Source organism: Prorops nasuta, unplaced genomic scaffold (assembly GCF_024137725.1).
Source record: "Prorops nasuta isolate Cenicafe-Biocafe unplaced genomic scaffold, Cenicafe_Pnas_1.2 PNAS00010, whole genome shotgun sequence".
In the NCBI taxonomy this organism is placed as follows: Eukaryota; Metazoa; Arthropoda; class Insecta; order Hymenoptera; family Bethylidae; genus Prorops; species Prorops nasuta.
This window is the reverse complement of record NW_027116807.1, coordinates 3847395-3985799: the sequence shown is the minus strand read 5'-3', so window position 1 is coordinate 3985799 and position 138405 is coordinate 3847395. Positions and strand designations below refer to the sequence as shown.

At 35.3% G+C, this 138405-nt stretch overlaps 17 protein-coding genes and 5 long non-coding RNA genes across 37 annotated transcripts in view; 11 read left to right on the top strand and 11 right to left on the bottom strand.

The window, feature by feature from the left end:
- LOC136776833 (homeobox protein aristaless-like) overlaps positions 1-19331 on the top strand; it is a 22025-nt gene extending 2694 nt beyond the window's left edge. The window contains exons 2-4 of the mRNA XM_066732713.1: positions 15900-16260; positions 17496-17541; positions 18315-19331. Of these exons, the coding sequence (XP_066588810.1) occupies positions 15900-16260; positions 17496-17541; positions 18315-18950 (1043 nt within the window). The 3' untranslated portion in view covers positions 18951-19331. The remainder of the gene's footprint in view (positions 1-15899; positions 16261-17495; positions 17542-18314) is intronic.
- LOC136776834 (uncharacterized) lies at positions 241-2865 on the bottom strand. The gene is made up of 6 exons (XR_010823156.1): positions 2244-2865; positions 1874-2153; positions 1599-1760; positions 1280-1514; positions 969-1202; positions 241-724 (listed from the first exon to the last, which is right to left on the bottom strand). It is a non-coding gene; the product is annotated as an uncharacterized lncRNA (long non-coding RNA).
- On the bottom strand, positions 4457-6389 carry LOC136776835 (uncharacterized). The gene is made up of 3 exons (XR_010823157.1): positions 5648-6389; positions 5047-5288; positions 4457-4935 (listed from the first exon to the last, which is right to left on the bottom strand). It is a non-coding gene; the product is annotated as an uncharacterized lncRNA (long non-coding RNA).
- Positions 19332-23297: 3966 nt separating the features above from the next.
- Positions 23298-28762, bottom strand: LOC136777107 (integrin beta-PS-like). The gene is made up of 11 exons (XM_066733178.1): positions 28399-28762; positions 27741-27969; positions 27566-27665; positions 27321-27491; positions 26482-26580; positions 26248-26412; positions 25595-26182; positions 25305-25532; positions 24929-25235; positions 24721-24860; positions 23298-24656 (listed from the first exon to the last, which is right to left on the bottom strand). Exons 1-11 carry the CDS (start codon positions 28760-28762, stop codon positions 24588-24590), a joined length of 2460 nt encoding a protein of 819 aa, XP_066589275.1. The 3' UTR covers positions 23298-24587.
- A 732-nt stretch (positions 28763-29494) lies between these two features.
- Positions 29495-30146, top strand: LOC136776650 (uncharacterized). Of its 2 annotated transcripts, none has more exons than XR_010823116.1 (3): positions 29495-29622; positions 29801-30014; positions 30076-30146. It is a non-coding gene; the product is annotated as an uncharacterized lncRNA (long non-coding RNA). The 2 variants fall into 2 exon arrangements; XR_010823115.1 differs by having other exon boundaries at positions 29586-29726.
- Positions 30147-31979: 1833 nt separating this feature from the next.
- Positions 31980-34997, bottom strand: LOC136776649 (uncharacterized). Of its 2 annotated transcripts, XR_010823114.1 has the most exons (4): positions 34774-34997; positions 34060-34452; positions 33821-33978; positions 31980-33662 (listed from the first exon to the last, which is right to left on the bottom strand). It is a non-coding gene; the product is annotated as an uncharacterized lncRNA (long non-coding RNA). The 2 variants fall into 2 exon arrangements; XR_010823113.1 differs by lacking the exons at positions 33821-33978; positions 34060-34452.
- A 9241-nt stretch (positions 34998-44238) lies between these two features.
- Positions 44239-50357, top strand: LOC136776906 (uncharacterized). The gene is made up of 4 exons (XM_066732838.1): positions 44239-44492; positions 44604-44886; positions 49308-49344; positions 49882-50357. The coding sequence occupies exons 2-4, from the start codon at positions 44609-44611 to the stop codon at positions 50017-50019; spliced, it is 453 nt and encodes a 150-aa protein (XP_066588935.1). The 5' UTR covers positions 44239-44492; positions 44604-44608; the 3' UTR covers positions 50020-50357.
- Positions 50358-59528: 9171 nt separating this feature from the next.
- Positions 59529-66873, bottom strand: Smox (Smad on X). Of its 2 annotated transcripts, XM_066732963.1 has the most exons (7): positions 66813-66873; positions 66449-66725; positions 64215-64423; positions 63870-64093; positions 63575-63798; positions 62977-63290; positions 59529-62529 (listed from the first exon to the last, which is right to left on the bottom strand). In XM_066732963.1, the coding sequence occupies exons 2-7, from the start codon at positions 66649-66651 to the stop codon at positions 62261-62263; spliced, it is 1443 nt and encodes a 480-aa protein (XP_066589060.1). In that variant the 5' UTR covers positions 66652-66725; positions 66813-66873; the 3' UTR covers positions 59529-62260. The 2 variants fall into 2 exon arrangements, with proteins under 2 accessions (XP_066589060.1, XP_066589062.1); XM_066732965.1 differs by lacking the exons at positions 66449-66725; positions 66813-66873 and adding an exon at positions 66261-66425.
- Positions 66648-71176, top strand: LOC136776986 (IWS1-like protein). Its single transcript, XM_066732958.1, has 8 exons — positions 66648-66918; positions 67017-67267; positions 67351-67486; positions 67557-69248; positions 69335-69695; positions 69847-70136; positions 70223-70334; positions 70412-71176. The coding sequence occupies exons 2-8, from the start codon at positions 67255-67257 to the stop codon at positions 70532-70534; spliced, it is 2727 nt and encodes a 908-aa protein (XP_066589055.1). The 5' UTR covers positions 66648-66918; positions 67017-67254; the 3' UTR covers positions 70535-71176.
- Positions 71177-71227: 51 nt separating this feature from the next.
- Positions 71228-75482, bottom strand: mre11 (double strand break repair nuclease mre11). The gene is made up of 12 exons (XM_066732962.1): positions 75315-75482; positions 75072-75243; positions 74868-75004; positions 74603-74793; positions 74315-74519; positions 73984-74241; positions 73844-73925; positions 73622-73769; positions 73373-73536; positions 72480-72606; positions 71928-72392; positions 71228-71849 (listed from the first exon to the last, which is right to left on the bottom strand). The coding sequence occupies exons 1-12, from the start codon at positions 75406-75408 to the stop codon at positions 71772-71774; spliced, it is 2121 nt and encodes a 706-aa protein (XP_066589059.1). The 5' UTR covers positions 75409-75482; the 3' UTR covers positions 71228-71771.
- A 121-nt stretch (positions 75483-75603) lies between these two features.
- On the top strand, positions 75604-76831 carry RpL18A (ribosomal protein L18A). Its single transcript, XM_066732970.1, has 3 exons — positions 75604-75753; positions 76187-76366; positions 76452-76831. The coding sequence occupies exons 1-3, from the start codon at positions 75736-75738 to the stop codon at positions 76785-76787; spliced, it is 534 nt and encodes a 177-aa protein (XP_066589067.1). The 5' UTR covers positions 75604-75735; the 3' UTR covers positions 76788-76831.
- A 113-nt stretch (positions 76832-76944) lies between these two features.
- LOC136776991 (F-box only protein 6-like) lies at positions 76945-79204 on the top strand. Of its 4 annotated transcripts, none has more exons than XM_066732968.1 (4): positions 76945-77451; positions 77822-78386; positions 78631-78774; positions 78879-79204. In XM_066732968.1, exons 2-4 carry the CDS (start codon positions 77832-77834, stop codon positions 78936-78938), a joined length of 759 nt encoding a protein of 252 aa, XP_066589065.1. In that variant the 5' UTR covers positions 76945-77451; positions 77822-77831; the 3' UTR covers positions 78939-79204. The 4 variants fall into 4 exon arrangements, with proteins under 4 accessions (XP_066589065.1, XP_066589063.1, XP_066589066.1 ...); XM_066732966.1 differs by having other exon boundaries at positions 78841-79204; XM_066732969.1 differs by having other exon boundaries at positions 78631-78787; positions 78879-79013.
- Positions 79205-79253: 49 nt separating this feature from the next.
- in (protein inturned) lies at positions 79254-83203 on the bottom strand. Of its 2 annotated transcripts, none has more exons than XM_066732960.1 (11): positions 82671-83203; positions 82296-82605; positions 81939-82211; positions 81777-81848; positions 81447-81703; positions 81295-81384; positions 80876-81215; positions 80470-80804; positions 80070-80392; positions 79820-79986; positions 79254-79734 (listed from the first exon to the last, which is right to left on the bottom strand). In XM_066732960.1, exons 1-11 carry the CDS (start codon positions 82754-82756, stop codon positions 79267-79269), a joined length of 2721 nt encoding a protein of 906 aa, XP_066589057.1. In that variant the 5' UTR covers positions 82757-83203; the 3' UTR covers positions 79254-79266. The 2 variants fall into 2 exon arrangements, with proteins under 2 accessions (XP_066589057.1, XP_066589058.1); XM_066732961.1 differs by having other exon boundaries at positions 82696-83203.
- A 7647-nt stretch (positions 83204-90850) lies between these two features.
- Positions 90851-94098, top strand: Chpf (Chondroitin polymerizing factor). Of its 2 annotated transcripts, XM_066732975.1 has the most exons (7): positions 90851-91547; positions 91620-91868; positions 91942-92249; positions 92407-92997; positions 93064-93339; positions 93408-93591; positions 93665-94098. In XM_066732975.1, the coding sequence occupies exons 1-7, from the start codon at positions 91223-91225 to the stop codon at positions 93958-93960; spliced, it is 2229 nt and encodes a 742-aa protein (XP_066589072.1). In that variant the 5' UTR covers positions 90851-91222; the 3' UTR covers positions 93961-94098. The 2 variants fall into 2 exon arrangements, with proteins under 2 accessions (XP_066589072.1, XP_066589071.1); XM_066732974.1 differs by having other exon boundaries at positions 90851-91868.
- A 197-nt stretch (positions 94099-94295) lies between these two features.
- On the bottom strand, positions 94296-96167 carry Eaf (ELL-associated factor). Its single transcript, XM_066732981.1, has 4 exons — positions 95958-96167; positions 95585-95816; positions 94988-95511; positions 94296-94905 (listed from the first exon to the last, which is right to left on the bottom strand). Exons 1-4 carry the CDS (start codon positions 96052-96054, stop codon positions 94805-94807), a joined length of 954 nt encoding a protein of 317 aa, XP_066589078.1. The 5' UTR covers positions 96055-96167; the 3' UTR covers positions 94296-94804.
- Positions 96168-96202: 35 nt separating this feature from the next.
- ImpE1 (Ecdysone-inducible gene E1) lies at positions 96203-112567 on the top strand. Of its 3 annotated transcripts, XM_066732979.1 has the most exons (11): positions 96203-96341; positions 96414-96515; positions 96596-98390; positions 105744-105906; positions 106105-106236; positions 107536-107856; positions 107926-108237; positions 108303-108734; positions 108920-109174; positions 109261-110532; positions 112433-112567. In XM_066732979.1, exons 3-10 carry the CDS (start codon positions 98340-98342, stop codon positions 109296-109298), a joined length of 1704 nt encoding a protein of 567 aa, XP_066589076.1. In that variant the 5' UTR covers positions 96203-96341; positions 96414-96515; positions 96596-98339; the 3' UTR covers positions 109299-110532; positions 112433-112567. The 3 variants fall into 3 exon arrangements, with proteins under 3 accessions (XP_066589076.1, XP_066589075.1, XP_066589077.1); XM_066732978.1 differs by having other exon boundaries at positions 96414-98390; XM_066732980.1 differs by lacking the exons at positions 96203-96341; positions 96414-96515; positions 96596-98390; positions 105744-105906; positions 106105-106236 and adding an exon at positions 107012-107097.
- LOC136777001 (uncharacterized) lies at positions 99075-106894 on the bottom strand. 2 transcript variants are annotated; one of them, XR_010823200.1, is made up of 4 exons: positions 106408-106894; positions 105730-106225; positions 101559-101870; positions 99075-101437 (listed from the first exon to the last, which is right to left on the bottom strand). It is a non-coding gene; the product is annotated as an uncharacterized lncRNA (long non-coding RNA). The 2 variants fall into 2 exon arrangements; XR_010823199.1 differs by having other exon boundaries at positions 99075-101870.
- On the top strand, positions 110580-116114 carry LOC136776996 (uncharacterized). Its single transcript, XM_066732976.1, has 4 exons — positions 110580-112748; positions 112821-113118; positions 113201-113839; positions 114318-116114. The coding sequence occupies exons 1-4, from the start codon at positions 112559-112561 to the stop codon at positions 115270-115272; spliced, it is 2082 nt and encodes a 693-aa protein (XP_066589073.1). The 5' UTR covers positions 110580-112558; the 3' UTR covers positions 115273-116114.
- Positions 116115-116261: 147 nt separating this feature from the next.
- Culd (CUB and LDLa domain) lies at positions 116262-121849 on the bottom strand. 3 transcript variants are annotated; one of them, XM_066732971.1, is made up of 11 exons: positions 121798-121849; positions 121218-121548; positions 120987-121156; positions 120665-120882; positions 120241-120595; positions 119848-120054; positions 119658-119777; positions 119315-119548; positions 118972-119158; positions 118626-118822; positions 116262-118546 (listed from the first exon to the last, which is right to left on the bottom strand). In XM_066732971.1, exons 1-11 carry the CDS (start codon positions 121814-121816, stop codon positions 117225-117227), a joined length of 3360 nt encoding a protein of 1119 aa, XP_066589068.1. In that variant the 5' UTR covers positions 121817-121849; the 3' UTR covers positions 116262-117224. The 3 variants fall into 3 exon arrangements, with proteins under 3 accessions (XP_066589068.1, XP_066589069.1, XP_066589070.1); XM_066732972.1 differs by having other exon boundaries at positions 118972-119143; XM_066732973.1 differs by lacking the exon at positions 121798-121849 and having other exon boundaries at positions 121218-121384; positions 121465-121791.
- Positions 121850-122985: 1136 nt separating this feature from the next.
- On the top strand, positions 122986-123912 carry LOC136776999 (transmembrane protein 222). Its single transcript, XM_066732982.1, has 4 exons — positions 122986-123175; positions 123308-123518; positions 123585-123715; positions 123774-123912. The coding sequence occupies exons 1-4, from the start codon at positions 123072-123074 to the stop codon at positions 123850-123852; spliced, it is 525 nt and encodes a 174-aa protein (XP_066589079.1). The 5' UTR covers positions 122986-123071; the 3' UTR covers positions 123853-123912.
- Positions 123913-124626: 714 nt separating this feature from the next.
- Positions 124627-125648, bottom strand: LOC136777000 (uncharacterized). Of its 3 annotated transcripts, XM_066732985.1 has the most exons (3): positions 125420-125648; positions 125265-125345; positions 124627-125069 (listed from the first exon to the last, which is right to left on the bottom strand). In XM_066732985.1, the coding sequence occupies exon 3, from the start codon at positions 125067-125069 to the stop codon at positions 124635-124637; it is 435 nt and encodes a 144-aa protein (XP_066589082.1). In that variant the 5' UTR covers positions 125265-125345; positions 125420-125648; the 3' UTR covers positions 124627-124634. The 3 variants fall into 3 exon arrangements, with proteins under 3 accessions (XP_066589082.1, XP_066589080.1, XP_066589081.1); XM_066732983.1 differs by lacking the exon at positions 125265-125345 and having other exon boundaries at positions 124627-125072; XM_066732984.1 differs by lacking the exon at positions 125265-125345.
- Positions 125649-126032: 384 nt separating this feature from the next.
- On the top strand, positions 126033-131025 carry LOC136776774 (mutS protein homolog 4-like). Its single transcript, XM_066732603.1, has 17 exons — positions 126033-126138; positions 126234-126381; positions 126444-126511; positions 126598-126746; positions 126838-127031; positions 127107-127228; positions 127296-127513; positions 127591-127785; positions 127872-128058; positions 128145-128284; positions 128346-128449; positions 128533-128752; positions 128852-128953; positions 129019-129132; positions 129201-129409; positions 129485-129677; positions 129773-131025. Exons 1-17 carry the CDS (start codon positions 126033-126035, stop codon positions 131021-131023), a joined length of 3720 nt encoding a protein of 1239 aa, XP_066588700.1. The 3' UTR covers positions 131024-131025.
- The last annotated feature ends 7380 nt before the right edge of the window (positions 131026-138405 follow it).

The window sequence follows — 138405 nt, the reverse complement described above, 5'->3', positions numbered from 1 at the left end:
GAACTGAAAAAGCAGGAGTGTAACTATTTTTGAAGCTTAATCTTCCGAATAAAATAATATTTCTCTTTCATGCCACGCTCTTACCGCAAAATTTGAATAACGTGTTGAGAACGAGGCGTTATTACAAAGTAACAGTATGGTTATCAGATTTCGCTTTTACTAGAAAATTACATGGATTATCGGCAGGTGCGCGTCTTAATGACTTTCCTAAATTATAGCGAAATTACCTTGTCCCGAGAACAATAAGTGATGGGGTACACGGAGCAACCAGAGCGAAAATAGCAGCACGGTGTGAATTTAGTTTTGATATTTAACTTTATCTAGATGAGGTCTGTTCTTTTGGCTTCGTCGCCAGGAAAAATATAGAGACCAATTGGTTTATTGTTACTCTTTCTCTCTCATCCCTTTGTGTCGCTTGTGTCATCGTCATACCGTTTGCTTGTCATTAGTTCCGCGCCAGGAACGGAAAGCAGCGCAATTCCACGAGGCCGTTCTCCAAGAACGAAAGTCAGGCTAAAGCTCCCAAGGTGTTCGGCATGAAAGGACGGTTGCGGGAGCGGGAGCGGGAGCGTTTAGCTCGCTCGGGAATGAAATTACGCAGACTGTCAGGTGCCGCCCGCCGCTTAATGACATTTTCCAATGAGCGACTCTTCACGAGCCGTGATCCCTCAGCCGTGAGTCATAAGCGGAAATAATAGTGCATACTTGACCAGCTTTACATTATCTGAAGAGAAAGACGAAAACTTAGATCAGTATAAATGGTAAAAGAAGCAAGTATTCTAATATCAGTATAGTATATGCATATGTATGTGTTTGTGTATGTATATATATATATGCACATGACCGAATACCAGAAATTCCAAAGGAAGAATTCCTTCGGTCCTCTGGGCAGCGACACACGACGCCACCGAGCGATATCCCAATGTATTTTTAGTAAATTCTGTTAAGATAGGACTTATTCGTTTCACCTTTACGATATGCCCAAAGCAGCACTACTACCGAGAAAGAGACACTTTTAACGAAACCCCTTTGCGTTCTCCTCCCTCGGAGACTAATATTTCTTGAAATATTATCTAACCAGACGCACGGTGGATTTTGCCAGCCCGCATGGCGTTGACGAGAGAGGTAGTCGTCACACGTGGTGCTGGTCGGTCATGCTGTCTGACGTCGAAGCCATTAGCCCGTCCATCAGGTTACCTGTCCTGTAATACAAACAGCAGAGTCAATAATTCTAATTTAGAAGTCAACCGAATTCCTTCTCCCTCACGTAAACACGTACTCTTTGTCGACATTTCTTTTTTTTTCTTTTTCTTTCGGGCGAGTCTTATCTGGTGGACGGGTGCACGCACCCGCAATGAAGAGGCACTTACGATTAGACCACTCGGAGGGTCCACTTACTACTTGGGATATGCACCACTAAAAGTTCTAGCTGCTCGTAAATCGAAGCAGCCAACGGAACGATAACTCGCTCTGCTCGTTGTTTGCCGCCGCCATATAAAATAACCAAAGCTAGCCTGAAAATACCTACTTTCATTGTCAAAAATCCAAAAATTCCATTTAGTTTTACATTTGAGAATGTCGTGTTAAATTTTGTCCACCTATCAATGACCATAAGAGGAACTTAAAGTTCATCCATCCTCTCGTGTCCCTGGTTAATGGATTCGCAGAACTCGTCTCAAATGTTTAATCTGCTTCGCATTAAGAACCGCACTTTCAATCGAGAATGCATCAAATTTCGTAACACCATTGTCTCCTGGAAACTGTTAAAGGTCAAAGAAAGGCAGTAATAAAATTATTCTTATTTATCGTTAGTTTCCCTTCCAACAGCTACACTACATCTTGAGCAATTTATTTTGACACTATATGTACGTACCTTTGAACCATCCAATTACAATAAATCTAATGTACATTTATATAGATGAACAGTACGTAACATTTGTACTACTCAAAAATGCAAACGTCAAGCTTTTTTCGCTATTTCTTTTCTACGAAAATTGTTGAAAGAAAAACGATAAATTCTATTTTTCGCCTCACCAAGGCAACTCGATGTGACTCAACGTAATTCAGCATATCCAACTCAATTATAATAAATCCAATGTACATTTGTATAGATAACTGTTAGGTATATCACGTTCACATTAATTTTCTACAAGCTAAAATACCAAATGACAGAATTAGCAAGTTCTTTTCTATAGGAAAATTGAAAAGAAAGGAACAATTAATTTTAATGATGCCCATCTCACCGATGTAATTCGACGGGACTCGATGGAATTCAACATATCGAGTCCAACTGCCGGGGGAAGATGAGCAACAAATTCCATGTTTCGATCGGTTAAAGCTCGTACGACGCGACTCGAATGGCGTACTAATTTTTCCTTCCTCTCTGTCTCTGTCTCTCTCTCCCTTGGTTTTTTACTTGCCAATCAACCGACCAGACGACCAGATTGAGATATATATATATATATATATATATATATCCTTAAATACTTGGCGCTTTTTACCAATAAGGAACGATTTCGCGTCGTATTACCTGTAAGAGAAAATCATGATGAAATAATCTTAGTGCTTATGCAAAGAAGAAGCGAGGCTCCATTTAGGTATTTAAGTGGCGTCGCTATTTAATCGCGCGAGGAGCATTCTGAAGATCTGGTTTTTTTGATGGACTTTATCGCGAGAAACAAATGACTGGTCCTCGCATAAGCGCGATAACTTGCCCCAAACTTAAGCTCTCCAAATACTTTGCTGGATGCTCTCCTCTCTATCAGCCTTTTTGCCTACATGTATATCTACCTGTCTGCTTATGGCTAGAAAATAACCCACCTTTATACATTCCCCTTGATATCTTTTACAGAAGACAATCTTATCGGAAAAGCTTGAAGTACCTTTTTCGAACAAAAAAAAAAAATTCCTAAAGGATCTTAAATTGTTTCCTAAATTTGCACGCACGCACAACAGATAAACACAATGATGAATCCTACTATTTACGATTTGTTAAATAGCCTTGATGATCAATCAAGAGAAAAAGACGAGCAAAGAAATCAGCGATTGTCGTAATTAGCGTGATATAAGTCTTACAGAACGACGTCTATCTACATAATTAGGAAAGCTTAACGACGAGGCGCGTATGATTATGCCCGATGCATAACGTAAAATACAACGTTGTCATTTGGTTTAAAGGCTTAAATGTTCTTCATTTGACGACGCTTCGTCCCATTAATGGTAACCAATCGAATACCAAAGTGCTGTTTTTCAAGGTACATGACGCGTATAAATCTGTATGGTACTTGTTGCGTGCAGAGCGATTTACGTTTACGAAACACCAAGAAAGTACAATGAAAGCAACTATCATAGAAAATAGAAATGTTATAGTATAAAATTAAATCGTGAACTGGACTAGTATTTACGTTGAGGCGTGCGTTGCCGCCGTCTAATGAATATTCGTCACGAATGTGGTAGTTAACGTGACTGCTAAAGCTGAACGTGGAAGAGATGTCGATCTGACATACACGTGAGATAAGCGCGACTAATGGCTTTGTTGAGGGCAAATGCATTTAATCGGCGACGCGATATTCCTAACATAATTAGACGATCGTATTACTCTCATTTGATCCGCCCGGTTAAGCCTATGATAAGAGTCTGGTTAATAAGCTAACAAATTTTAATCAATTAAACAAACTTTGTCCGAAATAAGGTACAGTAAAGTTTGCTCAAAGTTGGCAGAAAGTAAGCGATAGCTCATTGCTAACCGGTGAGCGATAGCGTATACAAGCTAAGCGCGCTTTAATTGCAATTAGCATACTATATCACGATAAGAGGCATGGAGTTGCCTTGTAAGTTTCTTATTTGCACGCGACATCAGCAGCGGCAAAGCAAACTAGCACAGGATACTATTAGCGTTGCTGTCAATAGTTTCACTATAATTGTATGTATATATATATATATATATATATAGCGGGGCTAGAGGGAGAGATCCGGACTGACCGCAGAAACAGCGGCAGCAGCAGCAACAGCAGCTCAAGGCAGATCTCCTTATCGCGACACAACACTCTATACTAACTATAGCAATATACCGCCATCTTTGACGGCAATTACAATTAACGGCAAAACGGGGATGTCGTAAAATGCAATTAAATATTATTACCTTTCCTATAATGGCCGTTGAGTACGAGCTCGATCGCGGCCATGAACGCGCACACCGCTTACCCCTCTTTATTATAATATTTTTTTTCATATTTTCAAGCGAACACGTCAGTATTCTAAAAGCGGCCATCGTAAATAATCATTCCTTCAAAATTCAAAACTCCATTTAGTGCCAATCAGAAAGTCCATAGGCATTCGTTAACGCGAATAAAGCTATAAATAATGTTCTATACTATATAATTTCAGAAGCAGAATACTCTTAGTGTTTGGAGTAACGTAAATCCTCTTCATCGCAGGGCCGTAAAATACGGCAAAATCTCTTATACATAGAAGAATGCTCTTCTTCAAATTTACAGTACATGCACGACTAGTATACTCTAGTATAAAGATTGATCGTATCTCTTGGGTTAGCGTGACAAATGGACATTATTGGCCACCGACCAAGTAACTTTACTCTCTATGCTTATGGCCACAGTGAAAATAAGCGATTTAGTGAAACAGAAATTCAAGTTGATTAAACGTAAATCGATATTTAAAAGGCTAAGGTTGAAAGATGCGATGTCATTGATAATCATGCACAATCCCTTTCTTCTTCTTTTTCATTGCTTTTCGAAGCTTCCAATGAAACTACGACGACGACGTCTCGTTCACTTTCGTGACAGCCCCCAATTTTTCTGTAACGCCGCTTGTTGCCATCGCCACCACACCGTTTTAGCTGGTTTTAGCTTCGTTTCGTTTCGTTAGCGTGAAATCGCTGGGAGAAACGATATCGATGCACGCGCGAGCGCGCGTTGCCTACAAACAATTAAACAACTGCTATTGGAAAGTACCAAGGGGGATTTTGCACAGTGAACAAATATAATAAACAATAAATAAATAGTGGACTATGCGATAATATTTTATTACCTGAAAAACCTGACTTTAGCGTCGTATAATTCGAGAGACTGGTTACGAGATTTTCTGCTGCATGACTGGACCCACCTTTAGCAGCAGCTTTGTCTCGAAACTTTTTTCATACATTTTGCAAGATTAGTTGGCTGTGGTTTCCGGTCCCGATTTCTTTTCAGACTCTGCGATCCCGTGTACCGTCATTAACTGCTGCGGACCGAACGGCCATTTCCGACTATTGTCTCAGTTTCATCCGGATCCTGGAAAAAATTAGTCTTCTATAATAATCATTCGTATTGACAGTAGTAAGTTGCCGTGAGTAGTTTTGTTTTCCAGCAGTTTTTCTCGACAATTAATCTTGTCTTGCTTAGATTGTTCGATGGATGAAGAGTGGAGGAGAGAAGAGTTGGAGAACTGAAGAAGAAGAGGAAGATGAAGAGGAGGAGGAGGATGAGGAGGGGTAGGAGGAATAAGAAGAAAGAAAATGATTAGTAGTATAGTAGATGTGGAGGCTAGTAAGTAAGAGGGAGTGAAGGCCGGGTTGGACTGCTGTTAATAACCGTTATGGATGGGTATATGTAGCAAGCTACATAATTATAGGCTCGAATACATTGCTTACTGGCCGGTGCACCCGAGCACGCCCTCTGTTCTCCTTCATTAAGGCCGCTGTGGACGGTAGCCGCCTGTTACCCTGCAAAGCACATCGCCTCTTTTTTGCCAATGCACGCGTCTCCCTCTTCTAGCCCCCTCTTATTGCTTTTATCACGCTCATCAAAATCCATTCGTTCCTTCCACCGACGACGTCAGCATCCCTCTCGTCTTCTTCTTATGCTTCCTCCTCTTGAATCTCTTCTAGAAAACGTGTATAGTAACTCTCCTCCTCTCAGTCGCTCCATCTTAATCCTGACAAGAGATTTCGACAATTGATATAATAACTTTTCACACGACTTTTTCCCTCTATACAAATATCGAGAGCGTTTTGCAGGTCAGGCAATGATGAGGGTGTTTAGCTCGAGTGTTGAGAGTGATGACGCGCGAGAGGAAGAAGGCAGGCCGGGGCAAGCAGGCCGGGGCAGGCAAGCAAGCAGGCGAGCAAAAAGTGAAAAAGGAGAAAAGTAGCTTAGCGCGAGGCTGCAGCCTATTAATAAGAAACCCGCGTATCTTATTGGGTGTTTTCCATGCGGATCGGATCGGTTTGGATCGAAGCGAAGCGGATAGGATCGATTACAGGAGATGCTTGCACGAGGATCAGATGGATCCCTTCTTCTGCTTCTTCTTCATCTTTTCCTCTTCCTCTTCTTCGTCTTCCTCTCGCTCCAATGTCTCCGCGCGATTCTATTATCGCTGCTCCTTCTCGCTCTTTTCAGTTTCCTCTCTGTCTCGACCGTTCTTCCCGAGAACGCCGGGCTCAGGACTATCATTTGTTAAGCTGGACAGCTTAGCCCCGTCATTACGAGCAATCACACTTGATTATTTTTGTCTACAGAGTTACATCTCCAAATGTTCCTTTAAGCTACGAGATTAGGGTTATACGGCAAAACGTAGGGAGAAAAGAAACGAGGATCGAAAGAATCGCCAGCGATCGAGACCGATTTTCTCTTGATTGCTGGGATAGGATGCGCGCCGAGCTCCGATGGGATGGAACTCGATCTTCGTCTCTCGTCCGTTCTTCAATAATTTTCAACGCATGCGCATCGATTTCTATTATATACCAATGGTGCTGGCTGCTGCATATAATAAGCTCTGATTTGCGATAAAGGGAGCAAGAAAAAACCTTGGATGGTTTATATTTCTCTCACTGTTATAGTCTCTCAGCAGCTCTTCATGAGCGCAAAACTCTTTCTCGATTAATGAATCGTGACTGTCTTTTTCCGTTGGAGATGTTCCTTCTTCTTCTTCTTCTGCTTGGCCTATTGTAGAAAAGAAAATGAGTTGGCATTATTAAAACGGGCCTGATTTCTTGTATTCTCTCCCCTTTGCTTAATTTCTCCGAGCTGCCTACAAAGGGTACAAAGGGGGCGTGGCGAGTTCCCCGAAATGAACTTATTAAGAATACAAATAAGCGTGTATCGCGCAGAGCAAAGCGCATTATAGTAGAGAAGGTAGTTCAACATTGTCTCAACACGGTGGCGGTTAACTTGCCGTGAAATTGCTACGAGTCAAACTGACGCCGGGTAAATTCGCAGCGTCATCGGTGTGCTCTACCTCTACAGAGAGATCGTACCCACTATACGACCTATGAATCATCCATTAGTGCCATTTACGTATTTTTTACTTCACTTCGTTGTACTATTTGCACGCAGTGCGTTGCGTTAATGGAAGCACCTTCCTGTCGAGTTCTTCGAATTTGCTTGCTCTGATTTCCGCACTTTCCTCTACACTCCTTTCCCTCTTCCTCCTCCTCTCTCTCCATCTCTGTCTCTGTTATCCCTGTTATTAAGAGACTATATATCCAGACTGATGCCGTCAAGAGGTTGCGTGGGTGGTCGCCTAAGTAAAAGAAACCAACGACACATTTGTAAATTCTGTGGAGAAATGCGAAAATCACCGGAAGTCGCTACGTTTGAAGGATGAAAATGTGGTCGATCATCAAATTATCGGTAATATCGCTAAACCAACAAGATCATATGGAAAGACGAAGATTTGACGTGGTGCGAAGCATCGAGAGCAGATTGCAGGAGAAACCGCAAGTGGAGATTTGCGGCTTTGCGTCGTGTAACTGAAAAGGGCAGCTGACTTCAGAGCTGAGGGGGAGAGAGAAAGAGAGCGAGAGTCCACAATGCAGTGAGGATAAAGAGTGGTAAAAAGACGTTCTCATTGAGCGAGCGCTCGTGCGGTTCAAGCGTTTCGCGTCGAGGCGAGATGCAAATCGAAACTCGATCATTATTGTTCTTCCTCGTGCAAATCGTGCAAATCGTTCAAATCGTGCAAATCATCCCTCAACGGGTTACCAATCAACCATCTCCTTTCTCCACTGCTCTCACTCCATTATAAGCAATGACTTGATCCGTTCAATATCTTACAAGTATCTCGGATCGTCCGCCTACCCTGCCTGTCTGCCTGCCTACACGCTGCCGATGTACTATGTATATTACCACTGATTATCCTTAATTATCTTGAGCATCGCATGGCATTCTACCTTGCTCCTGAAATCAAAATAATTCCAATAATTCCTCGTGCAAAATTAACTACTAAAATTAACCAATCAAATGATCTAGCTGTTAGTACGTTACCACCGTGTATATGCAATCATTGCTCTTATAAAGGATGCTCGATATTTTTTTCTTCTCTCAATCGATCGACGATTATATCTACAATCTTCTCTATTCAGCTTCATCACCTTGGTCGGCTTCTCATGTTCCATTGGCCCTCCTCCAGGGCCTTCCTCTTTCATCTTAGAACTCTTATTCTCCACTGTTGCTACTGCATTTTCTTTCATTTGCCGAGTCCTTCGCTCACAATACCTTCTCTCATCTGGTAGCTAATTTCCTTTTCGTATCTACATCTTCATCGACGACCTCCTAGTGGCTCCTTCCTTCACCAGTAGATATCGTTTTATTACTCAAAATCCTGTAACATAAAAAGGACGACGATGCAAAATAACTTTCCCCAATTTATCTTTGCCACGAGGCTACCGGAAGCTAATTGTCAGTAATCAGCAGTGGTTAACAATTCGATTAACGAACAATGCAACCTCACTTCCTCCTTCTTATATAGTTAAAAGCATTTTTCTGTTTGCTACTGCGGAAAGTCAACGACGCAACTGCTTTAAGCCACCCTTCTTCCTTATCTTCCTTTTGTTTTTATCTCCACCGTCTCTTATCCTGTAGTATTAATTCCAGTGTTGTATTAGTTTCGTTCGAGAACCTAGCTTCTTCCTCATAGTGTCACCCTGGTGATGAAATCTCCTGGACTCCAAAGCTGTTGAATGAAAGCACGGATGACAAAAATTGAGATCTTAAAGAAAGGAGGACGGTGAATATCATGGGACGGGCTGTGGAGGGTGGAGGGCGGCGGCGGTGGCGGCGTTTAAACAGAAAATTTTCATTGGTCTAACCGAGTTAACCGAGGCGTGGCAGTTGCTTCGTAGCTGAGGCAGGCGCACGAGGAGAATTGGTAATGGTAACTTGGAGTGCAAGGCTACCACGAGAGAAACAATAAGAGGAGAGGAGAATAGGAAGAGGTGGAAGAAGATGAAGAAGAAGAAGAGGACGACGAAGAGGATCATGACGTAGAAGAGGGAGTGAGAGAGATAGAGAGGGGGAAGGGGTGGTTTTACTCTTCAATGGTAGGTGAAGGAGAAGTAGGGGGGGGATGACATTGGAGAGGGTAGAGGAAACCTTGAAGAGGGGATACGAACACTCTACTACTCTCCAGCGTTATTGAAGATGGTCGTGTGTGGTGGTGGTAGTCCGTTGGCAGTTGGTGGTGGTAAGCGCACCAGGCAACCAACTGCCAACTCGGCAAGCAAGCACAGCGATTCGCGCAGTCGCGGCGTTAAATTCTCTGTCACACTCTAGCCCCGTTTCGAGAGCAACGGTGAAAGGTGCTTTGTTAAAGAGGGGGAGAGGGGGAGGTGAGAGGAGGGAGTAAGAAGAAAAACCGCGAGAGAGTGAGAGAGAGAGAGAGAAAGCAAGCGAGCAATATAGATCCACAAGTGTAAGCGCAATCGAACAAAAGGAGAGAAGAGAAGAGAAAATACAGAAAAACAGTTGCGTCGAGTCGCCAGATTTTTCCTCTGCTGCTCTTCCCACGTGGCCATCAATGACATTTTTCATCGTTAAATTTTCTCTCCCAGTGAGTTTTTGTCGTTGTTTCTGCTGCTGTTCATCTTTCCCTCGTTAACACTCTTTGTGTATTAAAAAGTGTTCGCCCCACGTCAGTTTCCTTTGTTTTTGGCTGAAAAGTCAAATAGTTACTCGGTGCATCGTGAATCTATGAAAAGTAATCCTGTCGTCTAAGCAAGGTTGGTATTTTACTATATAGCATGGGTGAAATAATTACCATAAGATTTAAGAATCCATTAATAAATATTGCGTTCCTCTCCGAGCGAGACAAAACGTTTCGACTCCAAAATTAATTTGTACAGTAGAGGTAAATTAGGCGGGAATACATAATGCGTATCATCTTTCATCCTCGTTTTCTACTTGAAATTCAACGTGCATCCAACACAGAAGATTATGACTCGCGCTGACAAGCACCATTATGATAAGACTTTTTCACTTATCTTTTATCCTAATTACTTGGCAAGTAACTCTTCCGATCGGTAGAAACAAGTTTTGCCCATAATTAAAATCTCCCTTTCGTTTATAATTAAAGCCACATTGCGCATCTGATGGGTTTACCCACACGCTGACAAGATCCATTATGATAAGGCAGTTTACTTTTTTATTTATTAGCCTCGTGTGATTTAATGACGATATACGTTCCTCTTGAGACTCTTTTTATACGGAGAGAATTTGATCGATACGATAATATCATTGCAATTAATAGAAGGTAACGATTGCAAATACTACTACTACTATTACTACTACTACTACTACTATAAATATGTAGCTACCTAACTCAGGTGTAAAATGTTTGTTCGGGTGTTCGGTCGGGGACCTTGCAAGACAGTCTCATCAGATAGCAACAATAAATAACTTGTTTCTGTGCCAGAGCTAAAAGCATCTCACCCACCGGTATCATCCTTCTTCCAACATTTCTACAACTTGACTCATCTCTCAGCTTTTTGTCCAAATGTATTCTTGTACCTGAGCGTACCACTGACTTTTCACTATTTCTTACATTTATCAATAATGTGAATACGCAAGGAAAATTTTATTGAAAGCATTGGTAATGATGATTGATCCGTGTCTGTTGAATCAGGTAAAATCGTGTTTTCGATGTTGCGGCGAGTGCACCGCTTGTAAAATTTCTACCTAAAAAGAGAAGCGCCCTGTTATTTACGGACAAGTCTGTTAGCCACTAATCCAATCGGACCTTTCTAATGTTCGAAGACCACTCTCCACCTTGTTTTATCTCTTTTGCTGCACGCCTCTCTCTCTCTCTCTCTCTCTCTCTCTCTCTCTCTCTCTCTCTCTTTCTTTCTCTCATCCCTTCTTCTTATTTCTCTTTCCCCTTACATAGTATACTGCTTATTATAAAACTCCGTCACTTCCGCTTTGCCAGTGGTCGAACGATCCAAATTTCACAATGGAATATTCGTCCCACCGTTTAGTAATTACTATGACAATTCGTTAAAACTGAACACACTGCAGAAAAAGATGAAAAAGCTTTTTATTCAGTAACGAGACAATTATCGGATAAATCCACTCGTCTCATAGCTATACGGTAAATAATTTTCTTTCTTGCCTTAAAATCCACAAAGCAGCGTCACGCTTCTCCTTCGATTTTGGCTTTATGTAGTGTATTATATAGCCTTGAGTTTTTTTTCTCCCATCGACCAAGCATTTTCCAATCCCGTTACTGTCTTTTCTCTCCAATTCAATTCGCTTCGCACGAGATGCACGCATTTTGTACAGCTACAGTACATGGTATTGGAAATACGTTACCTGCAAAAATACACGTACTATATTAATAATTGAATTTTAAGAAGTTATCACTTTTCGAGATATACTCACAATTTGTAATGATGTAAGAACTTGCAATGGATTCCTTGCGTCATTGGTCCTTGGGCGCGCGTGAAGAAAACGAATTAATTAAACACTCGGCAGCAGCAGCAATATTATTGTTACCTGCAACAAACGACGCATTAATAATTTCAATCACGATCAGAATTAACGCTATTTAAAATTAACGCTCCGATACATAGTAATTGCATTTGAAATTCTAATTCTCGCTGGAAAATCCTATCGTCATCGTTAATAAAACGAGTTCCTTAGCTTAGTAAATATTAAGAGGCTGAGGAATTCCACGTAAGGCAATATAGCAATACGATTACATTAATTGAATGAAATCTAATTTTATCGCTTGAAAAAAGTTAAAAATGAAAATGAACGGTGTGTTATCCGTGGCTACGCGTTACGAGCGTCAATCCAATTTGGTTTACGCTCTAATTAACGTATCGATGGAGTGTATATCCGGTCGGTGAGAAAGCTGCCCGCCGATCTTTTTTACCGATAATCTATGTATAATAATTCAAGCTAAAAGGAGAGAGTAAATAAATAATTGAGGCGACCGAGCGCGATTTTCTCCGCTTGAGTGAGCATCGTTTTTCTCAGCGATCTTACTCGCGTAAACGACCGCAACAATTATCCCACTGACGCTTATGTGTCAATAAAAACATGATCGCGTTATCATCGTGTCGTAACGCGCAAGCCTTTCCGTCCTTTCTTCTTCCTAACAGGTCTCGTATACATACATATGTACATATTGTACTGCATACTAGTAACAAACATGGCCGCCGATTCTATTCTCCTTCTGTTTTGAAAATAACCCCTCTCTCCCTTGGCTTCCCGACTGTGTGTCGACGCAACGGACATTTGCTTATTTCTATAGAAATTAACCTCAACAACCCAACTGCTCTCGCGCTCAGTCCCTTCGAAGAAAACGATCAGTGTCGAGTTCATAGGGGCTTTATCTCAAAACGATTTATTATTAGCACTAGTAAACATTATAGCAGTACAACACGTACCCACATACATTCGACGAGGTCAATTATTAACCGCTGCTAAGAAGCAAGCGCCGTAACTTCTTACCAATATTACATTTATTGGCACAGTGTGCCGATGGATTTCTCGTTTAACTGAAAAAGCACGCGAGCAATTCTCGACAGTTATTAACAATTATTGCGAGATTGCGATCTTGTTCGAGTTAATTAATAGCGAGTCACTTGGCAAGGGCATGCTTTTCCAACACGCAACAACGAAGATTGTGTCAGTAATTAGAGAAATTGTCGTAATCAACGTGCTCACTTGCTACATTGTAACGAGGAAGCAACAGTGGCTCTATAAAGTGCTGCTTTAGAACACTTTTTAACGTTACGTGCACCCCCAGTGCCCTCTGTTTTTGTCTTCCTAACCTAGAAAGGATGCTGCGCGCGTTCTCATCTCTGCAAAATGGCAATTTCAATTCTATTCGAGCTAATTAATGTTGAAGCAGCACAGGAAGGCGCAAGATAAGCACGGAAGAAACAAAAAATTGCAGATAATTAAATCAATTACCTTAATCACACTTTACGATCTGCCACTATGCGAACAACAACAGTATATATCGCTTAATAATGACAATTGCACGATGGCTCTTTTGATTCTATAATATTGCACTAATGAAAAATTTCTTGAAAATTATGTTAAGGTAGATTGGATATGGGATGTATAGAATGCGATGTGGGTTAATGTAAGAAGGAGAGAGGCTTGCTTGCCATTAACTGGAAGCTTGCTTGGGGATAACCACTACCTGCCACCAAGGCAAGCCTCATTTTCTCTGCTTGGACCACTATGAGGTTTTACGTATGTTTAAACCAAAAGAAATAAGAGTTACCCATGCATTCTCTCAAGGATCACGAATTTAAAGCGTTTATTGGCGCAAAATGCACCTGGCAATTTATTTCCCCAAATGCTACGTATCACTTTGTATCACTTTCAAATGGTACTTACTGATAATTGACGAATAGTGTTGCAATGCATCTCTCTAGTCTTTCAAATTGTCCTTTGTTGATGCACCATCAGACAACAGAACCGCTAAATTCATTTTTAATGACGGATAGCTGCTCCTCCCAATGATAAGCTGGTCCATTCTTTGTCTAATATTTTCTCATCCCACAAACATTAATATTATCGTCTTATAATTCAGAATTAAAAATAGAAGCAAACGACACTTGACGAGTTCTCTCCGGGATCTGCCCTCTGTCTGCCTGCATTTGCATGTTCCCGTTCGACGATCACTTCCGTTGACGCATGCGCAATTTTTGAAAAATTAACCAATAACGAATTAGTGAATTTTCGACAGCTTCTAATCTGGAATTCGAATTTTACCAGCGTAATTGCGCAGAAATTAATTACTATGAGAAAGAGAGAAAAACGAGACAAAATACCGGGAAAACGACTGAACTAATTATACCATTGACCGGTTACTTCCGTCGTCGGGTTAACCATCCCTCCACCGTCTCTGATTGGTTGCGATTGATAAATAATGTTGTACGTAGTATTATACATAATACATAGGGGGCGCCAAACAATGAACAATCAACTACTGGCTGTTTTAAACGCGGGAAAATGAGAGACGAATTAGAATTTGTGATTTGATCGACATGTTGGAGTCTATGGAGAAAGAAGCTCACGGGAAATGATTGTGGTAATTGCCAGGTGACTCGTGGAGTAAACTAGTTTGGTTAAAAGCGATAAAGATGTAAGAGAAGGAGCTGCTGAGAGCGTTCGGTAGCTTACCGGGAATTGACTCGTCGCGAGCGAATTCCAGTGTAAGAGAAAGAAGAACAGATGGCGGTTTTATGTTAAATGGATTAGACAGCGGAATGCGCGCTCTGGATGGATCTTCTCGGAAGACACCGGCTATGCGATGCGAGAATCGGTCTCGATACTTCGAATCCCCGTGTGTCGTCGCAACCGTCGCAACTTTGAAAATTGAGCGTCGCTAATTGCCGTGTCTCAGGCCCTTAATTGGCGAATTCCCGTCATTTCTACGTGCAAAAAGCTAATTTCTTGGTAGTGCTGAAAATCTATCCGAGAGTTTGATGTGTATAGTGCATGAACACTGTATATAGAGCTACGACGTAAATATATTTGGCAGTTGAGAGCGGAGTGTAGATAAGATGAGGAGGTTAGGATGGTGCGAGGAATCAGTCGATTTGATTGGTTGTTGGTCGTTGCTACGACACTTTCTCTGGGCAAATGGGCATGCGGCATCGCGTCGCATCGAGAAGATAAGATCGGTGTGGCGTTCGACCAGCGAGGACCTCCACTGTCGAATTCCGGTGCGGCCGATCAAAGGTTCCGATACGACTTCCCGGAACTGGGATAATTCTCTTCTCGCGGAGCACTTCGTCGAACAGTTGAAACAATGCTCTCCGGCGGATCAAGGCAAACAGGCTGAATCTTTCAATAGAAGAGTAGAAAAGGAAGAACGATCATCATCTAGCCTGACTAATTAGTTTCAGTGGCAAAGGGTCGAGCATGCGTCGCCTCGATGCGCATGGCTACCTTTTCGGAAGACAAAGCTCGCCACACTGTTCGTTGTGATTGTTGTGACTGTGTTGTGACGAGGCAAATTCAATAATAATTGCGCGCGGCATTCTTGCACCGCACGACGATCAATAATCTTTCTAGACAATATTATGCAAAAGAATGGCAATTGCGCGGGATAAATTAAGTTTCGCAAGAAATTTTCCATTGCACAACGCGCCTCCGTCTAATACGATTAAAAAGCCATACAACGATTACGCTCAATTATTAAGAATTACAAGGACGGCAAAAAAGCTAATTATCCGCCATTAATCAAACGTCTTCGCGAGCCTATAAATATGCTTCCATAGAGTATTACGAGTCGTTGCTCGCACCAAGGGACGCGCGGGACTCTTCTTTTTTTCATCGACCTATCGGATGCTCGGCGATTACGTAATTGCAGCCTACGGTGTTGACAATCGGCTTCTAATATTGTCAATTTCAAAGCGAATCTCTCGTACGATCTGAAATTACGTTTAACGGCAGGTCAGAGGGAGGAAATTAGCTCCGGCCTATGGATGTACGCTGTAAAATTACAGTGTTTACGCGAATTAGATTTCGCTTTTGGTAATTTTCGCTTAATAAGCTGAAGAGAAAAAAGTAACGTTATATTATAATATACTACTATCTAAAGGTACTTGTTAAATTGGATCATTATCGAAGCTAAGCTTAATTTTTTCTTGTATATAGATAGGTCATTGCGAGGGGGCAGCGGCGAGCAGCAAGCGGTGTCCAGGACGAGCCCAGCAGCCACTAGTAGTCCTCCCGTTCAACAACAACAACAACAGCAACAGCAACAACACCAGCAATCAATTTCGGAAAGAAGGACAGCGCAAGAAATGGGCATCTCCAGCGAAGAATCGAGAGCCGACGATGAGGGTAACCACCCTCGGGTGGCACAGGCACCTGCCAGCCCGGAGAGCGAAGCCGAGGTCGATGACTTTGCACCAAAGAGGAAGCAACGCCGTTACAGAACGACCTTTACCAGTTTTCAACTGGAGGAATTGGAAAAGGCATTTTCCACCACTCATTATCCCGATGTCTTTACTAGGTCTCTCATGTGTTTATATATATATATATATATATATACTGTATATAAATGTTTCACTCTTTTTCTTGCCGCGTCTCTACACTTATTGTTAATTGGATTTTACGCCAGCTTATTACAAGTTTGTTTGTATATACATGTATATGAAAATATATAGTATAGTCGTGGTTCTTGGTAAAGGCTAGATCATTGGACGGTTTAACAAGGATGATTGTTTCCAGTGATCCGCATGAACCAGGGGGGGGGGGGAAACCAGTTCCTCCCCCCTCCTTATTATAGAAAGGAGATTGCAGCGCGCAACCGTTCGATCCGTTAGGACAAATAAGATTAGTGTACGACGAGAGTTAATTAGTTGGCTGTCTCGTGTATAGCGCTTTCTCCGACACAGTGGCGTGGCCAATCGGTAATTGTCAAATGGCAAAAAGGAAATGCTTTTTGTAGAATTTCCTCGAAGCAGCGAGAGATCGCATTGCGCGATGATGCTGCCGCGTTAAACAATAATAATTAGGATTGCGCCACGACGGACAATCACGGCCGTTCCGCAGCGGTGACTGCTTGCTTGCTCGCTCGCTCGCTTGCCTACCTGCCTGCCTGCCCCTACCACCCCGACCTCCCAGGTTAATTAGATAATGTAATTGTCCATCAAGTAATTACCTGAATTAACCGCGCGCCTAGCCTATTGGATTTTACAAAATGCACAAGCTACTCTCGTTCTTCTTTCATTCACTTATTTCTCAATAATCTCACGTGTAGCCGTGTATCATTAACGCGGCTCTCCACCGACAATTCCAGCTCAAACGAGTTTTACGGGATTGCTATATTATACACGCAGCTATCGATACTATATACTTTCATTATTCTGGCAAATCAAAAATCCTTTTACGTGCTGTTAATGCCAGCAGCAGCGGAGAGCTCTACGACTTTCCGAGAAAACTTGGCCGTTCCCAGGACTGGCAAGGACACTCACGAGTTGGCAGAATGCCAGCAGTGAATGAGTGAACGGTTCTTGCCTCTATGATAACCGCCGCCGCCACCACTGGCATAATTAAGCTTAACCGCGAAATTCCGTGATCTTATTAACTAAGAGAGTGAGAGAAGAAAAGACTCGTTCTCGCTGCGCGTTGTTTACATTCGCACGGCTAATGTGTACATAATAGAGTAGGGGGCGGGGGAGGGGGAGTGAAGAAAAACATTCGAAAAGACAGACTAATAACGGTTCTTGTTTTTCTCATTTCCAGGGAAGAGCTCGCCATGAAGATCGGTCTGACGGAAGCACGGATACAGGTAAATAGATGGAGCAACATTTACTATATATATATATATATATATATATATATATATATATATATATATATATATAGAATTTCTGCGGAAAGAAGAAAATCAATGTTGCACAATGGCGTTTATTCCGCGTCCTCTGACATTTCGTTGAGATAATTGCCACTGGCAAATGGATATTTTATCCTATCTCGAGGTAGATGATCGCTGTGTCGAGTGTCAGAGAGAGATTGCATATATATATATAGGTATATAGTAGCGAGCGAGAAAAGAGAGGACGAATCCAGGTAGGTAGGTAAAAGGGATAGAGAGGAGCCAAAGGAAAGAACGAAGCAATACGTTGCGTGTGTTAGCTCTTCATCACAGAGAGCAGCGAGGAACATCCAGCAGTGTTATGTAGTTGCGTGAACAGCTGGCTAATTTGCTCAATTAGTTTAATTTATTCTAGGTATTTACGCGCTCTGCCCCTTTTCCTTTTTACCGTTCCTCTTCTCTCTCCTTACCTTACCCTTCCTTCCTTCTTCCTTCTTTCCTTCTCTCGCTCGTCACGCCCCTTTCGGCACCGAGAAACATTATAGCTTTGGCTCGGGAGCGACGCGTTCGTAAAAGTCAACAATTGAAAGTTTCTGTGAAAAAAGCCGATTTCCAGCGGTTCATTGGATAACTTAAATTGCTCTGTCATCGCATAGATATATATTTATATATATACATAGATATATACTGTTGTACAAGATAGATTCGAGTCACGCACTGACGATTGGTTCTCTTCTTTCTTTCAGGTCTGGTTTCAGAACAGACGAGCCAAATGGCGGAAACAGGAAAAAGTTGGGCCACAAGCTCATCCGTACAATCCGTACCTAGGCTCGGCAGGGCCACCGCCATCGGCCGTTGTAGCCCCGAGTCTTCCAAACCCATTTGCCCACCTCGGCAGCTTCGCAGCATTGCGTAAACCGTTCGAGGCCTTTCGATATCCTACGCTGGGCCACGGTCCGGTTTTACCAGCTGGCTACTCGGCTCACTCTTATCATCGTGGCCCGCCGGCCCTGCTGCCACCTGGTATGCCGCCGTTGCCATACGCATCGGCCGCGTCCTTCCAGAGTCTGCTAGCAAACATCTCTGCTGGACAGCGTCCGAAATTCGAGCGACTCCGAAATTCGCCGCCGCCACCGCCTCCACCTTTGCCGCCGCCAGCGCCACCACCGGCGCCACCGGCACCACCGGCACCAGTACCACCGCCTACCTCCGCACCACTACCTCATCTCCCGGCTGCCGCCAACTCGCCACAGGGCTCGCCGACCGGAACTCTGCCCGATATCGATAGGAGGACCAACAGCATAGCCTCCCTCAGGCTCAAGGCTAGGGAATACGAGCTACACTTGGAAATGTTACGCAAAAGTGGTGACCTCATTAGCTGAACCTGTGCATCACACGCAATCATCTTATTTCAACCTACGCACTATTAATCTCATCTATTTATTATTCATGTAATGAAACAACGAATTCCGACGTTTCTACCCCAAACTCCGTCCATGTCGTTTCATTCGACCCAAACACAACGAGATAGCAACTGCAATTTCCAAAATCTCTTTTTCCACATAACGATACGTACTTTTAGCGATTATAGTATAATTTTCCATTATAACTATATTAGTATGCATTAGACGATTAGTGGGTACTATCCAAGCGTAATTTTAAGATCCTGTGAAAAAGTCCCGTCGACTTTAATTGTACTTGATATTTTATTTTACAACTTCTTAGCAATGAATAAATGGCTATAATGAAAATAACGCTTCATTTGCTTGTTTTCTGCTCTCCAAGGGGAAGCATCGAGGTTGTGCTCCGAATGCGGAGCACGTATTTTATCGAAGAAGCGAAATTCATCGCGTTGCTCGGCCATTAGCAAATTACTACGGTGTAAACAGTTGGACGATGCCGGCCGGTGCAGAGTAGCCCTGTAGCGCGCAAAACTAGCGCGTGCAGTATTCAAGAGCTATATAGGAGAGCCGGACCAGTTAGTTAGCAAACCAGTGATTACCCTAAAGTGTTTTACACCGGTTCTAGACACCTAATAGCTGTCCGTCTATATCAAAAGGATTTGCATTTAAGAGTACAGTACACCTATCCTTATACAGCATTCTTCATTAGAATAATTCAATGAGAGGAGAGATGATTTTCTTTTCAACATGAAAATTGCGCAAAACTTTGCCAGGGCTTATTTGCGGTTTTACACCCTTGGTGCATGGGAAAGTGAGTTTACTGGTCGGCTCGTTTGCCGACAATGCCGCCTCTCATTATCCTCCGGTAAGTGAGATTGCGTCGTGTCGCCTCCTCGTCTTACGTTTGCGTGCGATAATCTTCTCCCACCCACGCTACACACACACATACACATACAAAGGCGTGAGCTTGAAACGCATTTCAAGCGAGTTTCAGAAGAATGGGCCCACTAACGAATAAGATTAATTACGCTATAGATAGCAGTAAATGGGCTTAATTAGTAAATTTGATTGAAGCTCGAGTGCGTATGGAGCGCTGACGTTCTTTCTTCATGTGTAACGAATGAGGTAGCTTCGCGGATACTTATTCGTTAGAAGCTCTGACACCCTCTGAATGCATTATTAACTCTCGCTTCTCTTGTGATAGATAGATCAGTGGTGTCTCGGCTACCAGTCTTGTCGGTTATTCGATCATTATAGCTGGAGTGCGTGGTACCTGAAGAAAATGAAGAAGGCTCGTTAATCGGAAGACATTATCTGAATCACGTAAAATGGCCAAATTGCATTTACCTTTTTTAAATGAATATTTGGCTGCAAGAGGGTCGCTGTTACTGCCGCTGGAGCGCATCGCTGGCCCAGCTAAGTTAATTTAGCGAGGAATGCCGGGTACCGCCCTAAACTCCTTGGGTTCCTCCGGGCATCATCTACCACCGATCTCCGTGCGATATAGCTTTAGGGAGCAGCAGCACCAGACTACACTCTATATATATATATATATACATATATATGTATATATACACTGTAAAAAGAAAGAGAACCACGGAGACAAAGAAGCAAAAGTGCATTTGAATAAATAATTTGAAGAAGATACCTCTTTCCCTCTCTCTCTCTCTCTCTCTCTAGAGAGAGAGAGAGAGAGAGAGAGCAGGTCCATCATGCCAGGCAGACAAAGTAGAAGAAGATTTGCTTAAGCGTCTGACGGGCGTGGCCACTCGGATAAGCCCTAAACGTCCAGTTAATTAGAGCTCCGAGCTCTCTTCTCCCTCAAGCTCAACCGTAATCAGCAGTAAACTAATTATTGGATGCTAGTTAGTAGAGCCGAACGATATTTCACATTCTCGCTGACAGCACGGCAGGAGCAACAAGAGCACTCTTATATACCTTCGAGTTTCGACCTTTTTCCAAAGTGCCCGAGCTGAAACCCTCGTAAAGATATTCAATTGATATCCAATTTGGCCCAGGGATACCTCGGCCATGAAAACTTTTGTCTCCTCGACTATACGCTGATTAGGCAAACGCTCGAAAGTAATGCGTGTACAAGCTGACAGAGAACTAACATAACTCGATCTAATGGGAATAAACAATCTTATGAATTTAAAGGATCCAGCTTGGCGCCACCATAACATTATATTATCGAATTACGGGGGCTTCGATAGGAGAGACTGCGGATGCATCGTAAACTTGCATTTTAACGGTAGGCAGCCCCTGTCCCTCCCACGAAACAGAGAGAAACGGAGAATATTCGCGCGCTTCTATACTATACACAGGAGGGGGTCCTCGTACGTTACTCGCCAATATTCGCAATCTTATATTATTTCTCAGGAAATTCTAACGCTTTTCTTATAATCTACAATTAGATGATTATATTATGATGGAAATTATAGATTCGCTTTATCAGTGTTTTTCTTCCTTCTTCCATTTCTTCTTTCTTCTTCTTGTCAGAGATACCACAACAAGTTTATTTATGTGTTTGGTGAAGCAACACGGCGTGTGGGTGTCAAAGCCCGGTGAGCACCACAGGAGTCTTTCCTATACGTGTCTGTCTGTCCACGGGAAAGAGCGCCAACCTATTATTCCACTTATTATTCTAATGCACGATCGTAACGCGAATGAGCCAGTGCTCAGCTATAAGCTTACAAAGTTATTGGCCCATTCGCATTGGGCCCCCTGTCCTAACGTTATTTTTATCGCTAAACTTTCTTTTCAATCACAAACTCCAATGACAAATATTTAACCCTCGTCTGTGTATTAAAAAATAACAAATTCAAACTTCTCCTTACAGCCTCGAGGTATAGTGTTTCTCTGGTCAAGAGGTTCGGAAAATACATATTTTTTGCCTAGCTACTGGTTAGCAGCAATCGTTTCAATCAGAATATAATAGCACGAGTAGTGTGAGAAACGTTTCTGAAACGTTCCCTAACTGAGTTTGTTTGATTACCACGTATTACGAACATTTCTCACACTATATATTCGTGTTATTTTAACGCTATTGTTATTGACAATTTTTGGTTTGCTTAAAAAGTAGCTTAGTGATAAATTATTAAGCAGAAATTTCGAATTATAAATATTTAAATGTCGTCTATATACGAGAAACAAAGAAATTCTTCGTTCTTTTTACAGCCTCAAGGAAGAATAGTATTTCTCTAGCCAAGAGGCACAGAGAATATTTTTTGGCCAGCTACTGGTTAGCAGCAATCGCGCCAATGAGAATATATACGTGCGAATGAACGCTCGTACGAACGGAGAAGAGCTTTAAGGGAGAAAATGACAGAGCCCGACGGCCGACTCGGCCCACCCGAATCATCATTATTTTGATTAATTTCTCTGCGGACTTTCGGTAGCCAGGCTCGCCTGCTCGCCTCTGGCCATTCCTCGAAAAGATCCGCCTATAATCGAATTTTGTATGAAAAGCATACTCGCGCGGAAGCGAAGCAAATGCAATGGACTTTTATAATAAGTCTTTTGGCTTATTTGGGTAGTAGGAATGCTCACTCGTATAATGACCCTCGTTTATGCAGATAACTGTGGAGGAGAAGGAACGATTTTACAATTGAACCTTACACAGTGTCATAAACGTATGTAAAACATTCCTAATACTTTTTTGAACTAGATCTGATCAATTCTCATATTTAAGAATATTTTTGACGCAATGCATATGCGCCCTTTTGAACCATACGTATTCCCAGAAGCAAAATAAATGCAATGGATTTTTATAATAAGTGTTTTGGCTTATTCGAGTAGTAATAATGAGAACTCGTATAATAACCCTCGTGTATGTAAATTGTTATAAAGAAAAAACAATTTTACATGAGAATCTCATATAGTGTCATAAACATGTGTAAAACATTCCTAAAACGTTCCTAAAACATTCCCAGACCCAATCTGATAAATTACCACGTTTTAGGAATGTCTTTTGACATAATACATGGGCTATTTCGGAGCAAACGTGCGCGCGGAAGCAGCAAGGCAAATGCAATGGACTTTTATACAGAGTGTTTTGGCCTATTTGGGTAGTAGGAGCGCTGGTTCGTATAATATACCTCGTTTATGCAGATGGCTAGAGGAGAGGAGACGATTTCTCAGGGCCAGCACGCCTGTTACCTTTTACTTTTTCGGAAGAGAGGAAGAACGGATCCAGCGCTGACGCTCATTACGATGATTGGCAGATTCAATTAACGGCCGGTCAGCCTCTCCACCAGCACAGCGAGGTCGCATCGGTTTAACCTCGGCTAAATATTATTAATAATAATCAGCTCATTACTCGCTCCATTAATTATACTGAGTTTCTCAACTATAGGCTTTATTTTCTTATACACACACACACACACACACACACAAATATATATATATATATATATATATGTTGAGCTTTTATCAAATAATAGAGATTTTTCGTAGTACAGGATCACGCGAGGAATGATCTACTTTGGACAATCATAAAGATAGTATTATATACGTATATTTATATCAAAGAGGGACGACTAATAGTACAATTAAAAATAGTCAAAGGCGAGATATTAATTCATTTAACAAACTCATTATCGATGAGATATACCGAGCGTTTACCGTGCGTGGCGCGAAGCGGAGAGCAAGAGAGAGAAAGAGAGAGAGAGAAAGCGAGAGCGGCTGGCACCCCTGCGGTTTGATTTACGGCCGTACACTAACGAGCTCTCCTCCACTCGCCGCACTTTTCAACCAAAAACCCTTCCATTAAGAAAATAATCAAACAGCTTCGATCTTATTTTATAAAAGAATTCCGTGACGTTTTTCCTCCTGTAAATTTTCCTTCGATTGGTCAAATTATTATAATGGAAAGGCGGTCGGTCAGGCCGGGGGCCTCCAATACGGAATCAACAGATAGATTTACAATGTACCTGGCAGTAAAATAATCAATAAAATCTGCTCTCTCTCTAAAGAAACGGACATGCGCCAGTGATTTAGTACGCGTTCCATTCCTCCTCAAGTTTTTTGCCAATCCCTTTCTAACATCGAATCACGATAATCCCCGGCAAAAGCTTTCATGCTTTTCAACATAGCACACCACGTGTGCAGATATGGCGCAGTGCGCGAGACTCATTTGTGAAAATAAGTTAGCCGAGCGATCATCGTGCTTAAGCACACAGGTAAAAGGCGTGGTCGCGCTCTTTTTAAGTGGCTCGCTTCAACTTTACGAGGCGTTAAAGGCCAAATGATTGATAGCGCATGGTTAACGCATCAATATGCGCGTAAATCGCTCGAATATCCTAAAATTTGCCAATCTCTCGCTTTATTACGCCTGATCGAACGATACAGCTAGAAGCAGTCGAGTGCTGGAACCAAGCTCACCGATATATGGTGACGAATTTACGAGCTGCCTGCCCCTGCCCCTGCCCCTTCCTTCCTCCCCATCCCCCACCACCGTGAGAGCAGACCAATAAAGTAAGAAAGCCAAAGGATAATCGAAACAATCGCAACGGCCGATTCTGAGAGATCTATTCGTTCGAGAGGGGCTCGATCAAATTTCAAACTGATTTACGAGCATTGCTGCGCTGCGCCTATGCCTATCCTTGCCCTTAGACGCTATTTATTCGCGTCGAAGGTCGGATTCGAGAATGTAGTGGTAGCTTGCTTGTACAGAGGATTGTCAGCCTGAAACCAAAAAGAATTGATAAAGATCCACAGAAACTTTGAGGATCACTAGAGCAAACATTACCCTATCCCATTTAGCCGTAGCTCGCTCTTTCTCAAATCTCATATATTCTCTTCTATCATGAATATTAGTGACAATTTTCCAAGCCAAGAGAATGAGAAACCCCAGAATAACTGTGCTCGTTACAACGCCAAGGGCGACACCTAAAAGCAAAGCGACGCACAATGAGAGTAAATCCAGAATCTCTGAATAATTCCTCCATTTCAATTACCCAATACGTCGACAGATTTGGAGCAGATCCTTTCCTTTTGAGCTTTAATCTCGTAAAGCTTCATATCGCCACTCGTACCTCCTCTGTGATACTCGTATCTGAAGAGAAACGTGCATCCGTTGTCCCCAGGACTGCGACAAACTCGCGCAGACGCAATTTCCTCCAGGTCTTCGTCGATCGACTCTACAATGTCGATCTGATGAGGGCACTCGCTGCACTTCCCTGGCTTCTTCGACAACGGCCCAGCGTCGTACGCTACGCACTCCACGCAATCCTTTAACTCGGCGCAGCGCTCTTCCGGGCACGTCTACAATCAATGCAAAGTATTAGCAATATCAAAAAGACTCCCTCCTACTTTTCCAAGGATTTTACTGACTGGACACCCCTCGCAGTATTGGCCAGAGTATCGTACGTTGTTGATTTCATGGCAATGACAATTGCCGCAAATACACTGACCACGACCGCTGCAAATTTCACTGTGACCGTTAGATTTGCTGTTTATGCAAGTCGCGTTAGTCTCTCGGCAGTCGCAAGCCTCACCAGTCCAACCTGCCATGCAGTTGCATCTGTTACCGCATTCGCACCTGCCTCGTCCTCCGCAAACCTACGAAGCATCGTCAATGAGTCCTCCATCACTCTTCTATCACCGTCCCTCTCTATTCTCACCTTACCATCGCTACGACTACAAGAGAAATTGTCGCACTCGCAATACTTCCCGTAAAATACTTCCTGCGGATTGGGTCTTTTCAAGCAGTCGCAGACGCCACACTTGCAGACGCCGTGGCCACTACAAACCTCGCTGGAATTCTTGTGACGTTTGCACTCGTCCATGCTGGAGCCTACGATATTCATGGACCTTTTGCACTCGCAGTGCTTACCATAAAATCCCTCGTTGCACCTGCAAATCCCACAGGTTAATCTACCATTCCCTCTGCATTCCGTAGCATTGCTAGTGCTCTCGTTGCCCAAGGTCGCTCTCTCGCAGTTGCAGCCACATATCAGGTTAATTTCAATTGCGAGACTCTCGTTTACCCCGCTGGGCTTGATTTCTATCCGCTGTTGCCATTCACTTTGGTTTTTCGGGCACTCCGTCAGCTTCAAATCCACGTGAAACTCGACGACGCTGCCTAGACGAAGACCACCGCATTCCTTTCTTTCCATAGGCTCGTCGGTTTTGCTCAAACACCTAGAGGTGTACCTGACGTCGATCATACTCGGAGCGTTATCCGTCATGGATACCTCGTTGACTAATTTCTGAGGAGGAAAACTTTTGTCAAATTTTGTGTCACGTAAACAAGATCATTGGGAGCTGCACGAACCTCGTACTCGTCGGTGATCAGTTGAACGACGTTCCGAGAGTCGTTGACGATACTACCAACGGAGGAGCCACTAATCGCACTGCTCAACGTTTGGTAAGTCGCGTGTTTATCGCTCGTCACCGCAAAAATAATATTCATATTGTTCTCCAGAGCTTTTCGATTAATCTGCGAACAAAAAAAGATTAGATTAATTTAAGATGAGATCTGACAGTGAAATTTCTTGCGGTAACTTGCTTGTGAAATTGAAGGGTAATCCTGGAGCAATGAGTATATATAATAGCCCTGTTCATCCAAATGGCACTGACAATCGTTTGGTTCTATTATACCAGCAAGCTGAAAAATTGTTTTTCCTTAAATACGTATTTGCACAGTATATGACAAGAGTATATGGCTATGATACACAAAGATAAATTTTCATCTATCCAACATTGGACTTGTAATTTACAATATCGCATCACTTATAAAAGTAAAATATACTTTGATGTTATTTGCTGATGGAAAAATCGTTTGGTTTTATCATACCAGTACGCAGAAAGATCATTCTTCGTTAACGCTTAATTAGGCGCATGGGATTAGTTCGATTTTGAGCGAAGAAAAACAGTAAAATATTTCGAACTTTCCCATCTTTTCGTGAGCTCTATAATCTTTCGCAACGTTTAAAAACCAACAGTTATTATATCGTCAATACATCAACGCGTCTCACTTTACTTAGAGCAATAAATTTACAATTATTAATTTTTTAAGTCATTGTTGATCCCATACGATAAATTGTGTGATTATTTCGATATGCCTAATTAAGGGTTATACACACATACGCAGCGTATGTACAGAAAGTCTATAAATAGCAATCATATAAACAGCTAATGTTTTCGTCTCCTCTCCATTCGACATGTAGTTTACAGTATACCATCATTTATAAAGATAAAATATAAATTAAAATTGCGTACTGATAAAAATAGTTACTTTCAATTTTTTATACGGGTCCAGCATGAATACTGGAGATTGGATACGAACCGCTTCCCGCCAGTTACGTATCTTGAGACTATATATATAGCGTTTAAGCTACAACCTACCCTACCATCCCCAGCGATATGAAAACTAGCATCAGTCGAGAAAACTATAAGATGCCTGGCTTTTTCTCGCCAGCCGATAGCGTCCGTGCAAACCATCACTTGCATCAACGCGTCTAAGCCACCTTCGGGAGAATCCAGATTGCCAGATATCGGCGCTTTCTCAACTCGACTCTGTAAGAAATTCAATTAGATCTAGACTTCTAGCAAATTCAATATAAATCTAGCCCCCCCCCCCCCCCCCCCACCTTGAAAATTTCCAGCTTCTCCGTCAGGCTCATTTGATTCTGATAACTGTAAGGCGGGGCGCACGCTTTTCCATTCTTCAATTTGCATGGTGATCTCAACCTAATAATAGAATCAGCTGTTTAAAACGCGTATCTTTGTTATTGCAAGATTCATTAAGTTAGAAAATAAAATTACTTGTCGGGCTGGGTGCTGGTCATTGGTAGCACTACTTTATCAACGAAGCTCCCAAAACCAAGTCGAAAATTTTCCGTCAGATTTCCCATTGCTTCGGACAATCTCAAACCAAGCTTTGATAAATCGTTCTTATAGCTTTCCATGGATGCCGAAAGGTCCATCAAATAATAAAGATCCACTGGATAATCTTCCGCTTGACTATACTTCACGGTCACTCGTTGTTCCTCGCCTACATATATATATATATATATATATATATTATTTCAGAGAAATATCTATACCTATTTGTTCTATGCACACTATTCTGTAATATTTACACCTTGTTGACCGGCAATTTTACAACGTATATGCATGAAAACACGAGTTAACTCGTGACCAGTCAACAATGTGTTAAAGTTTGAATATGCAGTGGTGTATATATGCATACTATCAGCACTATACACGAATTTATGATTTATTATTAGGCCAATATCGATGCTGTACAAATGCAACACTCGTGGTTATGTATTACTAAATTTTCCTGTTTTCCCGGAATTTTTTTGTGTACATAAAGAGTTATGAATTCTTGCTTCGTTGCTATTGTTGACATGCACGTAACGACTACGTAGAGGACAAAAGTGCTATATTTATATATTAGCTGCTTTTGGTCAGTACGTACCAATCCGAAGACGCAATCGCATTCTCTGCGGCTGAATTTGCACTGGTTCTTTGCCTTTAATCGACGATAGACTTTCGTTCTTTAACAACTCCATGTGATTTTGCTCGTCAACAACGTAAGATTCCTTGCACCACAGATCCTTCTCAGCTTGGAATCTTTCTCTACTCGCGCAACGTACCATAGAACTGTCATCGGATTTTTCTAGGACTTTTGAACACCATACACATCCAGTCGTTTGCACACAGGCCTCGCAACTTACTTTTATGGCGCATAGATCATCTTCAATTTGGTCATAATTCCTCACGGATTCTGCCAAACTTAACAACAAATGCAACTTTACCAGTATAACTGTCCATCCAATCATGCTCGCGTTCTATAGACTATCTGTAAAGTTGAACTGACAAAAGTCCAACAAAAGGATATATTTTTTGCGGTATCCTGCGGAAGTCACGTTCCGATAAGATAAGGATTACTAATGCGTCTCTCTCATCATGATTTTCTCTTAAGACTGAACATCCTAAACGTTGGTTTTTCTTACAAACCAAGCTGTAACAGAACCATTTGTCTCATTTTCTTTGACTCAAATCAAATACATGCATTTTTCAGCTAATAAAATACTGATATAACCTCATGCAGCAAAATTTAATATACAACTGAATTTCTTCAGTATTAAAGTTTACCTACGGTTGCACATGTTGTGCATATTTTTATACGAATGGTATATGTATGTGTCTTCTTAAAAGTGTAGGAGATTTAAAATTACAAGCAATTTTTAAGAATGTTCAGCCAGAAATGTATGAAACATTTCACGCCTTATTATTATACCGGGCACCACCGGCGTCTATCGTTTAGCCGGTAAACGTAATGCTACTTGTTTTCTTTTTCCAAAACTGCATGTAATACCAAATCAATATTTATATTTTTCTTCTAATATTACTAGAGAAGAAAGGCTTAATTTTTAAGTTTATATCAAATTACTTTTAAATAAGTAAAGCAGCTCTTTTTCGGATTTTATCATTTTTGCTAAACCATACATATCAAGGGTATATAGAACTTTCACATTTGCCGCTAGATGGCACCACTGCCGATAAGGCTCTCGAATTAAAAAATCTATAAAAAATTAGTTAAAAATAAGATTTTTGGTATTAAGAGAGAAAGGAATAACGCATCTAGAAGAGTGCGTAAATATTATTATAATAATCACAAACGTAGAGGCGAGGAGAGGTAAATTATATTTTTGTTTAGTGTATAATAATTATCAAATATTGCAAGCATCAGACGGTCGTCAAGGGGCATTTTGTGTCAAGTCAAACGTAGCCTAATTTAAAGTATTATATTTATTAATAATTATAATAAAAAACAAAATTTGTTTGGAGGAAGAATTAATTAATTCTATGTTCAGGGGTACGCAGTTTCATCTTTTAACTTAAGTTGGTGGATTTAGATTCCTTCCATTTCTTCGGTATTGTCGGTATCGTCGTCTCGTGTCTCCTCAAAAGCAGAGGCGAGGTCAGGATTCAGCCATTTCAGCCTCCGACGGAAAAAGCGAGAAGCTGCGATACACGAAACGCATCTGCCTTTTCGACGGCAAGTTACGTACAAGAAGGTGCAAGAAGGTTAGTCGAACAATTTATTCTGTTAATTTCGTTAATTATGTGAATTTACCAATTGTTCTAGCTTTGTAGAATGAAACATCTAAACAAGCATGCTGTGATTATGTAAGAGTAACACCGGTAAAATTGGTAATGAGAAGAAACTGTTCTTTTCTTTTTTTACTAACATCACTCGTGTTTGCTGATAACGATTAGCGTTTGGAGTATTGAAATATTCTTTTTTTTTTTATTTCAAGAAAGCGAAATATCCACTATTGATTAATTTATTCTTTAATACTTTAATAAAATCGCTCACTGTGGCGATCGGTAAATGTGTGTGATTAAATAATAATGGTTTTAAATAGAACCATGTAGGCTGTACATAGGTCTGCTACACTAAATTTAATTCTTGTGTCTGCTTTTCCTTTGATCTCGCAATTGAAAACAAGTTATTGCTGATTACAAGGAAATCTATGACGCCAATGAATTTTTATTGAAATATCATGTATACATTAACAGAGTTCTTTAGATTACTCTTTAATAACTAAAAGATTTTATGCTGAAGCATTTCTGATAGTAAAAACGAAAATATTTAACATGTTATAAGAATTTTAATACTTATAAAGGTTTGCTACATAGAACAATTTTATTTATAAATTTGTTTGTTTAGGAAGTGCTAGATAGATACTGCTACCTCAACATGTATTTGACACGCCCCGTTTCATATGCTTTTAAACTGAGTTTTAGTCAGGTGAGAAAATTTCCTAATTTATTCAGATATTGTTCATATATATATTGGTACATTTGCACTGTATATTTATACTCTTGTCAACAGAGTCAAGGAACATCTGTTTATCGCCGAGCTATTGGAGATCGAAATGCAACCACTTCAGCATTTTTATTAGCTACTGTAGGACTCTCATTGAGCATGATTTCAGTGAAGCAAATGCTAGCATCACCAGCAGGAAAACGCCGTCTACAAAGGCTTCAATAAAAGCTTATTTTAACTGTAAACTTAGCAGTGTAATATGGAAGTCTTCTCTTGCATCCGTTGCAGCAATTAAAGCTCCTTACTCACCTGCAAATTTTATCAAAGCAGATGCACGATGCGACAACTTATAGAACAGCTGTTTACAAATGTTCATTATGAAAAGACTGCATTAACAAATTTATGTAATTCTCTCTAGAATTTTGATTAGAAAGAATCATTGGTACATAACTTGATAAAGCTAAGTGTGTTTCTTCCTACAAATTGATGAAACATAAGAAAAGTGGAATTCATCGCAACAATGTTAAATGGCTCATATTCATATTAATGTGCAAAACTTAGTTGGAGATACTAATGTATTGACACACTGCAAGTAAAACTATCAAACATTTTGTAAATAAGCTTTTAAATCTTGATTTGTAGAATTTTTAGGAATGATAAATTACATGTTTAGCAAAAGAAAAATATTAATATGCAAATCAAGCTGTATTCTTTTTAGTATGATACCTATAATTGCACTTAACAGAAATAATACAAAGAACAAATAGTTTATTGTTTAATAGTCAATCACACATAATAAGATTAATGCAATATTCTTAATACTATGGTTCTCTAGTCATAGAAAATTATACAGAATGTTAGACATTCCTAGAATATATTGAAATTAGCGATGTTACAAAAATTCTGCTTCAATGGACTTAAGACATTTGGAAAAATACTTGAGATGAGTATTTAAAAAGAGAAACAAATAAAACCATCTTTCAATAATCATTAATAAAAGTTATGATTAAATTAGTGGTTGATAAAACCACTTGGACTTTGTTTTCATATTATACATATAAGCACAATAGTTGAAAATATGCTATTATCCAATTTAATCAGATTTATAAAGAAGTTATTTGGATGTTTTTTTGTTTTGTTTTAAGTAGTCCTAATACCCATTATTCATTTGCTAAAACCATATGTAGATTTATGAGAGGTATATTTAGTAATACTAAAAAAAAAGGTTTAAAATTTTATTAGTTCTGATATTTATTTGTTCACGGAATAATTATTTCGGGCAACGTTTCTTAAAATATCAGTGATAGTTCATTAAAGCTGCCTCATAGTTTTCTTCATACTATAAAAATTAATTTTTGTCAGTAAAAGAAAAGTTATTATTTGTGTTACAGACTGAATAGACTCATAATGTTAACGAGATTAATCAAAGAAATTAAATTTCGGTATTGTTTTCATGTGTGCTGTGTTCTTACTTTGTATTACTAGCTTTATTTAAGTCATATGAGATACATAAAATAGTGAAACGAACAAACAGTAAAATTTTGAATCATTTTAACTTAAAATCATCAGTTTTTACTGATTTTAGTAATTGCATCTGGAACATCAGTTCAGCGTATGCCATAAGCTCAAATACTATTATTTTTCAAATCATTTTGAAAAAGATAGTTAACAATATGATACTAGTGATAATTTAGCAGCTCTGGTGGTTGTTATTAAATAAATTAGAGACCTATGATTGCACTGCGTTAATATAAAAAATCGTACAGCTCATTGAATAATAGTTTTGCTAATAAAGGCGTTAGTCGTTTAATAAAAAGTTTCGCATTCTTTTTTTTTCTACCATTTATTTTCACTTTTCTAAAACCAATTGTTCCATCATCAAATTGATTTAATTATAAGCTTAAAAATATATATATATATATATATACCAAAAATTTAATACAATACGTAAAGCTTTTTAAACAATCGTACGAACATGGTATTAAAGAACATAAAATCGCAACAAATTAATTAGTTTATAAATAATTAATAATATTATATATCTGTTTCTTGATATTTTTGACTCCTTGCTTCCTTACACTTCACGACTCACTACGCTCAAGCATTTTACTAATAAAATATCGAAATGCAAATTTCATTAGAGAGTAAACCCCTATTGAATAATGAACTTTTAAAAAATTCACTTATATGAAAAAAGGCGCAACGTAAAACAACAGACAATAGTGAAGCGAATATTGACTTTGGATAGAATATTGCAACTACTATATTGGCCTAAATCACCTTGATCAATGTTCCTGGAATGTTAAAAAAACACGCGAAATACATCTAAGATTCTAAAAGTCTAATATTAAGAGATAAAAAAAGCTTATACACAAATTTTTGGCTTTAAAGTGATGCGTTTGACTAAGTCATAATTGCGAGCTCTGCATCCTTATATTGAAATGCTAATTAGGCTTAGTCTCATTGAAACCTTATCTTCGTTTAATAGTTGAGACGTATGCCGAAAAATAAAGCATTTATCTATGATGTTATATTATCTCACAGCATAAGTATCTTGTATAAGTAATGTCGTATTTGATTTTAAATATTGTAATTTTAATACTTACATGTAATATGATTTTTTTTCTTTATGTTGAAGAACGTGCTCGGAATTGACGGAATTTGTCACGTACCAATTGTATGTCAAATACTGACAGACCTAATAAAATGGAAAAATAAACAAAATCTTCTTGATCCAGTCTTTCGTTTTGAACGTCCTTGAAGATCTCCAGTGCAAGGTTTATTATTTGATCGTGGAAATAAGTATTCAATAATTCTTGATTAGCTTCTATACGTCTATAATCATATTCGTACTTTCTTATCGTCAATTGTCGCACTTCCTCTCTATTAAGGTCCATTGCTTTCTGAAACAAAAAAAATGTTAACGTTTTTCATTTGGGGCCACACCGTCCCCGAGTATAATATTATTTTATTTGTTAAAATAGTATAATTTATCAAACACTAATGTGTTTAATAAATTATACTATTTTACACAAACATAACGAAAATTTAATAATATTACTTAGGAATAAAACTTTTTCTTATCAAAAGCACTGGGATATCGAGCTATTTGCACTTCTCAGATATCTAATGTAGCTGGTATTGTAATTTTAATTTTAATTATAATTTCAATTTTATTTTAATTTATATATCAATCACTTTACAGATATTATCGTGTATCTGTAAGTAAATATAAAAAGTTAAATGACTGAAATTTTCTATTTCAGGCGCGTATCAAAATTGTCGGTGCACATTACTCACTGTCAGTTTTATGATAGACCTTTTTTCTACTGAATTATTCGAGTTCATAATAAGAATCTTATTGCCTGTTCAACGAGCTAGCATAAACTGAAAATTTTTCATAGGACAAAAGGCAAAACGTTTATAGTTTCTTCTCATGCCAACGATCGATTCGTTTATAATAGAAATCTTCCACTGCAAAAGGCTTTTAGTGGAATTGACGATGATTATATTGTTTTTATTAAAATGAAATTTAAACACTACTAATAATAATGATGAATTTTTCAAGTGTGTATATAGTAGATATTTATTTATAATTAAAAATGCATACAAAAATTGTTAACCTACATTATATCCTATGCAAGATCTTATAATTAATTAAGTAATTGTAAGTATATATGCAATTAAGTTGATCTGTAAACAAAAACAGAATAATTGATCGTTGAGTCAAAGAGATAAACCTATAGCATAGATTTTTTAGATATACGAATGTCGAGTATACTCCAATTGAACCGAAGACATTACTAACATTGCTAAGGTTCCACACAAGAAACTACAATGAAAATACTTTTAAAAATTTCCAACGTATTTCACAATTGTAAACACTCTTTAGAAATTCGAAATTTTATTAACTAATTTTGAATTTATTTCGATATCAATTTTCCTAAACAGTAATTAATTCTTTCTGACATAAGTTATTGAAAATATTTATAAATAAACTATACTGAAATTTACCTGGCAACTTATACACTTAGTCGGTTCGTGAGATTCTTTTTAAAATTTCTTGCAGCGTGATTAATAAAACTTAAAAATGACCAGGATATTAGTAAAATATTAAAAGAAATCGAAATATTTACGGACAGGTACTGAAGGTATTTCGTTTCACTGGCCAACGAACTAGCACGAATTGATAGTTTGCTTAATAATTGGAAAACATATGGGATTTCAATACACGGTATAATTCGAAAGGTCGCATTGGGGGTCACGCGATCATCGCGTTAAAGCTTCAAAATAATACCACAAACAGGACCTTTTACGTTTCTCTTCTCTATCGACGGTAAATACTTATTCCAAGAAAATAAAAATAATTTCCAAGAGCTTGTCACGAAACGACAAGCTACAAATGAAATTAAGAAAGTGAATAAACTGTTTAAGCTTTTATCTATGTATACTCTCTTTACATTTAAAACTCTTTTCCGTCAAAGCTTGTACTTTATTTACACCAAAAATTCTATTTTTGTATATTAAATCAAGCTTTCTCTCGTTATCGTGAAAAAATTTCTAGAATAAACAAAAAAATCAGGTATCATAATGGAAGGAAAGATGATGATTGATGCTGAAGAAGGGATTATCAAAGTACAAAAATTCGCATTAAACTCTTTATTTGCGCTAACAGCGTACACTCAGACATCATTTACATTGCAACGCGTCATTATACATTAACATTGATACAACATTCGCACCCGACGTGATTTTTGGCGTCGGGGTGGTAACAGTGATAAATGGATGCGAGAATCCTTATTATTGGCAAGATTGAGCCGCTATTGTCCAGTGCTAATTGACGATTCTCACAGATACGGCTCGACGAAATTTGCGCTCAACCGAAACTTTAGCGACGAAGCGTCCAGTCTCTTCCTGAATAAAAAATAATAACAATAATCACACAATCGCATTTACATCTCACAAATAATTTTTTTCGCTTCATCGTTAACATTTGTATCAACGAGAAATCTAGGAATAATTGTTCATCATTTCTTTACTTCGTCGCTAATATTTCTTGGATGTAACGAAACAGCAACTTGTTTTCCTGTTTACTTTCAGAGACTCAAGTTTGCAACTGTAAGCTCTGGCAAAATATAGGCCTTTTAAATTACACGAATGGTAAAAATAGTGGTCCCCACATTTTACAACTATGAAACTATTCTTTTATCTCGTCAAATTAATTTGATTGGCAAGTTTCGTAATTAAAATATTGTGATATTGTCCTTCTGTCTATATATATTATTAAAATATTTGTATTCTTCATTTTTTCAAGCTTTAATGTGTGGATTTTAATCACAAGGGACACTATTAATACCGATTGTGTAGAAACTTGAAGAATCCACCTGTCAATTCCCACGGCTAAGAACATTATCGAGAACTAATCACTATATATTCAACGCGCCTAGATATTAGATTATCACTATCGTGTATGCAGATATTATAACTTGATAGCAAACACAACACGATAGATTGGGCGGTAGACTGTGATCCGAGTTTGAAAATAGTCATTGATTTTTCCAGAAAATCCTTCGTCACTCTCGATTCCAGTAAAATCAGCTGATTGACCAAAACATTGAATTCACTCGAACAGATTGAATTTATTTTCACCTGTTTATCATTAAAAAAATCTCGATACTAAATTATAGATGAGTTTATAAAAAAAATTTAGATGTATGATAAGTACAATGATAAATGAAAACGTTCTAAATTGATGTATTATTATTTAAATGAAATGATTGTTTAAATGACAGAGAGACTCGTAAGGAGATTGTGGCAACCCACCAAAAAAAGTATTACTGAATCGGTTTGAATCTGCCGGATATCGGTTAGACATTCTATTTTCCACCAATTACATTCTCTATGTACATCTGCGTCTCGGTTAATCGGAGCTCGAGCAGTTTGCATTTCGAACTTACGCGACTCCAAATCACCGCAAACGAACTCTCTAATTCTAGATTAGGCATGGTTACAGTAATTAGCGTTACTTTATTCGTCCTTCGTACTATAATAGATGGATCTTAAAACACACGCAAGAAACGTGGGCGGACCAACGTTCGATAAACTCTTCATTTTTGCCCCTTAATTGTATTTTATTCGATCGATTTTTCATTCCTTCTCCCACAACGAGAGGATAAACACGATAAACCTGCGAGAACCGTCGACTCTTTCGACGATGACAAAAATCCACTGGAACGAAAAGGTCGGACCGTCTGGTGATGCATACGATAAAATTGCAGTTGATTTGTCCTTCTCTCTTTTTATTCCCATTGAATAATTCACTTGGCATGGACAAATCCACGTATCGATAATTAACTCGAAATGGAGTAAAAGTTCAAACTTTTCAAAGGCGAGGCATTTTTTTCGTTGCCTCCATCAAGCAAGATTAAAGCAAGCTGATATTAAATTTTTCGCTCGGAGCTGGCAAGATTATCCTATCAAGATACATCGTTAAATAAGATTCTAATCCTTTTTAAGCTTAGATTGATTTTTGCTCCCCCTAAAAATACGCAGAGTCACGTATATAGATCTGATTTGGTATTTATACTAAATCATGGCAAGTCGTCGAGAGATTTTTAAAAGGAAAATTTATTTTTTTATTTATCTAGATAATTTTTATATATATATATGTATATAAAGAGAGAGAAAGAAAGTATTTTTCATCGACCGAATTGATTCACTTTGATGCTTCAGCCTTTGAAGAGTACCCACCTTTGTCAGCCAGAAGATAACAAGACTTCGGTAAAGTTTCACGGGTCCTAACGAGTGAAGCTCCTAACGAACTATCCACAACGAAAACTTTCTTTCTGAATGAAAAATCGTACCGAACTTATTTATTCTTAGCCATATTTCCGTTTTATCCCGCAGTCCGCCCAGTGTGTACACAAAATCACGCCAATCCGCTTCTTCGACTCGCATTTAGAATTCGAGAAGAGTGAACTGAGTATTATTCGATTTTCTTCGGGTCGTGTTTCAAGGTCAACGACCTTTATTAGTGGAAGTACAAAAATATAATTTTATAGGATATGTCGATCTGCTATAGAGTTTGAGTGCGTTGATTTATTTTCAACCAGCGATTGCTTCCGGTGAAAAATGAAGAACCCGGTGGTCAATTTCTAAATCGATGAGCCTACGTCGAGAAACAACGTTTTCGAGAATTCGCGTAAAATAGAGAAAGAAGGAAATTTTAGAAAAGAAAGAGTAGATTTACGAGAAAAGCCTAAGATTTTGTGGCGAGGAGTGGCCTGAGTTGCTGGGCGACTTCTTGTTCCTCCTGGTCCTCCGCGACTTCCGGTTCGGCGTTCGCCAGGGCCTCCGACTGTGGAGGACTGGTTACATCCGCTTCGCTGGTCCTCTCAGTTAATTCGTCCTTTCCATCGTCCTTCGCCTCAGCCACCTCCTTCATTTCGATCTCCTCCTCCACACTACTCCAGCTCTCCTCGCTCTCGCTCGCCTCTCGATTCTTTTCGCATTCCTCCCCCTCCTCCCTCAGCTTCTCTCGCTTTTCATTCTAGGAAAATAAAGAAAAATTAAAATTGAAAACAATATACCATCCAAAAAGAATTAATTGTTTTAGCAATAATTGGACTTACAGTAGTTTGTTTAGTTAATTGGGTAGTGGCAGGAGTGGTTAAAGTTGTGTCAGTGGTGTCACTGCTCTCGCTGTTGTTATTTGCTCTGGTACTGACCAATAAAGCACCTTCCTCCAACGGTTTTCCTCGAATAAATCGTTTGGCCGCTGGCCAAACATCAGTCGAGTTCCGGAAGCTTCCTTTGGTCACCTTCTGTATCACTCCGGTAGTCCAGACACTTGTATCGCTACTACCAGTACTGCTGTCACTTCCGGTACTGCAATGACGCCATCTCCTCTCTTCGAACAAGTAAACATAGTGAATTTTAATGATGTGGATAGCTATATCGGTGCTGATAGAATATCAGTAAAAAGAAAATTCGACCTAGAGTTTTCGCACGATTTGTCTAGACAATTTAGAGAAGAATCATCAGATTCTTTTATCGAGAACTTTTCCGAAACGTTAATTAAGAAGGAACGTAATTACAAACAGTCAATTACTGATTTTTCTGATGTAACGAGTATGGAGAGTAAATATTTCACCACGGAGAGAAAACCGAAAATAAGCTCTACGCACAAAATAGACACTGAGATAGAATTGGAAAATTCGGAATTGCACGAATATTGCGTTCCCAGTAATTTCTATGACCCGTCATTTTCTAATATGACTGTATCCAGTAATGTCTCTATTACATCCGGATTATCTCGAGATTCCATTGCGACAACAGTAGCAAAATCGAGTGCGAGGAGAAAAGAAGCTGAAATTTTTAAAAAGATCGAGGGTGACCTTTTCAACGAGGAAGAATTTTTCCAATCTATGGACTCAGTCATAGATACTATTTACTAATGATGATAATTATAATTGAAACGTTTTAAATATTTTCTTTTTAGTATATTAAATATTTATTATAAACATTATAAACTTACCTAAATAATTTAAGTATAATTATTTAACTAAAGTTGTTTCAATTCAAATAAAGTTGGATTTATGTTATACTGCATTGGACCACACACAGTACGGCTACGCCACGGCATATTAGTCGAAGGAGCGTAAATGTATTTTATATGCTCTTTCAATTAACGTGTCGTCGATGCAATACCGCGATTCGATGCTGTACAGTATAAATCGGCTTTTATTATTAAATCTCATAATTTTATTTGCAAGTTATTAGACTTAAGAAAATAATTAGCTGTTTTTGAGATATCTCTGGCAAGGTTATAAAAAAAGGTATTTTTCTGGATAATGCTAGATTGAACGTTAAATTTACAGTAGAAAGTAAGAATATGTGCTATGGGAAATATTTTTTTCCTTGTTTGCACTGGACTCTGTTCTTGAGAATAATTGTTGACTCATAATATGGGAAAGACATTAACGAAAAATGTAAATTTATGCAGTTCAAGGACAGGGTGTTTTTTTTGTAAAAAATAACGCGCGTTAGTTGGTTCCTTGAGTTGGACTTCTCAGAGAGATTAGAGAAATGGAGAAATTGTTTCTTTTTATTATTTCTTCGCAGTTATCGAATAGTTGTTGACCATAATCTATAATTTTTGTGGATATAATGCGGAGAAGAGCGCTTTTCTTCCCTACTTCACTAGTAGGTACGGTTAGTACAATAGAGAGAACTAGAGAAGTAGTAAATGTAAATTAAGATATGCTTTACTAGAATAGTTTGATTAGAAAAACTGTGCAAATTATAGATTTCAATTTTTTAATGAAGTAGAATATATAATAAAAATAATTACGTTTGCATAATAAAAAATTTCTGTTCGTTAGCACTTGTATACACTTTTATCGACACAACAACATAATGTTTTGGCTTTTCACCGCTAGATGGCACCATCATAAATAACTCGGGTCTTAATAAACTGAAAAAGAGAAAAGTATAAGTATTTACTACTTTATCTGAAATCTTCTCATATTTAAGAGCGTGCAGACTATGAATAATATATTAGTCATACTAAACATGATTTATGTACTTGCCATCCTTTTTTTGCAAGAAAAGTTTCTTTTTGTGAGACAATATATAATTACTAATTAATAATGGTATTTTAAATATAATCGAAAGATTTAAATATATTATAATATACAAAACTATTCTTATAAAGTAAGGCTATACCATGAATCTCTAAGGCTCTCTATTACAAATAATGATGCAATTATTTTTATGGCATAACAAATTTTTATAACTGTAAAAACGTAAAAAGGCCAAGTGATTTTATTTCTGTGCAATTATTTAGAAATTATAATAAAGGTGAAATTTCATATATTTCTTATCTTTAAAATGATTTATTTAGCATAAAAATAATATCATTAAATCTGATAAGCCTACACTATTTTTCTGTTGACTTTCCGTCCATGCTTTTGCGATTGTTTTTTAATCTCATTGTCTCCATCCTGATGCATCTTTTTCATTAAATTCATGGTAGTAAAAATATTTTTTGTCTTACCTTCGCAACTCTCTAATGTAGTCATCTTGTAAAATTCGTATTTCCACCAATTGCATATCAATCGAAGTTAATTGAATCTCTTTTAAAATTCTATTATAATCGGTTTCCCGCAGCAATCCAGACTCTTTATAAAATCGTATGTCCACTGCCAATTGCATTTTTTGTTTGTGTATCTCGTCTAAGAAATGATTTTGTGTTTCTTTTAGATATATTAATCTTGTGTTCATGGCAAAATTCGTTGTTAATTCTGGTCCACATTCAATTACAGGGTTCATTTTAGCTAAAAAATATATTATATTATTTAATTATTGTGAAATGGGGCCAAACCGTCATAGAACATAAACTATAAGTAAGTCAAACTCCGAGCATTTAGCTATTTTCGCACTGATTTCTTTTTCTTTTAAATGAAATTTGAAATATACCTATATTGACGAAAATGTAATTGCACTCTATTTATATTTCTATTTTTTAAGTAATAGATATATTGATCAAGTCAATTATGTGCCAAAATTTTTCTGTTTCCATTTCAATCCTTTTTGTTGTTAAGGATTATTTCAATTACTTGCCACCTTTTTCTCACATGTAAGCATTTTTTATGGGAATTTTGTAGGCAGGCGGAGGGACAAGCACCGGTAACTATATATTGACCAAGCGCTTTCCACAAGGTACATAGTTTACAGGCCGAGGTGGGGGTGCGAGCTTCACGGTTGCTGACAGGGAAGGCGGTGGTAAAGAGAATTTGCCTTCCAAGAAAAACGCTAGGGCTATACTAGCTTTACCGAAAATATCAAGCCTATTAAGTTGGAAATCGGTCATGCTCCAGCGGAGCAGGCGGCGGTAACGTGATGACTATTGTCCTTCCTGGTTAATACCAGCCAGCCAACAGACCTTTACTATTACGATCCCTTAATAACCGGACTCATCCTGCCTATCTTACCCCCTGTACATTGTATTGTCTATCCGTTTACAGCAATCAGGTAGCATAAATTACAAGCAGACTATCCGCAGTTCACCGTTACTTAACTGTTCTTTCCTAAACAATAAAATTATTGCCCGCATTCTTGATTGGTACAAAATTCCAATAATATTATTTAACATCAATTCATTGTATATAATCGATCCAAGAAGTATTTTTCTACCCCTTACAAGCTTTATCAACTGTTAGCGTAGAAATCAGGTTTAATTCTTTCGTTCCACAATATAGTGTAAAATAACGATAAGCTCAATCGTTTGGTGCTTGCGAAGGGTAAATAAAAATATTTCTTATTTTTGTTCAATTGAGCATAATGCAAAGTCCTCCTCGCAAGAATGGTTTTCTGAAAGTAAAAAACCAGTTGTAATAGGTAAACGAGTGATAATCGATTTGTTATGTGTCGATAGGAGAAATTTCAGCCCTTAGAGTGAGGTTCACCAAGCCCGGCTTGGGGCTAGACGAGCTAAACTCATACAGCTCATGTAACGGAAACTATACTACTTTAGCCCCAAAGTATACCATATTAGCCCGGCTAGCCCTCAAGCCGTACTTGTTGAACCTCACCCTTACGATCGTGATCGAAAATGTAATTACGTTCCTATAGGAATGTATAGTATGTACACGTGAACCAAACAATGTAACATAAAAAATAAGAGTGTTCCTGGATAGAGCCCTACAAGAGGAGAGTTTGGCGAGAGGGAAACAATATTACTTTCGCTGCACTACGCTCCCAGCTGCATGAAGGTCGAAGAATTCCTTCGGGTGGTAGAGTGCGCGTTGGGATCGAGAAGAGCAAGCGTGAAAAGGGGAGAGTAAAAATCCAGGCTTCCCACGCTGGCTGAGAGCAAAGGGCGTAGCTTGCCATACTAGATAACAATTTGCGTAGCTATATCTGTAATGCATAATTTATATAATATGGCAAATTATGTTTTGCAACAAAAAAAAAAGTATATTCCATAAATTTCTAACATAATTATTTAACAGACTGTAAGAAGTAATTAACTTATATTTCAGATCTGTGGCTAATATATTTAGTCTTTGCAAACAAATCATTTAGAAATGTACATTTAATATTTCGCTTATGCTTTAATAGGTCATGTTAATGATTATTTTATATAAGTGGCTAGATTATAATAAAATTATGTATATATAGCAAGAATCTTTAGCCCAAAGTAGTTTGCTTGGAATTGTGGGAGCTATTGACGGACGTCACATTAAAACTAATAGTTCCAATGAGTATCCATAAAGTTATATTAATAAAAAGATTTATCATTCCATAATATTATAAGGCATTTGTGATTATAACTTGAAATTCCTCTGATTTTATTGATTATTGTAGAAGTATGCATGATGCCAGAGTTAGATATTTAAGTGGCCTTAAAGGTCTTACTGCATGATAATAGCTTTGGCAGAGAGAGATATTTTACCGAAAATGTGCATTTAGTTCGTGATTTGATTTATCCGATGTTACAATATTTATTAGTACCATATCGAGATAACGGGCGTTAAAATAATGTACAAAGACACTTTAATACTAAACTATATATCTAAAGTACGTATGTATATTGAATGAGCGTTTGAGATGCTGAAAGGATAATTCAGGATATTATAATATCTACACATGTTTAATACAGATATGGTATCACACAAGTTATAATAACCTGCTGCTTCATATACAATATTTGTCTTAAAAATAAGAACGATATGGATATTGAGCCTACTGACAATATGGATGAATATAATAAAGATATATTTTCTGATGCATATGAGAAAAGGAACATTATAGCACACTTAATTTATTCAAGTTTAATCAATAAACACAGTTGTGTATCAAAGGCAAGTATATATAACGTAGTGCATTACCATGTAACTTATACAGCAAGTTTGACCGTCCTAATTTTTATTTATATAACTATCAATACATTAACATGAAGATGAACGGTAGGAAATTGAATCGTCGTCTTCGTGCTATAGTGTGGTATAGAAGTTTAGCATGGAATTTACAGAGTGTTTAGACAAAAAGTAAACGAATCGATTTCTCGTATTTCCCGCAGCGTACGTAGACTCGAATTGTATTTTAGCGGGAATATTTCCCATTCTCTATTAGAGTAAATTTCCCGCAGCGTACGTACACATGAATTGTGCTTTGGCGAGAATATTTTCTACTCCCTTTTGGACTATCTTTGCTGGGAAGTAGTGGGAAGGCCGCCAACGTCCCCACCACACAATGAATTGATATAATTGGTCCATTTCAGTAAGCGCTGTTGTTCCCGAATCTTTGGTAGGTATTGGTGGGTACTACTGGCTCGAGGGAAATCCCTAACCCCCCACCATGTCTACCCTGTGTATTGAGAGTCTGATAGGCATGGTGGGGGGTTAGGGATTTCCCCTCGAGTTACCATCTCTGGGTAATGGTTTATCCATTCGTGGCTCAGACTGCAGACGCTTCAGTCAGTACGACAGTGTAGCAGCGTGCGAATCCTAACACATTCGAATTTTCTAGCAGGTTTCTTTTATTTCTCTTGATTACATTTTTTGGGTGTAGGTGATACTTCAGTGATACAGCATTTCGATATTTCACATCTATCGATACTTCTATTTTTGATACGTATCGATACGAAATATTGATACCTTTGGAAAATATCGCCATCACTATTACGTTGTACCTTCCAACCGAATCATCAACAAAAAATCATAAATCTGGTATGTTTTATTACTGTTTGTTAAATTATACTATTTTAAAAAATTAAAGATTGTTGTACTCCGTGACGGTTTGGCTCCATTTCGTAATAAGTTATATAATATTTTTTTTAGCTAAAATGAATCCTGTAATTGAATGTGGACGAAAAGATGCAACGAATAAGCTCATGAACACAAGATTAGAAAATCTAAAACAACTACAAAATTGTTATTTAGACGAACTACACAGAGAAAAAATAAAAATGGCAGTGGAAATAAGAGCTCAAAAATATCTTTTATCACTGCGGGAATCCGATTATAATAGATTTTTAAAAGAGATGCAATTAACTTCGATTGACATGGAATCTGTGGAAATGCAAATTTTAGAAAGTCACAATCTTCATAGAATGTTGCAAAGGTAAGACAAAAAATATTTTTACTTCCATGATTTTAATGAAAAAGATGCATCAGGATGGAGACAATGAGATTAGAAAAACAATTGCAAAAGCATGGACGGAAAGTCAACAGAAAAATAGTGCAGGCTTATCAGATTTAATGATATTATATTTTTATGCTAAATAAATAAATTTAAAGATAAGAAATATATGACATTTCACCTTTATTATAATTTCTAAATAATTGCACAGAAATAAAATCACTTGGCCTTTTTTACATTTTTACAGTTGTAAAAATTTGTTATGCCATAAAAATTATTGTACCATTATTTGTAATAGAGAGCCTTAGAGATTCATGGTATAGCCTTTACTTTATAAAAATGGTTTTGTATATTATAATATATTTAAATATTTCGATTATATTTAAAATACTATTCTTAACTAGTAATTATATATAGTCTCACAAAAGAAACTTGTCTTGCAAAAAAAGGACAGCAAGTACATAAATCGTCTCTAGCATGACAAATGTAGTTAACTAAAATTTTTTATTATAAAAAACAGTGAAATCCAAATATGAGATGTATATGAGCCGGCATGTGTGTCTATCCTATATGACATATTTTGAACATTTATGATTGTATATTGAGCTCAATATGTAATCATAAATATGCAAAATATGTCATCTAGAGCAATAGAATAGACAAATGCCGGCTCATATGCATCTCATATTTGGATTTCACTATTTTTTATGATTAAAATTTTTACTTTACTGTATTAGTCATGCTAGAGACGATTGATGTAATTACCGTCCTTTTTTTTCAAGAAAAGCTTCTTTTCGTGGGACTATATATAATAACTATAGTTAATAATGGTATTTTAAACATAACCGACAGATTTAAATATATTATAGTATACAAACCTGTTTTAATAAAGTAAAGGCTATACCATGAATCTCTAAGGCTCTCTATTACAAATAATGATACAATAATTTTTATGGCATGACAAATTTATAAAACTAAAAACGTGATAAACACCAAATGATTTTATTTCCGTGCGACTATTTAGAAATTATAATAAAGGTGAAATGTCATATCCCACAAAAAACAGATTTCCCCTGTAAATAAAGACCTTAAGTACGTGAATCATCCAGCATAAATAATATAGTGAAATTAAATTTACAATTAAAAAAATTAATGAAATCCAAATGCTAGGTAAGTATATATTTTTATCGTGGCAAAAGTTGAAATTTTGAAAAAAATAGTAACACAAATAGTTACTTCCCGGGCCCGTAATGTTCATACATAGTCGCTATCTTACAGTACAAGCGTTGCTTCTCATAATTTCAAAATGCGGCTATTTTATGCCATTGCACACAACGGGCCCAGCAAGTAACTATTTTGTGTTCCTATTTTCTTCAAAATTGGAACTTTGGCCACGATAATAATATATACGTGCCTAGCATTTGGATTTCATTGATTTTTTTAATTGTAAATATTATTTCACTATATTATTTACGCTGTACGATTTATGTACTTTCCGTCTTTTTTTTACAGACGAAGTCTATTTTTTGTGAGATTTCATAACGTTTTGAAAGTATATTAGTTAAAAAATAGAATTATTCTTTAAATTTTTACATTGATATAACCAATGCCTCTGTTTCTTAAATATACTGCTTTCGGTTTCCAAAATTTATTCAACGTATGCCTGTAACATACGAAATATTAAATAAATGGTCTTTTGATGATTATATCCTCCTATAGACTTTTATCATAATATTTATTAATTATTAGCTATATAATTCAATCAATTTCAACCCAAACTCACTAGCAGTCCTTACATTTTTGAGAATTTGACTTTAAACTTACAACTTTTTTGATATTTCTATGAATAGCAGGTCCCAAAATAACTATTGAGTTCTGTCATATCTTGTGCCAAACCAAAGTCATTTTTATCTTCCTCTGGCAATTCTGTATTAGGAAATACTACAGAGAATATCATTGAAGCCTCTATTTTTTAGATATTCTGCTGTAAATTTTTTATTTTCATCCACCGTATGCCTATAATTTAAAAAGTGACAATCCTACATGACAAATTCATCATTTTGGGAAGTGATGAAAGAGACTCTAAGGCTTGATTTTACATATCTTAAGATTGTTCAAATGAAGTAATATTTTTATTCAATCTAATTAACTGTTACAAAGCATTTAATTTTTGCTCTTGACATATATGCTGCTAACCCACGACAAGGGTGGCATGGAAGATACATTGGCGATGAGTCGTCCTTATAACATTTCCTGTGCCAGAGCCCTTAGATCCTCGTCTAGTAAATTTCTACATATTTGGAAATCGTCGGATTTCTAGTGCTGCAAAATGGAGTCCAAACAATTAATTCTTGAAATGAGTTTCTTTCCATTGAGAATAAACGTGCATTTCTTCATCTATAACAGTAACCAGTATACTGTCTCTGGCCTAGAATACTTGTATGGTTAACAGAGGAAAACAATCAGCAGTTATTAACTCAATTTTACATAATTTCATCGAAAGAATCTCAACCTTAAATTATGGCTGAGCAAAGGACGACGATTTTCTGAAAATTGGCATATTGTTACTTCGCCAATCATTCCATGCTTTCATATTTGCCTGTTCCAAGTCTCAAAATGCAGGAGTGAAAAGCATAATCTTTGATCCAACTCCAACAGTCAGTATGTGTGCGAACCATCCTGATTGGATTTTTAAGGTAGTAGTCTAGTAAATCGACCGGTTTTGCAGAATATTTTTCGGAATTTTTTTTGACTGCCTAAATGAAATGCAAAAAAATCTGAAAATTTTATATGTTATTAATACTATATTGAATTATACAAAAATATATTTTTTTTAATTCTTACGATATTTTATTTAAATTATATGGGTTCAAAGTAGGTGAACAAAAACAATTATGTGCTGCTGGCCCGTGAGGTGTCTCCAGTTTGGGTAATCGGAAACAAAAAAATGCAACGGATTGTGGTTCAGCAGGATTGTCATTCTGGCCGGAATTAGAAAAAATTAATTTGGTTGAAAAATAACAAAATGGTGGACTTCGAAAGAAATGTATATTTATTTGAGTGTAAATTGAGCTGTAACTTGAAAAATAATGGATGAAAAAAAAATGATTCTACTTCCGGCTAGAATTACAGATGTGTAGAACAACCTGTAAAAATTTTAGCCCGATCGGTTCAATAGAAAAACTGTTATTCCTCGGGCCGACTGAGAAAACATGGTTTCGAGAAAAACGCGTTTAAAGTTTGGCTAACAGAACTTTCATCCTCACATTAATCGCCCATCCGCGGGGTGTACAACAAGACTTTGGTCTCTTCATACGTGTCAAACACAGGTATATCTGGTTATATTCTTTCGTATATATCAAATGGTATAAGACACTTTAAGGAAATATATAGGTAATGAATCATAATAGTGAGGAATAACCGTTAGCAATTTTCGCGCAACTTAATGCGTTCAATTATGCGGCGCTCTCGAATATATGTTATATCTTTGTTAATATTTTGAATACCGGTTTAAAATTTATACACCATATTCTCATGTTGGTATACTATCGAAATATGAAAAACAAATTTTTCCTCCCAAACAACTAGAATACCACTTTAATTCAACTGTATTAAAAGTATTTAAATCAAAGGACAAGTACGTATTACTGTTTGCTAGGTAATAGACTTGCACAGTGATTGTAAAATACTAAATGATGACACTATATGTGTAAGCCTGAAATCAAATTTATCATTTAACAATCTCAATTCTTTAAAGAAAAAAAATATTTGTAGGTACGTGAAGCATCTCATTTGCTTACCTGCATTTGACCTTGTACCATCTCCATTTTCAACAGTTTTGGTGACTTATCATTCTCCAGACTAAGAGCCTGTGGTACTTGAAAGTTTTGGTTTTCGGCCACCTCAAAAACGCGGGACAATGCTACGACTCTACTTCTCAACTGATTTAAATATTTTTGGGCTTGTTGAAATCGTTAGGTCTGGAACCTTGTCATAAAGATGCCCGATTTTTCGATTTGTTTTGCGTTTAAATATTATTAATGCGAATTATTAAACAATTTTCATTTTGTTTCGTTTTTTGGAAAATACGGCTTTTTTAAAACAAGATGCGAGTCCTAAAGATTCCAACAACCCCAAAAACATTGAAATCGGCTGAAAAATAACGCTGGAAAATTCTCCCTCGTTTTTCGTTCCGTAATGTTGGCTAAAGAAAACTTGAGGGATCCCGTTAAAACTTACAGAATCCCATTACAGATATAGGGAACTAGCAGTCCATGTCCATAGTTACATAGTCAAAAGCTTAGGGCAAATTGAAGTATTTGTATACAAAAAGAAAATTATTAAAATTACATTAGTCTGTCACAATATAATACAATAATACTAATATGAAATTTATTTTTCAGGTTAAACAATTTTGATCTACCACGCGAGTGTCCTCAGGTAAATTATATTTTTCTTAATCTTATGATAAGGGAGATAGGGTCAATTGTAACATGTCTCAATTGTAACATTCAAATGTGTGGCTCCGTCGGTTAATGAAATTTAAAATGGTTTAGTACCTTTCTTGAATATTACAAGACGGTGTAACTGTAACAGTTTAGTGCCATCAAGGAAATTACATTTTTCCTTGTATGTTAACCTTTATACAACATTCTCTGTTTACCGAATTATCTTTAACTACGATTGTATCCATGCGCTATAGAATTTACGGGTGTTACAATTGCAAATCGGTGTATTGCCATTGACACCTATGTGGTGTCGAATAACGTAACAGATTGCATGTGGTACTATATTAATTGTTTGCGTATAAATTAGTTAAAAATCACTTCATTCAATATATATTTGCATTCTAGGCATAAGTAGTAAATATCACCATTTTTGCAATATTTAATCAAATGGGAACAAATGATATAATTAAATTCTTTCCTTGGTAACATGAGGCGCTTATATATTTATTTTTATTTGTTTGTATTGCAGGAGCAGAAATGTAGCACACACGACACACACAACGATGTACAGAAAATAGAACCATCAACGTTTGCACCATCAATGGATTTTATCAATCAGCCGCAGCAGTATAATGCAAATTTCTTTGAAATGCTCTTAAAGAAATGAGTGTATCGAATGAGAACGACTCCGTACTTTTACATTAACTTTAATGGAGCTAGCAGGTCCACTCTCTTCCAAGTTACAGTTACGACTGACTCTTATATATTACCGCACTATAATCCTATTGCGCAGTCATACATTAATACGTTAGCTTATTTTTCAAATTTCTTTACTCTTACAGCAGTTAAATATTTCTTGTAATTTCGTATAATTGATATATCGCTAAGAGCGTTTCTTGATGAACTAGAATATCGAGCAATTTATTGGGTATACGATTGGAATTTAATAATGTAAATGATAAAAGCGTATAGTTAGCAACAGAAAACCCTGGATACAAGTTTTAACGTCCATAAATCAAAAATTTTAAAATTGAAAAGAGGATAAGAGTTTTCGAATAAAAAAATCGTATGTTTAAATACCCAGATAGCCTTATCCGATTGTGCAAAAGTAAACGAAATTCTGCTACAAAATCCAGTCAACAAAATGACACCATATTGGAAACAGAACCTGACTTGTCAGTTTCTGCTAACAGATTAACAACAATATGATATCGCTTTATGCGACAGAACCTACAGTACATTTGTAGCAGAAACGCAAGTGAACCTGCAGCAGATTTACAGCAGGAACACAGTAGACTTTGCGGCAGAGCCTGCAGCAGATTTGCAGCAGAAACACAGCAGACTCTGCGTACTTGATTTAAATGTCTTACGCCGTATGACGCATGCGCAGAACGATAAACATGATGCCGTCTTTTAGAACAACGTTAAAGCCACTAGGTGGTACACCGTTTAAAATTGTATTAATTATAATATCTGAAAATTTTTAAACATATAATGATAAATATCCAGAAGAAATAACGTTTAATTGCCGTTGAGGGAACAACGTATTTACCCATAACCAATTCGAAACGGTTGAATACAAGGCATCTTTCTAACATTTTTTAAACGTACGTTGTATTCTCCAAGAGAAATAACGTTTAACTTCCGTTGTTGAAGCAATGTTTTTCTCCACAACTAATATGAAACGGTAGGATTGATGGGATCTTTCTAATGTATTTTAAATATTGATTTTTTCTATAGATGCAACGATTAAATGATGTTAGCACAACGTTTTCTTCGTGAACTGAAATTATGTCAAGGAAACAGTTCAAATATTGTTTTTAGTAATATTTATTCAAATGATTAAAAAATATTTAACAACAAAGATTTTTAGGATTTAATTCGAAATAAAAAATAATGTAAGGTGATTTTCAATAACAGTTGCATATTCATCAAAATTGTAACGATCTATTATATGCTAACGTAGCTTAGTGGTTAAGGTGCGCGCCATGTTAGAAATTCTTTCAGCTATTTTACGATTTGTAGCCAATTCCAGGAGAAAGGAGACTCGAAGGATCGTCCGCTCTGCTTCTAGGATGCAGATTATTATAGTGTGTAAGATTCGATGATTGATAGAAATCAATATAAAGACAATTAATTCATATAGATTACGTGTAGGAGGAAAAACCTGCTGCACGCAGGTTCGCGTCCAGCCATCTCCTAATATTTTTTCTTTTTTTTTTTTAGTAAAAATTGATTGTATAATGGTAACTTATAATATTTTGTGATTTTAATGCAAATTGAAGTGTTAAATTATTCACGCGATTCAATTTATTCATCCTAAAATTTTTTCAAGCGGACAGAAACGTTAAATTAACCGTTGTGTAAACGTTAAATCAACCGTTGATAGAAACGTGGATTTTGGCGACATAGGGCACGTTGTTTCAGCTATAGATAACGCGTTAAGAAATTACGTTGATTCAACATTTTTGGTTTTATTGGGTAACATTTTAAAGAGCGTACATAGAGTAACAAACCCTGCTTTGTTTTTGTTTTTAATCTGCCTTCAGAGACTGTACTGCAGACTCTGTCGCAAATCTGCTATAAATCTGCGCTCGGGTTATGTGTACAGATTGCGTTTTGTTTTTGGCGTCATTCTGCTAGAAGGCTAGTATGTGCCGGTTCTGACGGCAAATACCAAGTCAAATGTTTCTATAGTTGATAGCAATCTGACAACAAAATTTGAGCATTTCTGTTAGCAATCTGCTGCCAATCTGCACACAAAATGTTATCTGGGTAATATAAAACGACTCGTAAGGCTTAAGCCGAGGCATAATCGGAAGTCAATTATCGACACTGTTGGAAAAAGTAAATTACACCTTTTAATAATAATTTAATGCAAAAAAAATTTAACGGCAGGTTGATAGCATAAACCTGCCTATTTACCACTCTTTCTTTCTAAGAATAAAAACCAAAATCGGAAAATATGTACTTTTAATTAATAGTAAAAAATAAATGAAACCTCAATTTAAGAAAACAAAGAGTCACATACAAGTAGATTGGAAAAATAAATATAAAACGTTCTTATACACTAGAAGCGAAATAATTGATATTTTTAGCGTAATTTGCTATTTAGAAAAGAAGATTCAAACCGACAAGATTGAAGACAAATTCTCTATATGGCGATAAAACAGAAAGAAACTTTGGCCTGAATTTATAAACGAAACTTAAGCTTAGCACGGTCTTAGCTATAAGATCAATTGTCTCAAAGTTGAGTTCGGAATTAATCTCTTTTCGCTCCGATGGAGCTTTCCCTAGAATTCCCTATTCACTCCGTCTGGTAATTCTGTGTCCGGGAGCCAATTAGAGAGTGAATAGGGAATATGGAAGAGCTATGAGAACTGTATGTATTTTACCCCCATTCTTTTAAGGAAAATAGGGGCAACTGTAGAGTTTTGTATGAAATCTAGCAAAATTTACAGTATTTGACAGTGCAGGATGCCGTTTTTGAAGAAAATTTCAAATAGTTTTTTATACAAATTGAATAATCTATATTGGTCACTTAAATAAATTGATAGAATGTAAAATTTACATATACAGTTGAAGAAATGTCCGCTACTATATAGATTAAACTTATAATTCTAAGTTAAACACTTTTTGCAATATTTTGAATATTAAAATCTTTCATTATATATTATCTTCACTTGTATTAAATTTAAAATCAAATGTGTTATTTTTATAATAGATTACATTTTCTATAAATTATTTGAGCGACTAATTTAGCTTCTTTAATTTATATAAACAAAAATTTGAAATTTTCCTTAAAAACGGCATCAACTGCATTGTCATTTTTACTCGATTTCCATAGATCTCTATCAAAATTCTACAGTTACCCCTATTTCCCTTCCAAGATTGGGGGTAAAATACATACAGCTCTCACAGCTCTTCCATAATCCCTATTCACCCTCGCTTTTTAGTATTACCGTACCTTTAGGTCATTTTCCTACCCACTATATGATTGGCCAATTTTAAGTGATCAACCAATCATATAAGTACTTTACTTATCGGTCGAGATTGCTGCATTTGTCGGCTAGTGCACCACATTGGCTTGGCTGCTTAGCACTTGCAAACCCATGGAGGTATGTATGGCAGCAGTACATATGTGTGTACTACGTAATTTCGAATGAACTTGTAGTATATAGCTTTGGTATTAATCATATTAAATATCTTTAATTATATAAACTATAAATTTAATAAGAGAATATAAATATCTCTTTGTAACATATATAAAACATGATAATTTTGATAGTTGCATAAAATATTTTTATTTGCATCAAAGTGTGGTAAAATTAATGTAACAATGCTGTTGTTTAGAAAAAAAGGATAGAGTAATTAAAACTACTTATTGAATTTTTTATGCAAAGTATTCGTTTTCATATAGATATTATTTTTATTTTTTATCAAACTCAAACCTTTCTGTGCGTAAAGCATCAAATGATCTACATTTTCCGTCGAGGTATACGGAAAATAATATAATATATTTTTATATGAAACAAAAATAATATACGATAAAACCACAAATCTTGTTTTTTATCAATTTCAAGTTTTGTACATCACAGAAAATTCATCAGTTTTCCATCACCTCTCTAACCATTACAATTTTATGAGTAGGATAGGAGCAAATTGAGACTTTTAGTTAGAAAGCTAAATAATAACATTTGGTTTAAATTTTATGCCGTTTGAATCGTTAGAAAAAAAAGAAATTATAAAGCGCAAGCATTTAAAAGCTTTCAGAAAATAAAGCTAATTTGTTAAATATTAAAACTGGTCGATATAGTATCCATTTTGGTATAAATTACATATCTCATCTTACGATCGAAGGCAGTGTAAAAGAACCCTGAACGATAATAAGTTTGAATTTGATAAGTTACTATCCTCTATATATATTAATTAAGTCAATTTTCAGTTGATTTATCCAATTTTAGAATATCAACTTATATCGAATAATTAACATTAGAGATAAATGTACCTTTCATTCGCCTATGTAGTGCAAGAATCGTGTGTGTGCGTAAGATGAAATACGAAATCCAAAGATTTACAGAATATAATAATATATTGATTTTGTGTTATCTTTCATTACATTTCAAATAATTTAGACATAAAATAGTCAATTTCACGATCCCACATAACCTTCAATGTAAAAGAGACTTATTTTTAAAACTATTTTCATAGAACCATTGAAATTATATAAATTGTTTACACTAAAAATAAGATCCTTTTCTTGATTAATTGTATCAGTTTATTAAATTCATGAGCGAACTTTATTTGTATTAAATAGCTGAGAAGAATAATATGTATTATATGGACTATATTTATAGATATCTTTAATATGTATAATACTATATGTACACTAACCAAGTTTTAGTCAAACTCTGATTTTAACGAACTTACTGAAACACCAAAGTTGCAAAAGAGCGAAAAAGGTACAATTTCATGGTCAGAGCATTATACATTTTGCTTTATATATTTTATAATGTGCATGCTATGCGTCATATATTTCACAGAATCGATTATTGCACATTTTGTTTCTAAATTTCTACCATTTCTTTAAACAAACATTTCGTTTACATAAATTTGGTCTCTCTCTCTCTCTCTCTATCCCTCTTTCACTTTCATTCACACAAACTCACTCACCCATACACCTTATCCCTCTCTTTTTCCAGTATCTATAGTATACCACAATTCTTTATTGACATATTGTAGACAGATTATTTTTTATAATTTTTTTCTTGTTGAAGAGACCGCACGTTGGTTTCCTACATCAATACACGTAGACAACATATACATATATAAACTATTTTCACAATTTATCTCTCGTTAAAGGCGACAAAAAGATTCGATAAAAAATATCGTACGTGTAGCGTGATTATTTGTGTGTTCGAGAGTTTTGCATGTAAGAATTGCAATTCGCAAGAAAATATATATCAATTGAAAAAGGGCGGTATGTAATGCATTTTGAAATCGAAAACTTATATCTCGTCCACATTTGATCCTTTGAAATCATTCACAAGAGACAGATATAATGTAATATAATAATATATATTTATTTTTTAGCAATTATTGTCTCACGATTTTTACGATACCAATCAAATACTCTTCTACACGGATGAGCACGATTCATACACAGCTGTCTGTGAAATTTGCTTGTCTGCACTGGGAAACTTGTATGAAGGGAAGTTTCGCGTGGAGCGGTGAGCCTCGGGCATTCGGTATGAGGTTGTAAACGCGTTTAATCGTGGGTATGAACCGAAGGAGAGAAAGAAAGTTCCGCGAATGTTTATATAGGTTAGGTTAGGTCTGAAATTTCGCTGGTTCTCCTCGCCAACACTAGAGGGAGCTACGTTAACGAGGGAAGGAAAATAAAGATGTCTGTACGAAGATTGCTAGTTTGACACGAATCGTCGTCGTTTCTCGCGAGTGCACATTATCTGGTCACCAGCACGTTTTACGGTTCTCCTTAACGAAGAAGGATTTTTCCGGTTTGATGACGTCACGTGGCCAAGCGCCTGTCTCAAGCGAGCAGCATATGCCGGCGGGAGTGAAGCAAGGTGGTGGGGGAAAATGGCTGGCCGCCATCTATGATTGTTGATATATATAGCACATAATAACGTATATATATCATATATATATGTTATATTCTAGATTCCACAATCCCGTGAACCAAACCAAACCATTCCATTGTGGACTCAACAATCCCGTGACCGAAGACAAAACCATTCATTAACGTGCGATATCAGCGACATCGTATTTGTTAAAATATCTTCGAAATAGACAGAACTAAACCGCGGGAGAAAAACGGAACGATGAAACAATTTAAACTTCCAAACCTTTTTCCTACTTTGATTCCGGTGTATGTGCATCCCAGTTGCCGCCAATTGTTAATTATTTATAATTATTTCATTTTCTGATCTGCAATTTGAAACATTCAAATGTAACAATGTACAGTATTTCATATTTAATCTTTAAAAATAAAAATGGAAAAATATACTTCACTTACTTTTACCTGCTGGCTCAACCATATTTCTTTAAAATTGTAGGATTTAGCAGTTTGAGAGTAACAAAGTAATAAAGCACGTAATGAACAATGGATTACCAGAAACATACCGGACCATGAACCACAAAGTTCCGTGATATTAATTTTGTCTTCAGTCACGGGATTGTGGAGTCCAAAATATAACATATATATATGTTATTATGTGCTATATTTATCAACAATCATAGATGGCGGCCAGCCATTTTCCCCCACCACCTTGCTTCACTCCCGCCGGCATATGCTGCTCGCTTGTGTGAATCACACTTTACTATACATTTTGCGTGTTATATTCAATTCTCGCCAACAAACTATACAGCGTAGTATCTTCCAACATGGCGGACTTGGCAACGCTGGTATCATAGCCCATAGGTTACCACATCACAATACATCAAAACGCCATCTATAAAAGTTAAGCTGCTGAAATCGTCTAACGCGATCTCCATATCGGGCGGTGGTTAGCCCAAAGACTAATGCACATAAAATAACTTTAATGTCTTACGTCACTTTACGTATACATATACATATATATATATATATATAGGTTTTTATACGTTGCCTTACGAGGATTTGTAAATTTTAAGGCAACACAATCCTGGTGTCTTGCATTACATCGCTCTTGCGTGTAACTTAACGTAAAATTTTACGTTAAGTACATATATAAAGGCGTTAAATGCGATTTTATATATATGCGCTAAGCCCAACTTAACTCCTAGCAAAGTATGATTTTTAAAAATGAGAGAGCAGAATTATTACCAAATCTGTCAAATAACTGTTGTCAGGTTTTGACAGCAGAATTAGGTACGATCCTTCATCCAGATCGAACATAGAATTTGCTACAGCAGGTTTTGTTACCAGCTTGAAGTCATTTTCTTGACAGATTTTGTAGCAGAATTCAGGACTCAATCTGCGAGCGCAGACTTGGCTATCTGGGTTCTTACTCGACGAAAGTTTTACCACTGATCAGATTAAAGTGATTGTATTATTGGATTCGACGCTTCAATATAGTACTGGCAACGTTTAGTTACTAACATGTACACTCAACTCTATGAAACTTATTAATCTTATCACACAAAACGTATACATTGAAAAGATATAGATTGATGAGCCTAAAATCAATTTCCAAAAAATAATTTTACAACTTTAAGTAAAAGAAACATTATTTTGTAAATGTATACATTTATTAGAAATAGTTATATTTAGTTGTTTTTTCTTAATTGTGATCAGTGCATATATATATATTAACTAGTAAATGTATACATTTACAAGATTTTTACTTTTTGCTATTATTTATCCAAAACCTCCATGATAATAAGGACACACTAGTTTGATATTACTGGTAGAATGTTTTAAATATAGTAATAAAAAGAAATTTTATTGTTATAAAACAGATCTTAAAAACTGGTACAGTATGATTAGCGCCACTAATTACATATAAAATCAAAGTTCTGTGCGTAAAATTGGCCCCACATTTACACGGTTAATATTTTTACAAGTAATCATTTTTCGAATTCATTAAAAAATTTAAATATACACAATGCGCACTACTATATATATACACGCAGGATATTATTAATCATTCTCATCATCTTTATTACAAATATCATCAACAAATAAATATCTATAATGGTAATATTGATAACTTCTACAAAAGAAATAATAATAGACATAACTATAAGTATGTGGTTTAGTATTTATATAAATGAGAGAGTCTATGAAAATGTTCGGAAAGCTTGCATCTGACTTCAAAACTAATTTTAATGATAGACAAGATGCTAAAAAAAATCGCAAATTGCTTACACTAACTTACTTAGTTCCATGATTTCAAACAGAAATATATTTTGTCATTATTTAATTAATATCCTGAAAATGTAAGACAAATTAAAAAGTGGCTCAAACAATTATTTGTAGCTGCATTCAAATGATGTTTTTCCACGAAAATATACAAATGTTATCATTAATTATAAAGGGTACTTATTTCATAAAAATGTACACTCTGTTCTTCGTATAATAATTTCTATGGAAATTTAAAGAAATCTTTACACATATATAAATTGAAAAAATAGAGTTTTTTCTGATTAGAGAGCAAAAACCATGTAATGTTTAGAATGTTTAAAGTATATCAGTTAATTATAATATCTGCTAGATACAATAGAAATATCTTTCTATGGAAAGTATTACAACTGTTTATATGAAATCATATAAGAAAATGAGATTATGTGCATTGGAGAAAAGACAAAAAAGTAAAATTTAAATATAACTGGAGAAATAGATGGATACAAAAACACAGATATCATATTAATAGTGCACAAACTCTGTTACCCCTTTACCCAATGAACTGGTGTTTTTGCTTAGACAAGTTAAAATAATTATAATTACAAAGGTACCTCTACACCATATTTCTAGAATTATTTTAATACAGCGTTTTTGGAAGAGTTCTTGTAAACAGTTACAAGAATATGAAATAACAATATTAAATGTACTCTTCTAAACAATTAAAATTTACTTCTTAATATTTCTTTCTGGGTGCTTAATTTCCAGGCTTTGATATAATCACATGTGATGCTTCCCATCTAATGAAAACTTCAACCTATAGTTTCAATTTTGGTTTTAAATAATAATCAAAAAATACTTACAGAAACTTGAAAATGATGGATACAGAGTAAAATACTTATTTTATTCTTTATTTCTCTTTTTAGGATACGTGCACCAGCCATTATTTGAAAGGGGTAAGTATTTCATTACCACTAAAAATTTGAAATTTATGAAATAAATCATTTGAAATTCATGTAAGAATTAATATTTTAACATCAATGACCACAAATTTTAAATTGGTACATACAATCTATAAAGTATACTAATTGATAGAGATGATTAATTCTGAAGAAACGTACAAGCAGGATTAATTTATTTTGTAATATTAACTAAAATCTAACTCATCTTATAAATATTATAACGAAAAATTTTACTGCTTATAATACAAACCTAATGTTATCTGTTCCTTCAACACTTTTAATGATTTCTGTTGTTTCCATCATAACTAGTTAAATTTGGTAGCAACTTTAATTTTTCTTTTGGTCTATTATTTATACACAAATAATGAACAATTGCTGACTATCAATCATTTAATGTATAAGACCTATACAATTGATTAACTGTTAGTTTCAGTATTATAAAAATGTTAAAACTAAACAATTAATGATAGAACGAAAAATACTTACCAAAGAATAATAAAACTTGTATTTTAAGCATTGCTCTAACATTGATAACTCACCTTCCGTCTTTAATGGGAATTTTTCATTAAATCACGTTTATTTACATTATTTACATAATTTTATATTAGTCAAGATTTGTTTTTCCATCGACCCGTGCGTTAAACGTACATCAACCTCTACTATGTTTTTTTCAAAAAGCCTGAGATTATTGTTTATTAAAATTAAAAACATTAATCGTCTGAAAAATTAAACCGATTCTTAAATTATGTGCAAATTTACGAATCATTTGTATTAATTTTCCTTAAAATTGATACAACTTCTATGGTGCGTTTCCGTTGCTTAAACCTATATTCCTCTTTTTGTCTTTCTATACTGAATTATTCAATTAAAGAATAATATACGAGTGTTAACTCTCTGCAGATGGCTAAACAAGAAAAGAATTGCAATAAGAAAGGTGTATAAGTTCTTTGCATTCATATTAACACTAATGAGCACAACATTACGCTTTTATTTTTTTATTATGTTAATAATTGATGTAATCGCTGCTGGCCTGAAACACTTGATTAACGCATAAAATTGGTCACCATCCAATAAAAAAACTTAAAGCTTAAACCGACTCGTCCTAAAGAGATAATATTCTAAACATTGTTTATAATTAATTTCGGTATGGAACCATTTGGAATAAGTCCCCATTGACGAATGTGACAGTGATAATACACCACACTAACGGAAGCAACAGCTGTAACTAATATTTGATGATGATGATGATGATAATATTAAGGATGATAATAACAACAATAATTAATAATAATAAAATTTTACAAATTTCTTCTTACAATAATCAAAGTTTAAAAATCACTTTTTGGTTTCCGTCGAATCTTCAGAAATAACGACATGAGCGATAAAATAAAAATCTTAATTATTTTCGTTATCGCGATAAAGTAAAATTAAAAGATATTTTAATGTATACATTTGTATATGCTATATGAAAATGGTTGACTTTAAAACAGAACGACATATTTTTGAATTTCTTGGTCATTAATATGTTATCGTTCACAACGTGATATCTATTCTACTTTTGAAACATTTCGGTATTACGGATAATAGTATATGATGCATCTTTCTGATTTTATTTTTCTTTCTTTATTATTATGCAAATAATATACTTTTCATTGTTACGGACCAAATATCTCTAACATCCTTATCATTAGTAAGAAATATAGGGCTTATCCTTAACAAGAGTATCAATTAATTAAGATAAGACACCGTAATACGTAACAATAATCTTAGACCATCCCTCGGGATCAGCGATCGTTTTTACCCACATTTCATTTTCATGATCACGTCGTTATTTGTAACTTTTATTTTTCTGAATATTCATCTTTACTAGGTTTATTCATTTATATCTTGCACAGTAAATTTAACATAAAACAGTTAATAAACGGCTTTGCCGCATAACCTTTATTACATTAAATATTAGGTTTGATCTTTTTCGCTAATTAGTGTGTAAACTGGCATAAGAAACTCAAATTAGAGTACTCTTTTTATCGGATTTTGTCACACCTTTTTGTTCTTCTTTTCATTAAAAGAACATTGACTAAGTGCAACAGCTCAAAGTTTGAACTGGTGCAACAAAAAGGAACAAACCTTTCGTAGTATTTTTTTTTTAATGTCCAATTGACCTTTTCCGTTCTTTTTTCTTTTAATCAAGGACAACAAATGTTTTGAATTATTGCTTTTAAATGATCAAAAAAACTAAAAACGCATCTATGTCACTCTACGCATTATTTTCGCTTTATTGGTAAATAAAAGCCTTAGTTATTTTAGCATTTAGCATTTTTGTAAATATGCTTTTAATGCGTTCATTAATGTCTGCTTTCTTAAAAAATAGAGTTCCCAAGGGAGAACTCCCATTTGGTAAATTTGTAAAATTTAGATATACAAATCTATGGATTTCAGCAGATATGGCGTATACGGTACAGCTTTTATGTGGTATCTTCTTCGTGTGTTTAGTTTTTTTTTATATGTGAGAAAAATATATAAAAAGATGAGCTCTTCCATTAAGGTGGTACATATATACATACATATATAAACATTATCATCCTCCTCTCATAACGAGATTATAATGAAATTCGCCATTTCTCAGCTAAATTGATAAAATCTAATTTACGATGTTCGTATGCAAACTTTATGCATACTTAATTGCAAAACAAGCACACCTTTCTAAACCTTACATCAATTTAAGGCTAAGTGCAGTTTCTTGTCACGAGTAAATTGAAACGTACTTTATGCAAGTATCGTCTCTATCTATTGAATTTCCTTAAAGCGCAATGACTTTTCAGTGTGACGAGTCTGGCAGCTACAGATATTCTAGTGAAATATTTAGAGTGGTCTGGGCACGTCACGTTATAGACTAATGTTGAATAAAACTTGAATGTAGCATTTGATGACCTTTTCTTGCTCCTGATGCATGCCGATGAGAGAAGATTTGAAGACTTCTTGAAAATCTTACAGCAGCTGATCAAGCTACAGCCATTCTACACCAAAAAATTCTTTTCAACGTTCTCTCCTTTCTAGAACCACAGTAGCACTCAATCGTGTTCTAACAGCTTATTCCAAGACATTTAAGACATCGACGAGCATGGCAGCCGTGGCGAGCCCATTTGGGTTAGTACCCTGTCCAGCCATTGCAAAGGCCCGTTTAAATGCAACTCTATCCAGCATGGCGTAGATGTAACCGTTTGTCGCCTGTATTCCGCTCCCCATCCTTTTACAAAACTCATCCTGATAGTGCACATTCGAGTTAATTGATAAACCGCCTCGAAACCCTGTGATACCGATTGCGATAGAAGAGCAGCAAACTCTTGGTTGTTAAAAATTTTCAAGTTACAACCTGAGAACAAAGCAAAAGTATGTCCACTGCTTTAAGGACCATGTATAGACCGTTGTATGGATATTTTGAATGTAGGTCCATTGAGACTCATCATCCGATACTTGTTAGACAAGCGTTTTTCGTATAGCCTATAAACTAATAGTAAAATCCTACTATCAATCAATAAATATATTAAGACGAAGGAAGCATCAGAATAAAGCCTCGATGAACCTTTCATTTTTATTTCTTTCAACATTATTATGTAAGCAGGAAAGAAAGCAATAAAGATGGTGCCGTAACTGTTTGTAAATTACGAGATCATGAATAGTTTCGATAATACGAAAATGACAAAAGCATAATTCAACATTATTAAATTTCACAGGCAATTTTTATACTCTATTTACAATTTTTGTTTATATAAGTTATCTGTGGCATCAGCTTAAAGAAAATTATTGAATAAAATCTTACCGGGAGGTATTTTGCAAACTGTCGCTGGATGCCAGCCATATCGCTGATTACAATTAGGACTTTGAACGAAAATGCTAGAGTCGGATAAGCATTCGGCAAAAACTTCACCACCTATATAGTACAGTCTTACTCCTTTACCAATATGACGTCTAGTTTGCTCGACCACTGTATTTCTATTGACATTGGACAATAGACCAAGACAAAATCGTTCCGAGTTACTGGGATCCGTAAAGCCATCCACAGTAATACTTGGCTGAGATGCATGAAAAGTTTCACCGACTCTGGTATTTAACTCATAATAACTTATGGAACACCTGAAAATGTTCATACAATAAATTAGTAAACCGCGGGGAAAATACATTATAAGGATACTTGCGGATAATAAGATCTTTAATCTCTAAAACTTGCATGTAAAAAGTAGTTCACCTAACAATGTAATAAGAGTAAATGTGTTAATTCCTGTACGCGCGCGCGTGAAATTGCCTTATACTATGTTCTGTTTAATATTGTTTATTTTCATAATCTAGGCCATATTAGCCGCAAGTTACTTAATGCTTTTATATTATAAGGTTAACAAGAATATTTAAATTATAATAACCAAAAAGCTGGCTCGCAGTACATGACTGGTTGCGCATCAACAGGACTGGGTGAAAGACGTGATAGCGACATGTTATCATTGTGATCCATATTATCGCCATCTTCGCTTATATATCCTGGAGGTGGTGTATCTGCTGGTGGATCCATTGAACCAGGAGCTGGATGTGGCGAGCCCTGAACACTACCCAAACTACCAACACTTGCCGGACTTGTTGCTTGCATATTCTGTAATGAATATAATCATATTGTGCTTCATGATAAAATATCCTTGGACGATTTTAAATTTTCAGACGTACTTGGATCCCTTGATACGAGTTATTCTGTTGCTGGTGTTGCTGCTGGTGGTGGTTCTGTTGAGAAGACTGAGATATCCCTTGTTGGCTGTGGTGTTGATGATTCAAAGTAGCATGAAAACTTGTGTTCTCAGGAACACTAACACTGAGCTCTTCCAAGGATGTATTATAGAGAATAGATTCGTCACCAGCTATATTGTGTCTAGGTACCAGTATCGCTGGCAGAACTGCAATGCAATTTTAGTTTAAGCTTACATAAAAGTTAAAAAGATACATTCAGTCAATTTAGAGGAATTATATGTAATTTTTTTGTTAACAATAAATAATTTAGAGTGATGAGCATATCACCTGGTGTTTGTATTCGCTGATAATGATAAGGATTGATACAGACTTCGTCTCTCTTTTGAGTGAAGGCGTACTCGCAATGCTCGATTGCTCGTAACTCGTGGTGTGACTGCAAATCTGGCCAGCGCCAAAGTCTGCAGTAAATAACGTGTGGCAAACCCTTACCGCGCACACCTTGCACGCCGTTATCACCAACTCCACCAGGACTAGGTCTGAAAACAACAAATTGTACTCTTACATTGCTTTAATAGTATTGTGAGTACTCCTTTTTTCTTAATTTTCTTTTAATGTATAGTTAAATAGAAAGATCAATGTTGGTTTCCAATAAATCTATATTTCTACGTATTTGGTAAATAAAATCACTGCAGAGGGCGACAGAAGCCTTGGTATTTTCGTGCTCGAGACATTGGCCATCATTCCTTTTTCTGTTGTTGTACTGTATCATATAATGCACACTCTACATTACTCTTAATTAAGCTCACATGACTCTATCAAAATTATTACGTAATAAACCAGATTCACTGAGGAAATGCGGGATCTACAAGTGATTTCCCCTAGGATTCGTTTTGTTTGCAATACTCGTCAAAATGGTTTCATGGTTTCTGCATTAAAAGCGAGAACCGACTAGAGTACTTCGAGGAACTACAAGAAATAATCAATGCTAATGTCAATCAGGACATAGTTGTTTCAATGACTAAGAAAAGGAAAATAAAAAATTTGAGTCGCGTTGAGTTGAACGGATTCTGGCAGAAATTAACCAACCTTTATGAAATGTTTATAATTCTTCAGGAAACTGTATTAGATACAGACCATTTTTTGAGTAACCATCAATCAACAAAGAAAATACATAGCTCTTATGTTATAATCTATAATATACTCGAAACTCTATTTAATACTTTTATTTTGTATTTTTTTCTTCTCTTCCTTCACTCATTTTGATGTCTTTTTACCCATCCTATTATATACTAATTAGCACGGTGTCATCCAATGTAAGAAAATCGGCCCTGTCATCGTACTCAGAATTTAATCAACTCTATACAAAAGCAAACAGTATATTGTATCATGTTTCAGAAGACGTTCAAAGGATACATTATTCTTACAGGCGTTACAAAAAAATGTTATCATCGAAAGTGTTTTATTAATAGGAATAAAAATAAGAAAAGCAAAGAATGCAGTTATTAATATAATAATTTTTTCAAATGCACGAATATATTATGAAAAAGTTAATAACAGACTTGGAAGTAAACTGAAGCGACCGCATTTTTTAATATAGTATACCCTTGTCGCGCATAAAACAAACAAACACTCGCACCCGTGTGGCGTTTCGATGCAAACCTTAAATATTAACAGGGTAAGGAATTTTTCACCAAAGATCTCACTCTAAATAACCAAAAATAATATCATTTCACATGAAAGCCTTTTTTCAAATAAGTAGTTAATGCTTATAATTACATTTTTAAGTCTTTTAATCCTTTAACTACCAGCGTCAAACATCTGTGTCGCTAGACTGCCAAATGTTTGACGCTGGCATTTAAAGAGTTTAAATGTAAAACTTGATTAAGCTACGGTGTCTTGGGTTGTCGTGACTAGTTTAGATTTGTCGTATCCTTAGCTAATACAACTATATATGTACATATATATGGTCAGCCGCACTGTAACAACACTGTTACTAAGATTTGACACTTTGTCATTTCCTTTCACAACTCATCAACTGTGAGCCCGTTCAACTTTTCATTGTGTTTGGTTGTTTCAAAATTATCATCTTGGTCTTTTTTAATAAAAGCTATAAAACAAGTCAATATGAAAATCTTAGCATGCACGCACCTACACACGCACGCGCACATACGTACACAACTTTCATTTTCTCTCATGGAATAGTATAATGTGTAATAGACAATATCATGTATTATAGTGTATAATATGAAAACTTCGCTTTGTAACACAAAAAATACCAATGTCTTTTAATGTTACTTATTCGCCCAGTATATACTCTATCCCTTGGCATCCTTTGTTAATTCGAAAGTTTATACGCAAAAAGCATCAACTCACGAGACGTTCTCTGTATTGCGATACACGACCAATTGATAAATTGCATATTTCAAGCACCAGGCAAAAGTACAAGAATTCGACCGACAGGCAAGTGTCTTTGTCTCTGTGTGCTGTTTTGTGAATGCATAAAAAATACGTATAAGCATACAGACATATACCTACATACACGCATATACACACATGCATACCTCGGTATTGTGATACACTTTGTATTACAGCTTTGGGTTGTAATAGCTTTCTCCAACTCTTCCAATCCCGCAGATTTCTTCAATTTTTTCACGAGACTCTTAACGGCCTTTTCACTCCATTTGTCCTCACCTTCGGCCTTTTTCCAACCCAGCAACCGCTTCACTATCGGCGGATTAAAGCTGGGCAACATCGAAGTCATCATTTGCGCTCCGATGATCGCACGCGACCCGCATCAGGCCGCTCTTCTTTCAAACTGCTGCACAGCTTTTCCCAGTTCTACAGATATTCCCAAGTATTGATATCCAATTAATTCTACTGACTATTAATCATGTAGTGAATACGTATCAATGTGACTTATCGCACTGTAAAAGTGTCGCACAGACGGGCGGCGAGAGCTTTGCAGCAGCCGCCATCTTGCTTCTGTAATCATACAACGTCGGCTGCACTTCGGCCGTCGGCGGCATCTTCGGTACATATCGCTCTTTTCCGCCTCTGTCCTTCCCCTTCTTGTCATTTTCTCAAAACCAATCAAAAGAGTAATAAACGTAACAACATGTTTATTTTAAGCTTTTTGCAGTTGGCTATACTGAACAACACCAATCGTAATGGATCGTAACTTAACCTCTAATTCTTTCGGTTTGTGTTTTGTGATTTCTATCACTTTCTATTATTAATAGTTGCTACTGAATAAATTAAAAAAAAGAAAGGTTGGTGTCGCCTGTTAGTTTAACGAAATTCGATAAAACGTGCACTATATTTTCTGTTAATCTATTAGTTTCAACTAATAGTAAACCTTATTCTTATAATGGCTTTTGATGGTAAGCAAAATAACAAATTTAAAAAAAAATGCTGGTATTTTATATTTATATATTTGATAATTTTTTGTTTTTTGTACAAAAAGGCATGAGTGACTCAGAAGAAGAACCTGCAAATTCAAAAAGTCCATCACTAACTTCCCATATATCCAACAGTATTGAATCATTTCAAGAAAACAGATCAAGATCTAATTCTAACAGTAGAAAATTGTCACCTAATAGGTATATTATAAATTCTTATGTTTCTATGAGGTATAGTTGTGTTGAAATAATGTTTTTAAATATTTTCAAGCAGATCGAATCCTTCGTCCCCTGAGCGAGATACATCTCCTTCTTGTCCAACATTGGCTTCTAATTCAAAAATGTATTCTGGATCACCAGGTTGCTTACCTTCAAAACACATTTCTACCTCTCCACATTCACCTAAAGAGCATGAAAGACTATCAAGATCAAGATCTAAGTCACCTTTTGAACAGGAAAATGCCAAATCTCAATCGGAATCTCATTTACCAGCTTCACCTTTTTTTGCTAAATCACGATCACAATCAAGATCAAGATCAAGAAGTAATTCTTTAACTCGAGCGGGATTTAATTCTAGTCCAAGGTCCAGATCAAAATCGAATTCACCAAAAGCAAAATCCAGATCGCAATCTAGATCTAGATCTAGGTCTAGATCTCAATCAAGATCTCGATCAAAGTCACAAGCTGGCTTTGGAATAGAAAGATCGCAAACACATTCTCGATCTCGTTCAAAAACACCTGACTTATCTAGACAGCCTAGATCTAGGTCTGGTTCTCCAAAATTATTAGAAACACGCTCAAAATCACGATCCCTATCGGCCAGTCCAAGTAAGAATGTTGATAACGCAAGATCAAGAAGTCCCTCGCAATTAAGAAAACGATCTCGATCACCAAGTAAGTCAAAATCACCACAATCGAGAAGAAGTTCACACTCAAGGTCAAGATCACCTTCTGCTAATGGAAATATTGAGAAAGAAAGGTCTCGGTCACGTTCAGGCTCACGGAAGCAATCGCTTAGTCCAATGCAAAAAGGTTCTCATTCAAGATCACGATCTAGATCAGGATCAATAGCAATGGCACGATCAAAGTCCCGATCTCTATCTGGATCTAGGAAAGGATCTCGATCGCCATCTGTATCTAGGAAAGGATCTCGATCGCCATCTGCATCTAGGAAAGGATCTCGATCGCCATCTGCATCTAGGAAAGGATCTCGTTCACGTTCAAGATCAGGTTCAAGAAAATCTGTTGCTAGCTCAAGGTCAAGATCAGGCTCAGGCTCAAGAAAAAGTTCACGTTCTCCAGTTGGATCGAGAAATAGTTCGCGTTCAAGATCCAGGTCTCGTTCAAAATCTCGATCCAGATCCCATTCTGGATCAAGAAAATCGCACTCGGGATCTCGTTCACGCTCCAGATCAAGATCAAAGTCAAGGTCACGTTCTCGCTCCAGGTCTGGGTCACGAAAATCAAGGTCACGTTCTCGTTCCCGCTCTGGATCACAAAAATCAAGCTCACGCTCCAGATCGAGATCTGAGTCGGAAAATGGTTCGACTAGATACAGATCAAAATCAAGATCCAGATCTAAATCTAGATCGCGTTCACGATCGTTATCGAAATCTAAATCCAGATCGCGATCAAGATCACATTCAGCGTCAAAATCCAGATCCAGATCGAGAAGTCGTAGCAGAGATTCCGATAACGTAGTTCGAAAAAGAAGTAGAGTGTTATCCGATTCTGAAGATGAGGGAGACGATGCTAAATTAACGAAGAAATCAAGACGAGAAATGTCTGACTCGGAAAATGAGGACGATAATGAAAGAAAAAGAAAGGGGCCGAGTGATGACGAACATCCGGAAGGAGAAGAAGGAGAGGATCAAGAAAATAAACAGTTGGATAATGAAGCAATAATTGGACAACAGGAGAATGAGGAGGAGGACTCTGATGATGGAATTCGTCACGGTGGAATGTAAACTAGATATATAACAATTAAATCAATTAAGCGATAGTTTATTTACACATTTGTGAACTAATATGATTATTAATTGTTTTTAGAGATGATAGTTTATCCGACTTTGATCGTATGATGGCTCGTAAAAAGGAAGAACAATCGCGACGACGTAAAAGGAAAGATATTGATATAATAAATGATAATGACGATATCATAGCACAACTATTACAAGATATGAAAGCCGCATCCGATGAAGATAGAAATTTAAATCAGATGAATAAACCAGCTACGAATAAAATTGCAATGTTACCGAAAGTCTTATCTCAGTTAAAGAAGCATGATTTGCAACTAGCTTTCTTGGAGCATAATGTTTTATCTGTACTAACCGATTGGCTAGCTCCAATGCCTGACCGTTCACTACCGTCCTTAAAAATAAGAGATAGCTTGTTGAAATTATTATGGGAGGTAAACCCTATGTCGTCACTCAATATTGCTTATTAATCTATTAACTGTCAGCCTCAAAGATATAGCTAAATCCAAGAGTGATGGTCTTTGACGCTGGCAGTTAAAGTATTAATATATTATAAGTCTTATTAAATTTGTTACATATTTATAGTTTCCGAGGATCGATAAGTCGTCTTTAAAACAAGCTGGCATTGGTAAAGCTGTCATGTACCTTTACAAGCATCCAAATGAGACAAAGGAAAATAAGGAACGTGCGAGAAAATTAATAAACGAGTGGGCTCGTTATATATTTAATTTATCGGCGGATTTAAAAGTATTATCTAAAGAGGAGAGATTGCAGAGAGACATTGAGCAAACTCCACAGAAACGCAGAAAAACTGACGATGGCGGCTCTTCACAAAAATCGCAAGATATTAATAAAGCTTTGAAAGGAGAAGCAAAGTATGGACAAAATGCTGATCTTCATTTTTAACATATAATTTGGTCAAAGTTTAACATTTAATTTTATCTCTTAACCATAATTTTAGACCTTTACGACCGGGCGATCCGGGATGGGTTGGTAGAGCCCGTGTTCCTTTGCCGTCTAACAAGGATTACGTTGTGAGGCCTGATTGGAAGTCTGATATCGATATTAGTAGAGTTAGTACATTATTTTTATAATATATTACAAGTAACTAGTAACTTGTCACTCAATTACATAATTTTTTCATTTGCAGAGTTCGAAAAAGCAGCTAAACCGATTTGAAAAACACATGAAAAATTTTATTGATAATAAACGAATTAAAGCGGCGAAACGAGCCGTAGATATATCTATAGAGGGACGAAAAATGTCATTGTAATAGTTTCTTTAATTTTTAAATAATTATAAGTTAATTTCACTGCTAACTGACAAAATGTGTTTAGCAGAATTGTATTATAATTGTTAGTATGTTTAATCTTATAATTCCAAATAAAGCTGAAGTTTACTTTATTTCTATTAAGTGGTAGATCTTGACAATGTGATGACAAAAATATCAAGGTGACTAATTTAAGACACCCTAAAGCATAGAAGTAAGAGCATGTTTTTCATAACTATTATATAGGGCGTTTTCTGGCTGGGAACGCTCGTAACATATAATACGTGTTGCATGAATTTTCTGTTATGAGCGTTTTCGGACTTAAGTAGAAAATGGGGATAGCTATCATATGTGTTATTGTTTGCTTAGGGGAGAAAGTGAGCAATTTCTGAAGAGATACAAAGTTGGTATGTTTGGAGCGAGATGATACCCTAGTCGAAGGCGAGGGATATTAACATAGCTGAGTGCATTCAAACTTCGAATTTTGTTGGAATTCATTTTTCCCAGTGGTTAATATTATTCTTCATAATAAGTGAAGAAAAGTACAATTTTTTAAGCATGTTTCGGCAGAATTAGAATGATTTACTTCTTCCCGTTCAATGCTATCCTCCTGTTAGCTTCCTTTTTCCACCGATGAACTTATTTTCACCCCGCTGGACTTACGACCCCCCCCCCCCCCTAATCGGCAAAACGTCATTTTCAACCCTCAAAGCAGGTATGAAAAGCTATACTGTCACGTCATGTTTTGAAAAAGTATATTAACAACCTTTCGTTGAACTAGTAAACTATCGTACAATGAAAGAAGCATAGATAAACACTTCCTGCATGAATATTTGACCTTCATAACTTCTCAAAGGTATACGATTAACGCATGTTTTGTTTAGTTTCCGTATCCTCCTTGTATAACCTTTTAAATGACACTATAAATACCCCCTCCGAAAAACGTAAGTTTTTGTAAATTATTATTCAAAACTTTTAACAACTTGAATAGTATTGCTAAAAATGCACGTGGGAAATACGATAAAAATCTAATAAATAATAACTTTGTTTCGCTAAAAGAAAAACGATAAATAAATCATTGCATCCGTCTCTGTATGTGTGTGTGAGTGTAGACCGTTAAATATAAAAATTCTTTGAATATATTTATTTATAAGAGTATAAATTAATTTAAATTATAGTGATAAAAGCAATAACTGTATATGTATGCAATTTTTAAATTGTTTATACTTGAAAATACTTACTAATCACTATCATCTATAAAAAAAACTTGTCTTTTTTGTGAAGAATGCTTATTTCCCTCTGAGAGTGAAAACAAATCCTAAGTAATACAAACGTTTGTTAAATAAATGATAGACCAATATTAAGTTCTAAAATTTAAAATATATAAGATATTAACCTGCAAGGAGTCCTTCGGGGTTTGAATTGGTAATAAAATGGATGATTCATCTTCATCGTCATCCGAAAAAGTTAATTTTAATTTCCTTTTTTCCCGTGCTTTTCCTCGACCTTTATCAGGACTAGTGGCTTTTGTTATTTTATCTTCCTTAGTATTCTCAATAGTATTTCTTTTAGCACTGCTTGAGCTTGATGCACTACTTATCCAATCACTTTTGATGTTATTGTAGTTGCTCATAATTCCATCATTATTGTCAGCAATATCAATAATATTGTGAAAAGTTAGATCACGACTTGTGGTTTTTCCTCGTGATCCAGTAACCTTTCCTCTTCCCCTCGCTCTTCCTCTACCTCTTCCTCTTCCTGTAACTTGAATGTCATTTGCAAACTCTTCAATGGTTTTGTCTAATTCAGTTGTAGTTCGTTCGCGTTTTTTCTTCTCCATCTCCGCCAACATTTTATGGGCCTGAAATTATTAAAATTTGATCTTGAATTTTTTCAAATAAAAACTAATTTCTAGTATCGCTTATTAAGAATTAATTTAAAAACCTACTTCACTTTCTTCAGACTCCTCATTCGCCAGACGTTGCTGTGCGAAAGATTTTATTTCCTTATAAATATCCTCATCAGTTGTAACATCCTTAGTATTTAAATAATCCATAGTTTTATCCATTTGGTATCTAAGTATTAAGTTATTTGATTGATATTATGTAAAAAATAGTAATGCTATTGTGCTATGATAAGAAATCGTATCTGACAAAAACAAATTTTTGAAAAGAATTAACAATTTGTCATCTTGAACTTTAAATAAGAATGTATAAAAATAACAAATACATATATGTTAAAATCTACGTTTCAAATTGATCACCCCTTTTCTATGCAATAAAGGAGCTTTCAACAAATAGGTAGGCCAGGTAATCCTGGAGAGAGAGAGAAAGACAGAGAGAGACAAGAGCGTCAAGTGGACAACCCAGTTGCAGAATGCTTCAATAAAGCATAACTCGGAATCTCTAATACCGACATTATAAAGCAAAACGCGTATCAGTGATACGGCGTTATTTGACGACTGATTTGAAGCTCATTTTATCATATCAGTGACGTTGCGAATTGATATTTTTAGTAAAATATTCAAATTTAAAAAAAAAGTGAAAGTAAGTATTATTATTTAAAAGACAATATTAAAATAATTTTTTCTTTTTTTAAAAATGTGACTATTTTAATAAAAATAGAGCAGCTTGTGACGACACTGAAATGGTATAATGGAATTTAAATTGTTCATCAAATAACACTGTTTCGTTAACTCATGTTTTCGGGTTTTGCTCTGTAGTGTTGAAATGAGAGATCTATTTAATGTAATAAAACTTCAGGTACAGAAAGATGTTTTGCAGATACGATATCTTGGTTTAACAGGACACAATCGAAATATATATAACTATGTATTTTTACTTTATGAGATTGTTAAATGCTTCATGATCGTTCATAGTCACAAAACGTGTTAATGCTTCATTTAATCCTGCTAAAGATAAGACAGTCAATTTCCCCATATTTTGTGAGTTTGCAAAAAATTTTTTTATTCCATCTTGAACTGTAAGTCCCCATGTAGAATCAGTCTAAAATATTCAAAAAAGTTCAATTAATTTTTTTCTCTCATTTATCAATACATTAAAAATGCTAAAAACAACTTTTGTTTAGTACATCTAGATCATCAAAAATATCATTCTCGTCATCCATTATATGTGTGCTATTATCTCCATTCAAGCTAGAGTGATTCAAATCTTTTTGTTTTTTGAATATTATCATTTCAGTAGGATTCACCACTTCATCACAGTACTTCTGAGATAATCTAAGAGTTAAAACATAAGAAATTTATCATTTACAAAATGACAGTACTATTTTATTATTATAGAAATGGTTTACCTTATTGCATTAAAGACTTCTTCATCTTTAGAATAAAATATTCTTAAACGAATTATAGGCTGTTTTGGTTGATCAGGATGGCCTTTAAAAATATATAAACTATAATACTGTTACAATATTTTTTAAAATAATGCTTTTACCTGTTAATTTTTCTGCAGCTTTAGGTATTAATTCATTTTCAATATGTTTATCTATATATTCACATACACAGTCTGACAGCTTTCTAGTATAATCTTCCTCTAATTCGTGTTCAGAAAGTATAAGATTATCAAAAATTAGTGGCCTTACTGTTTTCAGTGGTAATTTTTTAAATCTGAAGTTAAGTTTGTTAATTTCCAACAAGCCAACAAACTTTTCTATAGATTCACTTTCACAACAAGAAGTAGCAACTGAACTACCTAAGTGACACAGAGAAATTTAAGCTTAAATTTATTTCCTTAAATTTTAGTAGGATTTCAAAATTATTTATACCTGGTTGGCATACAAAATATTCTTTATTAGGAACCTGTTCCGGGGTAATGCGACATTTATGTTCATGCCCCCACAAAATAAAGTGTAAAAACTCAGGTAATTGATCTTCTGGTATATATCCATACTGATCTCTGCGTTTTACACGATTTTGATGTAGTACAAAAATGTTAAAAGATTGTATATCTTCTGCTTGCATTAAATTAAACTGTCACAAACATTAGATAAAGTGGTTATATAAAATTACAATATAAAAATTAGATTTTATATTATTCTTAGATAAGGAATTACCTTACAATCTCGCATTAATCTGGAAAGTCTCTGGTCATTTACATAGCCTAAGCCATATAGTGATATGTACGTATTTCCCTTTTTCAAAATTATTGGAGAAATATTTATTTCAGCCAGATCAGTCCACTTGCCAAAGTAATTTACAAGACCAGTAGAGGATAATATATCTAGTGATCCAGTTGCACTAAAATCTACAAATAAATATTTAAGGTACTTTGTATATAATATAGTTAATAAAGTTGAAGAATGTAATAATGATTTATACTTGGATCATCATGATTTCCATGAATAGTAAAAACTGGCATTTTAACATTAAGATTTGGATCATCAAAGTTTACAGTTTTGTGAAAACAATGTTTGAATATAATTTCTGGCTCACTCAAGAACCTCAAATTAACACCCCTTGAAAAATAATGTCTTGTATTATAATAAATAATTCAAAAAATTAAAAATATTAAATATTTCTTACCCTGGGCCTAAACAATATTTTCTTAATAAATCTATGCATTTCTTTATCGTATGTTGGGATGGTTTTGTATCATGGAATAAATCTCCCCCAAGTAAAATAAAATCAACTTTATTGTCACATCCATGTTTCAAGATTTCCTCAAATGTTTTTATACTATCATTGTCTTGAAACCCTAGTTTATAATGAAATAAAATTCAGTAAAGTTCAATATTTAAAAGAAATGTAATAAATTTTAATAATGACCTTTTTTAGAATCCTCATAACCAAGATGACAATCTGTTGCTATGAGTATTTTGATAGTATCATTTGGATCTGCCTTTTCCGAATCCTTACTCATTATTACTGTCAAAATTGTCTAACAATTGTAATACACAGATAATATAAATGAATAACGTTTCTTTCAATCATATAATTTAAACAGACACTTTTATGGACCTTTAATTTATTTCAAACGGTTCAAATTCATAATTAAATACCTTACAGCAAACGATTTACCGCGCAACTCACGCGGGTTGCATTTGGCGAACTTGCTGAACTTGGATGGTGTAGTCGTGTAGTGTAGGGTGTAGTGCTTATGAAAATAAATGAGAAAATTTGATTTCCGGTAGGTACGACAGTGGCGTACTCTTTTTCCGGTGTAACGTTGTAATAAACGGACGAAACTATGAAAGCAAAAGGCGAAGTGAGTAATTTTTTTTATGAATTCACAGTATAATATATTGTTTGCTTGAATTAAACTAAAAAGTTTTAATTACTCTCTCTTTTAAATAAGTCTTGGTTAATAATGTTTATTACTACCATTATTTGACATATTGCTATCAAACATAACCTAAAACAGTCTAGCACGCTGCACATGTCTTACCTTTAAGCAAATACTGTTATAATGTATCTTATTAAATCAAAGCCGAGTGTAATTATTTGATTTTCCATTAGGACAAACTGAAAAAATAAAGTCAGAAAATTTACTTAATAAAGATATTAATTGATATTCAGTTTTCCATGGAGCACCAGGAAGCTCTTATAGGATTTGTTCATATATTCAGTAGATCATATTTGAACATTATACAATAAAATATATATTCAATACCTCCTTCAATCATATTATTTTTTTGTAGTTAAAAGAATTTGAAGTCATTGGGCGTAAGCTCCCAACTGAGAAGGAGAAGACCACTCCTTTGTATAAAATGAGAATATTTGCTCCTGATGCTATTGTTGCAAAATCAAGATTTTGGTATTTCTTACGTCAATTGAAGAAATTTAAAAAATCTACTGGTGAGATTGTTTCTCTCAAAAAGGTAAATAAATGAGGCAAAAGAATTATGTTATATTTTACATACATTACATAATATAGAAGTGAAATGAAACAAATTGCATATTTAGATTCCAGAAAAAACGCCGATTAAGATCAAGAATTTTGGAATTTGGTTGAGATACGATTCCAGATCTGGAACACATAATATGTATAGGGAATATCGTGACTTGACTGTAAGTGGTGCAGTAACACAGTGCTACAGGGATATGGGAGCACGTCATCGTGCCCGTGCTCATTCTATTCAAATTATTAAAGTGGAAGTTGTTAAAGCTGAGAATTGCCGTAGACCTCAAGTTAAACAATTCCATGATTCTAAAATTAGATTCCCCTTGCCCAAACGAATTCAACATAAAAACCGAATGCCATTATTCAGTGTTCGCAAACCACGCACGTATTTCCTTTAAATACATTTAACAGAACATAATAAAATCAGAACATTTTTGATCTATTTTGTATTTTTTATTATCTTTACCATAAAGCTTCCCAATGATTCCAACTTATATATTCTAAATAGTGGTTTATGGTTAAATGTCATAAAGACAAATCCTATTAATAATGAATAAGGAGTTATTTAAAATATAAGTCAAACATTCCAGTAAGTTAATGATATAATTGTGACTTAAAATCTAACACAGGTTTGGTTTCCTAAATTATTGATATTCTGTAAGCATACGGTACAACTATGTGTGTGACAAGCAGGTGGAAAGCTGATTCAGAGTATATATAATCTAAGCTCTCTGTGACGTTCATCTAACCTATACTACCACTTGGCAGTTGGCAGTTGGTATACTTACTACCACTACTCATGCGTCATTAAACGTTACTCGCCACTCGCCAGAGACTCGCAACCTCGCAAGTCGCAACAATCATCACTTCGCTATCCAGCACCCATGCGATGCGACCATGTCCATTGCCCAGTGCCCACACACAAATCTAATGGCGCATCACTAATACACTATTACACAGTCATAACAGTAATACTACACTATCATACATATTATTATATCTGACACCATGTTTGACACGCAGTAATAAGTATACTAGACGATAATTTGTACAACACTTGTAGTAAGTAAAATGTTGATAATAGCACGAACTTTTGATTTAGTTGCACTATCCTGTTATTTATTGACTAAATTTAATAATTTAATTTAAAAATGCATATTTCGCATTCCGTAACAATTTTACAACTAAAAGGTTAAACGATTCATGTTTTATATATTTAAAATTATTAATGATATTGAATGTGTAATATATTTTCAAAAATAATTACATTCAACAAGCAGTTTTGTTAAATTATGTAGATAATATTTATTTATATATTTACAAAGTGATTTTCTTATTGTGGAAAAACCTTTTTTAAAAAAAAACTGGGTTAATTCGAACATACGCTTAACCAAAAATCGGTATATTTAAATTTTTCTGTTCTCTTATCTAGGTGATATGTGATGGGACAATCACATGATAGGGCAATGAGTAATCAAACCACATTTGATGCAAATGGAGAGAATGGGCTAATAATGGGAGACAAATATCTACCTGAAGAGTTACTTATTGAAATTTTTATTTACACAGACTATAAAACGTTACTGAAATGTCAATTGGTTTGTAAACGTTGGAAGGACCTATTACAAGAATATGTTTGGCGTAAAAAAGCTGAAATGATTATAGACCGATCTCTCTCATCGGACAAAGATTTACCTTGGTATGTTTATTACTTAATATGTAAAAAGAGGCCATTTGAGAGGAATTTATTAAAGAATCATTCTGGACAATATGGAGTCAAAAAACATTGGAAGATTGTGGCAGAAGGAGGAAATCGGTGGGTAGTTGAAAATCCTCCTGTTGGCGTACCACCTTTAAGTGCAAATGTGCCTATTTTTGAAGGAAAGCAATGCTGTTTTGCTACTTCTTATATAAACTGTTGTAAAGTGCAAAAAATTGATTTGGAAGAAGAAGGTTTGCACCCTCTATTATTAGACAATCTTCAACCACCAGTGCAGGTAATATGCTGCACAAGCCTATGATTTTTATAGATGAACCAATATAATGTGAAACAAGTTAAACATTACAATAACAGGATCAGTTTTTAAATATTTCTGAAAATCATTGGATAGTTTAGAATTTACAATGGAGTACCTTTTATTAGTTTAAAATTTTTAAAGCCAACATTCTCTAAATTTAAGTTTAATTCATGAGATTAGGACTTTTACACTATTTTTATCAAAATATTTAAAATTCTTAAAGGTTAGTGAATGGTACAGTTGCCGATGGGATTGCCCAGCAATATATGAGTTTACTGCAGAGTTACTAGACAAAGATGATAAAGTTATAGATTCATTCCAACATCGTGACAGCATTGAAGGAGAGAATCAAAATCAATGGCTTCGTGTAGGTATTCAATGTAATGTCAATACATACCTTAAATGATATAAAAATAATGATATTTGTGCTTAGGTTTTGTATACATTTAAAAATTATGGTTCGGGTCTTAGGAAAATAAATTTTTACCATGGAGGAGTGGACAAATTATTTTGGGAAGGAAATTATGGTAGTAAAATGGCAGGAGCATGTGTTTGTATCAAAGCTCCAGAGCTGCAGCGCTCTGAATTGGATGCCGATAATTCAAATGTAGATTAAATGAATCAAATTGATGTATATAAACAGAAATGATATATTATCCAAAATTATTATGACATTTAGAAATTTTATTATTTTTTTTGTTTTATACAAAAGTTATAAAATATTAATATAAAAGTACTAAGGCACACAATAGTACTTAGTTGTATATTTTTGTAATGATTAAAAAAAATAGAATCTTTCTATACAATTTATTAATTATAACAATATTTAATAACGTCTGTGGTAGAAAAGCATTTAACATTAAATTAATCTAAATGCCATTTCAATTAAGTTTTGTGGTGCACAATCTTGATAACATACATACAATTCCTTTGTATGTGGAATTGTGTATAACCGCCCTAGAACCCAAAAAGTCATATTTTCCCATTCAAATAATACCCCATGTTCTTTAATAGCTACTAAACTTTTATTAATTATTGTTTTGTCAATGTCCTGATTCAGCATTTTCTTAAAGCGAACCGTGTTGTGCAATATACGGTGTATTAGATGGACGCATTTATTAAAATTGATAATAATTTCGGTATTTTTGAAGGAGCTGTCAAAAGGTAATGAAGATAGAAGGATACCTTCAACCATATCTAAGTGCACGTATTGAAATAAATAATTTTTTATTCCTGCTGTTAATTTCTTTGGAACTATATATTCTGCTTGATTTAAAAGACACTCTCGTATATTCGATATGTCCATATTAATAACTTGACTGCCATTCTACAAAAACATCATTAAATATATATATATTCATAAATTCTATAGATAATAATAAGCTGCAGCATAAATATAATTTGATATTTACCTTATAAAGATCAACATCAGAATCACTGTCTTCAGAATATTTAGAACTGTTACTACACTTTTCCCTAGTAGCTCTTCTACCTAGTATTGGCATAGCCTCATCGCTTATTTCACTAACAGCACCTGTTCCTTGACTAATCGAATCTTCGGACGTTTGCAATGAATATGCTAAAAGGATGTTGCACCACATCAATTAATTTATAAAGCTTTCTTGATTAAACTTTATTAATAAATATTAAATTCATACAAACCAGAACCTAGAAACCCGGGAATTTCTTCAGAACGTTTTTTTAAAATCGATGATAGTTCCTGACTTTTTTTATTTGAGTAAAAATTCGTATTTTGTTTAAGAGATATACTTTGTGCATCTGATTTTATCAAACCAAGTAAATTATCTGTAATGCTGGATGAATGTTTTTGTAAAATACAATCATCACAAGAAATAATTTCTGGTTTAGCATTTGATGTTATCCATTTTTCAGCCATAGCTGATATTCCAATTTTTTGTATGTGCTTCAAAGTCTCTTGGGCTTCCTCCACATAAAATACATTTGGCCCATCAGCATCACCACATCTTAAAATATTATTTAAGTCAATTTAGTAGCATTTAATTAGTCTTAAGTTAATTTATAACTGAAAAGTAAACATTACTTTACTGTACAGCCTCCAGATTCTAATAAAACTGATAATATATTATGTCCATAACCGACAACAAGTAAAAACCATTTTCCATTAGGCACTAACGGCTGATTATGTTTTTCTCTTATGTTTCCCCGATTGCAAGATAACGGGTAAACTTTTTTCCATATTACAAGAGACTTAACAGGTTCGTTATTTATTAAATTCAATATGCCATTTTGCCTTAAGTATGAATGTATTTCAATTAAATCTTCATACCCCAAATGCGATCGTAAGAGATAGCGCTTGTGATAAATGCAACTTCCTAAAATGGTATATAGTCTTTGGCAGTCCATAGGATCCTCGTTCTAGTTTTTTAAAAATTAATATTGATGTACCTTTGCTTATAAAAGAAACTCCTAATAATATAATTGCTTACCCAATCTCTATAATCCATTGCCTCCATTTCGTTTAATGCTGCATCAATTTGTATTTGTGCATCACGCGGTAAATGTATCAAGTGAGCTACCGAAAATGCGCTCTTAAATTTATACTGTTCCATATTCTGTGCTAAATTTTCCAAATTAAGATTTTGATTTGAATTATTATCACTTACATTATAGTTTATTTTTAATAATCGCTGAATAATTAAGCCAAAAAAATGATCGAGTGAAGAATAATTATCTTGAACCATAAAACATTTTGTCAATGACTGGTAAGTAAATTCTAAGCATTTGATAATATCTCGAGACAACATTACAGCTTCTTCAAGCGAACAACTGAAACAAATTATAGATCTGCAATTGTAAATAAATAATACGAGATAAACATTGCTAATGTAAATAATGAAATATTTACCAGCTCTGAGGCAATGCAATAAGAAGTAATTCCTTGTCTCTAGGAATATATAGAATGTTAACTTTTCTATTTGCAATATACATAGTGGTACTGAAAACCATAAATACTAGATAATTATAAAGGCAAAAATTTTAAACTTATAAGTCCTTCACCTCGTAGGTTGCGATCCAGCTATACCCGGTAATAAATGATTGAGAGTTATGAATGATCCTCGAGATAGGAATAAAATGGAATGTGGGCCTTTTGGTTCAGATCGTGGAAATGAATATAAAACGCCTTGAGTTTCAGCTCCAATCTCAGAGAGATCAGTAGTGTTTAGATATAGAATTCCTACTGGATGCTTCATTAATGACTTCATAATATTTGCATTTTCATTTTTGTTAATAAGATGGCGAGCTAATCTTGACTGCTAAAAATTTGGTAAAAATTGATAAATAATACATTTGTATATAAATAAGAGCATCAAACATTCTTTTATTTACTTTTGGGCTGATGGCTTCTGCTAATTTGGTAGTAACATCAATACCTGCTACTCTTTGAACTTCTAATTTTACCTATAATATAATAAGCAAAAATGTTTTTGAATTTAATATAATTAAAAGCTTGTTAAGATATACTATGATTGTAATAAAATTAATACTTACATTTGAAGGAGTAGTAATTTCTGATAAAATATGTTCCAAGTTATCTGCTGTTATATTTTTTAAGTTAATAGATCTCAACCAATCACCAATTTTAATATTCTTATTTTTTACAGCTTCACCATCTGGTATAAATCCAGCAACCATAATTCTTATTTTATCTGAAAATGTAGTTGTTGTGATTCCAAGATAAGCTTCACACAAAGTTGCTCTTCTACCAAGCTTATGTCTTTTCTCTGGATCAACCCACAGCATAACTTTGCGTGTTTCACCTTTCTAAACAAAAATTTTTCTCTTGAAATTTTTAACATAAAAAATAAGAATAAAAATAAATTACTTTTGAAAATTATAATTGCATACCTGAAAATCACTAAATGTAACTTCTTTATTCCCATTAGCCTCCTTATCATCATGCTCTTTTACAACATTAGCTGCAATATTGTCATTGAAAATCCTTTTATTTTTAATACTTAAGCGTTTGCTCTCTCGTCGCTTAATAAGTTGCATAAGTTTTCCTGCCCTGGTACTTCGACGCCTTGGCAATTCTGGCTGTAGGCCTCTTTTACTACCTATCTCAAAACATTTTTTTTCCTTCAAACTATCTACTAAGGACTCTATATAAAGCACTTCTCCTGTGGGTTGAATCTCTGATTCCCATTCTACCTCTGAACTACAAAATTTTTAAACAAGTTCTTTATTTAATAACATTTTTTATATTTTCAGTTGTAGTATTACCTGTCACTATCAGAATAATAGGAACCTGTACTTGATCCACTATCACTTGCCCACCAATCATGTTCATTATCATCTAACTTCTCCATAATTGCATCAGATATGAGATCAATTCTAGAATTTCCAGATTTTCAATACAGATTTTTGTAGTCAGCTTCATACATTTCAATACGGGATGTTTAAAATTGCTCTTGAAAATTACTGCAGTGTTTATATATATGTATACAAAAATACCTCAAGTGTCAACAAAGCTATCCTTAATGCAAACAAATGCATTTATAATTTATGAAATTGTATTATTAATTTTTCTACATAGTATAACAAATTTAAATATTAGTACACATTTTGCAATAGTTGTAACAATTATTTTGTTAAGTTCTAATTTTTTTTTATAATTATTACTAAATTAACTAACAATAGCACCTAATTATGACTTGTATTGGGGCCATTCAATTCGGAGTGTCCAGTGCTCACCACCATTGTGAACTGTCTACTGTGGTGTGGGTGGACCAGTGTGGACCGGGGGGCAGTGTGGACTGGTGTGGGTGGACTAGTGGACTGTGGTGACGCAGTGAAGCCAGATCGTGGTCCGTGAACAGAATATTCTCCCCACCATGACGTCCTCTGCGCGCGCAGCTCTCACACATAGAAAGCTGCTGCTATGCGTGAGATGTTTCCCCAGTCGTAGCACGCACACTCTTCCACCGGTATATACGTGTATCGGTCTTCTCCGACAATCTTTGGTAGATCTCGGGAGCGAGAAGGAACAATGTCGATTCTCGGACCTCTCTCTTACTCTATAATACGTTTACCTCAAACGCGACTCGCAAAGCAAAACAAAATCCTTTTCCTAATGCTTCGGTAAAAGTTAAATTACCGAAGATCCCAGCCCGAAATTAAAACTTTCCTAAATTAGTTTTCAATTATTATAAAATGCTTATATGTAGCCATTAAACTTATTAGATTTGATAATAAATACAAAAAATGCGTTCTTATAATATCAAATGAGTTGAGGTATAATAAACTCAATGTTTATGTATTAATCTGTTAACAAATGCATTTTTATATTTATTATTGAGTTCAATAAATTAATGGTTATTAAAAAAAAATCCTTGTAATTAAAAAAAAAATGAAAAAATTTTAAACTTCGCCAAGACTCGAACCCGAGCTTGCCGCGTGAGAAACGGCAACCTTGTCGTCTACGCTACAGCGCTGACTTGATATACCAGAAGCAAAATAGCCTTTTAAAGATTGACTACAATTCTTTCATTAACTCGTTATAAACGATCAAGAATTAGCTGCCATAATAAATAAATTGATTATGATTTTAATTTGAAGCCTACATTTTGCATGAAGATACGATAGTTTAATGGTATTCATGCAGTACTTTAAATACAAAACTATTCATAAGCTTAACTATCATAAATTATTCGATTACAGGTAACATATATTATTGTTCAGGATTTTAAGTGTATTATTGCGAGCGGTCGAGACTCGGGCGACTCCCTCTAGCACACTCTGTCTCTCTTCCTCCTCATAGTTCGACACATCGCCGTCAGGTGGCTGGCACGCGTAGCGACTTTCTCGATGGTAAGATTTTGCCTGTGAAGTACTTAAGCCGCGAGTCACGCTTGTTCGATGTCTCTCGACTACGTCGAGGCCCTAGAGACTCTGCTCTCTAATTTTCCTCTTTGGAGTGAAATAGCACTGTCATTTCCTTTAACTTAACAATAACCCATCTGCGTATACCACTCTGGTTGCGCAGTCTACATCCCATCCTTTTTCAACCTTTATTGACTTTCGTTAGAAAGCCATACCGGGTCAAATCTCTCATAAATATAATATTACTTAATTAATTTATGACAATAGAGCATATGAATAGAGTTTTGTATTTAAAGTACTGCATGAACACTATTAAACTAACTATCGTATCTTCATGCAAAATATATGCTTCAAATTAAAAACATAATAAATTTAGTGCAATAATGCTGTATAAATAAATGTATTTTTTATTGCAGCTAATTCTTGATCGTTTATGACGAGTTAATGAAAGAATTGTAGTCAATCTTTAAAAGGCTATTTTGCTTTTGGTATATCAAGTCAGCGCTGTAGCGTAGACGACAAGGTTGCCGTTTCTCACGCGGCGAGCTCGGGTTCGAGTCTTGGCGAAGTTTATTATTTAATAATTTTTTTTTTTAATTACAAGGATTTTTTTTAATAACCATTAACTTATTGGAGTCAATAATAAATATAAAAATGCATTTGTTAACAGATTAATATATAAACATTGAGTTTATTATACCTCAACTCATTTGATATTATAAGAACGCATTTTTTGTATTTATTATCAAATCTAATAAGTTTAATGGCTACATATAAGCATTTTATAATAATTGAAAACTAATTTAGCAAAGTTTTAATTTCGGGCTGGGATCTTCGGTAATTTAACTTTTATCGAAGCATTAGGAAAAGGATTTTGTTTTGCTTTGCGAGTCGTTTGGTAAATGTAGTATAGAGTAAGAGAGAGGTCCGAGAATCGACATCGTTCCTTCTCGCTCCCGAGATCTACCGAAGCTTGTCGGAGAAGACCGATACACGTATGTACCGGTGGAAAAGTGTGCGTACTACACTGGGGAAGCATCTCACGAACATAGCAGTAGCTGTGTGAGAGCTGCGCGCGCAGAGGACGTCATGATGGGGAGAATATTCTGTCCACGATCTGGCTTCACTGCCGGCGCAGATGTTTCGTTTTTCTGCACCACGTGTTCATCGAGAGAATGACAACATAAAATTTCAATCATCACGTATTTCGAATTTGACGAAAGCTTTTAAATAGAAGAAACTTTATTGTAATATTGTAACTTATGATGAGAAGTACTACACTTGATCTATTAGAATTATTTATTTTCCTTTTTTCAAATTTTTGAAATTAAGCATAGACAAGAAAGTAGGAGAAAGATAATAATTTACCAGTTTGCCATAGCTTCCGCAGGTATAATAGAAGAAGGAATTGTCAATGGACCCAGTCCTAATTGTCGTTTGGTCGATGCTGGTGGACTTGGTGCCCCAAAGCGTATAGCTGGTTTAGGTGCAGGTTCGATATCTGTCCTTTCAAGTGGAGCTGCTTGAATAGGGAGGTCGCTTGTTGATAGAATCGGAAGAGCAGGTTTCGTTACTGGTCGGACGGTTTCAATCGGCGAGCTTTTTGCTTGATAATGCACGACGGATGGAGTATGTAATTATCGTCACGACTGGTTCCACTGTTGCAATCTCGATTGGTGATTCCACTGCTCCAGTGACTATCTTTATTCTGGGCTCGACTGGTCCACCGGCAGGTTCACTCGGAGAATCTGAGGAAGAGTCTGGGGATTTCAACGATGCTAAATTGCTGGTAAATGTGTCTGTTGCTGCAGCTGATGATCCTGCTACTGCATGGTTCACGTTTGTTTCTGAAGCTGGTACTACAGCTGCTTCACTTGGACTACCTGTTGCTGGAGCTACCCATACAGCACACTTGACTAAAAGTGGTCTTATAGACATCTTTTAGTCATACAATTGACTAAAAGACACCTAAAAGATGTCTTTAAGTCACTAGGTGCTCTATGGGTATTGTTGCATCTGATTGTAGATTGTGCTAGTGGTGATGCTTACATGTTTTTATTATATCTCTTTTTTGTTAAATTGCATGAGATCTATGAACATGGTAATGTATAAAAAAAGAGTCAATTTCCGTTAACTCTAGTTCGGAAACAAATTGGTAATAGTCCTCTAAGATTAGTCTTCCACTCAACACATTTTCGAGCAATTGTATTCCTAACATAATTTTTTGTTTATAGATCTGATTAGCATACATCTGTTTCAATTTTTTCAAATTTTGAGCTTGATTCAAATAATAGGAAAATGTGTGTTGCCTTCATAGAAAGGCCTCCCCATACAGCACACTTGACTAAAAGTGGTCTTATAGACATCTAGCCCTCTAAGATTAATCTTCCAGTGTACACATTTTGCAGCAATTCTATTCCTAACGAGATTTTTTCTTTATAGATGTCATTATCATATATTTGTTTCAAATGTTTCAATTTTTTGTATTGACTTAAAAAGTAAGCAAAAGTATGTTGTCGCAGAAGTAAAGCCTCGCTATCCATTGTTCTCTGGAAAGAAAAAAATGTTTACATTTTTTACTTGGGGCCAAACCGTCCCCGAGTATAATAATATATTTCATTTGTTAAAATTGTATAAATTATCAAACACATTAGTGTTTGATAAATTCGCCGGTCAATAACTTGATTGAGTCGATTTGGAATCGATTCAATTAAGTTTTCAAGAAACTGTGGTTCATGCCGTAGGCCTTCCCACACAGCTCTTGCATTCTCAAGCACTGCTGCTTTCGTCCTCTCCCTTGGCGCGACCCATTTTTTGGTCATTCTCGCCCAAACGTTTTCTATAATATTTAAATCCGGACTCTTGACCGGCCACTGGACCAGTTGGATTTCCGGATGATCCCCTAACCAATCACGAGTGGCGTGTGAAGTGTGAACTGCAGAATTATCCTGCACTACACGGATTATTGGCATATCTTCGGCAGAATACACAGCACGAACACTTGGAAGAAGCACCTCTTCAAGGATCGTAATGTAGTCTGCAGAAAACATTTTAGGAGGAACCTCAACCAATTCACCTATCGTGCCTCCTGACACCCACCCCCAAACGCCACACGTGATTCGTCCAGAGCGATCACTCTGAACGACGTATTCGGGGTTCATCCGAGAATCGCTGGGCCTCCAGACGTGAAGAAAACGTCGGTCAACGGATGATACAAAAACCTTTTCATCGGTCCAGATCACCGTTTCCCACGTTTCACGACTGGTCGCTAAATTTTCTAATGCAAACGCGACTCTTTGTTCTCGGTGCTGAGGATTAAGAGTAATCTTGCGGGCTGGACGATAGCAATTAATGCCGGCCGCGTTAAGTCGCCGCTTACCCGATCGTTCGGATAAAGGAAATCCCGTCTCAACAATTCCGTCAACTACGTTCCCGAAGGGGTCTCGCGAAATGTAGTCCACTAGGAGTTGGTCCTCTACCGGTTGTGAACCAGCAGGTCTATGATTATTTGCACGGTGATCACGCAATGCGTTACCACCGCCGCGCTGAAAAGCGGTACCACCGGCGAACGGTTTTCACCGAAACACCTGTAAGTGCTGCAATTTCTAAATTAGATTTTCCAGCCTCCCAAAGGCCTACAATTCGCCCCCTCAACCAAACTTCGATATTCGGTGCCATTATACGCGAAAACTAATAGCGATGCGCGAGCTCTAACCACCTAGACTGCAATAAAACAGTTTATCAAAAAGAAACAAGCTATTCAGTGGTTTGTTTACATGCACTTCCGATCAAAACAAATGCCGAAGAAGCGAGCTCCTGCTCATATGGATTAGATTACAAAAAAGCATAAATATAACATTGTATATTTTAAGGTTTGCAAAAATATGTTTGGAAGCAGTAGCAATGCTTCCAAATAATTAACAAAAAGAAAAGATAATAATGCTTTTAAAACGAAAAAAAAAATATCTCCCGCGGGATTCGAACCACCGACAAAAGCGCTCTAACTAATCTTCGAGGCAAGCGACCTAGCCACTGAGCCACGAACTCTTCATGAATATTGATCAAGATTTCTTCAATGTAAATGATATTTTAAACTGAAGGATATTGAGATATATTATTATCAATGTGTAACGATTATAAAAATATTTCTCTAATAATAATTAGTTAAGTGTGCGCGTTTAGGATATTATTCTATACATGTTAAAATTTAAAAGAAATAACTCTTCTTAGTCTGATTAATAAACGAGTGAATTTTATTAATTAAAATTATGTTATATTTACAAGAAAAGTTACATAAGTGGAAACCAGTATATTCTTATATTTAAATGAGTTTCTTCTATAATGCCAATAACTTATTGGTTTAAAAAATTAAAAGTAAATTAACATATGTATATGTATATGTGCATTACAGAATATCACATAATAATCCAGACTTATAATGTTAATTGCACCAAACGCTGTAAGCGACAATAATCTTTCATACTGACGTTTGACAGTGACAGGTGCACAGTATTTTAAAATCCCCGCTGTAATCGCAGTCTTCAATGGTGTCGCCTGAGAAAATCTTCTTTAGAGAGTATCCATTTGCGTAGAACTGACCTAAATAAGGACGGACGAATGATTCTTACCGAGCGAGAGAGATAGCCATAGGCAATGGCACAGATAGAAATAAGCCTCGGGAGTCGGGACGCCTGGCTTGCCCTGCTATGCCGTATAAAGCTCTCTCTCTCGCACTCACGCATTTAGAGCGAGATAAACTAACTACTATAGTTATCGCGTTCCATTCCCCTATCTCCGCCTAGCAGAATAGAGTATACAGTGAAGGATCCTAAAATGCGGTTCCTAAACGCATCAAGGGATGCTATTTCTGCCGCTGCCGGTCATTGTATGTACCAGAGATGAAACGGGAGATTGCTCATGCGAGGTCCCGAGGCAATCCCTACCGGTAGGCGGCGCTGGTGTTGGCAAACGCGTGTCTCAGGTCCATCTAACCTCTAACGCCATCTATCGGAAGAGACCACGAAGCACGAGCGTTAAGCTTAGAATAGGGTAAAACATATATGCATTGTTGCCAGAAAGCGGAATAAAGAGAGAGCGGAGATATTTTCTCGGACCTCTCTGTCTTTCTCGCTGTTAGCTTCTAGCAGAAGAGTCGAGGCAAAATCTTTCCGTTTCGCTTTGCCGAAAATCTACCAATATTCGATGTCATTTATATTTGCAGGCCAATGCCTTTATACATGATTTTTTCAGCATATTTATTTATCAGCATTGATTTATTTAAATCAATAATAAATTAAGGAAATGCGTATTTGATATATAATAATTATTTTAACTATAATTTCATCGTTATATTTCGCTTATTTCCGTAAAATCTGAATTTCTTTAGTTTATTATTGATTATTGTAAGTCAATGGCCATTAAAAAAAATTTAATCTTAAAAAAAAAAAGAAAAGTACCGTTCAGGAATCGAACCCGGACCCACAAATCGCCACGCTATTACCTTACCGCCTAGACCACGAGGCTTCTTCAGTGCACCGTAAACAGATAGTCTTTTTAAGGGCTTGAAATCTTCTTTTAAACCATATAAATAAACGAGCAACCGACAGCTTTATTCATTATTATTCTGTCATAATGGTACACAAATTAAGGAATAATTATATTTTGAATAGTTTTCAAAAGCTTTTCCAATAGCCAAGAACGAAGATAAATAATCAACGCTCGCAGTTTCCGTTCTTGGTTATTGGAAAAGCTTTTGAAAATCTACATTATATAATTATTCTTTAATTTGTGTACCATTATGATAGAATAATAATGAATAAAGATGTCGGTTCTTCGTTTATTTATATGGTTCAATAGAAGATTTCAAGCCCTTAAAAAGACTATCTGTTTACGGTGCACTGAAGAAGCCTCGTGGTCTAAGAGGTAAGGTAATCGCGTGGCGATTCGTGGGTCCGGGTTCGATTCCTGATCGGTACTTTTCTTTTTTTTTTAAGATTAAATTTTTTTAAATTGCCATTGACTTACAATAATCAATAATAAACTAAAGAAATGCAGATTTTACGGAAATAGGCGAAATATAACGATGAAATTATAGTTAAAATAATTATTATATATCAAATACGCATTTCCTTAATTTATTATTGATTTAAATAAGTCAATGCTGATAAATAAATATGCTGAAAAAATCATGTATAAAGGCATTGGCCTGCAAATATAAATGACATCGAATATTGGTAGATTTTCGGCAAAGCGAAACGGAAAGATTTTGCCTCGACTCTTCTGCTAGAAGCTAACAGCGAGAAAGACAGAGAGGTCCGAGAAAATATCTCCGCTCTCTCTTTATTCCGCTTTCTGGCAACAATGCATATATGTTTTACCCTATTCTAAGCTTAACGCTCGTGCTTCGTGGTCTCTTCCGATAGATGGCGTTAGGGGTTAGATGGACCTGAGACACGCGTTTGCCAACACCAGCGCCGCCTACCGGTAGGGATTGCCTCGGGACCTCGCATGAGCAATCTCCCGTTTCATCTCTGTATGTACATACATACACACTATACCTCCAATGAGTCCAATGGCTCCAATCAGTCCAATCAGTCCAATCCAATATCCATGTCCTCCATGATACTATATATGTATATACTTTTTAATCACGAAAAGGAAACCTGTTGAATTTGTGAAGCAGAATTTATATAAAATTATGTAATTAAAAACAAAATAACCTTATTGCAGAATGAAACATACAACTAAATTTTGATACCTTGAAATATGAAAACTATATCGGCTACTTCTAAAACTTCAATTAAGAAAATTGTCAAGGCTTATAACAAATGGTATATGAGTATTTGTTCTTGAAAGAAAAAATTTTTAATCTTATAAGTGTAGTGTATGAATGCTTGGAGAGAATATTTTATGAGCAATATCATCTTTTTATGAGATAATCGCATACAATAAAAATGGGTTCATTGATGAAATTCATGTTTTCCCATTTTTGGGGTAATATGTATCTAGTGATAGGTATTTGTATGGGTCTGAGTTTAAGTCTACTGTTTGCCCCAGTTGATGTTATAGAATACCAAGAGACGGAAGAATCAATTTCTTTTTCATTAAATAGACAATACGATATAGATGAATATGAGCCAAGAATAAATAATGACAATAAGCCTAGAATAGCTCAAAAAGTACCAAAGGCTTTTATAAGACCTAGATATTATTCAACAGAGCTTGGTATCAGAGAGAAGCTGTTTGTTGGTGTACTGACAAGCTCTGAATATTTACACAGTAAGGATATAGCGATTAACAAAACCATAGCACATTTAGTGGATAAGGTGCGTTATTTTATTTCCATTCAAGAAGGAACAAAACCAAACGTATCACTTCCTGGAATTGTAGGCTTTACAGATACAAGAAGCATTTTAAAACCATTTCATGCAATGAAATATATTATTGATAATTATCTTGAAGACTTTGATTATTATTTATTAATTAAAGATATGACTTATATCAATGCTAGAAGATTAATTAATTTTGTTTCAAAAATTAGTGTGAGTCAAGATATTCATGTGGGTGCATTTAGTGAGTTCCCACAATACTGCTCTCTAGGTATAACTGTTTCCCTGAAAATGCAAATTTTTTATCAGTTGTACTTTATTTTGAGATTTGACATTTTTTTCAGAGTCTGGAGTTTTATTAAGTAATTCTGTTGTAAAGGGCATGAAAAATAACTTAGATTGGTGTGTAAAAAATACTTATTCGGATTCTGATGATGTTAATTTTGGACGTTGTATTATGTACTCCACATCAGTTGCTTGTTCCAATAAAGTTCAGGGACAAACATACCATGTCATAAAATTAGCTCCTACATTTAATTTTGAAGAAGATCTAAAGGAGTTAATTAAGAAAAATGCACTAAAAGATTCTTTAACAATTTATACTATCTATGATCATCTTACTATGTACAAATTACATAGTTATTTTACTGCAGTAAGAATTATAATAATCTTATTATTTTTTATATTTAAAGCACCCTCTTAATGCTTACTATCAATGATTTTATCAGAAATTAGACTATCATTTTTTTGTAACATGTAATAATGTATAAAGCTGTTGTGAGTTATATTTCAAATATTTTATTTTTTAGGTGGAAGCTATGGCAGTACAAGAAAAAATTTTTAAATTACGTAGCTCAATGATAGAAGGTGCAAAATTAAGTGCATTAAATTATCAAAATACTTCATGGCCAATTGGAAATCAAGCAGGAAGCAAACCAATGGGACGTTTTGATGTTTTGCGATGGACGTATTTTAACGAAACGCACATGTTTCTTGAGACTGACTTCATAAATTTAAAAGAAATGCAAGGAGATAAAAAATCTGATATAAATTACATTATGGATGTGGCTATAAATAATATTCAATATAAATACAAAAATATGTTGCAATTTAAGAAATTGATCAATGGCTACCAGAGATTTGATGTATCTAGGGGTGTGGATTATATTCTTGATCTTAGCTTTATTGAAAAGTCAACAAATAGAGAAATAAAAAAGAGGGTGGAAATATGCAAGCCACTGGGAAAAGTAGAAATTCTTCCAGTTCCATATGTCACTGAGAATACAAGAATAAATATGATCTTGGTCATTGAACCTTCAAGAAAGCAGGATGCTTTAGACTTTATGGAAAATTATGCAAATTCTTGCATGCAGAATAAGTACAAAACTTTCTTGATGGTGGTGAGTACCCTAATACATTTAAAAACAATATTTTTATGGTTTAAATTATTACATTTATAATTGTAGGTATTATTATATAGTCCGGATTCTCCTTCAAAGGGAAAAGAAGATTTATATTATGAAATAAAACAATTTGCTCTCTCTTTGACTGAAAATTATAAAAAAGACCTATCAAAAGTAACTTGGTTGTCTATACGTTTACCAACTCCTATTACATCAATAGAATTGGAACCAATGCTCCAAATTGCTGTTGCAGATTTAGTTGTAAGAAAATTTAGTTCGGATAGTCTGATCCTTTTTGTGGAAACCAGAATGAATATTAAACTGGATTATTTAAATAGAGTAAGTATCATTATTGCGTTTTTAGGCGATTGTAATAATTTCTATTATTCATATATTTTATTTTATAGGTTCGCATGAACACCATATCACAATATCAAGTGTTTAGTCCAATTCCATTTGTTGAATTTCATCCTGACATTGCTTATATGAATGAGGCTTCACGCGTTGAAGTGGATATCAACCGCAATTATGGTCAATATGATCAATTTAATTATAACAATGTAGCATTTTACACCAAAGATTATACAGCAAGTATGTTCAGTTTCTTTTTCTTATATTGTCCCATGATTTATTTATACAATTTGGTATATATTTTACTTTTCAGTGAGAAAAACTGTTGAAGCAAACATTCCATTAATTAGATCTGATAAAGATATACTACAGCTGCTAAAATATTCTAAACATAATGCTATCACCTCATTATTCGAGATGTTTGTTAGTTTTTCCGACTTGCATTCATTTAGAGCTGTAGAGCCAGCATTGAAAATTCGATATAAAGAATTGAACTGTGGTCACTTTGCTGATAAAATTTCACAAACGTGTGCAAAACAGAAGAGTACTCATTTAGGCCAACGGGGACAATTAGCTAAACTTATACTAGATTATAATCAAAGTTATTAAAGTAATTTCATATCAAAGTACATATATTTATGCCTTAAATTAATGTATAAAGCAAATTGTGATAGTGAGCAAGTTTCTTAAATTATAAATATAATTTAACAATAACAGTAATAATTATCTTATGTAAAGTTCTGCTTATCAAATTTTATTAATATTTACAATTAGATCTTTTAATATTATCTTGCTCCTCTATTTCTTTATAAAATTGTACAACGTTTTTGACTATATACCTTTAATAAATGTGTTTTAACAATTTAATCGTTTATTTTTCATGTACATTCTTCTTTATAACATTAGAAATAATAAGAACAAAAGACGATACTTTATCTCAAACTGTAAAACTTCATTTAATGACTTTGGCAAGCATCTTTCTTTAAAATTTGAGATTATAAAATTGTACAATATGCAAATTAATGATGAAATTTTTAATTTCTTATAAATAGCTATACATCTTTTACATAACTTACCAAATTGGTAACCTTAAAATTCGAAGTCATTGCAAGTAAATCTGTTAAATGATGTTACCTCAATATGAAATATTGCTTAAAAGGAAAGTTCACGATACATTATTTGTACATAATTGCAAAACAAAAAGAATATTTGTCAAATTTGCATAAATTACTTCAAAAATCAGTATTTGAAATATTCTGAATTTATACAAAATAAATTTGCAGTTAGTTTCCATTTAGCCAGCTACACATTTTATTGCTGCACCACAATACCAAAATTGAATGAGGGTTCAAAACTTTTGATAATATATAGGATTGTGACAAAAAATATTGTTGTCACCCTATTTATATATTTCAGTTTATTTCTTTTTCTTAGAATCGTGGATAAATAAGTCTTAATCACTATCAGATTCTGATTCTGATAGTTGTAAGTCATCGTTAAGGAGATTATCCGGCATAAGTACTGATGGTGAGAGACCTGCACCATTTGAATGTCCTAAAAGATTATTAAATTTATTGCATTAGTTCAAAAGAAAATATTGCTCCATTAAAAAAGAGAAAAAATATTTAAAGCTTACCATTAGATGCCATTGGTACTGAAACATTTTCAGTATCAGAATCACTGTCAGAGCTATCAGAGCTTGAACTGCTTGAACTTGAATCACTGAGAGCTCCTTCATCGATTCCTGTAGTTGGTGGTTTTGTAACTGTTACAATGACAGCAGGTGATGTTTGCGCCGGAGCTGAGGACTGTGTTGGCATTGCAACTGATGGAATAGATAAGGGTATTGAAAAATCATCAATATCAGAACCAATCATAGGTAAACTAGCCAATGTAGATTGTGCTATGGATGGTTGCACCAGAGAGTTGTTGGTACTCAAATTAGGAGGGCTCTTTCCATGATAAGGTGATGCCCTCAAAGGACTCTGAGGTTTTGGATGTAGCTGAACAGTAGGCTCTCTCTTTCTTCCACTCGTTACTTTAGTCCTACTAGTCGTCCTACCATGAGTAGGACTTTTCCTAGTTTCTACTGGAGTAATAGGTCTATTACTACTATTTGCTGAAGGTACTCCTAAATGCGATTGAGACTTGGACTCAGTTCTGAAATATAGAAGAAGTTAAGTTGTATAATTTGATTTCAAGAATAGTTTCCATAGACTATTGTAGAACAAACCTAGTCTTTTTAACTTGAATATTAGCTGATAATTTCTCTAGAGTAATCTCTCCAGTAACTCTATCAATTATAAGAACACATTCCTTGTGGTAGGGTCGCTGAGAGCCTTTAAAAACAGTATGGGGAATTCCAGCACCATCAAGGTGTGGTACAGTTACAGTCATCATATTATTGGAGCCTACATCCACCCTTGCCATTTTCGAAACGTCGACGCTTGCTGGTTTAAAATCATCTACAAATACACAGACAAAAACATAATTAACAGGAAAAGAGTGGTGAAGTTTTTGTCATTAGATTCAAGCAAAAATTCTGAAAGGATTTTACATTATTTTATTAATATTTTTGATATCTTTTCACACGGGAAGAGACTTACATTTTAAAGTATGGAAAGCCGTAGACTTATTATTGGTAAACGTAGGTCCTAATTTGAGCTCACGAACATCTGGTCCCAAACCAAGTCGCTCGGCCATTGCTCAGAAAGGGAATGTAGCAGCGGCAGAGATGAAGGGAAAAGATTGCTGACGGCGAGACGGCGAGTCAATCAAGTCAAAAGTGGCTAAAACGTTTTACTAGTGGCGCTCCTATGAACGTCATTTGGTACTAACGATTCTTAGATAGTATTTAGAAAATAAAGATAATTCTGGTGGGTAAATAAAATACAATAAATTTCAATAAGATTAAGGACAAGAGGCTATTACAGTTATGGCAATTGCGGCAAATATCAACATTACTTAGCTAATGTATAAAGAATATGCAAGTAAGCATTTTCAATATTAATAAATCACATTCTTCCGTAATAACATACAAGTGTTACTATTATGCGTTACAGATTCTGCAGGGATGAAAATATAAAGACAATAAATAATAAATATAACCACAGACAGGGAGAGTAACCCCACCAAACGGCTAGCCGAACTTTTGATAACTTTTTGTATGATTATTACAAAATTTTCACATCAAAATCTCTCCCCATATAAGAAACCTACATTTTAAATCTTTATAAAATTCTAGGTTATATACCTTTAATTATAAACAGTATAACAATTAATTAAAACGTCGATAGTCGATACTTGCAGATGGCACAAAAAGTAAATAACGTACGAAGCACTCATAATAGAAAAAAAGTGAAAAAAATTACATAAAAGATAGAAAACCTGGAAACAAACCTGGGACCAAAGAAGTAGCAGCTTAACGCGCTAACCACTCGGCTACACACTGTTCTATTCATATTTTCAATACAAGGCGACATAAACGACTAATGTAATCCGAAGCTCTAAATGCGATTTTCTCAAAACTAAGGGAAAGTTAGAATTAAGATAAAATTATGTAATTTGCTAATAATTAACCTATAGAGTATCTCATGAGTTAATACCGCGATATAACACCCCAGAGAGAATAAGATCGATTTGTAGAAGAATATTAATATTTTGTTTTTCATATCAGCAATATAGGATATTATAAATAGTTTCCACTATACTATAGTGTAATAATACTTAAAATTTGGTAGAGAAAGTACGAAGTTAGATAAATTGAACCTAGAGAAATTGATATAAAATGCGCATAGGCCAATGTCATTACCATTAGATTTCCACCAATCAAAACACGATTTTCCCCAACCAATCTCGCATTCAATCACAAAATTTATAAATTCTAAATGTTACAAGTAAATATTAAAATGTTTTTCTGCAAAGATACAGAATGCTGTTAAAAACTTAGTTATACTAATATTCTGATTCACACTTCTTAAGCAATAATTTAAAAATTAATATAGACACGTGAACAAATGTTAAATCGGATAAACACTTTATAACATTTATTCGTATTTTTAAAGTATTCAAAAACTGGACGATTAATTATGAAGATGTGCAGCGTTATAGATAAATGGTTTACTGAGGGGGTATAATTGCACGGCAGACTAAAGAAAAAAAGGGCGAATGGAAATGCAGAAGGGATAAGAAAGGAAGCGAGAAAGAATAGATGTGAAAGTAGAAAGAACAGAGAAGGGTAGAAAAGGAAGTTACGGAGAAGAGGTGGAAGTGGACGTAGAGAAAAGATGAAACGGTAGAAAAAGAGTGAGAGAGTAGACAAGGTAGAATATGAAAGAGGGCTGGAAGTATAGGTAGAGAAGGAAGAAGTATGGAAGAGCTGAAGAGAGAGAGAAAGAGAAAAAGAGAGAAGTAGCTAAAGAGTCAAAGGCAGGAATAGCAGGCAGGAGTAGCAGGGCAACGGCATGGGCTAAAAATCTGTTGTGGGGGGCTCAGCTCGGCAGTCGAGTCTTCAGTCGAGTCTCGAGAGGGTCCCCATCCAGTAATCCTTGGGCTAGCACGATCAGTGTACACGTTGCCCTTGTTTATATCGCTTCTCGACCACTTTTCTTCTCCCTGACTCCACTCGAATTTCAAATAAAACAAATACAATCTTCGCTTCATTCCCATAGAAAAATTATTTAGCAAAAATCTAAAAAAATAAGCTACATTAAAGTTGAACCAATAAATTGTTGAAAATTGTAAAAATAAAACGTAGGTGAACATTTTGAGATTGACTTTAGTGTTTTGGAACTAAAAAAAAAATTGAGAAAATTTTGTTACTTGGGTGGAGTCCCTAGTGAAGAAAGCAGTGTATAATATTGTAATGTAAACAATGGCAAGAGAGTAGTGGTAATCAGAGTGTCAGGTCTCATATCGCAAGGTGAAAAAGGAAGAAACCGGAAGAGATCCTCGTACTTGCAAACGAACGAGTCGGTGAACCCGAAATAATGCGCGGAAGTCGTGGGACGATCCTCTTCTTTGGCCTTTTGCATTGTCTGGTGAGCTCATTCTGAATCTTTACTTCCGCTCTTCAATTTAAGTCTCTTATTTACATTTCCCGCCATTTTTATTTACGAATTATCAATATAATTTTCTATGAAGCGCAAATAGTTGATTTATTTTCCATTTCTTTCAGCTACCGTTTGAAAAATTAATATAAAAAGATAATAGTGAAGTAGAAAACATTTTCAAAATGGCGTTCGAATAGTTCACCCTATTTATTTGCACCCATTTCGAATGGATGATAATGGATACCGTGGGGGAGGGAGAGGGTGATTTCTAAATCACCAACGAGTGTCACATGCGCTGCATTGTCTGCGCACGTCTGCATTCACAGAACCCTCAAAGCAAACTTACCACAAATCGTAAAGTTTATTCAGGGATAAAAGAAATGTTTCTTATTAGAAAAAAAAAAAAACGAAGAACACCTTATTAAAATTATGTAAATTCACATATGGCGCAAACTGCAGAATTCACTTATCAATTAAATTAATTCCTGTGAAATGACTGCAGTAATTTTAACAAGGCTACTTCAGCGAAATAATTACAAGTAATTCGTGTAACTCATTTTCAGCAATTAGTCCTCAATTGTACTCGACATTACTTTTATTGGACGCAGTCGTGATTTAAACTGTCGGCGACAAAAGAACAATAAAGGAATAGCATTAATGACCCCCCGGGCCTGATTACTGCGATATATCAAATTACAATTTAAATACACGTTTCCTCGAGAAAGAGAGAGAGAGAGATCTTCCAGCTGATTATTCAGATTACACGAGCAATAGTCAGTCTTTCGTGCTTGTTTTGCACCAATGCCACCTCAAATATTTTCGTGCAATTGCCGCCACGTGGTCACGCGAGAACCCGATCAAGGGTGAAAATCCATGTATTCGTATAATTTAGAACAAACAATTGACAAACCGCGACAAATGGAATCGTGGAGTGGCATCAGTTTTAATAGAACGATCGAATAATTAAATGAATTAATTAGACTTTAATGTGGTAAAGTAACATAGATAATTTATTCATAATGAGATACATCGCTTAATTAATTGTAACGAGCGAGGTTGATCGGTAAAGCCGAGACGATTATGCCCACTCGAGTGAGTACAACATAAATAAGAGGGGCCAACGACCATATCAGGTGCGAGAATTATTAAAATTCCATGAGCAAGCTCTGCGTGCCACCGCAAGTTATTCTTCTTGTGGTTCCTGCTATAAAAGACACGTGTGGAAATTCCTAGCCCAGTCTCCCCATCATTTATCGATAGGCACTTATTCAATTTCTCTTCAATTGTGTATTCGATCATCATTTTTCATTTACCTTTAAATTTTCAATCTTTTTCCTTTTACTTCCCCGCTCAATCGATTTCCCTTTATTCTTCACGTTTCGTTCTTTATCTCGTTTCTATTCGCTTCGGCTTCGATTCGCTTATAAGCCGGAATCAATTCATTCGATTGGTCGTTTTCCCAGCAAGCGAACCAGGGCCTTTTGTGGCATTCATTATCCAGTGCTGCCACTATATTTCAGCGTAATAAACGCGCCTTGCTCGCCACGAACGATGCTTTTCTTGAAAACTCCGTGGAAAACCTTAAACGATCGCTATCCAGATGCTAATGAGAACCGCATACCACTGGTGGTCGACAATAGCGCCGTGGAGGAGGTACCGTTTTAAAAGGCTAACTAATCAGTAATATGGCTGTACTGCGAGTCGAGACTATGTCGAGACAGGTTAGGTTTGGAACCCAAGTTACAATAATTCTCGCACCTTCGACGTCCTACCTCAGGGAAGATCCTTATTTCTCAATAATACCCACTTTTCACTCGACACTCTCCCCTACCGAACACTCTTCACACTTATTTATACTTTACACCGTTTATACCGGAAGTAGAGACCCAATCTCGATAACTCATCTCTCTCTCAAACTCATTTCCACGCAGTTAAGTCTAAAATTGATATTTAATTGCGATTCTCATAATTACTTGGATTAAGTAATGGTCGTATTCTCAGTTGTTCAATACATGTTACATAGAGTATAGGTTATAAGGGAGCTCTCGAGTCAAGAAATAACTGAGAATATGGCTATCATCTTGGGAGTTCTGAAAGATTCTATTGCATGGGTGATGAGAGGTTAGTCAGCTCGCGATGGCTTGGTCATTCTTTCACTCACAGCAGCGTCCGAATGCATATATTAAAACTGCGTCCGTCGATTATCCTAAACACACGCAAACCGAGAGTGATTTGCACAAGTATGCAAGCGTACAGTTATTTTGCTTCACTGAATTTTCACGAGCATGCACACGGTTATCGTATTAATATATTTTTTAGTACACGTACACATGAGTATCGCTACAAATACTGCACTGCATATACATACGTATACAGTTATACCGATACATTTTTTCTAGAACACACACAGTGGTTAAACTAGTGTATACGGTATTTTCCAGAGCACACATACACAGTTGTATACAGTTATAAGTCACACTGCGTTTCTTTGAACGGTTGGAAAAAGAAAAATGCGTAGTACAGGCCATTGCACACAGTTACAATTGTATTCCATTTTTCTTACCCCCATCACGATAATTAGGGACTCGAACTTTCAGGCTTCCGTATTGTATTACTGAGAACACCTTACCACCTCCTATATTTACACCGGTTTTGCTATTACAATGCACCAATTACCAACGCAGCATCTAATTGCAAGATTTTTCTTCACACTAGTTCGCTTTTATTATATTAATTCATAAGACAGGATGAATAATTGAACGTCATTCGCAACGAGAAACCTCCATGATTCGTTTCTTCTCATTCCCATTTCACAAATCTTGTAACCTGTCACATCTGAGAATTATAACGTTTTTTATACTCAGCATTTTCTCTATGGTTGTTCAAAGATATCCATGAAATTCTTATCCGAATTTTCCACTCAAATGTTAGTCAAATTTGTTTAACATTTTCGCGATAAAGTAATCTACTGGTGGGTATGGCGGTTGTAGACAACAATTACTGCTCAGGGATATTGCGGCTACAGCTGCTACCCTCTGGAAATTCAAATAGATCAGATGTGAAAAATTTATGATGAAACAAAATGCATACCGTGAATAAATTAAATATTCACTATGCTTCCTCAATTCGTAACAAAAATAAGTGATTTGTACGTACTACTTGTGTTGATAAAGTATAAAGTATATTTGTTCCAAATAATAAAAAGTACTTTATTATTAAGTGCGGGTGGCAAACCTGCTTATGTGACCCACTGTAGAAGTACGACTAAAAATATTCAAGAAAGAGACAAATAAAGTGAATAAAGAAAAAAAATAACTTTTAACGTCCCTGACAATTCCCAGTGGATTTCTCGATGTCACGTCATGAATGTGTTAATATTAAACACATTGAAACTTATTAACTTTATTTTCCAGAAAGAAGCGTGTCCTCTGTTTACGCTACTTCGTTAAAGCGTTGCCCACTTCATTCCTAGAAAAGCAAAACGGTTATTTTAAAATTGATATAGCATACAATTATTGAATTGACTTGGACCGTTCGGTAAATTGGAAAAATAGTATAGATTTACAGCGAATGTTTCTTGTTTTACATATATAGGAACTATCGCACGATCTATCCCATAAATTGGTCGTTTCGTAAATCATCGGATGGATACTTGACTGACATTGATACAAGTAAAAGTAAAGGATGAAGATAAGCTTCGCGCGCATAGAAATTCATAGGAGTCGAGAGGAAGTGGTGGAATTCCAGACCGATAAAGAGGCGTACGCATGCCTGCTGGGGTATCCCAGACTGCATTTCTCGAAAGCTATTGAGGCATCTGTGATTACACTGCCACCACCGAACTGTAATTTAACCGCGAAGCGTCATAAACCGAACGCGCACTTGACTTTTCCAGCGCGAAACTCTCGACTGACTTCACTGACTTATTCGCCACGGAAATCCCCTCTGCTTTACCGACCAACTCTTCTCGCGAAAAACTTTTACGAGTCCCGGTATACGAATACGATCACTTATCGCTTATTGCTCCGCCTCGTGATAGCTTCTGCGAAACGCGAAACACCACGTCGTTTCTTTAATTTATGCAGCCAAACAATTTATTAGGTCTAACTTATCGACCGTGACGACTAGAAGAAATAATACCGCGAATCCTTTTCTCGACGATACACCAAATCACAGAAATATCGCACTATGTTGCCAGCTGCTTTCTTGATTTTTCCTTCTTTTCGTTGCCTTGCATGACTTGAGATCCAACAGCCGATGCCCGGGGATGCGAGACCAATTAATATCCTGGACGATCAATGGGCATATAGGTTAGGATGCCATTAACAGAATTGTCCCTCTTATTTCTTTTATACCGCTGCTCTACAACCCGTTATGAATATCTTACCGCAAAACATGGCAAAACAAATCTAACGAATTTTCTAGGTTAGGTTACTCGAAATTAACTTCCAACTTTCCAGCGCGAGAGATTCTTCTCGCCGAGTTAAATTGATTTCGATAAATAATTCATTTTCGAAATAGCCGAAGCGTGGTTACGGAGGAAAGTTTTTAATTTCTCATCGAAATGCATATCGTTCGTTCCATTCACGCTCGCTTACTAAATTCATTATGGATAGCAATCTTAATTGGGATCATCACTGCTCTTGATTTTTCCGCAGAACACTGGATCGAATTAACACGGAAGTTACCGAACTAATAATAGTTCGGAGGGATGTAGGAAAAGCGGCAGTTAGTGGATTATCATCGATAATGACGCGCGCTTCTAGACTTAATCAGCAGTTTTGTTTCGCGTCATTTTGTTTGATGATACTACTCACGTAAATTATTCTAGGAATATATAGGGGAAGTCCCGTAGTTCTTTACGACAACAAATACCACTGGCATCTGCTGCAGTCAAATTGCGCGGGAAACCGTTAAGCGTAAAAAAAAGAATCAAGAAACGAGTGTCATTCGTGAATGAAACTTATTCTGTTTCACTCGTCGGTTTAATGGAGTCTTGTTAAGACGGTTTGGTTGACGCGATGAATTCATCTGGTCGATTTCGCTTTCCATCTAATGCATAATGAACTTCGTAATGTATAATTGATCGGTTGGACATCATTTTGTGACAAAAACGTTGATTGATCGACTTGCAGTCTTGCACGTTGAATGAAATGAATAGGAATGTCCACTTTTTTCGTTCCGACTTGTTTGTAGTTCACGGCCGAGTAAGTGAAGACACCGGGGGAAACAACTCGGTCGAGTAACGAGCGGGAAGAGTAATGATTATATTCCCTCTATGCCTTCCACCACTTAATTACCTCTAACGAGCACCATAGTCAATCTTAATCCACAAGCTTCCCTCGACCAATTCCACGAGATAGCGCTCTTATCCATTCCCCTGTGACTTTAGAAACTACTATGCATTTCAGGTAAAATACCCTTTCAAAATCACCACGCTCACTCTCTTGGACAAACATTCACTCCTCTTCCAACAATCAGTCTTGTTATCAACATAAATCCAAAACAAAGACTTGAAACACTTATCAGTTGTATTGTACAAATTGAAGAGTAAAATCAATGTGGATTGGACTATGTATCACGGTTGAATAGTTAATGGAATTGAATGATTTGGTAAAAGTGAGGTTAATGACGGCCGATCGGAAGAGGGATCGATTTCTTTTTTCCACTTTCCGGGATTTCCTTTAAGAGAAGCTTGCAGGACATCTGTCGTGGTGTGGAAAACCCGTTAAACTTGAGAGACGCAGGAGTTGGCCGCTGCATTGGGAAACGAAGGGAAAAAATGGCAGCCAGTACCACACAACCGCACTCGTCGTCACGTAGAACAACGGTAAAACTTGACTTGGACGATATACGCGACCGCGCGTTTTATCGTCTCGCAGAAGAAAAGTACTTGATTAATTCATATGCGATACCTCATGTCAGTCTGGCCACGTACAGATGACGTCATCATATTCAAATATGGCGTCCACGAGATCCTGATGAACCCGAAATTCCGTTAACCCTACCCCACACACGATTTTCGGAAGATGCGTCCGATTGATATGCCTCTGACTGTTTCTTCGACGAACGAATTTTAATCGTTTCCGTTTATTCCAGAAACGTATCGCATAAGTGGAATTTTTCGGATTAAAGTGTCCTCAGAAATGGAATGATCGGAGAGAATCTCAGTACAAATAAGGGAGTCAACAGCGTTGGGGAGTTGCAGGCTTGTGTGGACGATGCTTTCTTATTTGGCGATCCAGTCGACCTTGAAATAGCACGTGGCTGTTTACCGGAAGCGCGTTTGTCCCGGCTAACTAATGCAACGTCCAAGTTGCTGCACCGGTGCTCTGCACTGGAATCTGGAATCAGGTTTACGAATCTACCAGCGTGAGTCGTTGCTCTTGCAAAGTTGCAAGTCTTGCAGCCAACCACCTTCTCGACAACTAAGCCTTCCCACGATCTACAAACAATGCTCGCGCTCCGTCGCCCTTTTCTTCCATACCTAACCGTCCTAACCCAAACAGAGCGACATCGTCGCAAAAACGCTTGGACATCGAACGAGATATCGTTCCAGATAAAATCTATCATTAATTATTCATGCCTCCTAATAGTTTCTTTAAATCTAAACGCTCAGCACAATGCTATCCCATTTTACGCCATTTAAGTCCTCCAACGACACGAAAACCAGAGTTTCCAAAGATCCTCGATGCACCACTGATTTTCTAACCTCAATTTTAAATGTACAGCTAATAACTTTTGATGATTTCTAATTAATTCTCTCATTCTCCCTGTTTAACATTATTTATATATTTTTTAGAAAACGATAGGAATATAAATTTGTATGGTTAGTCTGTTGACATGCCGTTTTATTAAATAATCCAACTTTTTTATCTCACTGCAGCTAATTCCCTCTTCATTTCAATAATGTACTGTGCCATAATCAGTCCCCTGTGTGCTACAAATAATATATTACGACAAGATACTATACCAAAACCATAGACAGCTAACGTAAATAAATATTTTTTATTGTATTTTAGTTAAAGTAAAAGGGCCAAACTAATTATATAAGAGAAATAGTGCCTTGACGGCGGGACAGACATGTCTCTTTATCTATTTTTGTTTGTACTTGCCGTCGAGCGAGACACAACCGTGCTCCTTAATTTTTCATTCATCGCAATTCGTTTGTTTGTGATGTTTAACCTAAAAAAAACTAAAATGCTCCCGAAGGCCATAATGAATTTTCTTCTCAGCATAGGATAGTTCTACATTTTTCACTAATTATACTTTTGTTCTTAATCGCTAGGCTTTACATGTTGAAAAATAGATAATAAAAGAAAATTACTTGAACTTTTTCAGGGTCCAGGAATCAGCTCGCCAGCATCGAGAAATGTAAAATTGTTCGATGAGTGTAATTACGACAGTGATTGCCAGTCCGGCATTCCAGACAGTCAATGCTACTTGGGTTTTTGCCGTTGCCGGCCATTTTTCGCTGAACATAATGGAACACGCTGCCTCGAATGTTAGTCCTTTATCAGATCATCCATCAATAAGCTTATCTTATAACTACTTCTCGCAGCATTCATGCCACCTTATACATCTTGACAATTTTATTCTCGATAATTGGACATTGATCGAGTATTCGATTTTCTTCGTTAAATTTTGTCACTTTTTCACTCTTAAATATTTTATATTAATTCTAATCAGTACGTGTTTACAGCAACACTTTTGGGCCACGATTGTACGATAGACGAACAATGCACATTGAGAGTAGCAGACAGCGTCTGTCAAGATGGCGTTTGCGGCTGCAAGGAAGGTCTCATGCAATTTCGAAGACACACCTGTTTGAAAGGTAATTTTAAACGTTATAACCACTTACGAAGAACTCCATAAAACATTATGTGTATAGCCTCTATAGAGAACTTTGAAGTTAAATTTTTCTTTTTTGAGGTTAGGAGCCCTATTATAAAGTTTGTCTTATTTCCCGAACAACTTATTTCCTAAGAAAAATGTCTTTTTTTACCTTTATGAAAAAGCAATTCAGGTTTTCTCGGCTCGTTCTCACATGGAATTATCCAATTAGAGAAGTTCCGTGGTGTATAAAACTTACTTCTGACGAGATAATATCGATGGTACACGGACTATCGGCTTCTGGCTTTTATAGGCTAATTTAGCCGCGCAGCTATTGCTCAGCTATGTTATTCTCGGCGATCTACTTTACTCTCCCTAATTGTCTCACCTTCTTTCTTGCTCTCCTTTCTTATCCCAATAGTCCTAAATCCCCACAACTACCACTAAACGATATAAATTATCCTTCATTAAACTCATCAATTCCACCTAAATTCACCAAGACTCCCGTTAATTAGCTTGAAACTGGTTAATTAAAGAGAAATAAGGGAGTTGATAAACTTTATAAAACTCTTTGGTTCATGTAGCAGTGTAATTTAAATTCGGCGACGAAGATTGGCGTATAGAGATTTGGATTTGGGTCACGTGGTGCAATCGAGGCTGGGAACGCAGGAACGCTGGGAATTATCTTACCACGAGGTAGGCCATGTTTATTTTGAACAAAGCCAACCTGTTCTGGTGTGTTTCCTCAGTTGCTCTAGATTTCATTCGCTATGTACCGTCAAGCGTCAGTGGCAGTTGGCATGATTGGAACTCGAGCAACCATCTACGATGAACAGTACAATTACATGTATCCTGACTTATTGTAAGCAAAAAAATGATGATGGTGGGCTTGCGAGCGAGGCTACTGTAAATTAATTACGTCAGAGTGAACAATCGAGAAAGTAAATCAGATTGTTAAGAAACGAGCCTGCCAAGCAAAACTAGGAAATTAAAACGATAAATTGTATATAATGAGCGAAAACAGCCACACCAGGTGTCAAAGTAGAGTGAAAATATCAAAATGGCACAGATGAAATTCAATAGGCGACACAATTATATATATATATTGCATCTGTTAAACAGGACTCCCTAATTGTATTGGTGAAAAAAATTATTTAATTGCAGTTTCAACTCTATATTTAGTCACAAGTCAAATTTATCTAATTATACTTATAATTATAAATTAGTGGGAAAATTGGATGTAATTTATTTGTTGTAAGGAGTTAATTACTGATTAAGATGAATTTGGGATTTTTTTTAGCTGCGAAGCCAGGTGACGTTTGTTATGGTCATGCACACTGTAGACTTTGGGACCAGAACTCCTACTGCGATTTCCTGATACCGGAACTGTTTGGCCGGTGTCAATGCAGCGCACCAATGCGTCGAGACGGTGATGTCTGTAGACCTGATGACCTCGTCAGACCTCCTAGCAAGCTTGACAATAAACAAAAATATCCTACACGACAGCCAGACCTCGACATCCAGGACAATAACAATGAAGTTCCGGAGACCAACGAACCGCCCAATCCCCCACTCCAGCAAGTTGCTGATGGATCTAAAAAGGACGATGAACCTAATACGGGTAAAAGAAAGAATTATTTTTTTTATATTTTATTTTTATAAATTTTTTATCCTACTTGTTCATTTTTAGGAGTGCAAATATCCTGGCTGAAAAATAATACGAAGACAAGTACTCAGAGTAATCCGATAAATTCTATGAACACTATAATCAGACCGATTTTTGTAACACTTCGGTCCCCGGAACGTCCTGGAGCGAATGAATTTCCGGAAGATGACGATGACGCAGTAATAATTGACGCCGAAGTTCCAGAAGTGCAGATCTCAACAGCCAAAACCACAACTTTTGTAACGGCAAAACCTACGATTATGTCAACTACCACCACAACTTCTACAACTAGTACTACTACCACCACCACCAATACTCCCCCACCCTCGACTTCCGGTAAAGTTCAATTTGACAGTGTTGATTTAAAGAAAGAATAAAGACTGAATGGATTTTCTTTTTAGCACCTATAAAAACCGATCGTCATGAGGTTACAGTAATGGGCGCAGTCAGTTTAGGGTTAGAATGCATGGCGGACCTCCAATGCAAGATGGCAGATCCATACTCGCGATGCATTGATGGAATTTGCGACTGTAGTTTCCATTTGGGAAATGTGAGCTCTCTACCTTACACGGGTTGCAGTGCGAAGAAACGTGGCTGTGCGCCTGGGACCTTCCAGTGCAGAAGTACCGGAAGTTGCATCAGTTGGTTCTTTGTCTGCGACGGAAAGCACGATTGTGCCGATGGATCCGATGAGGAGTGCACCGGAAGCTCCTGTCCCACGCAATCCTTCAAATGCTCCAAGTCGAACATCTGCATCTCTAGAGCAAAAGTGTGCGATGGCCGGAAACACTGTCCTAACGGTGAAGATGAGAAAGGTTGCAACAATAGGAGAAGTGAGTTTACTGTTCTTTAACACTTTATCGACCAATCGGTTCTACCCAAAAATCAATATGGTTGATCACTGACTTATCACCACGAAACTGTAACGTGGCAGAATAATGAAAATAGTTGAAATATTTGCATTTTTAACCGTTCAATGGTTCTTATAAGTATGATAGAGGGCTTGCTATGCTTGTAGAATGTCCGGAAGGAGCATTTCGTTGTAACAATGGACAATGCTTGCCAGCTTACGAATTCTGCAATGCTGTGGTTTCCTGCAGAGACGGAAGTGACGAACCACGTAGCGCGTGTAGAACGAGAAATCGTGGAAGGATTAGCACGAGGTCCTGTCCTTTTAGATGCGATAATGGGAGATGTCGTTCGGACGCCATAACCTGTAGCGGACGAGACGGATGTGGCGATGGATCTGATGAAAAACATTGTAGTGTTTGCAGTAAGTTTTATTTCTGTTATCTTATAACTATACAAAAATATTGAGAAAAATTACAAAAATAAATTCATTTGCGTTATTATTTTCAGAGTGCCCATCGAGTTCTTCCAGAAATAGTCGAATTTGATTTATTGACTGCAGATTAAACGATAAGATATTCATTCAATAATGTTCAATCAAAACTAGGCCAAAGTGATTTTCCAATATGGCTACTTTGCAATGCACTTGTATCTCTTACGATGCTATGGTATTAAGATATTAAGTTAAGACGCTTTACAGCAGTTTCTGGTTTAATATAATGATTGTAGTTCTTTTTTAAATTCAATGTTAGATTAGTGAAATGATGCAACAAAATCGCAAAAGATTAACCAAAGATTGATGAGAGAAATTTGTTTAGTTGCCCCTGAGAACAATGAATTTGCACTAATTGTAATTAATAAATAACTATAGTGATAAATCGTTAGAGCAAATAGTGTAATTGCTAAGTTAGGAAGTGGCAACTAACTTAATTAGCAACAAATAACCACGAGATACAATAGCGTTTTGTATAAACTATTTTAAGTTAGTATATTTATTCGTAAAAGACTTATATGTACGAGGGACAAGAAATTGTAATTATTTATACGAAGGACTAATCAGCTAGGAATAGAATAGGTCACGAGAGAAGAAGAATGTGAAAATATTTTGTAACATGCAATAAATAAAGTTATTAAAGACCACCGTAAAAATGTCGATTAATCTTCATTAATACATCGTTCTCATCATATAATTTGGAATAGCAAATGAGTGGGTTCAGCTGTACTACTTTGCATTTTGATAAGAGAACGTGGATATGCTATTGTCGGAGACAGCAGCCGGAGCTACTTTATCGGTTCTAATAAAAATTATATTTTACGATAAATTAGACAAATTGACAAAAAAATAGATTACAGTAAAATAAATAGCGAATTAATTTAGATGGATGTAATGATTTTACAGAAATGATCATGAAAGATTGTATAAATGGAATAAAAAATATTATAGAATATTAGTAATTGAAGGTTTTTAATGGTCGAGAAATGGTTTGAGGTAGGAGACAAGTGTGCAAAGGAGGAAGGAATGGGTAATTTGGTTCAATCAGGGTAATCGCAGTGATTTTCGTGGCATCTTGCCGGTTGGAAGGTCGTTGTTAGGCTGGATAGAGACTATCGGACTGAACGGCGACGTCGTCGACGCCGGCGTCGGCGTCGGCGCAGATTTTCAGCCGCAAAATCGAGCGATGCACTGTCAGTCTGCGGCAGAACTCCAGCAGAAGTCTTCAACTCCCCGATACAATCGCACGTACCGGCCACACTCATCACTTTTATCTCGTCTCAAACACGGTATTTCATATTTCAACAATTTTTACATACAGTTATCACTAACATCCCCCCTTTTAAATCCTCACTTTTTTACATTAAACAAACGTTTCACGATTCATTATTTCAGTTTTTCTCACTATTGCTACGAATAGTTCAGTTGAAAATTGTATCTGTGAAGTATTACAGTGAAACAATGTTTTATTATAGACAAAAAACTGTGCAAAAATTGCTGTTTGTATTTTACATTATTTAAAAATTATTTTATCAATATTCATAGTAGTAGTATCATATTTATACAATACATGAATTTTATTTGCTACTTTCGTCCAGTCTGTATTTTTATTTGCTGTTTACTTGGTTTTCTTAGAATACAAAACTCTGAACTCAACAGTTTTGCTTCTGCATTATGTCAGAGTAATATGACTAAAAGAATGCTATCAGTTAAATTTGATAATAGTAGCGACACCTCTAGCTAGAATCTGTTTGGTTTTATTTGCACAAGTTATCGGTGAGAAAATGCACAAAGAAATAGTAATTTTGTGATAAAGGTAAAATACGAATTAAAATTTAGTTATTCTTAGCTTCATTATGTTTATGTAACAAAATACTCAAGTATGACTGAAGTGTTTTTAACCACTCCACGCGAAGTTTCACTGCCTATTAAATTGTTATACGTTGTTGGATGATACAATTGGGACACTGTTAAATCAATCCACGTGGAAACGAGAAAATTGAATTATCTGAAGTATTGACAAACACGCGTCAGTTCGTCGAAAAAACAATTTTTTATCACAGCTACCTTCTGCATCGTTTAATTTTTTTTCTTATTTCACCCATACGTACATATGCTTTAGAATATTTTTTCAAACATTATTCTTTTCGTTCTCCTTATTGGGTTAATATTAATCCTTTCCGACACGGTGTTACCTATATATAACATTTTTTACGATTTTTTATATTCTCGTTTCACACTTACAAGATTTACTTGTTTAATTTATATATGGCTCTAAGAGACTACTTTATCTTCTCTATAATGATAAGAGAATTTTTTTCTTCTGCTGTGTATGTGTGTGTGGACACTTATTAATAACCCAAAGAGATCCAAAATTCATGCATTTTTAAGTGGAAATTCGTGCATCATAGAGAATCAAACTTGATCGGATTTTTAAATCAGCTAGCAGTAAATGTACATGGTTAATTAGCGAGCGATTCATTAATCATAGTCTTGTTATATTTGCCTTAATTCATCTTTAGACTGCTCGTCGAGCTGTAAAATTACCAGAGTCACGAAGCTTAGATACTTAAAGGGGATTAACCTCTGGTGAAATTAGTCTGGAAAATTGGACCCTTGGAAAATCATTTTCCGCGTTTAATTTTGTAAAACGAAAAAATCCACACTTATATAGCAATACTCTTTTTCTAAACTTTTTCAATTTTCCAACCGAATCTTCAGATCTCTCTCATTGACTCATCTTGATGTAATGGCTACGGAGAATTCTCATTATTAAAGTGCGCAAACTATTAGCTGTTTATCACATAAGATCAGCTATGTATCGCTCATCTTTCCAATTTCGTAATCTCCAATCGTTAAAGCCGTATGTTCTCCATCAGGCGTTAGAAATAAATTCCAATGTGTGTGTATGGTTCTTCAGATATTAATTTCTAGTTGTAACATTTTATTAATAAATCACAGGAGTTGATGATAAACTAAAAACAAAAACATTTTTTTAAGGCCAGCTTTCTCATTTATTGGTTGAATTTAGTTTAGTAAAAGTTATAAACTTTACAGTAAAATCTATATAATTTAAAACTTTGTTAAATGGATAAATTTATCAAGATGTTTACCGATAAATAGAAAATGGGTCTTTATGAGTGTTTATAATAGTTATGCGTAAATGTAGTTAATTATTTATGGCATTAGGTTTCCGGTCGATTTTTCGATGAACTTCGGACCGGAGGTGGAGGTGAGTGAGATGCGAATTACCCGGGACCTTCTTGTTGGAGAAAAAAGGTTTGGAACAGGAGGATCCAGGTTAACCTCGAGAAGATGATGTGGAAGGCCAAGTGGTCTCAGTGCACCGAGCGAATCTGCCGGAAATCACTCATCGGCCGGAAGTCACGGATCGCCATAGCCTTCGTTCTTGTCATCCTTCTTATCACATTTTTTTTTAACAGTGAAAATTATTCTGCATATGAAAACCTCCCATATCCGTCCTTCAAGTCCTTCGTCACTTACGGTAACCTCCATTTTTATTGACAATTTTTTCTCCCTTCACTATTTTAACATCAAAATTTTCACCAAAACCCAGTGAACGAGGTTAACAACGACAAAGTTGATGGTTATCTCGTCTACAATTCAAAATGCCGGATGCTGTCGATTAAGCCATTGGACCCATCTATAAAGAGATTCATTTGGAAGGAAAAATTCGAAGCCTGCTCAAAAGCGCCACTGATGACGAGCATTTCCACCCTGGAGAATGGCAGCACTGTATTGAATCTCGATCGAAAATTTTATAAGCTCCACCGCAAGGCGGTATGCTGCTGGGCTCCGATTTTCAGACCGGAAGTTACAAAACCAACCAATACCGATTTTGATTCAAAAGTCACGTTAGTAGCTTTATGATTTTCTAAAATCTTGTTTGAAACTTTAAAAATGTAATAAAGTTAATGTTTGGATTTTTGAATTTAGGATTGAGAAATGCGAGAGTTTCAAAGAGGAAGTTCTGCTGCCACCAGAGGTAGAAATTTTGATGGTCAGCTGCAAGGAGAATGTGAAGGTTAATGGGAAAGTGAAGAAGAAGGGGAAGGAAAATAGTAGTAAAACGATTTACGAGAATATCCACGCTATTTTGGATCCAGAGAAAGTTAGGGAGCGTCTGCAGGAAAACACCTCGACATCCGATTTGACTAATAATTCTACGAAAAAACTCAGCATCTTGTTTTTGGGCATCGATAGCGTCAGTAGATTAAATTTTCAACGTACCATGCCGAAGACGGAGGATTATTTGATGAGGAACGAATGGATCGCTATGAGAGGTTATAACAAGATGGGGGAGAATACTTTTCCAAATTTGATGGCTATTTTGACCGGACAGAGTCAGCAGCAAAGCTACACAAAATGTGCTCCTACGATTCCGTTCAAATTAGACCACTGCCCATTTCTCTGGCATAACTTTAGGAATATTGGATACGTGACTGCTTACGGGGAGGACGAAACAGCCCTCAATACTTTCAATTATCTCAAAGTTGGCTTTGTTCATCCTCCTACTGATTATTACCTCAGACCTTACATCCTGGCCACTGATAGACTGCTTAAAACCAAAAAGAGGTTAGTTTCGCGTCATAACCTAAAAATGCACGAAAACTACTCATTTTTCAAATCAAGTTGATTAATTTTCAAAACCTACTATTTGTTTTTTTTTAAATTAGTATTTATAATCATTGATTTATAAGCTGCGAAAGAAGTCAAGCAAGTTCGTGAATCGATGACATCAGCAAATCCTAGCAGGTAGCAAAACAAAGGAGTGTACTTGACACGATTATTGGATAAAGCGAGAATAAGAGTACCTTTACGTTCGCTTTTATTCTATAAATATTCAACACTTACGACTTACTGAAATATTTAATCGATGCCGCTGAACACAGCTATTCTACGACCTTTTCCCTCTCCCTGTGAACCGCAATCATAACCTATAAACACACAAATAAACAGGTTCACTCCGATAGAGTATCTTCACATTATTATAAAAAATTTTAAATTAAAAAATTGGATTTTTTCTATTTGTTTTTTATGCCTTCTTTTTTAGATTCAGTGGGAAATATTGTACTGGTCCGGAGTTGAGCTTCGAGAGAATTTTCGATTACGCCATGAGATTCTCCGTGGCATTTTTGGGTTCGCCTTACTTCGGGTTTTTCTGGACGAACACTGTGAGCCACGACACACTGAATGGACCGTCATCGATTGACCAGAGGATGTTGGGAAAACTGAAATGGTTGGAGGAGAAGGGGGTAACGAGGGACGCCATGATCATTTTTCTGAGTGACCATGGGATGCGTTATGGCGACGTCCGGAACACTTTCGTCGGTTGGTACGAGGAGAGACTTCCGTTTCTCTTCATTTCCATACCTAAGTGGTTTAAGGACGTATATCCAGATGCTTACGATGCCCTTAAGCTTAACCAAAATAGGCTGACCTCACCCTACGACCTTTACATGACCTTGAGGGATATAGTGGAAAGATCAAGGGGTGAGGCGGAAGCATCTTCCGGTTGTTCGACCTGCCAGTCCTTCTTTACACCTATTCCAAAGGTCAGAGGTTGTGAGGAAGCCGGTGTGTCACCTCATTGGTGTACCTGCGTGACCTTCAAAGCAATACCAATCGGTGATAGTGTGGTTTCCGGCGCGATCCAGAGTTTCCTAGACCACGTGGAGACCATAGTTGAGAAGTACAAGGACAAGAAGGGCAAAAGACTATGCGCAAAATTGAAGCTGAAGAGGGTTCACAGGGCTAGCAAGGTCTTTGACTTCCCTGCGGAGGAGGTCAATGAAGGAAACCGGACTTCCATTCTGCAAACGGGACAAAAGTACTTCTTTATGATCGAGGTCTCTCCAGGAAATGGAAAATTTGAGGCTACCGTGAAGTATAACGGACCTGGTAACTTTACCGTGAAGGACGATCAGATCAGCAGGATCACAACATATGCCAACAGTGCCAGATGCCTTCATCACGGCAGTAAACACTTTTGCCATTGTGTAAAATAGAACAAACTGATGCTCTCTTCAAGAACTCGTTTTCCAACTTCGTGGAACGATCGATCGGGCCAATTTAACCACTTACGCCAATAGCGCTAGGTGCCATATTAGTGCAAGAAACAATGAGGTTTCTTATGTGCGATAGCTTATATACAATACTAGAAACTACAGTTTTCAATTCTTATATTTGTTTACTTAACTTCTGCATTATTTGATATATCTTTTCTATCATTCCTATTGGGGAGAAATGCTTCATTTACCATTATTGAACATTGATTATATTCATCTACTAAAACTGATTAATAATTGCAGGTCAAATGATTTAGTTTAATGAGTAATAATTCGTTAATAGATTTGATATAAATTTAAAGTAATTAGATGAGTTTATTGGAGGAATTGACTTAATATATAGGTAAAAACTTAGGGTGCTCAAATATGCAAGGTGCCATTATAGGCGGAGATGATTAGTGATACTAATATTATGCCAAATCAAAATATAGTGACTTAATCAGTATTTTATCACCAATAGTACATATCGCTGGGTCTCGGAATAAAGCAAAGAGTGAGAATGCAATTGCCAAATTATAAAGGTACCATACTGATAATGCTAAGCTTTTGTGATTGGACGGTGCCAAATGTGTTCGAGAGGCTGAAGAATCAATCAGTACTTTTAGAAGTTACTCAAGTTTTCTTGAGAAAGTGGGAGAAGAAAGAAACACTGAAAGTTTCCAACTTGGAATCACCGAGAGACAAAAATTAGTTCTCATTCCATTTTCATCCAAGTTTCTTTCAGTAGGAAACAAATTAGTTATGAAATTTGCCAGAGTCTTTAATAAATTTAATATTTTAGATTTGTTTGTGTCTTTCCTTTAAAAATCTTATCCACCTTCGTTCGACGGTACATTAAAGAGGCTGTATGTTTATGAATCAATACTGATAAGAACAGTGCTTATAAATTAATAAAATAACAGTTTTTAGAGGATTTTAGAGAAACTAACAAACGTATTGTACTAATTGCTACATATTGGATTCTTAGATCTTTTTTTTTTTTAAGTGAGGGTGAACCTGGTCCAACTAATCCTTTTTCATTAGGGCCATTCTTTAACTCGTATTGATAAATTTAAATTTTTGAGGTTCGTGCACTCAGAAATTTCGCTATCTTAAATGTCAGGTATTGATCGAGAAAATCGGATGAAAATTGTTTTAACTAGAATTAATGCCAGCTTTAAAAACGTTATTTTTTTTAGAAAAACGCGTTTAAAATTTATTGGCACACATTGCTCTATTAGATTTGCTTGCTTGGCATGCACCATTGAAAAGTATATATTCCGACTAAATTTGATGTTCTAACTTTGGAAATGTATTCTCCACATATGTAAGAAAATGCTTGAGCAAAAGAAAATACAATTTTCTGAAGTCTGCTGGACCAAATTTCTCCTTTATAGCCAAGTTATCCAAGAAATGAGAGGTTTTATCTTAGGGGTCCAGTAATATCAGTGGTATCGCTTTGCTGGTTAAATGTACGGATAACTGGCCGGAAGCCAAGAAATTATCGAGGATCTTAATGTCCTCGTAAAGATTCTTCAAATCACAGCTGGAGTACCTTCTGAGTCTTCTGGTACGCCTTTGTTCCCTTGGGCTTTCAATGGAACTGTTGCCAATCTACGTAGGCAGTTCAGGTGTTCTGCAGGTCTCTGCTAGAATCTGAATGCTATCCTCTACATTCTCATAACTACTACAAGAATACTGAAGGTCGACATCCTTGTCGAAGATCCGTAGAAAGTACTGGTTGGTACAGAAGGAGCAGTGGACAAAGTGGAATTAAGATTTATTCACTGTAAAAGATTGTTAGTAGTCTTAGATTCAATTTCCAAACCTCTAATATATAGTTGTTGTGACAAAAAATTTTTCTTAGGCTCATCAATCTCAGTATCACAATCTTTCGTCGAAGAAGCGAACATTCATTCGTCATCACGATGAACCATAATTGTTTTAAGAATCTTTAATGGTGGTGAAAATTGAATGTTGGTACCTTTGTTGTCCTTTAACTGCCCATTATCCTCCGTTCCAAATTTGCTTTCATCAGAAATCCTCTTTGGAACACCATCAGAGTAATTTTCCTTTATCTCCTGATCTCCTCCTTGGTCTAGAATCACTTTGTTTCTTCCAGTCAGCTCTCTAATTTTGAATTGACCATTTTGAATACTCACAAGCTCAATCCTTCTGCTCCTTGGTTCATGTTCAAACCTCTTATGGTACGAAGTAGGCTTAAGATTGTCAGGAGTCATCTTCTGCAATTGGTCCAGTTTGGCTGGAACACTCTTTGTAGTATTGATAGTTGTATCTTCCTGATTAGTTATGGTTATTTGACGAGGTTTACTCGATGTGGTTTCTTCTGTAGCCAGTGAAAGTTCCGGGATTTGCTCTTTATGCTCCATTTCGATTGGTTTCGATTGTTCAGTGGTCGAGGAAATTACAGAGCTTTGCAGATTCCCGCAACTCTGACTTTGACGGATTTTGCGGTGCCTCTTGTAATTTCGTGCAGGAACTTGTGGCTGTTGAGCGCTTGGCTTGGATGAGACATTGCTAAGGCATCCACAAGCACCTTCACAGCTACAGCAAAATTTTATACGATCATAGCCTGCACCGGATCTTCCAATCCCCTTTAATTCACGAATACTAAAATTACTCTTAGTATCGCTGCAGACCTCGTATCTCGAATTGTCGGATTTTCTTCGGAGCAAAATAGACAATTCTGGATTACCTATTGAATTTGAATGATCGGGAAAGACGCATTCTTGATTTTGACAAGTGCAACCATTTTTCGGAGGGCTAGGTGCGATGAACTTTATAAATTTGCAGCTGCAAATAGTACTGGGATGATCCGAAATGAGGAATTTGGCATTTCTACACTTGCAGCAATTATTGGAATACTCAGAAATAGAGGAGCCTTCGCTACTAGAGTGTTGTACGATTTTAGGAGTTTTCGGACTTTCAGTACCAACGTTTTGGACCTCCATGATTTTTCCGATGACGTTTCCAGTAGGTTCGTAGTCTTGATTCGTAACACTCGAGTGTCCTTGATAGCTGACCGACTGTGGATCAGAAGATTGCGAGCTGCTGGGTATACTTGGTTTTCCTAAATCCTCATACGCACCAAGAGCCTCCATGTCGGTTCCCATACTTTCCACAGTCTCCTCGTGCAATAACGTCTCAGCTTGTTCTTCTTCTCTGATTTCATTTTCAGCAACAAATCTCGTTGTTTCTGTCGCTTCAGTGTCAACTTAAAATTTTACAAGACATTTATTAGGTTAAACAAAAATCTGTGAGATTTAATATTTTTATTGGAATATAATACGTACGTGATTCTGTAGGAGAGGTTAAATTTGGTACACTATTATTTCTTACTATTGAACCAGGTGGCGTAACATAAGGTGGCGGCGGTGTTTGCGGAATATTCTGACGACTCGTTGTTGGCACTGGAGTAGTTTGGCTACTCCGGCTTGTACTGGCATTATCCACTACCGAACTCAAAGACGGTGGAGGAATTGAATCTAACCTAAAATCGTACAATTTTTATGTTTTTGACATTAAAGACCATAAAAGGGCAATATTTTTCTGCTACAAAATCTACCCATTTAATTTTCTTCACTTTCTCCAAATATATAAATTGAAGAAAATAAATCTGTAGAGGTTAGGAAGGCTTACGAGCACTGTCCAGATGAGCTCCTGCTGCGCCTGCTGAAATTGAAACTTCTACGTTTTTTCCTTCTGCCCTCCTCAGATTCGTAGTTGAGTTTGACAATTTCGTCGTAACCTGGCGGTTCTTCGTAGACTGGTGGATCATCAGAGATTGTCATCTCATCGATTCTAGCACCGTCTGCAATGTCGAAAACTGTGGAGAGTAATTTTGAGCATCGGCCAAGTTCATTAAATTAAAAGTTATTTTTTTATTCGATTCAATATCGAATAACTGTAGATATTTTTATATTAGCCATTCGCGGCTGTAGCCATTTTATTTTTGAAAATAAAAGAAGCAAAATAATAATACCTAAAAGGTCACTGATCGTTTGCAATCTTGATTGCAATTCTCTTTGTTGTCTCGCTCTCGCTCCCATTCTGTACAATAGAATGATTAGAGCTGATATGAGAACGATGAGGCCAAGGCTACTGGCCACAAACACCAAAGTTGCCGTTTTCAAATCGGGATAATGCTCGATTTTAGGGAAATAATAATTGGCCTTATTCATATACCACTTTCTATCATGAGGTTGCATGTCCCAATCTGTAATACAATAAATTGCTACAATTTAACCTCGCTAACGTGTCGAAATCGTTTTTGAAGCGTCTTTAAATTCAAATTGATGCGTTGTAACGTTTTAAGCACGTTTTACCTTGAAAACAGGTGTTAGGTTCATCACTGTTATCCCCACAGTGGTCAAAACCATCACAATTTAATTGAATAGGAATGCATCGATGATTTTGACATAAAAAATCCGATCCGGTGAAGCAATCTGAATTGAAAAACTAGGGGTTAAGAATAGATCCTTTGTATATAAATTTAAGAAGAATTTCTTTGCAGACCCATATAGCTGAAGGCTGCATACGCGATGGCAAGATGGGAGGTTGATCCAAACGTTCCTCGAAGACTTACGTGAAATCCACTCGTAACCGGAGTTACGTGCTCACGTAATCTCTGATTTTGTGAATAAGTAGCTGGATGTCTCAAAATCTCCAAGGGTAGCAAAGTGGACGTTGGACCTTGTTTTATCGTCAATTCGGTCGTACCGGCTACGATTAAATCAACAAATAGTTTCTTTTGCATTTAAGTACCTATACATAGTATAAATGACGTTAGAAACATTCCTAAAACATGCTAACACTTCAAATTGACTCTGGAAATATTTCAGGAACGTTCCTGACACTACCTTTATGAATATATTCAATTGAAAGTTCCGATAAATGACAGAGACCTACCCATTTCAGCGAAAGCGATCACTTTCAGGTACATATGAGTTTTCATGTGTAAAAAATTCTTTGGCGGTCTAATCAGCCAGACACAATCATAAGTTTTAACCCCCTGACCGACCATGTCCATCATGGTGATGGCACCACCTAAATTTTCAACGTATCCACCGCAGTCCGTGATTGGCTGAATGGGTTTATCGTAATGATGGCCGATCACGAACGAATAGAACGCTTTGTACCCTAACCCTGTGCCACCGTTTGCGTAGAATCTTATCATCAAAGATGGTCCAGAGCTAACTATCACTGGTGGACGAAATTTTGCACCACTGCTAACATCTATTCGCTGCCCGTTAAAGTCGTAAAACTGCAAGAAAAAAATCCTTATCGTCTTTTCTTTTATGTTTTTTTTCATATTGTCAATAGAATTCCATACTTCCATAATGGAGACAGAGGCAAGTTGAAAATCGCTGAAAAGCAATCTGATTCTGCAGGAAAGAGCATCGATCGGGCAAGTTATCACATACTCCATCCCAAGATCACGAGGATAGCGAGCTGGGAAAAATGGTGAGCTTAAAATTCCTCCTCCAGTGTTATTCAAACTTGGAGAGATTCCTCCGTGAGGCTCGGTACCATTCAAGTGCAATCTGTTTCCTAAAAAGGTTTTAATTTACTGCAATTATCACGTTTATCCTTTATATAAAATCCTGATTTTTTTTGTATAGGTTAGGTTATAAGCAGTAGAGGTATATGCGTACTTTCCGCTGTATATTCAAGAGTGAACGCATGTTTATGTAGCTGGCTATAGAGCAGAACAATCGATAGAGTTCTAGTACTCGATCTATATACTATTGGCGCATATAATCCACAAAATGGTGTCCCGGAAACGTCTTCGTACGGAGGTTCGGATAGCCACACATAGTCACAGCTAAAAACAAACCATTAAATTTTTTTACCGCAGAAAACTAATGGAAAACTATTTTCAATACCGGCAAGGACTATCGATGCTAATTCCAACATCGCTGCAATGATAGGGAAGAGCCAAACTTTTGAAGGTCAAGACGATTATGCAGGAAGGACACGTGACTAATTCCAAACTGCACTGCTCATGCGAACTGTTGCTGGATGCGTAAATTTGAGAAGAGCCAGAAGTCGACTGTTGAGCAGATTTTAGAAAACTTACATTCTTTCCATATAAGTTTCCTTTTTCACCCAATTCCAAATACAGTCTCCTACCATTGTGGACTCCACAGATATCTTCATTTCTCACTAAATTTCCTTGTGCCACCAGAACCAACCACCAAAATATTCCAAATAGCACTGTTGAGCACAATTCTTTTTATTAGAAACTTAACAATTTTCCATTTTAACACAACCATTTATTGTGAACTCTCTTCCCTTTTATTAAAATACCTAATGCTTTATGGTATTTTAATTAATTTTAAAAAGAATCGATGCATTCCGATTGGCTATTATCCCAAATTTGAAAATGGTCATATGAATTTTGGGTTTCTGAGAGATTTTTTATATCGAGAGACATTTTTATATGAGAAATTCAGGAAAACTTACCATACTGTGGTCGGTACATATTCGTTGGAGTCAACTAAAAGAAACACTGTGCTTCTCTTATTGGGAAACCTAACAATAATAAGCCGCCATTAACATCGTTAGCCTCCAATACTGTTACGTATTTGCCTCACCTACACTTGTATGGTTTTATTTTTAACGTTCATTCTGCGCAATAGTTTAACCAATTATTTTATTTCCATATAATTACAATATTGTGATATAGTATTGTAATTAAACTATCATTTTCTTTCTATATTTTTAAATCATGGAGAATAGTATGAATATTCTGTTTCCAATTTTGAATTTTTTAAAAAAATAATGAACAATATATTCGAGGGGAGAAACTTTGTAAGTGGAAAAAATTAGGCATTTTTTTTACTATTAAATAACAGCAAAGTATGTCAAAGTTAAGCTGCCCTAATGTTACAATAAAAGTCAAACCCCTTTTGAATTTACAGTTTATGAACATAATTAGCTCGCGCTAAATTACAGTGTTATTTGAGCCTAAAGGTATGTTTCTCGTAATGCTTAATTTTGTGCGCTATCGCTGTATACGAAAACACTAAAATTACTTGATCATCCTACTTCAACGTAATTTTGAGAAAACATTCCATAATTAATGAGGCATTGCACATATATCTCTCCAATACATTCTTTTTATCGCCATAGAAAAGTTATTCACATTTATTTATAAAGGAAAAGTGACCATATTTTCATTGTTGTTTATTTTGCAATTTTCGGAATTTAGATTTTTTCAGGCATGTGCAAAGTATATTTGCATAATTTAATGAAATTCTTTTTCATATTTATGTTATAAATAATTTTATTGTAAACTTCACACTGCATAGTAGATTTTTTTAGTATACATGCAGTTTCAGTAATTATCATATACTTTAAAAATAATCAATATTTTAATAACAACAGAAAAATTATTTATAATTATTATGAGTGACAAATAGTTAACAAATTTCAAATAAAATATTAAATCATTTCCGAGAACATGACTGAAAGCAGGCATCAGCAGGCATTTAATATGAACTTCCCCCTTAAGTAGAAAATGTATTTGGCTGACGTCACTGACGTCAGTTCTACATAGGCTGCGTTCGTTTATTAACTGCGAGTACTAAAATTCTACAATGTATGTCACGTAAAATATAGGTTTTCAGTACTGGCAGTACATAAACGAACGCAGCCATAGGAGAGTATGCATAGTGACAAGAAACCGGTGCGTTAGAAAGTAAAAACTCAAGATAGATCTAATAAAAAGAAAAAGAATGGCAGATTATAACGATTCATCTAATAATGTTGATACAACAATTCATCCTGAATCAAATAAATTCCCATTTTGCATAGTCTGGACACCCATTCCCCTTCTGACGTTTGTATATTTTTCACTCATAAACATAACCTAAATTTTCTACTTTGTTTTTATTATTTTAGTTCTGTCATCCATCTATTTTTACTAAATGATATCAATTTAAGTTTATTATAATGTTTATATTGCTTTTAGTTATCTTTTTCCATTTATTGGTCACATGGGAATTGCCACATCAACTGGTGTAATTAGAGATTTTGATGGCTCCTATCATGTTTCTGAAAATCATATGGCCTTTGGAAAACCAACAAAATATTGGCAACTCAATCCAATCAAAGCTAAAGGAGGTTTCCAGGGCTGGGATTCGGCTGTAAAAGAAGCTAGTGATATTTATATTAATAAGATTGTACGTATAGAAAGTTTGTTACCCTTTGTTTTTGTAATTTTGACTTATATTTTCTTTTATTTACAGCATAATTTATGTTTTGACAATTGCCATTCGCATGTGGCAAGAGCCTTGAATTTAATGGTGTATAATAATTCCTCTAACTGGAATATGGTGAAATTAGCATTTTTAATGTTAATTCATGCAAAATATGTGAGGTAAAGTTTGATAATACTTTTTAAACTATTTTTAAATTTAAAAATTTTTTTTTTTCAGTTTCATAGGATTTCTGAAAACGTGGGTACCATTTTGTTTATTTGTTACTATTATAGCCCTCCTGGTTGCATTTGCATAAATTGTTCCTGTATATTTTGTATGTGTATGTACATATATAACACAGTTACCATATATTGGTAAACTCTTTTTATAAACTAGGGTTAAGTGCTTATTGTAAATAAAGCATACATTTCTTTTGCCATAATTCTTATATTATTTGCATATTTACATAAAGGATGAATTCATAAAACTCATAAGCACTGAAGAATTACAATAAATCAGTTGAACTAGTTAAAGTACTAACATTACTGAAATGCAGAATTAGGACTAGTAATCCCATTTATAAGAGTATTGAAAAATAAAGTCTTATAAAATATAACTAGGTAGTAGGTACATATTTATTCAAGACCTAACCTTTTAATAAAATAAGCTAATTTTTTTATATATACATAAACGTTAAAATTGTGTATCTCAAACCCTTAAACTTGACATATGTACAATTAACCATCTTTTACATTGCATTTAGTATTTGTAAAAGTTGATGGTGGAGTAAATATGGCAAACAAATTATATATATGATACTTATCTTCATATTTACAAAACCTTAAATAATATGCACATTTCTCATTGTTAAATTCTCATAGATTCCTCGCTTTTAAAATAAGTTAGCTGAGCAATAACAGGAAATTATCATTTGTTAAATTGTATCCTTAAATAATTTCTCATATTTCTACACAAGCATATTGCTGAAGGTGCATAGCATTCTTAAAGTATACCAAAGTTATTTTAAAAAATTTGTTCGTTTTATAATATATTAAAAAGCTGATACGTACAAATAAATATTAAATATTTAATTAAATTTCATTCATTAGTCCTACTGGTCATTTCAGAAGCAATACTTTCCTCAAATTCAAAATTATAATTATAATTCTTCGACTGCGTCCTCTCAATGAAAGAACATATCTCATTTACCCGAAGAAGGTCAATATCAAAGTCATCATTCAAACTTCTTTCAAGCTGCTTGCATAATTTAAATGGCACTCCAGACAAATAAGGTATATGGTCAACATCTGGTTTTGGTGGTGCATGAGGCATACTTGGTGGATAAGCTGGCATGCCACTCATATTTGGATATAAGCTATTGGATGTTCCACTGCCAGGAATAATTGGTGAAATTATATTCTCCTTTCTCTCAACAAATATAAAGTCACTTCCTTGCTCCACAGTTTGCTCTTCCTCTGTCGAATCTGTTGGAGATTCTTTATGATTCTTCTTTTTACCAAATAACCAAGACATCTTCTATCATAAATGTGCAGAAAAATAATATATTAGTTATTCAATTAATTTGATATAACTATTAATTAAAAAGTGTATTCTATAAAGACGATAATAAATCAGTGCATTATAAATTATAACAAACTTATAGGTATTAAAGTTGTAAGAAAATTTTGTGTAAGAACAAAGCTAATGTGTAAAATTTAGCTGCATAACCTTCAAAAAAATTATGCCAGATGTATCATGTCTCACTTTTGGCTAATGAATGCCAGTCACATGAATCCTTAATTTTATCGTCTAATGAAAAATACAAATTTCTTTTTAAATGCATTCGTCTCGTATAGAAATTATATAGTTAAGAATTTACTCACGTGCAATGAAATTATAGAAAAACAATCACTTAACAAGGAAACTGTTTAATTGCCTTTTTTAATTTACCAACTGACAGTAACTACCAAGTTTGATTTCTATTATTCTTGTTTTATCAGCTATAATAACAATTTTTTCGATTGTTATATCATAAGAATTAAAAACGCAATTATGTACAAATATACCACATAAACAAGAAATTTATTCTGTGAATTGACACTTTGAACTGACTTCATTTCATTGTCGTTATTTGTGCAGTCGATGTTGTCCTTGATGTGTTCGTCGTTTCATGAAAATTGCCTTTATTTTTACTCGATTCTCCAACTGCGTTAATCAAAATACTAATTACACTAACAATAATAACAGTTTTTACGAGAAAGTTCTTTTGAAGTTAAATTATAATACAAAATAGAATAACTCTTAGGATAAACAAAAAGAATACATTTTAATAAATTTTTTATACTTTTACGATCAAATATTATTTAATAAATAGAAACTTGATTGTACGAAATTTAAAAAATCGCACAGTTAACAGTTGTGCATAGTTCAAATTTAATTTTTGGAATCATTGAGATATTTTTGTAACAAATACAGAGAACAAATTATTATAGAAAAATGAATGTCATGCGTAATTATACCGTACCATCAAGAGGCCAAGGAAAAAGAAAGGGGCAGGGCAGATATTGTCAGGAACAAATTAATAATGTTTTACCGAAATATCGTAAGTATAACACATAGAAGGTTGAAGTTACTTTGGAAAAAATAAAACGACTTTACCAATCCTTTCTACAAAAACCTAAAAGAATTTTTTTGCAGAGTTTGATAATGGTTTTCGAAAACCTTTGCTGCATTTATCAGCTAATACAAATATAGTTAATAAAACGCCAATTAATAGTAGAAAACCAAGATTGGCTACTTCTACGTCGACTTCGTGTGCGCCAAGCTCGTCTCATAGAGGAACAACGTAATAAAAAAAGTTATTGGAATTATTTTTTTTTTTAATCTGAAAATGCTTAAATTTTTTAGACCTGGTAATTTAGGTACAACGACACCAGGAAGTATTACGACTAATAACGATTCTTGTGTAATTGTTGGTTGGTATTTATTAATTAAAAACAAAGTAAGCAAAATATTCAGATTGCTTTAAATTAACTTTTGTTATGCTTAATTTTCAATTCAGCAATAACTTCTGGTAGGGGAGATGCCAGATGTGAAGTTGGAATGGCAGCTATAAATGTAAAATATCCACACTTAATTCTTTGCCAAATAAGTGATTTCCAAACTTACATAAATTCATTGACAAAAATTTATATCTTTGATCCAATCGAGGTAACAACAGAGGATTAAAAAAAAGTACATACTAGCAAGGAAATATACATACATTTTTTGATATAATTAAAAAGCAATTTATTATTTACAGATTATAATGCCAGACACGATGTGCAACAATGGCAATTATGCTAATAAATTGTACAGTACGATTGGAGAAAAGTTTCCAAATTTATGCATCACTCCTGTTTCCCGGATACACTTTAGTGAGAGGATAGGAATGGAGAGAATAAAAACACATTGTGCAAATGAATTTTCCTCAGTAGAAATATTCGTTAAGCAAAAGTAATCATTTTCTATTAAAAGAAACAATTGCGTCTACTAATAATCCAATTGATTACTATTTTTATGTTTCATTAGATATTATGCCCTATCTGCAGCAGCTGCATTATTAAAATATGTGGAGTACATACAACATATTCTGTATGCTCCAAAATCTATGAAAATTGAATTTCAAGGATCACAGAACACAACTGTGATTGGTACATTGAATTTTTCTACCAGTATGGCAAAACAATTAATTTAATTTGAATTAAAAAATTATTTTAGATGTGGAGAGTGCAAAAGCTTTGGAATTGGTTACTTCACAGATAGTTCAATCAAATATTTGTTTATTGGGAACAATGGATCACTGTTGTACTCCTATGGGTAGAAGATTATTGAGGGCCTCAATTCTTCAACCACCATGCAGACTAAAATTAATTGCTGAACGTCAATCCTGCGTTAAGGAATTGGTCACTAACGGTTCCTTTCGTTCTGTCGTTCAGGTTTATTAAAATTTATTTTAGTCTCATTTTACATTTTTCGTTATATTATTTACTAATTAATTTTTTTCTTTTTGCAGGGGGTCGTTAGAAAATTGTATGGAGCAGATCGTCTTTTGATAATGGCCACTAAGCCAGTATTAAATAACAGTTTACAAACTGCTGAGCATAATTTGAATTATGTTTTATTGTTGAAAAACTCTATGGATATTGTACCAGAACTCAAAGCTTCACTCGCTTCTGGCAGTACCTTATTTTTTGATCAAGTTCGAAAAGTGATAGCCGAAATTCATAATTAAAAATAATTATTATAAATTGGTTTACATTGAAATTACTTTTAACATGGAGTGATATATTTTAGAATTTAGAGAACGAATCTTTCCCAGTTATCAAGAAGAAAATTCTTAAGATAATTAATCCAGAATCTAGAGCAGTCAAGGGATACACATCGGCAAATATGCAGCGTTGTTTTGCAATTAGGTCTGGATTGAATGATCTCTTGGATATTGCAAGACAAACTTACTGTGAATTAATCGACGATATGAAAAGTAATTGCTTATATAATTTTGTATTTTTATTTTACACAAAATATTATAAACGTATAAAAATTCTTATTTTTCATTTGGCCATGTAGGCCTGGTTGAAAGTTTGGCGGAAAAATATAGCATTTCCATGGCTCTGAGTTGCAATCCAGCTTTGGGTTATCATATAGAAGCTGCGGTTCCAAAAAATCCAAGTTTCAAAATTTCAGATTTGCCTTCGGAATTTATAGAAGTAATAGTTTCATTTTATGAAATATAAATGAATCTTTTCATTCTACTAAATCGTATTTTAGGTACAAAAACATAGAAATTCTTTATACATGACTACTAGTGCTTTGCTTGTATTGAGCCAGCAATGCAAAGTTTCCTGTGAAGAGGTTCATGTGATGAGCAATGTGTATATAGGAATTATTTTATAAATATCTTTAATCGTTTTTGTACTATTTTTGATTACGAGATTATAATGACTTTTTTTTCTAGTTTATTAACTGATTTAATAGAAGACATCAGGGAACATATTGGATGTTTATTTCAATTGAGCGCAGATGTTGCAGAATTAGACCTTATAATATCGTTGGCTGAACTAAGCTGTATGCCAAATTATGTTTTACCAACCTTTGGTCCAAAACTTTGTTTAAGCGATTCAATGCATCCTGTAATGTTGTCCATCAACGAGGATCGTCCAGTGCCAAACGATGTTGTGAGTACTGAAATAATCCTGTGTGTAATGTCGGTATGAGGAATGCTGTTAAAGAAATTCTACAAATTTCAAATATTGGCTACTCTTACGAATTTTCAGAAAGCATCGCCTGGACACAATTTTCATTTGATAACTGGACCAAATATGAGTGGAAAATCCGTGTATTTAAAGCAAATTGTGTTGCTGCAAATTATGGCACAGGTATCTGGAAAATAAAGAAAAATAAAGAATAAAAAATACAAAATAATACAATATTTTCTTTAAAGATTGGTTGTTACGTGCCAGCATCTTCAGCAGAATTTCGGATAGCTGATAAAATCTTCTGCAAGATCTCTTTTTGTGATGATATTGAGTGCAATGCTTCAACTTTTGTTTTAGAAGTCGTTATTTCACTACGTTCATCTTTAAAGATTATTTTACGCTTGTTGTTAATTTATATCTATTTCAGGTGAAAGAAGCCCAGTATATACTGCAATCAGTAACACAAAAATCTTTGATTATTTTGGATGAATTGTGTCGTGCTACCACGGTCGAGGAGGGCTGTTCAATCGCTTGGTGTATTAGTGAGCACCTTTTGAATACTTCAGCTTTCACTTTTTGCGCTACTCATTTCTCTCACCTAACTAAATTAGCCGAGATATATTATAATGTATCAAAGTATGCCAAAAGTTGTATTACAATCTGTAGAAGATTAATGTTTTGTCAAATTATTTGATTGAAATAATTTTTCAGCTATTGCTTTGAAACTGTAATGAGAGAATTCAAAGGAGCTAGAAATCCGAGGCTGCTTTACACTCATAAATTAAAAAGAGGTAAGAATCTCCTGGACTGTCATGGAATTTCATTATCAGAAATGTCTGGAATTCCGAAAATCATCACGTTAAAGGCCAGAGAGTATGCTGCGATGGAATACGAAAATAAAAAGGTCGATTAATTATTATAGTTAATTAAGTTAATCTATTTTATGATGCAATTGCAATTTATAATATTTATTGAAGAAATTCTGTTATTTTTTTATAGCCGAATAATGAGAATGAGGAAATTCCAGAAACCTGGTTGAAATTGATTTACAGTTGCGTGGTGAGAATGTATGAATTACTGGAAAAAAATATGTTTAACAAAGAGTATATGCTTTCGATTATTGAAAGCTTGAGGTTTAATTCTTCACCAGAAGTTGTTGATAAAAGCGAGTTGATCAACAACGCTTATGATAACATAGTAAGAGCTGTAGAGATGGATAAAAACGTTAATAAAAAGGAAACGAAGAACGAGAGCGAGGACGATTCCGACGAAATTATTAGAAATAAATTAAGTTTGAAAACAAAATCGTTATCGAGGGTTTCTCAAGTAAAGGGGGAGAAACTGCAGGATGAACCGAAAACTACGAGTGAGGAAACTTTGAGCTCGAGAAATTATTGTCCGATGCAAACTCTAAAGACCTCTGAAGGATATTTGCCAAAGTCCATTAGTACCAGTGAAAAAAGTGATTTATTGACTATGGAAAGTTTTCCAATTAGTTGGTCTAGCTCTGCAGTGAGTTCCAATATGCAATTAAGTGAAAACGTTTCTTCGCGTCATTCGTTTCAGCCTAAATCAGTTTCTCAGTATACGAAGAATTACTTTTCTAGAAAACGTTCACTGAAAACTGAGGATGACTCCTCTTTGATTAGTCAAATTTGTTCGAATCCAAATAAGAAACAAATGGAAAAAACGAGTTTGCTTTCTCAGGATCCAACAATACTAGTGAATTTTAATGATGTGGATAGCTATATCGGTGCTGATAGAATATCAGTAAAAAGAAAATTCGACCTAGAGTTTTCGCACGATTTGTCTAGACAATTTAGAGAAGAATCATCAGATTCTTTTATCGAGAACTTTTCCGAAACGTTAATTAAGAAGGAACGTAATTACAAACAGTCAATTACTGATTTTTCTGATGTAACGAGTATGGAGAGTAAATATTTCACCACGGAGAGAAAACCGAAAATAAGCTCTACGCACAAAATAGACACTGAGATAGAATTGGAAAATTCGGAATTGCACGAATATTGCGTTCCCAGTAATTTCTATGACCCCTCATTTTCTAATATGACTGTATCCAGTAATGTCTCTATTACATCCGGATTATCTCGAGATTCCATTGCGACAACAGTAGCAAAATCGAGTGCGAGGAGAAAAGAAGCTGAAATTTTTAAAAAGATCGAGGGTGACCTTTTCAACGAGGAAGAATTTTTCCAATCTATGGACTCAGTCATAGATATTATTTACTAATGATGATAATTATAATTGAAACGTTTTAAATATTTTCTTTTTAGTATATTAAATATTTATTATAAACATTATAAACTTACCTAAATAATTTAAGTATAATTATTTAACTAAAGTTGTTTCAATTCAAATAAAGTTGGATTTATGTTATACTGCATTGGACCACACACAGTACGGCTACGCCACGGCATATTAGTCGAAGGAGCGTAAATGTATTTTATATGCTCTTTCAATTAACGTGTCGTCGATGCAATACCGCGATTCGATGCTGTACAGTATAAATCGGCTTTTATTATTAAATCTCATAATTTTATTTGCAAGTTATTAGACTTAAGAAAATAATTAGCTGTTTTTGAGATATCTCTGGCAAGGTTATAAAAAAAGGTATTTTTCTGGATAATGCTAGATTGAACGTTAAAATTACAGTAGAAAGTAAGAATATGTGCTATGGGAAATATTTTTTTCCTTGTTTGCACTGGACTCTGTTCTTGAGAATAATTGTTGACTCATAATATGGGAAAGACATTAACGAAAAATGTAAATTTATGCAGTTCAAGGACAGGGTGTTTTTTTTGTAAAAAATAACGCGCGTTAGTTGGTTCCTTGAGTTGGACTTCTCAGAGAGATTAGAGAAATGGAGAAATTGTTTCTTTTTATTATTTCTTCGCAGTTATCGAATAGTTGTTGACCATAATCTATAATTTTTGTGGATATAATGCGGAGAAGAGCGCTTTTCTTCCCTACTTCACTAGTAGGTACGGTTAGTACAATAGAGAGAACTAGAGAAGTAGTAAATGTAAATTAAGATATGCTTTACTAGAATAGTTTGATTAGAAAAACTGTGCAAATTATAGATTTCAATTTTTTAATGAAGTAGAATATATAATAAAAATAATTACGTTTGCATAATAAAAAATTTCTGTTCGTTAGCACTTGTATACACTTTTATCGACACAACAACATAATGTTTTGGCTTTTCACCGCTAGATGGCATCATCATAAATAACTCGGGTCTTAATAAACTGAAAAAGAGAAAAGTATAAGTATTTACTACTTTATCTGAAATCTTCTCATATTTAAGAGCGTGCAGACTATGAATAATATATTAGTCATACTAAACATGATTTATGTACTTGCCATCCTTTTTTTGCAAGAAAAGTTTCTTTTTGTGAGACAATATATAATTACTAATTAATAATGGTATTTTAAATATAATCGAAAGATTTAAATATATTATAATATACAAAACTATTCTTATAAAGTAAGGCTATACCATGAATCTCTAAGGCTCTCTATTACAAATAATGATGCAATTATTTTTATGGCATAACAAATTTTTATAACTGTAAAAACGTAAAAAGGCCAAGTGATTTTATTTCTGTGCAATTATTTAGAAATTATAATAAAGGTGAAATTTCATATATTTCTTATCTTTAAAATGATTTATTTAGCATAAAAATAATATCATTAAATCTGATAAGCCTACACTATTTTTCTGTTGACTTTCCGTCCATGCTTTTGCAATTGTTTTTCTAATCTCATTGTCTCCATCCTGATGCATCTTTTTCATTAAATTCATGGAAGTAAAAATATTTTTTGTCTTACCTTCGCAACTCTCTAATGTTGTCATCTTGTAAAATTCGTATTTCCACCAATTGCATATCAATCGAAGTTAATTGAATCTCTTTAAAAACTCTATTATAATCGGTTTCCCGCAGCAATCCAGATTCTTTATAAAGTCGTAAGTCCACTGCCAATTGTATTTTTTGTTTGTGTATCTCGTCTAAGAAATGATTTTGTGTTTCTTTTTGATATTTCAATCTATTGTTCATGGCAAATTTCGTTGTATATTCTGGTCCACATTCAATTATAGGATTCATTTTAGCTAAAAAAAATATTATATTACTTAATTATTGTAAAATGGTGCCAAACCGTCACAGAACATAAACTATAAGTAAGCCAAACGCCGGGCAATTAGCTATTTTCGCACTGATTTCTTTTTCTCTTAAATGAAATTTGAAATATACTTATATTGACGAAAATGTAATTGCACTCTATTTATTTTTCTATTTTTTAAGTAATAGATATACTGATCAAGTCAATTATGTGCCAAAATTTTTCTGTTTCCATTTCAATCCTTTTTGTTGTTAAGGATTATTTCAATTAGTAGCCACCTTTTTCTCACATGTAAGCATTTTTTATGGGAATTTTGTAGGCAGGCGAAGGGACAAGCACCGGTAACTATATATTGACCAAGCGCTTTCCACAAGGTACATAGTTTACAGGCCGAGGTGGGGGTGCGAGCTTCACGGTTGCTGACAGGGAAGGCGGTGGTAAAGAGAATTTGCCTTCCAAGAAAAACGCTAGGGCTATACTAGCTTTACCGAAAATATCAAGCCTATTAAGTTGGAAATCGGTCATGTTCTAGCGGAGCAGGCGGCGGTAACGTGATGACTATTGTCCTTCCTGGTTAATACCAGCCAGCCAACAGACCTTTACTATTACGATCCCTTAATAACCACACTCATCCTGCCTATCTTACCCCCTGTACTTTGTATTGTCCATCCGTTTACAATAATCAGGTAGCATAAATTACAAGCAGACTATGCGCAGTTTACCGTTACTTAACTGTTCTTTCCTAAACAATAAAATTATTGCCCGCATTCTTGATTGGTACGAAATTCCAATAATATTATTTAACATCAATTCATTGTATATAATCGATCCAAGAAGTATTTTTCTACCCCTTACAAGCTGTATCAACTGTTAGCGTAGAAATCAGGTTAAATTCTTTCGTTCCACAATATAGTGTAAAATAACGATAAGCTCAATCGTTTGGTGCTTGCGAAGGGTAAATAAAAATATTTCTTATTTTTGTTCAATCGAGCAAAATGCAAAGTCTTCCTCGCAAGAATGGTTTTCTGAAAGTAAAAACCCAGTTGTAATAGGTAAACGAGTGATAATCGATTTGTTATGTGTCGATAGGAGAAATTTCAGCCCTTAGAGTGAGGTTCACCAAGCCCGGCTTGGGGCTAGACGGGCTAAACTCATACAGCTCATGTAACGGAAACTATACTACTTTAGCCCCAAAGTATACCATATTAGCCCGGATAGCCCTCAAGCCGGACTTGATGAACCTCACCCTTACGATCGTGATCGAAAATGTAATTACGTTCCTATAGGAATGTATAGTATGTACACGTGAACCAAACAATGTAACATAAAAAATAAGAGTGTTCCTGGATAGAGCCCTACAAGAGGAGAGTTTGGCGAGAGGGAAACAATATTACTTTCGCTGCACTACGCTCCCAGCTGCATGAAGGTCGAAGAATTCCTTCTGGTGGTAGAGTGCGCGTTGGGATCGAGAGGATCAAGCGTGAAAAGGGGAGAGTAAAAATCCAGGCTTCCCACGCTGGCTGAGAGCAAAGGGCGTAGCTTGCCTTACTAGATAAAAATTTGCGTAGCTACATCTGTAATGCATAATTTATATAATATGGCAAATTATGTTTTGCAACAAAAAAAAAGTTCATTCCATAAATTTCTAACATAATTATTTAACAGACTGTAATAAGTAATTAACTTATATTTCATATCTGTGGCTAATATATTTAGCCTTTGCAAACAAATCATTTAGAAATGTACATTCAATATTTCGCTTATGCTTTAATAGGTCATGTTAATGATTATTTTATATAAGTAGCTAGATTATAATAAAATTATGTATATATAGCAAGAATTTTTAGCCCAAAGTAGTTTGCTTGGAGTTGTTGGAGCTATTGGCGGATGTCACATTTAAACTATAGTAGTCCCAATGAGTATCCATAAAGTTATATTAATAAAAAGGTTTATCATTCCATAATATTACAAGGCATTTGTGATTATAACTTGAAATTCCTCTGATTTTATTGATTATTGTAGAAGTATGCATGATGCCAGAGTTAGATATTTAAGTGGCCTTAAAGGTCTTACTGCATGATAATAGCATTGGCAGAGAGAGATATTTTACCGAAAATGTGCATTTAGTTCGTGATTTGATTTATCCGATGTTACAATATTTATTAGTACCATATCGAGATAACGGGCGTTTAAATAATGTACAAAGACACTTTAACACTAAACTATATATCTAAAGTACGTATGTGTATTGAATGAGCGTTTGAGATGCTGAAAGGATAATTCAGGATATTATAATATCTACACATGTTTAATACAGATATGGTATCACACAAATTATAATAACCTGCTGCTTTATATACAATATTTGTCTTAAAAATAATAACGATATGGATATTGAGCCTAATGACAATATGGATGAATATAATAAAGATATATTTTCTGATGCATATGAGAAAAGGAATATTATAGCACACTTAATTTATTCAAGCTTAATCAATAAACACAATTGTGTATCAAAGGCAAGTATATATATAACGTCGTGCATTACCGTGTAACTTATACAGCAAGTTTGACCTTCCTAATTTTTATTTATATTAACTATCAATACATTAACATGAAGATGAACGGTAGGAAATTGAATCGTCGTCTTCGTGCTATAGTGTGGTATAGAAGTTTAGCATGGAATTTACAGAGTGTTTAGCCAAAAAGTAAACGAATCAATTTCTCGCATTTCCCGCAGCGTACGTAGACTCGAATTGTATTTTAGCGGGAATATTTCCCATTCTCTATTGGAGTAAATTTCCCGCAGCGTACGTATGTACACACACATGAATTGTGCTTTGGCGGGAATATTTTCTACTCACCTATTGGACTATCTTTGCTGGGAAGTAGTGGGAAGGCCCCCAACGTCCCCACCACACAATGAATTGATATAATTGGTCCATTTCAGTAAGCGCTGTTGTTCCCGAATCTTTGGTAGGTATTGGTGGGTACTACTGGCTCGAGGGAAATCCCTAACCCCCCACCATGTCTACCCTGTGTATTGAGAGTCTCATAGGCATGGTGGGGGGTTAGGGATTTCCCCTCGAGTTACCATCTCTGGGTAATGGTTTATCCATTCGTGGCTCAGACTGCAGACGCTTCAGTCAGTACGACAGTGTAGCAGCGTGCGAATCCTAACACATTAGAATTTTCTAGCAGGTTTCTTTTATTTCTCTTGATTAAATTTATTGGGTGTAGGTGATACTTCAGTGATACAGCATTTCGATATTTCACATCTATCGATACTTCTATTTTTGATACGTATCGATACGAAATATTGATACCTTTGGAAAATATCGCCATCACTATTACGTTGTACCTTCCAACCGAATCATCAACAAAAAATCGTAAAACTGGTAGGTTTTATTACTGTTATTTAAATTATACTATTTTAAAAAATTAAAGATTGTTGTACTCCGTGACGGTTTGGCCCAATTTCACAATAAGTAATATAATATTTTTTTTAGCTAAAATGAATCCTGTAACTGAATGTGGACGAAAAGATGCAACGAATAAGCTCATGAACACAAGATTAGAAAAACTGAAACAACTACAAAATTATTTCTTAGACGAGATACACAAAGAAAAAATGAAATTGGCAGTGGAAATAAGAGTTCAAAAAACATTTTTATCACTGCGGGAATCCGATTATAATAGAATTTTAAAAGAGGTACAATTAACTTCGATTGACATGGAATCTGTGGAAATGCAAATTTTAGAAGGTGACAATCTTCGAAAAATGTTGCAAAGGTAAGACAAAAAATATTTTTACTTCCATGAATTTAATGAAAAAGATGCATCAGGATGGAGACAATGAGATTAGAAAAACAATTGCAAAAGCATGGACGGAAAGTCAACAGAAAAATAGTGCAGGCTTATCAGATTTAATGATATTATATTTTTATGCTAAATAAATAAATTTAAAGATAAGAAATATATGACATTTCACCTTTATTATAATTTCTAAATAATTGCACAGAAATAAAATCACTTGGCCTTTTTTACATTTTTACAGTTGTAAAAATTTGTTATGCCATAAAAATTATTGTACCATTATTTGTAATAGAGAGCCTTAGAGATTCATGGTATAGCCTTTACTTTATAAAAATGGTTTTGTATATTATAATATATTTAAATATTTCGATTATATTTAAAATACTATTCTTAACTAGTAATTATATATAGTCTCACAAAAGAAACTTGTCTTGCAAAAAAAGGACAGCAAGTACATAAATCGTCTCTAGCATGACAAATGTAGTTAACTAAAATTTTTTGTTATAAAAAACAGTGAAATCCAAATATGAGATGCATATGAACCGGCATGTGTGTCTATCCTATATGACATATTTTGAACATTTATGATTGTATATTGAGCTCAATATGTAATCATAAATATGCAAAATATGTCATCTAGAGCAATAGAATAGACAAATGCCGGCTCATATGCATCTCATATTTGGATTTCACTATTTTTTATGATTAAAATTTTTACTTTACTGTATTAGTCATGCTAGAGACGATTGATGTACTTACCGTCCTTTTTTTCAAGAAAAGCTTCTTTTTGTGGGACTATATATAATAACTATAGTTAATAATGGTATTTTACATATAACCGACAGATTTAAATATATTATAGTATACAAACCTGTTTTAATAAAGTAAAGGCTATACCATGAATCGCTAAGGCTCTCTATTACAAATAATGATACAATAATTTTTATAGCATGACAAATTTATAAAACTAAAAACGTGATAAAGACCAAATGATTTTATTACCGTGCGATTATTTAGAAATTATAATAAAGGTGAAATGTCATATCCCACAAAAAACAAGCTTCCCCTGTAAATAAAGACCTTAAGTACGTGAATCATCCAGCATAAATAATATAGTGAAATTAAATTTACAATTAAAAAAATTAATGAAATCCAAATGCTAGGTAAGTATATATTTTTATCGTGGCAAAAGTTGAAATTTTGAAAAAAATAGTAACACAAATAGTTACTTCCCGGGCCCTTAATGTTCATACATAAGTCGCTATCCTACAGTACAAGCGTTGCTTCTCATAATTTCAAAATGTGGCTATTTTATGCCATTGCATACAACGGGCCCTGCAAGTAACTATTTTGTGTTCTTATTTTCTTCAAAATTGGAACTTTGGCCACGATAATAATATATACGTGCCTAGCATTTGGATTTCATTGATTTTTTTAATTGTAAATATTATTTCACTATATTATTTACGCTGTACGATTTATGTACTTTCCGTCTTTTTTTTACAGACGAAGTCTATTTTTTGTGAGATTTCATAACGTTTTGAAAGTATATTAGTTAAAAAATAGAATTATTCTTTCAATTTTTACATTGATATAACCAATGCCTCTGTTTCTTAAATATACTGCTTTCGGTTTCCAAAATTTATTCAACGTATGCCTGTAACATACGAAAT

Excerpts from the sequence above, each read along its gene's own strand:
- LOC136777107 (XM_066733178.1), bottom strand. The coding sequence starts at position 28,762 with ATGATTGGATGGACAGTTATACTGGTAAAGTTGCATTTGTTGTTAAGT. Across the intron at positions 27,666-27,740 it reads ACCAGCACCCAGCCCGACAA|GTTGAGATCACCATGCAAAT; the intron begins GTAATTTTATTT and ends TTCTATTATTAG. Across the intron at positions 27,492-27,565 it reads AGAAGCTGGAAATTTTCAAG|AGTCGAGTTGAGAAAGCGCC; the intron begins GTGGGGGGGGGG and ends AATTTCTTACAG.
- LOC136776906 (XM_066732838.1), top strand. The coding sequence starts at position 44,609 with ATGAATCCTGTAATTGAATGTGGACGAAAAGATGCAACGAATAAGCTC. Across the intron at positions 44,887-49,307 it reads CTTCATAGAATGTTGCAAAG|GTTAAACAATTTTGATCTAC; the intron begins GTAAGACAAAAA and ends TTTATTTTTCAG. Across the intron at positions 49,345-49,881 it reads TACCACGCGAGTGTCCTCAG|GAGCAGAAATGTAGCACACA; the intron begins GTAAATTATATT and ends TTTGTATTGCAG.
- Smox (XM_066732963.1), bottom strand. The coding sequence starts at position 66,651 with ATGATGACTTCGATGTTGCCCAGCTTTAATCCGCCGATAGTGAAGCGG. Across the intron at positions 64,424-66,448 it reads AAGTGTATCACAATACCGAG|ACCTAGTCCTGGTGGAGTTG; the intron begins GTATGCATGTGT and ends TGTTGTTTTCAG. Across the intron at positions 62,530-62,976 it reads AGTTTGCAAAATACCTCCCG|GTTGTAACTTGAAAATTTTT; the intron begins GTAAGATTTTAT and ends CTTTGTTCTCAG.
- LOC136776986 (XM_066732958.1), top strand. Across the intron at positions 67,487-67,556 it reads AGAAAATTGTCACCTAATAG|CAGATCGAATCCTTCGTCCC; the intron begins GTATATTATAAA and ends AATATTTTCAAG. Across the intron at positions 69,696-69,846 it reads TGTTGAAATTATTATGGGAG|TTTCCGAGGATCGATAAGTC; the intron begins GTAAACCCTATG and ends ACATATTTATAG.
- mre11 (XM_066732962.1), bottom strand. The coding sequence starts at position 75,408 with ATGAGTAAGGATTCGGAAAAGGCAGATCCAAATGATACTATCAAAATA. Across the intron at positions 75,244-75,314 it reads TTATGAGGATTCTAAAAAAG|GGTTTCAAGACAATGATAGT; the intron begins GTCATTATTAAA and ends ATTATAAACTAG. Across the intron at positions 72,607-73,372 it reads GCATTTAACAATCTCATAAA|ATACCAAATGGATAAAACTA; the intron begins GTAAAAATACAT and ends CTTAATACTTAG.
- RpL18A (XM_066732970.1), top strand. Across the intron at positions 76,367-76,451 it reads AGATTGTTTCTCTCAAAAAG|ATTCCAGAAAAAACGCCGAT; the intron begins GTAAATAAATGA and ends TTGCATATTTAG.
- LOC136776991 (XM_066732966.1), top strand. The coding sequence starts at position 77,832 with ATGGGACAATCACATGATAGGGCAATGAGTAATCAAACCACATTTGAT. Across the intron at positions 78,387-78,630 it reads ATCTTCAACCACCAGTGCAG|GTTAGTGAATGGTACAGTTG; the intron begins GTAATATGCTGC and ends AAATTCTTAAAG. Across the intron at positions 78,775-78,840 it reads ATCAAAATCAATGGCTTCGT|GTTTTGTATACATTTAAAAA; the intron begins GTAGGTATTCAA and ends ATTTGTGCTTAG.
- in (XM_066732960.1), bottom strand. The coding sequence starts at position 82,756 with ATGGAGAAGTTAGATGATAATGAACATGATTGGTGGGCAAGTGATAGT. Across the intron at positions 81,216-81,294 it reads ATTGCATTGCCTCAGAGCTG|TTGTTCGCTTGAAGAAGCTG; the intron begins GTAAATATTTCA and ends AATTTGTTTCAG. Across the intron at positions 79,735-79,819 it reads CTGATGTTGATCTTTATAAG|AATGGCAGTCAAGTTATTAA; the intron begins GTAAATATCAAA and ends ATGTTTTTGTAG.
- Chpf (XM_066732974.1), top strand. The coding sequence starts at position 91,223 with ATGGGTTCATTGATGAAATTCATGTTTTCCCATTTTTGGGGTAATATG. Across the intron at positions 91,869-91,941 it reads CCCACAATACTGCTCTCTAG|AGTCTGGAGTTTTATTAAGT; the intron begins GTATAACTGTTT and ends CATTTTTTTCAG. Across the intron at positions 92,250-92,406 it reads TACATAGTTATTTTACTGCA|GTGGAAGCTATGGCAGTACA; the intron begins GTAAGAATTATA and ends TTTATTTTTTAG.
- Eaf (XM_066732981.1), bottom strand. The coding sequence starts at position 96,054 with ATGGCCGAGCGACTTGGTTTGGGACCAGATGTTCGTGAGCTCAAATTA. Across the intron at positions 95,512-95,584 it reads ATTCAAGTTAAAAAGACTAG|AACTGAGTCCAAGTCTCAAT; the intron begins GTTTGTTCTACA and ends TCTATATTTCAG. Across the intron at positions 94,906-94,987 it reads AGTACCAATGGCATCTAATG|GACATTCAAATGGTGCAGGT; the intron begins GTAAGCTTTAAA and ends ATAATCTTTTAG.
- ImpE1 (XM_066732979.1), top strand. The coding sequence starts at position 98,340 with ATGCGCGGAAGTCGTGGGACGATCCTCTTCTTTGGCCTTTTGCATTGT. Across the intron at positions 105,907-106,104 it reads TGGAACACGCTGCCTCGAAT|CAACACTTTTGGGCCACGAT; the intron begins GTTAGTCCTTTA and ends ACGTGTTTACAG. Across the intron at positions 108,238-108,302 it reads TCCCCCACCCTCGACTTCCG|CACCTATAAAAACCGATCGT; the intron begins GTAAAGTTCAAT and ends TTTTCTTTTTAG.
- LOC136776996 (XM_066732976.1), top strand. The coding sequence starts at position 112,559 with ATGATGTGGAAGGCCAAGTGGTCTCAGTGCACCGAGCGAATCTGCCGG. Across the intron at positions 112,749-112,820 it reads CAAGTCCTTCGTCACTTACG|TGAACGAGGTTAACAACGAC; the intron begins GTAACCTCCATT and ends ACCAAAACCCAG. Across the intron at positions 113,840-114,317 it reads CTGCTTAAAACCAAAAAGAG|ATTCAGTGGGAAATATTGTA; the intron begins GTTAGTTTCGCG and ends CTTCTTTTTTAG.
- Culd (XM_066732971.1), bottom strand. Across the intron at positions 120,596-120,664 it reads CCTCTGTCTCCATTATGGAA|TTTTACGACTTTAACGGGCA; the intron begins GTATGGAATTCT and ends TTTTTCTTGCAG. Across the intron at positions 120,055-120,240 it reads GATCGCTTTCGCTGAAATGG|CCGGTACGACCGAATTGACG; the intron begins GTAGGTCTCTGT and ends ATTTAATCGTAG.
- LOC136776999 (XM_066732982.1), top strand. The coding sequence starts at position 123,072 with ATGGCAGATTATAACGATTCATCTAATAATGTTGATACAACAATTCAT. Across the intron at positions 123,176-123,307 it reads ACACCCATTCCCCTTCTGAC|TTATCTTTTTCCATTTATTG; the intron begins GTTTGTATATTT and ends TATTGCTTTTAG. Across the intron at positions 123,519-123,584 it reads ATATTTATATTAATAAGATT|CATAATTTATGTTTTGACAA; the intron begins GTACGTATAGAA and ends TTTTATTTACAG.
- LOC136777000 (XM_066732985.1), bottom strand. The coding sequence starts at position 125,069 with ATGTCTTGGTTATTTGGTAAAAAGAAGAATCATAAAGAATCTCCAACA.
- LOC136776774 (XM_066732603.1), top strand. The coding sequence starts at position 126,033 with ATGAATGTCATGCGTAATTATACCGTACCATCAAGAGGCCAAGGAAAA. Across the intron at positions 127,032-127,106 it reads GAAATATTCGTTAAGCAAAA|ATATTATGCCCTATCTGCAG; the intron begins GTAATCATTTTC and ends ATGTTTCATTAG. Across the intron at positions 129,410-129,484 it reads ATATATTATAATGTATCAAA|CTATTGCTTTGAAACTGTAA; the intron begins GTATGCCAAAAG and ends ATAATTTTTCAG.